General features: G+C 32.5%; 11 protein-coding genes, 1 long non-coding RNA gene and 1 pseudogene across 22 annotated transcripts; 5 read left to right on the top strand and 8 right to left on the bottom strand.

The window, feature by feature from the left end:
- The first annotated feature begins 2,079 nt into the window (after positions 1–2,079).
- On the top strand, positions 2,080–4,049 carry LOC100804177 (transmembrane protein 45B-like). Of its 2 annotated transcripts, none has more exons than XM_006605818.4 (2): positions 2,080–2,664; positions 2,856–4,049. In XM_006605818.4, the coding sequence occupies exon 2, from the start codon at positions 2,860–2,862 to the stop codon at positions 3,790–3,792; it is 933 nt and encodes a 310-aa protein (XP_006605881.1). In that variant the 5' UTR covers positions 2,080–2,664; positions 2,856–2,859; the 3' UTR covers positions 3,793–4,049.
- A 676-nt stretch (positions 4,050–4,725) lies between these two features.
- On the bottom strand, positions 4,726–12,439 carry LOC100802060 (ACT domain-containing protein ACR12). Its single transcript, XM_003555824.5, has 10 exons — positions 12,223–12,439; positions 10,595–10,649; positions 9,352–9,474; positions 8,638–8,732; positions 7,016–7,100; positions 6,770–6,829; positions 5,594–5,649; positions 5,338–5,443; positions 5,194–5,262; positions 4,726–4,998 (listed from the first exon to the last, which is right to left on the bottom strand). Exons 1-10 carry the CDS (start codon positions 12,357–12,359, stop codon positions 4,936–4,938), a joined length of 849 nt encoding a protein of 282 aa, XP_003555872.1. The 5' UTR covers positions 12,360–12,439; the 3' UTR covers positions 4,726–4,935.
- A 10,645-nt stretch (positions 12,440–23,084) lies between these two features.
- LOC100801531 (uncharacterized) lies at positions 23,085–33,609 on the top strand. Of its 3 annotated transcripts, none has more exons than XM_006605816.4 (16): positions 23,085–23,260; positions 24,132–24,546; positions 24,834–25,077; positions 26,043–26,317; positions 26,747–26,890; positions 27,012–27,794; positions 27,922–28,016; positions 28,868–28,927; positions 29,053–29,141; positions 29,250–29,315; positions 30,098–30,712; positions 31,219–31,293; positions 31,442–31,512; positions 31,698–31,755; positions 32,194–32,437; positions 32,670–33,609. In XM_006605816.4, exons 1-16 carry the CDS (start codon positions 23,206–23,208, stop codon positions 33,323–33,325), a joined length of 3,945 nt encoding a protein of 1,314 aa, XP_006605879.1. In that variant the 5' UTR covers positions 23,085–23,205; the 3' UTR covers positions 33,326–33,609. The 3 variants fall into 3 exon arrangements, with proteins under 3 accessions (XP_006605879.1, XP_006605880.1, XP_040869158.1); XM_006605817.4 differs by having other exon boundaries at positions 23,108–23,260; positions 23,990–24,546; XM_041013224.1 differs by lacking the exons at positions 23,085–23,260; positions 24,132–24,546; positions 24,834–25,077 and adding an exon at positions 25,502–25,649.
- A 674-nt stretch (positions 33,610–34,283) lies between these two features.
- On the top strand, positions 34,284–37,963 carry LOC100802588 (lipoyl synthase, chloroplastic). The gene is made up of 7 exons (XM_003555825.5): positions 34,284–34,889; positions 35,109–35,272; positions 36,328–36,418; positions 36,519–36,676; positions 36,864–37,035; positions 37,310–37,420; positions 37,610–37,963. The coding sequence occupies exons 1-7, from the start codon at positions 34,578–34,580 to the stop codon at positions 37,694–37,696; spliced, it is 1,095 nt and encodes a 364-aa protein (XP_003555873.1). The 5' UTR covers positions 34,284–34,577; the 3' UTR covers positions 37,697–37,963.
- Positions 37,964–39,915: 1,952 nt separating this feature from the next.
- On the top strand, positions 39,916–41,931 carry LOC100803113 (germin-like protein subfamily 3 member 2-like). The gene is made up of 2 exons (NM_001252918.1): positions 39,916–40,529; positions 41,850–41,931. Exons 1-2 carry the CDS (start codon positions 39,916–39,918, stop codon positions 41,929–41,931), a joined length of 696 nt encoding a protein of 231 aa, NP_001239847.1.
- LOC100803650 (protein trichome birefringence-like 36) lies at positions 41,639–43,973 on the bottom strand. The gene is made up of 5 exons (XM_003555827.5): positions 43,455–43,973; positions 43,006–43,177; positions 42,745–42,926; positions 42,385–42,543; positions 41,639–42,100 (listed from the first exon to the last, which is right to left on the bottom strand). The coding sequence occupies exons 1-5, from the start codon at positions 43,802–43,804 to the stop codon at positions 41,803–41,805; spliced, it is 1,161 nt and encodes a 386-aa protein (XP_003555875.1). The 5' UTR covers positions 43,805–43,973; the 3' UTR covers positions 41,639–41,802.
- Positions 43,974–45,018: 1,045 nt separating this feature from the next.
- On the bottom strand, positions 45,019–50,557 carry LOC100800990 (diphosphomevalonate decarboxylase MVD2, peroxisomal). Its single transcript, XM_003555822.2, has 10 exons — positions 50,022–50,557; positions 49,470–49,668; positions 48,686–48,749; positions 48,517–48,580; positions 48,346–48,426; positions 47,283–47,369; positions 46,485–46,642; positions 46,323–46,371; positions 45,683–45,804; positions 45,019–45,590 (listed from the first exon to the last, which is right to left on the bottom strand). Exons 1-10 carry the CDS (start codon positions 50,238–50,240, stop codon positions 45,368–45,370), a joined length of 1,266 nt encoding a protein of 421 aa, XP_003555870.1. The 5' UTR covers positions 50,241–50,557; the 3' UTR covers positions 45,019–45,367.
- A 3,237-nt stretch (positions 50,558–53,794) lies between these two features.
- On the bottom strand, positions 53,795–58,663 carry LOC100800448 (pentatricopeptide repeat-containing protein At2g35130). Of its 2 annotated transcripts, XM_003555821.4 has the most exons (8): positions 58,542–58,663; positions 58,190–58,374; positions 57,864–58,096; positions 57,013–57,262; positions 56,061–56,206; positions 55,526–55,731; positions 54,987–55,111; positions 53,795–54,482 (listed from the first exon to the last, which is right to left on the bottom strand). In XM_003555821.4, coding segments are annotated over exons 1-8 (1,731 nt in total). In that variant the 5' UTR covers positions 58,544–58,663; the 3' UTR covers positions 53,795–53,898. The 2 variants fall into 2 exon arrangements, with proteins under 2 accessions (XP_003555869.1, XP_006605878.1); XM_006605815.4 differs by lacking the exon at positions 58,542–58,663 and having other exon boundaries at positions 58,190–58,519.
- An 8,986-nt stretch (positions 58,664–67,649) lies between these two features.
- LOC100799919 (proteasome subunit alpha type-5-like) lies at positions 67,650–72,470 on the top strand. Of its 2 annotated transcripts, none has more exons than NM_001254262.2 (10): positions 67,650–67,738; positions 68,706–68,743; positions 68,871–68,952; positions 69,098–69,178; positions 69,374–69,487; positions 69,563–69,664; positions 70,366–70,424; positions 71,248–71,350; positions 71,901–71,966; positions 72,065–72,470. In NM_001254262.2, the coding sequence occupies exons 2-10, from the start codon at positions 68,730–68,732 to the stop codon at positions 72,155–72,157; spliced, it is 714 nt and encodes a 237-aa protein (NP_001241191.1). In that variant the 5' UTR covers positions 67,650–67,738; positions 68,706–68,729; the 3' UTR covers positions 72,158–72,470. The 2 variants fall into 2 exon arrangements, with proteins under 2 accessions (NP_001241191.1, XP_014627727.1); XM_014772241.3 differs by lacking the exon at positions 67,650–67,738 and adding an exon at positions 67,785–67,976 and having other exon boundaries at positions 72,065–72,356.
- A 4,444-nt stretch (positions 72,471–76,914) lies between these two features.
- LOC100799389 (protein indeterminate-domain 5, chloroplastic) lies at positions 76,915–83,759 on the bottom strand. 3 transcript variants are annotated; one of them, XM_006605814.4, is made up of 5 exons: positions 83,407–83,754; positions 82,981–83,233; positions 82,207–82,603; positions 78,774–79,966; positions 76,915–77,177 (listed from the first exon to the last, which is right to left on the bottom strand). In XM_006605814.4, exons 2-4 carry the CDS (start codon positions 83,132–83,134, stop codon positions 78,814–78,816), a joined length of 1,704 nt encoding a protein of 567 aa, XP_006605877.1. In that variant the 5' UTR covers positions 83,135–83,233; positions 83,407–83,754; the 3' UTR covers positions 76,915–77,177; positions 78,774–78,813. The 3 variants fall into 3 exon arrangements, with proteins under 3 accessions (XP_006605877.1, XP_003555867.1, XP_006605876.1); XM_003555819.5 differs by having other exon boundaries at positions 78,782–79,966; positions 82,981–83,759; XM_006605813.4 differs by having other exon boundaries at positions 82,981–83,754.
- Positions 80,888–82,200, bottom strand: LOC121174281 (uncharacterized). The gene is made up of 2 exons (XR_005890262.1): positions 81,437–82,200; positions 80,888–81,340 (listed from the first exon to the last, which is right to left on the bottom strand). It is a non-coding gene; the product is annotated as an uncharacterized lncRNA (long non-coding RNA).
- Positions 83,760–94,160: 10,401 nt separating the features above from the next.
- LOC100813801 (soyasapogenol B glucuronide galactosyltransferase-like) lies at positions 94,161–96,940 on the bottom strand (annotated as a pseudogene).
- Positions 96,941–102,027: 5,087 nt separating this feature from the next.
- On the bottom strand, positions 102,028–106,586 carry LOC100798868 (uncharacterized protein At4g15970). Of its 4 annotated transcripts, XR_005890261.1 has the most exons (5): positions 106,139–106,574; positions 104,484–104,849; positions 102,962–103,443; positions 102,644–102,842; positions 102,104–102,280 (listed from the first exon to the last, which is right to left on the bottom strand). XR_005890261.1 is itself a non-coding variant. In XM_041013222.1 (4 exons), the coding sequence occupies exons 1-4, from the start codon at positions 106,331–106,333 to the stop codon at positions 102,046–102,048; spliced, it is 1,278 nt and encodes a 425-aa protein (XP_040869156.1). In that variant the 5' UTR covers positions 106,334–106,586; the 3' UTR covers positions 102,028–102,045. The 4 variants fall into 4 exon arrangements, 3 of the variants coding, with proteins under 3 accessions (XP_040869156.1, XP_003555866.1, XP_040869157.1); XM_041013222.1 differs by lacking the exon at positions 102,644–102,842 and having other exon boundaries at positions 102,028–102,280; positions 106,139–106,586; XM_003555818.5 differs by lacking the exon at positions 102,104–102,280 and having other exon boundaries at positions 102,516–102,842.
- Positions 106,587–118,886: the final 12,300 nt, after the last annotated feature.

Genomic DNA, 118,886 nt, shown 5'->3' with positions numbered 1-118,886 from the left:
TTTTTGCGTTTATTGCATAATCTGTACAATCCCCTTGTGAAGTGCATTTGTTGTTCTAGTAAAATCAAGTGTTATCAGCAAGGAACATTGCTGCAATTATAATTAGTTAATTACAAGTGGATTCTGCGTAAAGGACATTGCACTTAACGCCTCCAATACGCAAAATAGGATAGCTCTTCAATGGGTCCATTGGAAATTTGTAATCACTCTTTTTATTCAAACTTTTGCTGAGTTTGCCAGTGCCAGACGAAGATTCCCTCTCTGCAGTCCTTTCAAAGACCTCGTGGGACTATTGTCTACTCTCGTGCCCACTTATGATGTTGTTGGTATTGTATTTACCTTAGGACCCAAAACATGATTTTTTTTTTTGTCCCTGAAAAGAAAAACTCACGTGCTGCACGTCACCTCTCTCCACAATTTTGAATTAATTATTTTAAATTGATTTATTTCTTAGTTTTCACATGTGATGTGTTACATAATACATACATGTCACTGTGTCAGATGTATTATTAAGGGACACATCAGCATCTAAGAATACTAATATGAATGAGATTAGCATATTTCGTTTAAAAAAAAAAAAGAATGGAAGACCGAAAAATGGACCTGACTGAAACATTTGGAGAAGTTCTGTAACCAAAATCTTAAAATTAAAAGAAAAGAAATGTTACTGTGTCAGATGTATTAGCGGCATTTTTTTTAATATTTTTTTAAAAAAATATTTTCTATGTAATTAATTAAAATTTGTTCAAAATCATTAATTAATTTTGATAAGTCAATTTCTCATTTAATTATTTTTTCTTCTAAAAAAATGAGAAAATAGATGATGTAATCACAATATTCATATAAGATAAATTTATTAATTTTTATAATAATTTCTTTAAAAGTCATGTTAAGTAGTAACGTTAATTTGTGATTGATTGACCATGTGAAATAGTTTCACACTGTCAATGCATCACTATTCAACTCTAAAAAATTATGAAAAAATGATTTTTTTATTAAATAATTAATTAAAGAGAATTTTGATATGCGGGTTTATAAAGTATGCATTACAAAATGAAGAAGTAACAAACTTAACCGGGAAGAGAAATATTTATAAAGATTATTTCACCCTGAAAAATAATAATTCAAGTTTGTTAGACGAAGATGGGTGTACCGAATAGTATTGGTATACATTTTCATAAATTTCATAAAAAATCTAAGAGAAACGTTAGTTAACCGTATTCTAATGTAAAATAATTTTAATTAGGTAATTCTACTCTAGATTTTTTAGAGATTTGATTGTTTATATGAATACTTAAAGCCTTAAACTACAAACTATAACTTGCGAAATTTCTAAGAAACTTCTCCACTCGGCATACTCTTACAAACTGTAGTAATTTCTGTCTTAAAAGAAAATGCAGAGAGAAAATCTTCCGCAACGCAATACACATATATTAAGGTGAAAGAAAGAAAAAACCTAGTTAATTGTATTGTAATAAAGCCCAATACAATATTATAAAAAAAAAACAAAAAAAGCTCAATACAAATATGACTGCTGTAAATGATATGAAAAAACGATTTCACGAATATAACGTTTAAAATAAAACACAAGTTTCGGTAAATTTCAAAAGCCGTTCAGATTTACAGTCAATTTTGGATGTATAAAAAAAAAAAACGCCACTTCATATGTAAGAATTTGGACGCATATCCTTGGCCATTACTTGTAAAAAAATATACTAATTCAATGGGGAACAATTTAACCACATTTAATTATCTCAAGACTAAATCTTTTTTTAAGAACCTCGTGTTCAGTGGGTATTCTAATTAACTCAAACATTTTCTGACCAATTCACCTCGATGATCGGTTAAATAAATTTTTAATTGTACAATAAATTATAATTAAGACTAAATCTTTTTTAAGAACCTCGTGTTCAGTTGGTATTCTAATTAATTCAAACATTTTTTGACCAATTCACCTCGATGATCGGTTAAATAATTTTTTAATTGTACAATAAATTATAATTAGATTACGTACAGTTTAAAAACATTTACACTTTCAGAATATTTTAATAAAATTCTTTGTAATATAATGGTTTTACTACATTCTTCCCTTAGTGCCTATAATTTATTAAAACCTATGAAAGAGTGTAAATCTTATTCCTAATTTAGTGGATCTCACTCCATCAAACACTGATTCTTCCCTTACAGTGGACTCTATTTAATTTACTACTTGAATCAGAAATCCAAATTGACATCTTTACCTGCCAGCCAGACGTACAATTGAATTATAATACTTATGGCTGTTAGCTTGAAATTTCCATGGAAAAGCACCTTAAAAACAACCCAACTGTGGTTGTCCCCGCCTCTTCAATTCTTTCTTCTTTCTTAGAATAAATGCCAAACCTTTTGCTTATGAGACACGCACCACATTACACCAACCTTGTGAAAGGAGGTTTCAGGCCGTGCCACTAATTGGCTTCACACACTCATCATAACCAACCTCATCTGCATTGAGTACCCAAAACAGAGAACTCTATAAAAGATCATCTCATTTGGTTTGCCCTGTGGAACATACAACAGTTGTGTGTTGGTGTTTCTTTACCTTTTGTTTCTGAGTTCTTCGAACAATACTACTACATTTCCTTTGGTGGACAAAGAACACCATCTAATTAAAACTCCTACTCAGTAAGTTTCTTTGAAGTGTGCTATATATCATACATTCTATTAACACCTATCATTTATTTGTATCTTTCTTTTTCCGTCACATCATATATCACTTATCATACGTACATTTCTCTCTTTTCCCCTCTTTAGGTGTTGAATAAAGTTTAGTGTCTATTAAACTTTTCTCGTTTCTCTTGTGTTGGCGTAACAAGCACTATGTTGGAGGGACATCAACTTTTGGGCTTTGGCTTCTTTGTAATTGGTTTATGGCACTTCTTCAACCACATCAAGCTCCATGCTCTTAGTTCCAAGTCCTACTCATCAACCCTATGGTTTCCCACCAAAATATCCAGATACTTGGAGCTCCACTTCATCATGGCAAGCTGCACAATCTTCATTGCCTCGGAACTCTTCATTGCTCCCATTCATCACCAACCATTAGACCCTGATGGAACCATTCCCACCACCCATCTCCACAACTTTGAACACTCCTTCATGGCCATGGCTTTCTTGGTCTATGCCATCTTTGCCATAGTTCTTGATAGAAAATGCATCAAAGCTCAGCATGAGCTAACTAATTTGCTAGGAGCCTTAGCTTTTACACAACAATTTCTTCTCATCCACCTTCACTCTAGGGATCACATGGGACCAGAAGGCCAATACCACTTCTTGTTGCAACTTTTGATCATTATTTCTTTGAGTACAACCCTCATGGGAATTGGCTTCCCTAAGAGCTTCTTGGTCTGCTTTGTGCGTTCTGTCAGCATAATCTTCCAAGGTGTGTGGCTTATGGTCATGGGTTTCTTGCTTTGGACACCAGGGTTCCAAGCCAAAGGTTGCTTCATGCACCTTGAGGAGTCTGATGAATATGTAGTGAGATGCAGTGATGATGAGTCACTTCATCGTGCTATCTCCTTGGTGAACATTCAGTTCAGCTTCTTGTTGATTGTAGTCACCATTTTTGGCATGTCTTTCTACTTGATTCTGGTTAAAAGATATGGTGAGAAAGTGGAGTATGTTTTTCTGACAAAGGAGGAACATTACGGTGAAGAAGATGGCTTTGTGAAACCTAAAGTCACTATCCACCTTGACAATAACATCCACGTTGAATCCCAATCCCAAGAGAAAAGCATGCGAGAGCAAATTTAAAATAAGCACTTTGTGATACCTAAAGGCATTGGTGTAAACGGTCAATCAATCAGAAATATCATTCTTATGATTTTCAAATAATTATGGTAAAAATCAACAAATTTACTGTTATGATTTATTTATTAAGCCAAGTGAATCAATTAGTGTGTATGTAAATATTCAGAGACTTGCTATGATCTTACTCTATAGGAACAGAATTGTCTATGATTAAAAAAATACATGTAGGCTCTCATAAAATATACAACTTTGTGATTGCATTGCTGGTATTCTTAGCACACTTATCGTTAATTAGGAAAAGAGTAAAACTTTGCTTTGGTCTCTAGGAGTGTAAAACACTATCATGTTTGAAACTAAGAAAATTCAAAACTTACTTTTAGTATGCCAATTTAACCCCTATGGAAAAGGGGTCTTGTTTATCCCTAGTGCAAGCTCATGAACGCAATGTTAAGACCTTCTTTCCGGCATCAAGAAAATATGTTAAAAATGCTATGCTTTTAAAAAAAATTATTTTCAAAATTTATTTCCAAAACTTTAAATGAAAACAGATGGATACCAAGCAAAGTTTTATTTTTTTAAAATAGAAAAATATTTTAAAACAATGTTCAAGAGGTCCTAAATTATCTCCAATTCTTTTTATGTTAAAAAATATCTATTTTAACCATGTGTTTTACAACAAAAAATAAAACCATAACCATCACTGAAACTAATGGGAATGGAAAATCCAAGCGGTTAATACTAGGGAGATTTGTTTATCAAATGAGGCATGAACAACCAAATAAATAAACTTGACGCTACACTTTAATTCAAAACTTTAAATCTCATATTTATAGGTCTTATATTCACTTATATGATATTCTACTTTTCATTTTTATCAAATTTGAAATTTCACCTCCCAGTTATACTCTCATAAACCATTTAGGAAATGAGGCAAAATTCATTTTCAATTTTTTTAGCTTTCATATCAGATTTAACGGACGTTCAGTGAGTTTCAGGTATTCATAGATTCCATACCACAGGCAACACGTATTCATTCCATAGTTAGTTACAGGTACTCATAACTCATTCCATAATGTGGTAGCAGTAACTGGCGATTTGGTATAGGAAAGAACCATTGCATTGGCTTATTTTACAAGGGTGGTTCCTTCAGTAACTATCAATATCTGTCTCTGGCGTCCGCAGGTAGTAACGCAGACAATTCACCAAAACCTGCTCATTCAAAATCACAAAATAATTCCCCGTGCAATTAAATTCAGCAAAATGAATGACTTGGTGTTGGATAAAAGGCAAACCGACTTATTTAAAATCAATGCAATAGTTAGTCAGATAAACAAACGATTCCTAAATTAGTTCTTCCTCAGCATATTGGAAAAATTTCTCCATTTCTTTGAACACGAGGGTTACCTGAGACATTGAACTGTTCAATGCAGCCCCGCCGTAACTAACATGAAATGTATCCTTAGCAACCAAACCCTGAGAGAAAGGGGGGTAAAGTTACTTAGGGTAAATGAATCAAGCAGAGGCGGACAGAGACAAAGAGGAAGATACCTCTGTATCAATCTCAGCCGACTCAACATCAATGTTTACATCTGCAATGACTTTGATGATTTCAACCAGCAATCCCGGCCTATCTGCTGTCTCTATATACAGCAAGCTGATAAATATTGAATTAAAAAGCATTATAGATGGCATCATGCGCCTATTGCATATTGGGTTGTTTATTATGCTAGTTATTTGGTGTCTAAACAGTACAAGTAATAAACAGCTCAAAAACTACAATATCCACTAGTTATAAGATGCAAACCTCCTCTTGGGCCCATCTTCCTTAACTTGTATACGAGTTTTGATATCATCATCAAGCTGCACAAAACAGCATAAAGTTGATATTATTGAATTGAATACTTGCAACGTGCAAAATCTGGTAGAAGTAACTAAGCTTTTTTTAGGGTTTTGTGAATGTGTGGCCTTAGGAGTTAGGACACATGTTATGGAATAAGAATATAAACTAATAAAAATTACAAGCATTTAATCTTTTGAAAATCTTAAAAGCATTTAATATTTTCCTTTGTTAAGTAATTAATAAAGACTTGAGTAATAAAAGCTATTTTAATACCATCAAAAATTAAAAATACCCCTTTTCTATATAATAAAAAGAACCAAGCATCTTCTAGTATAAGTTCAATCTATATACAGCATGATAAAATCTATGCACCCAAAATCAACATAGAAACAGGATCTAAAAGTTCACAAAACTACGATAAGTGTGGCATATTATATGACTTCTAAATTCCAGCATATCAATTTAGCAGCCCCAATATAGTCCGTCCGGCAATAATGTCTGGCAATAATTAAACATAGAAAATCATATATAGAAAGACATAGTGGGCATGGAATCTGAGAAGTGAAGACAGAATCTTTGCCATTTAATATTAATAATCTCAAGAAGTTTAAGAAAAAAAGGTCATCAGGTAATCTCTTTAAGGCATTCTCACTTTTTCGAATAGAAAGAGACACACAAACACTGGAATAAGCATAATTGGTTTATGTTCAGTATAATGTTTCAATTTCTAGGTGGTCAAAATCAGGAGGTAGCCCGTAGCATAGCCGTAGCTCCCAAAAGTTTTAATTTAACAACAAAAATCATCAAATGAGAAAAAGTGAAAAAGCATTGTCCACTACCTGAAAATAACACAAGATTGGCAAAACCATCTATTGGGAAATGAAATGACACAAGGATACATGAATAAATCAAATATGATGTCAGAGTTTTGTTTGAGGCCTAAAAGTTCACCCAGGCACACAAGACTATAGACTAACAAATTAATCAGGAAATGTTTTATAAATATCTGCAACCTTGAACCTTCCTCAAAAAAGTAGGAAAAAAAACAACAAAGCCAGAGGAATTCCTCAATAAAGTAATATTTATTTTATACAAAAAACAAAAAAAAAAGGAAAGGAAAACTGGAAGAGTGCAATTCACCTTCTTCTTTGGAGCCTTTATGCCAAACACTTCACCCATCGCTAGTAGTTCACTGGACTCCTACACAAATTATATAATATTTGTGAGTAAGAAAAAACTTAAAATTAAGAGCAAACTAAAGTATATTTGCAAAAGGTAACAAGGAAAAATTGTGTTTATAAAAAAATGTTAATTACAAGGGAGCTTCTTATATATAAAGTAACCATATCAGAAATCCAGAGGAAATTATCTATGAAACAAACTTACAGGATGATATTTCAACAGATTGTTAATAATGGTAAGCCGAATCCTCTCTAACATATCAGGATCTTCAACTTTGCGTCCAGTGTCTCTGTGACAATATGAACATCAAATAAATCTGTAAAGACCAAGGCTCTAATGAAGCAGTGAAAACAAATTAGACAATAAATGATCAGTGAGATTTTTATTTCTTCTTCGTCATACGTGCAAGATACCTCATTCAAGTATATCAAAACTAACACAACATATACATTTGAAAATAAGAATAATTTCATTATCTTCTTATTGTTCAAATTTTACAAGATTTGAAGTGAATAATCTAGGTAATATATGGTTATAATTCGACAGTTAGATCAATAAAATCATACTTTATACAAAGTTAATGATGGTGGAAGAATAAGTGCAACTTAAACCAGAAGTATCAAGAGAACAAATCCTCTTATCTGGATTCTAAGAGATATTAATTGAATTTAGCAACACCGAAAGAGAAGACTGTAATTCAGAGAAATCCCTAACATACAGATTTCTAAATAAGTGAAAATTCTGGAAAGCAGCAGAATGAGATGAAGAATGAAACCAAATTACGGGAGCATAGCGCAAACAAGAGAGATAAAAAAAAGTCTAGGGAATGCATCAAGGAGGACCCCCCAAAGATCCTCCCAAAATTTAAACCATCACCCACACCCTAGGAAATAAAAGATCTAGAAGAAGCACAACCTTGAGATATAAATTTCCAAGGGCTACAAGGCATTAACCACAGAATTAACACCCATCCCATCAGAATGCAAACTACACTTTGGATAACTTGATGCCATAAAGAACTGGTCCGTGGAGTAAAAAGCCCAAAAGCCATTTTTGCTGTCAAAGCAATGTTTAACCAAATTTGCAAGACCTAAACTTCATTCCTATTATGTTCTACAACAAAATTCCCAACAACCCCAGACTAAAGAAATCCCAAATAAGCTTCTCAATTCTTTGAGCAACAGCCTCCAAAATACAAGGAGAGAAATAATACAAAGGGAAACTAGATAAGGACAATGAGTTAGGGATATATGACCACCTCTTAGAATTTGGACTTAGTGCATAACTCAACCTACAAAATTGACTTGTAAAATAAGGACTGCTCGAGCTTTATAAGCTCTATTTAAGTTATCTCTAGCCAATGTGGGACTAAACACCACCCTTGAGGCTGCAATTAAGGCAACCCCCAAAGAGGCCGCAACTAAGGCGGGTTAGGGCTGACTGCAATTAAGGCAACTTTTCAACACCACTAAGGAAAAGAAAGCACCTTCCCAACTATCTAACCTCCAGGAAATCTTTCCAATGACTGGACCTGAGGAAAGTTCTTCTCAAGTACCCGATAAGAACATGGGGCAATCCATTGTGAGTTAAAAGGATGATCCTCCTGAGTCCAGACACATCTCCATAGAGAGAATATGTCGATGATTCACAGATAAGGGAAATTTCAGTTAAAGACTGACTGATATCTTAATTTATCAAAGAAAAAGAATAGTTATCAGTTTAAGCAGAGAAAATTCACCCATGTTTTTGTTCATTTATTGCTGAAAATGTTATTCAAGAAAAAACAGAGGTAAAGAAACTGGAGGAAAAAGACAAGGAAGACTTACGATTGTGTAATGAAAAATTTTGTTTGCTTGACTAATCCCTCTGTGGAGACAGTTCCCTTTGAAACATCCAATCCCAAATCTTTTAATGCTTTCATCTACCTTGATATGAACAAACAAAGATTAATTATTGACAATACTTATAAAATGATGTGGATAGAGAAAATGAGCTCAAAACTCTAACAAAATTTTATATAAATGATGCCCTTATGTGACATAGCAAGAACAGTTATCTCTCTTCCAACATAATCTCAAACAAGTTGCTGATTGTCAGCCTTCCAACATTCTGATGATTCCAACTTTTTTCTTTCTTTAAAAAGTAAACTACAATGGATTATAAAAGCTGCTCGGTAGTTTTCAGGTGAATTTTATAAAACAAGGAGAAATGAGCCAAATGAGGCTTGTTCACTAAGGGAGCCATGACTTAAGAATGACAAGGAAGATAAGAAAAGAAAAAGAAAGCCACTCCATAGACAACATAAAACTATCATCAAATTTTATTTGCTTTATCATATTTGTTTTTTTAATAGAAAAGATGTATAATGAGGAAACAAAATTAAACAAAGCAAACCTTAGGACCTTCATAAATTGAATAAATCTTATCTAACAATCACATAGTGAGAGCATCACTTAAATAACAAAATTGCAGTTAATGGATATCAAACTGGTTTGAAAATCTTAGAGATTGCATAATTTAGTTTCCAGTAGCCAAATCACCGTGTCAAGAAGAGCTCCAAGGCGATTCCCAAAGCTAAGCTGCACAATTGTTGCTTCAGAATCTGATTCTTGATCTATTAGAACTATTGGCATAGGAAGACTATCAGGATTGTCACCAGATTGCTGCACAGCAAGAATTAACCATTCAAACATTACAAAAATATATGTACATAAAAGCACGGCATACAAAATCCAGAGGGCATATTTAATGAATAATTAACAAAAGCCCAGATTGGTGGCAAATACATTTGTCAATTATAGCAGCCACTATCTTAGACCAGCACAAACACACCACCAACAATAGGTGAATATAATACAAGATTGACTTGTAAAATACACAGGAGTTAGGGATGCAAAATATAAGCTGTACTCTAGTGCAGCAGGACATCAAGTCCAGTAGATATTAAAAATCCACATTGAAGGGAATTCTTAAAAAAAAGAAAAAGAAAAGAAACAAACTGCTGCAGACCTGCATATCACATTCTCAATAACATAAAAAGTTTGAGACAAAACATGATCATCACAAGATTATGACCAACAAAGGTCAACTGATTGAAGGATTGATAACAGGAAGACCACAAGAAAGACAGAATCTTGTGCAGCAGCCCTTCAAGCCAAGCTGGGTTTTCTTTTTATTCCTCTTGGACATTATAATAGGTGAGCTGCATCATCTATACCAAAATCCTCAGGGATTCAAGTAAAAATCCTCATCAGATATAGTTAACTGCTCAAAACCATCTAAAAGAAGCTATAATTTTTTTTTAAAAGTATCACACTCAAATTTCAAATTGTTAAAAAGTTTCAGCAACAAGGAGAAAAATATCAGAAGATGCAAGGGGGAAGGAAAGGAAATTATAGGAATTTAGTCATGGTTCTTCAACATGTATTAGGTAGCTCCATTCAGCCTGCTAGCAAAGAAAAATATTTCATAGAAAAAGGAAGAAGAGGAAAAAAGATGCCAACAAAAATATCTTCTAGAATGAAATAGAAGGCACTGTGTACTATAAAGTTGTGAAAACCCTATTTAATCCCAAATTATTTTTTCTCCTCCAATTTAGTCCCTCAAAAATCCTTTTTTGTTTTTTTGCAATTCAATCCCTCATCCATCAAATTTTGCAATTTATGGATAATAGCAAAGATTGTAAATCCCAAATAACAAATCAATGTTTATCACTCCTATTTTTCAACTGTAAAAAAAAATGGTAGACGTGAATGATATGGTGGCAAGAAACACATCACTGACCAGTGAAGCTGAACCAACTGCATTCAAATCATAAGCAGAAGCATATAGAATGTTCCTGCAAAATTTCAACCAGTAGTAAGAGACAAGTGATATAGATACACACCATGGTGACTACATTAAAGAATATTAAAGTTCCAGTTGTGTTCAGAAACTAGAACATAAATCTGATCAATGACAGTGGCTGAACCAACCTTTATTGACTCAACAGACCTGCACCACCAAACATATTCTGGTCTAAACCATATATGGGATCAAGGCCATACAGAGTACAGACCCAAAAAGAGAAAGGAGACAAGATTCCAAGGTACCAAGGGATACATAAGAAGTAAAAAACAATAACAAAAACTAAATAGGCAAAGTTTATCCATAGCAGGAATGCTGAAGCTTCAAGCTTAAGGGTTTTCAAAGCAGGAGAGAAATGGACTATTCCTAACTAAACATTGGTACTAATAGAGAGGTCCTTAAATATGAGAAAGATTCCTGAAAGGATTAATTGATACATAGCTTTAAGGTTTGCAGTTACCACTGAACTAGCAGAGCATTATCACAATTATATATGTTTAATACATGCACATTTGTAATGGCTTGGGGGACCAAGGCCCCTGCTTCCCCCTCCATCCCAGGTACAACAGAATTAATAGCTTTGACTTGCTCAAATAATCCCATCTATTTTTTTCAGTATATGCAAATGAAATGAATAAGGGATAGCATCAATCACAATGATGCATCAAGTTGACTACTTTGGAGCCACTGAAGCTTTACTATTTAGCCCAGGATTTGACACAGCACAAATTGAAAGCTGCATATGAATTTGAAAAGGGGGCATTGACAAGGTGGTTGGAAGAAGTTGACACACAAATTCTTCCAAAACATCCGAAAACAAACATAAAATTAGATCAATAATTGGAAAGATAAAGAGCTGTGAGAACGAAGGATGAAAGCATGCAACTTTAACTATCAGTCAGACACTTGAATAAACTAGTACATTTGCTCACTCTGAATCACTTACACTGCATTTAAACACAACAGAAGTAAGGTGGAAATATAAGATTGGTCTAGTGGTGAAGGGAGAAGGGAAGGGGAGAGAGGTCCTGGGTTGGAATCCCCCACTAACAAAGCCTAACAATACTAACAACTAGCATTTGCCGATCCATAAAAAAAACAAAGAAGTAAGGTCAACCAAAATATCCAGAAAACGGCAAAGGAGTGACTGAATCCATAAACAACATAAGCTCACAAATAAAATACTGGTTCCATAAGAATCCGTTTCCCCTCAAATTTTTGTTCCTCTGAGAATTGACTTCAATGAAATTTTACGAAATTCCAACAAAAATACAATTAAAATTTGCAAAACAAAAATCAATTAATAATAATATTCGTTTTCTAGTTTCTACTCATTCCTTTCAAGATAATCAGTGCCACTCTTCTGATTTAATTCCATCCCCAGCGAACATGTGTTACATTCTCGTTCCATCACTTCCGTCTTAGTTCATCTATCCATACTAAACTCGACTCGAATCGCAAAGGAATAACAGACAACATCGTAATAATTGACTCCAATAAATCGCTCCGATCTCAAGAACTAACTAAAAAAGGAAAGTACGGCGAAGGCGAAGACGAATTCTCACTTGTCCCTGGAGAGGGAGGTTGGGGAGCGGAAGAAGGCGTCGGAGGGAAGAGAGAAAAGAGGAATGGAGCGCGGATCGGAAACCCTACCACCGTGAACGGCGAAGGAAGGAGCGAGGAAAGCATTGGTGAGAGTCATTGATGAGAGTGGAAGTTGGTGAGACTTGTGAGAGAGGTGCGGGCGTGTATATTAGTATTGTTACGTGACGTGATGTAATGAAAATAACAAACCAAGTGCTTTTGTTTATTTAATTACACGGATTTGTCTCTTTCTTTCTTTCTCACGACATAGGCACGTCGGATACAACGGGATGATAATATTATTATTCCTTCGCAAACGTCACCAATGTTTTGTTCAAAAGTTAACATGATTACTCCTGTCGTGTGTACACTTAAATGATTTTTATATTTGAGGTAGAGTCTATTAACTTTTGATTGTGAAAATATTTAGTTTTAAAAAAATGAAATAATTCATTGAATTGTCAAATTAGCCTTCTAAATTGTAAAAATAGATTAAATTTGTCTTTAAAATTAATAGTGTCTAAATAATTTCTAATATTATCGATCATATTAATTTTTAAAATTACTATAGATGGTGAAATTAAGTCCTATAATAACAGAAATGGAACATTGGTTTCTAATCTTATAAACTATAAATTAATGTGGTCCCTTAAATTTTAATAAAATAACTCAACTTGGTTCCTAATTTTAATAATATTTCTTTGTAACTTTGTTGGTTATGGGAAAGGAAGGTGTCAAGGATTCAAACTCTACTTCCAACATTTTTACCATCTTTTTAAAAGTTTAGTTACATCTTAGGGGCATAAATTTTAAACACGGGGAAGACTTTTGAAGGCAAATATTTTACTCTCAAAAAATCTCAAAGGTGTAATTTCCATTGCAATGATGAATCGAGAATACTATTTGTGGTTTTTTTTTTACTTTAATAAAAATAATAAATAATTTTCATGTTGAGTATGAAATAGATCTGCTGAAAGAAAAATATTCATTTTTGTTTGCCTTCAAATAATGAATAATTTTCATCTTGAGTATTTAATGAAGTTAAAAGTTTTATGATATTGGACAAGCAATATTTTTCTTGTATAAATAATTTTAAAACTCTAATAAAGAATATATTAAATATTATTTAATTTATGTCCTTAAAAAGTATTAAGTAAAAATAATGATTTGTATAAATTAATATTTACAATTTACAAAGTAAAAATAAGAGTTCTATTCATGAATGTCCTAAAAAAATACTATTTAAATTCAACATATTAATTTTATAAATAATGAAAATATTTAATAAAAATTGATTATTATTTAATTATTTCCTAAAAATTAAAAAGTAGAAATTAATTATTGTATGCATTAATATTTAATAATATAAAAAAATACTAGTATTATTCGTGAATATAATAATTTTTTACTTAAATTCAATATTTACTTCTATAGATTATAAAACATATATAATAAAAATATTAGTTTTTAAAAATCTTAAAAATTACAATGTAAATATTAATTATTTATCTAGATTAATATTCTATGATATAGAAAAATAAAGTCATACTCATGAATGTGCTAAAAATATTAGTTAAGAAGTTATTAACATAATCTTTTTTCTTTGTTTAAATATATTTCTTTTATTTTTTACTGTAGTTTAAATATATTTCTAGTTTTTACAAAATGAGTGACTTTTAATTATGTTTATCGTAAAATTTGTTCTTTTATTTTCATATCTAAAAAATATGAATTGATCATCATTGTCACGAGGGCCGTGTACAACGTGAGGCCAGTTAGGCCATAGCCTTAGGCCCCCGTTCTTTTTTCAATATACTAGTTACTATGTAATATTACAGTCTACTCAGAAAAAAAATGTAATATTATAATCTCTCTTTCGAATTAGAATCGTAGATAATTGTTACACACCCAAAAAAAAAGGGATTGCTAGCAGATTATTATTAGCATTAATAGTGATTATAATTGGAATAACATGTATCATTGTATAATTGATTATTATAATAATTATTAATTGGCTTGTTTCAGATTTTGAATGGTAATAGATTTTTTTTGTAATCCATGATTCATTGTAAGAGAGAAAAAGAAACAAACTATCGGTTGAAAAATAAACAAAGTCTAACTTAAGAATTGTTTCCCCCCACCCCCCCCCCCCCCTAAGATACATGCACTATTACCTCCTAAATTAAGAAATCAAAAGACAAATTTACTTATTTTAAGTGCTTATAAAATTGTAATGGAAAGAATAAAACTAATTAAAATTATATGTTTGATTTTTACTTCTAAGTTATAACGGATCAAATATTTTAAAATTGTATACATATAATTGTTACTTTAATTTGTTTAGTTCTATCATCTTTTCTCTCTTTTTCTTGCTATCTTTGCATACTTTCAAAGACTTGAAGTGAATTTTTAAAGTGAATAATTGATGCTAAATTAGTGGAGTAATCGGTAGATAATAGTCATTTTGTTAATATATGATTTATTATTTGTAATCATTTTGCTAACATATAATTGTTACTTTAATTTGTTTGATTTTGTTAAGATATGATTTATTATTTGTAATCATTTTTTCATTAATAAGACTATATAATCTTAAGTTATGAATGTAATGGTCATCGTAAATCATTTATCTAAAATTTTAATTTTATTTCAAAATGTTAAAAAAATTTATTTTATATCTATTTTATATTTAACCTCTCCTTCACCTAAAAAAATCTATTGAAATTAGTATAAATTTTAAATTTAATGTCTATGGTTGATATATAAAAAAAGATATTTTGGTGAAAAATATTGATTATAAGATCACACATTTAGTTAAAATTTTATTTCATGTTGATATCTTGTATACATAAATTAATTTAAATCTTTAATTGAGTCAATTTGAAATTTGAATAATATTTAAAATAGCAACTCACAATTTTTTTTAAAAAAATTAGCAAAGTGTATTAAATTAAAATTTGAAGTAAATTTTATTTTAAGTCTTATAATCTCTATATACGACTCTAACTATAACATATATAGGTCAATGACCCTTTTGAATTATTTTGAGAAAATATTGTTTTTTATTTCATATTTTTACTAATATTTATAAAGAATAATGAGAATTCCTTGAAAGTGAAGTATTAAAATTGCTTGATTATAAAACTCTCATAAATGATTTTGCAGTTAAAAAAGTTAAAAAATTAATATAAAAATTGATATTTTATAAAATATACTAAGTCTCTTTAAAATTTTTATAAAAAAGATATCCCTTTAACATTTTCTTTTTAGGCCTCAAAAATCAAATGTATATTTCATATTACACTCGTTAATGTCAGCGTACCATGTCTGCATGTAACACTTTCAAGGAAATTGCTAACTCCATAAAATAAATATTATTTCTTTATTGAAATAAATGTTATGCGCCGTCAATAGTGATTTGATATGTTTTAAGGATAAAAATCAAAGAACTTTACACAAAGACTATGATTAAAATTTACTCATTTTACATGAACCAAAAATATTGATTTCAAAATTTAGAAGATGAAAAAAAAAGGACTAAAACTAAAACGCCATTTTACAAGAATTAAAAAATATTCAAGTCTCTACTTTTTTTACATTGGTCACTAAGATTAAGTTTTTTTTCTTAAGTTTCTCATAAATTTTAGGTTGAGCTTTTTCTTAAGTTTCTCATAAATTTTAGGTTGAAAATGTTAAGTTATTCCTATGTTTGATATGCATATTTTAAAAATTATTCCTAAAAGTTTAACGTTCTTAATAATTTTTTAATTAAGTATGAGAAGGGGTGTATCTCATTCCTGAACATATTTTAGATATATTAAACATATTTATGGCATTCCTAAGAAACATGGTTTTGAGAAATATAATTCCAAGAAACATAATTCCTAATAATGGAAAAAGATTTCGTTTACAAAAATACCCATGATTAAGTAATGAAAACATTAAATAATTTGTATAATTATAAGTTTAAATTTCTTTATCATTATTGTACCAGAAAAATGATTAATTATAATACTTAAACATTAAATATTCCAATTACTCAAATTTAAAGTATATGTGATTTTTTATATTTTTAATCTAATAAATATTTTTTATTAAATACTACTCATTTTTTTCTCTTATTTAGTGTTTAAATATTATATAACAAAGTAAAAAAGATAAATATAATATATATCGAGTCCAGTAAAAGAAATTCTTAAAGACAATAATTATAAAATATTTATTACAATAATTTAAATTTGTATAGAAAAAAAAATGAAATATTATTTGCATAGTAATAAGAATTGCATTTTTTTAATAATGTAAATTTTAAGGATCCTTAAATAACCTTTAATTATATGGTGCATCCTTAAATAACTCTTATCTCACAATAAGAATGATAACTAAGAAAAATTAGGATTCTCAATGTGAGTTATGTGTACTTTTTTTCTTTTAAATTACAACATATAATTAAGTTTTATTTAAGTTTTTCAGCCCTTTCAAAATTTTAAATCCAATTTATAGTTTCTCTAAAATTTTAATGTCTAGTTTTAGTCTGTCAATTTTTTATCATCAAAATTGTCATTGGACTTAACTCACATTTGGTAAGTGATTATACAAGTTGTGTCCACCTGGTTGTCATTTAGATGTCGAATAGGATAGGATGCCATATGTTTTCTATTGTTATTGGTTAAACATTAATTTTTTTAAAGTTAAAATTGTTATGAATGTGTATATTGACTTGATCAACATACTACTCAATTCAAAGGGATTTGTTTTAGAAAGTAGTTGAGATTTGTACTTAGGTTGTGATCCCTTAAAAGGATGAAGAGTTTGAGAAACACCTCAAACAAGTGAGAAATCTTCATTACAACAATTTTTTTGGTTTGAACCTTGGGTACTTATACATAATTTGTTGTCACTTAAAAATGAAGTGTGATGTCGTGGGTGAAGCATGGCATAAATGTGTCTCTATTTATAGGTTTTTATGTAACAATAGGTCATTTGTAATGGATGCACATAGGTTTACTATCTTTATAGGGTTTATTGTTTTTTATTTGTTATTGTGATGTCAGGGATAACATGTGGGTTATTGTGAGATAAGGTTGATGGTATTGTCATTGTTATTGTGAGATTTTTTATTAATATTTTTTCAAGTGTCTTGTACATTAATAACAATTAAGGTTTGCTAATTATATTTTTTTACTACTACAAATAAGGTAATATTTATTATAATTGAATATGAATTGCTTTCAATGATGGTTTTAAAACTTGTCACAAAATATGTTGCGTTATGCAAAAAAGAAAAAATTACATATAGTTTTATGATGGTTTTTTTTATAAAAAAAAAAAAAACTGTCATAGAAAACTCAACATCAATAACGATTTTCTACAAAATCATTGTAGAATATGGAGTTTTCTATGACGATTGTCCTGAAACTGTCATATTTTGTAATTTTTTTAAAATATTTATTTTGTTTTATAATCAACCCAACCTATAATAAACAAATTCATGCAATCCAGACAAAAAACAAATACAATAAACAATTTTAGGCAGTCAAAACCAAATTATAAATTAATTAATATCAATAAATATGTTGTAAATGACATGTACAATATGAAACATAGTCAAACATTGGTCAATGCATTATTTTTACATTTCAAAATTCAACTAAACTTTGAGCATCCTTTGAATGTGGTGCTTCCATTTGTTTGCTCTCTCCTCATTAGTATCCTCCAGTAGGCTAACTTCAAGTCTTTATACTTACAATTACATGTCACACTCACAGTATATATGTTTAATTTCACTATCTTTTTTTTTAGAATGTTGGTCTTAATATCATAACAACTAGAATGGGGACCTGACTTTCAAAATGGCAATAAAGAATCAATGATAAATTTGATCATGCATCAAACTTAATTATTATACTTCCAATCCAATGAAAAAGCAAAGTACCCAATATTATTACCTTAGCAAGTAAAATCTAGTGCCCAATATTATTCTCATGAAGGTTCACATTTTCCTATAGAAGAAATAAGAAACTTGATTATTAAAAAAATCAACAGTTTGACCCTTGATTAGTCTTTTACAACTAATCTCTATTCTTGTTCATGTAAAACTACAACTCAAAGATATTGTACATTAAGAATTTTTATTGTGCATAAGATATCCTATTTGAATACAATAGTAAATTTGAAGTGCCTTTAAGAAAGAAACTATAATTTGTCTTATTATTATGTACAAGTAACAAACTAACAAATATAAAAATCTGAATCACTTTCCTTTGGTGCCAACTTCAAAATCTTCAAAGAAAAGAAGAAGAATAGAATAAGAAATAGAAAATAAGTATAGAGAATAAAAAATTGATTAAAACATCTTGTAAAAATTTGCAAGTCAACTAGTTGGTGGTAAAAGTGTGTGTAGCTATATATCATTTTTCTTGTAGTGCAGATTTACCTAGCAGTGCATATTGTAAATGACACAAAAAGAGTAACAAATGCCCACACATGTAGAAAGAAAAACAAAATGAATTAGACCTTGAATTGAATGTGGCAAGCATAATGTTAATAACTTATACGAGAACTACCTAAAAAATAAAGGATATGGAAAGGAATCAAGTATGGCAGGGCATTTTCCAATCAACTTTAGATTAGTAGGAGTTAAATTCATTGGAGCAGCAGACATGACTACCTTTGTAGTAGCATTGCAACAACACAATTGGTAAAACCGCATTTTTTGGCCCCTAAAATTTTATGTATAGACTTATCCATAGTGGTAATTCATTGCACAATATGTACATCACATTGCCGAAATTTAATATACCACATTATACTCACAATAATGATTACATTATAATAGAAACGGAAGAAATAAAAATAAGGAAAAAGAATATACTAGTCCACTTTTGCTGGTAGCTTTGTGCAGAATTATCTCAAAGAATTTATTTTGTTGTAACAAACATGAAAACATGTAAATAAGTTAGCATTTATCCTTTGATTATTTCGAGTAGGTTTATTCACTTTTTTGCTACTGCAAACAATAAAAAAAGTATATTAGTAATAAGTTTCAATCACACATGCACATATATCAAAAGGACATACAGATCAACAAAAAACGAATCAACATATGGATTTTGAAAAATACATTTAAAAGATTATCCTGAAAACACTTTAGCCACATAAATAATAGGTAAAACCAAGAGTGTAGAGGCTTGAAAAAGTGCAAAATTGACAATATACTTGCCAAATCAACTGATCATTGCCAATTTTAGTAGTATTAATCAGGACACATAAAATTATTCATTGCATACTACAAATCATTCCAACTCTTTAGTAGCAATAGGTCTAGTAAGCTTGTGCTTTTTCAGTGTCTTGGACAGAAGCTTGGACCTTCATGAAATAAAAAAAAAATCAATACTCAAAAAGTTGCAATTTATCCTTATACAATACCAGACCTAATTTTTAACATGTTTTCATTAAACAATACTTAGAAAAGTTAACAAGACTTTTTACTAATGCATTAGCATTGAAGGAAAAGGTTATTCCAAGTCCTATAACTGACATGAAATTTAGTGAATATATAGTCAAGAAAATAAAATCCTAGTTCTATATATGACAATCACACTATGATAAATGAAAGGGAACTTCAGAAACACTTTTAACCAAATTTGTCTTAAGCAACATCACAGTTATGTCTAAATCATGTTATGATCTCCAAATTGAGTATGAAATTTTAGCATGTAGTAGTCATGAGCATACACTCATATTGCCCCCTAAAATTAATAAATATATAAATTTAGTGTTGCAACAATATCAAGTTGGTTTTCACTATATTTACTCTTTTATAAACAACCTAAGCTAATTGCACAAATGGGCAACTATAAATTTCAAAAGACAAAGACTAAAACCTGACAACAATGCAACATGAATAAATGTAATAAAAAATACAAAAAAAATAAAAGCATTGATGTCAACAATGAATAATGGAAAATACAATAAGGATTTGCATAATTTTTTCAATATCTCAAAAAGAAGATGAAGTCTAAAACCTGACAATGATATGTAGTAGCTGATTTCAAAAACTTTCTATAAACACAAATAACACATCCTTTGTGTGGGGCTTCAAAACTACTTGTACTTTATCAACACGAGGTTTAGCTACAATAACAATTCGATCAATGTATGGCTTGTTGAACTTTATAGCTTTTTGTCAACTAGTAGTGAATACCTTAACATCAACAAACAAACCATAAGGATGAATTGAAGAGGTTCATTCCTGATAATAAGGATTTGCCTTACTTAAGTGGGGGAAATTGCATTCTTTGTTGCCTCGTAAACTTCAACAGTTTTTGTGGTCAATAATTGCACATGAGGTTCAACATTTGTCTTCGCCATAAACCACTATTTTTTTTCAGTCGTGACCCATTTCTTTAGTTGAAAAAAGAGAACGAGTGAGAAAGAAAATAATTTAATTTGACTGGGTATTTAAGAAAACCTAGAAGCTTCTTACAAACAAGGAAATTACCAAATGGATGTCATATTATTAGGATGAGGGAAAAACAAATAAATTGTGAAATAATTCCAATATCTAGCCATAGGACACAGTAATTGCAGTAATCAACTAATTAAAAGTGCATGCCTTTTGGTCATCATTACATTACCACATACATAGATGCATCCCTAACAAGGCATAACATATAACCAAAAGATATAAAAATGGAGGTTTTATAGTTTTAATGGTTTCCACATGAGGTTCAACCCACTTTGCAGCTTATGCCTTTTTTCTTCGGGGCCTAAAATAAACAGGGAAGACATTGAAATGAAGAAGCCATATGATTTGCTTGTAGTAATAAAGAAATAAAATAAACCTTGTATTTGTAATTAATTAACATGTCAAAAGAAATAGTGTGTTGTCGTAACTATTCATCGCCAAGGAAATCAATCCTTCCAGCATTGCTTCACATGAGTCCTCTCCCAAAGGAAAAACCCTAGCAATGAGTTCCTTCAATTCTTCCTTGCTAAGAAAAAGGATTAATCTCACCACTCACTTATCTTCCTCTTCCATCCATGGCATCGCCTCGAGGAAATCCACACACTCCTCGAATAGGAGTTCCAACGCCATTGATAATAGATCTAGCGCCGTTGACACACAGTGAGGGAGAGAGAAATTGAAGTGAGGAAGCTACAATGGTGACAATAGTGCAGGATGAGGGATTCGACGACGACACAGGGCAGAAAGAGAAAGGGCACGAGAGATATAGGTTCAAGATGAGTGTGAGAGAGACTGAGAGAACACAAGAATAATAACATTTGATTCCTATTGATTTCAAAGACGGTTTTTAAAAAAACCATCATGGAACACTTGATTTCTATAACGATTTTTATAAAAACCGTTGTTAAAAGGATTCAATTATTTACAAAACTACCACTGGGTTTTGGACGATGACAATTTTGGAAAAATTGTCTTAGATTCAACGTTGTTAAAAATCATTTTTGTAGTAGTGTTTTCTCTTGGGCAAGAAAATGTATATTGTAGATGTATTCCTTTACATGGGGTGTTTTGTGAAAGTACCCTATTTGTAGTATCAGGGTAGATAAGACACCCATTTAAGGTTTTAATTGTTAATACATGACCTCTTATGTATTGTTAAAGAGTTAGGGAACAAAGGTCATGTAAATATGTTGTGCTAGATTAAGCCTAAGTCATGTGAATAAGGTCGTTTGGAAGTGCGCTTAATGAGTTAGCTGAAGGCAAGGATGCTTTGGAGTTGCCCAACTATGCATACTATAAGGTTAACATATTCCTATAAATGATAGGGGATATAACTAATATCATGAGTTCAACCAAGGTGATAATGCTTATTGGTTATGGAAGTCGGTGTGAGTAAGCATATGTGTGAAGTTTAGAAGTTGGAGTGGCTTGTGAGGTAGGCAGGTTATGAAAGAGGTATATGATGACTTTGATCATGTGGATAAATATGTAGTGGGAGAATTGTAAATGAAAAATTTGATAATGTGTAATATTTTGTTCCTTTACTTGGTGATATTATATTCCCTTTGGTGGACAAAGTGTGGGATCCGGGGAAGGAACTGAATGTGGTGTTGGTAAAGAAAATGTGGATATTGGACAAAGAGTTGAATGTGGTGTGTGATGGGGAAGGTGTCGATATTGGACAACGAGTTGAATATGTGGTGTTGGTGAGCAAGGAAAGATATGCCTTATGGGTTTTGTCTAATCAAATAGGTATTTATCCAAAAAAAAATGTTATTTCATGATTGAAATCTCGATGCAGAGATTGGGTTCCTCGATGAAGATGTAGAGATTGGAGAGTGCAACCTCCTTTGTGATGACCATCGATTTTAAGAGTGATGCTACAATGGCCGCCAACTATAAAGGAGGTGAGAGACTCTGAAGGCTCAGAGATTATTAGGAAAAAAAAAAAAAACCTGTGTGAAGGATGTATGAAATAATGACAATGACTATATGAATCTAATGTTAATTAAAACTGTTGCACCATATACCACTTATGGCCATGCTAACATTAGTCTTAAAATAAATCAACAATATTATAATTTAAAAATATTTTAGTAAAATTTATATATTATTATATATTTTTATACTAACTCAAATAAATTAATGATTAATTTTCAACGATTTAAATTTTTATTTTTTTAATTAAATAATTTTTTAAAAAACTATCTTATATTTTTTCAACAAAGTAACTAACTCTATCCATCAATTTTTTTCTTCCTAAAATCAAAATGCATATTCTTGTTTAGGAGAGGAAATTTAACCCTTTTTTTTTAATTTTCTTCCCAGCATAAGTAATTTTGGGAGATAAACGATTGTCAACCGTGGAGTTGACGGTGACCACATTTCCCAAATCGGATAAAGGGCCCTGATTTCGTAAATCTTGCGGGACCCTTTCTCTCTTCTCCACCACTCCAATTTACCCCCAAACGAACCTCAGCTTCTCTCTTCTTCCATGCTCTTTCTCTCTCTACAATTCGATCTCCTCCTCAATCCTCTGGTCAATGCAGGTACTCTCTCGCCGCTTTTCCACTCTCTCTGCATTCCCCCTTTCCTCAATTCTTTCTCTGCTTCCCTCACACTGCTCCAATTTTGCATGCATTTCATCGAACCCTAGTTTTTTTGTTTTTTGTTTTTTTTTGGGGGATTCGGATTCTGAGGTTGCGAGTGTTTTTCGCTCGCTTGAATTTTGTTTTCGGGTGGCAATTTTGAATTTCGAATCCTTTTGCTCGCGCGTTCTTTTAGCTGAATTCCATTATCTTCTCATTCTTCGTTGTTTTACACTCAAGCTCGTTGGTTCAAACTTCGAACTGTTATTGCTTCGTTATTTTCAGCAATGTGCGTTTTGTTCAGTAACTTCTGTGTGCCGAGGAACCACGCCAACACTCGTTTACTGTAATTTTAGTTTATCTGTAATTGCATAGCATTGTTATGTATTGTATGAGCAAAATAAGGTTTATTTTCATCCGGTTTTTTTATTGTATCTTTAAGTTAAAGCCGCTTATATTTTATGGTTCTGCAGTTTTTGTACAGTTATGTGGTTTGTTTTGTATGTAAAAAGTAGTTTGAGTTTCTGCAAGGTTTGTCAACATTTTTGTGCATCTTGGTAAGGCGTGGTGTGGCATTAACCATTGGGTCACTTTTTTTGAGGTGTACATGGTGTCAGTGATCTTAAGTGCGGGTTGAAATTGTATAAAGTTGTGTATTGATTATAGTTCGTGGTTATTGACTTATTGCAGATACATTTCAAGTATCTGATTACTCGTACTTGTTTATGGTTTAATGGCTTGCTGTTAAGAGATCCTTTACTGTTTGAGTTGCTAAGAGAAAGTATGGTGGAAGACGCTGGATATATGTTTAGTTAACACTGTCGTATGGCAGGAAATACTAGATTTGATTTAAGTGCAGCTAAATCAGACGAATTGGCTTTCAAGGGGAGTTTTACAAATGGGCAGAGAGGGAATTTGACGAATGGCACTTTGGACAGGTCTACAAGCTTTCGTGAGGGTAATGAGGGGCAGATGTTTATTTCGGGTGCTAATATGTCGCGGGGGAATTCCACATCAGCAGGGGATTTGGCTTCTGTTGCTCAATGTTTAATGTTAGATCCAATAACCATGGGAGATCAAAAATATACTAGGTCAGGTGAGTTAAGACGAGTCCTGGGGATATCTTTTGGAAATATTCTTGAAGATTGTGCTTTTGGAACTGCTAATCTGAAGGCTCCCCCTCCAGTGGCTACTGAGGAACTAAAACGATTCAAAGCAAGTGTACAAGAGGCTTCTGTCAGGGCTAGGTAGTTTGAGGAACTTTATACAATACCATTAATTCTTTCTTAAAGTCACACCAATCTAATCTTTCTCCCCATTCAATATAACTTTCAATCAATTATGTCACAAAGAGCTTGCGTTTGCTGCATGTATAGCTGAATGCCTATCATGTTATTAGTTTTTCTTTTCCTTCTCTGTTTTTGGAATTTATTTTGACTAATTGTCCTGAAAACTGTTTAAAAACTGATGACTTGAAGTTTGTTTATTGTCACTTGAGTAGTCCTCTGTTCTGAAGTTTTAAGATTCCTCTCAGATATAGATCAAAAAGGTTGGATGAATCTTTAGACAAATTGAACAAATGTTGGGAGGCTGTAAGCTTAAAGAAGCAACTTTGGAACGATTTGGTGCCAAATGAAAGGCTGGGTGGATCTCACTTCTCGAAGATGGGAAGTCAGACTCATCGAAGACCATCAGAGCTTGTGAATCAAAGACCAGAGAACAGACCTAAGAATGTCATTCTGAATAAGCGCATCCGTACATCAGTTGCTGAGACACGGGTTTGTAGCCAGTGTTTTTAATTAACTGTTGCATTTCCTGTAGCAACATGTCAATTACTTATTATTGCATTTTTCATTGTAAACCTTATTAGGAGAATAGAATTCCAATTGTACCAAAACCTAAAATAGAATTGTTCTGGTGCATAGGAGTTAAATTGGGTAAGGTATAGCATGGTAATAATCTTCTCTTGATTCTGGATATATATATATATATATATATATATATATATATATATATATATATATATATATATATATATATATATATATATATATATATATTTGTTGCACATGCATGTGTTTCTCTGAAGATTTGGATGACATACTATGGTAATTGACCTGAGTGGAACACTGGGATATTTAATGTTGCAACCTTATCAGGCATTTTAATTTTAATAAGGATCCATATGACTGAATTTTAACGGTTTTGGTTGAGGATGTGCCAAGTTAGATATCTGATATTTCCAATAATCACTATTTAAGAAGGAAACACAAGCAAAGGAGGAACCAAGGTAGGGGATTGTGTCTTTGGAAGAGACTAACAGACTGACCAACACCAAGCATTAAAACATGTATGTATAAGAAGGCCGTAAAGGAACATAAATAGAGAAATTTTACAATCAAGAAGCAAGAGATTCTCTGCTTGCAGAAATACTAACAGATGTACTCTTATTTTTAACTGTACCTCTGCTGTCAATATATTTGTTGTAAATATCTGGAGGAACTTGACTTAAAATATTTTGTATTGCATGTCTGACTTGTTGAAGGCCATCACTTATTGTAAACAATCATTGATAACTAATTGCTGCTTTGTTTTTCTTTTTCTTGGATACTGACCATGCCATGTTCTTTTTATTTATTCTTTACCTAAATCCTAATTGCTACATATTCTTCTGCCTTATCTTAACTTCATTTTTTTCAACATTCATATTGACTCTATATATGTTTTGTTGGAAAAATACTAGGCTGAAGGACTAAGTAATAGCTTTGCAAGGCAGCCCTTGGCCATGGGAAAGGATAGAGACAACATCAAGGATGGTAGCAGAGGCTGTGATATTTTTGAAGAGAAGATTCGAAGATTACCAGGTGGAGAAACATGGGATAGAAAAATGAAAAGAAAACGTTCCGTGGGTACTGTTGTTGCCAGATCCATTGATGGTGAAGGAGAGCTGAAAAAGGTTATGCATATAAGGCTAGCTAATGAGTCAGGTCCGCAGGGTTCTGATGCCCAAGGTTTGAGGTAATGAAAATTTATGAAATGCTTTGGTTTCTGATTTCTCTTATTGTCAAGAAATGGCGATGATTACTGAGGTCTGAAAAGTGATCTCACCAGCTGTAAACATGAGTTATGGAACATGTTAGTGCATATCAGGTCAATTTATTGTGTTGAATTATGAACATTTTGTGTTTATGCATGCAAATCAACTTATCAAGTCAAATGATCATATTGAATTTTTAGGAATATTTTGTGTTTATGCAGTTATTACTTCCTTCATAAAAAAACATATTTATTGGAGAAGAGTAAAAAGCTGCGAAGATGGGTAATATGAGATGGACTGACTTCTGGACATGTTATTACTAAGGGGCATTTAATGATAGTACATAACTGGTATTCAATAACATATAACAGCAAAGAATAAACTTTTTTGCAACATTCTGTTTCTCACAGATCAGGATATTCTGGCAGTAATAGCAAGCTTGATGGTGCTTCCGTGCCTGCCACTTTTACGACTGCCAATAATGAGCAAGAAAAGGTGTCAAGGGGTTCAGTGGATGGATCAAATAAGGAACGGGTTGTGCTTAAAGGAAATAAGTATGTATCTGTCATTCATATCCATGATGCATCTATATAGTCCTTTGCTATAAACAGCTTTTAATTCTCTAATATAACATTATATTACAACTTTAAAACTAATCTCATTTTTTTTTCCTAGGTTTAATGTTCGCAACAATAATTATACAGGTGGTATCCATACTTTGACAAAAGGAAAAGCTTCAAGGCCACCTCGAACTGGTGCTTTGATGGCTGGAAACTCATCTTCTGTTCCTTGTTCTTCTGAAATACTTGATGCTGAGGAACAACCTTCAAATGTGAACAAGCCTCATTCAGTAAGTGGTACTATAAATCGTAAGCGTCCTTTGCCTGTAGGATCATCTTCATCTCCTATGGCCCAATGGGTTGGACAGAGACCCCAAAAAATTTCTCGCACTCGAAGAGCAAATGTGGTATCCCCTGTCCCAAGTTCTGATGAAGTGCATACGTCATTAGAAGGTTGTTCCCCTTCGGATGTCATTACCAGAAAGACTACTGCTGCAACTAGTGGATTTCTTATTTCCAATGGTGCTATCAACGGTGGCATTCACCCAGGGAAAATGAAACATGAAAGTGTTTCATCCCCAACCAAATTATCTGAAAGTGAAGAATCTGGTGCAGGAGAAAATGGTGAAAGTAAAATGGAGAAAGGATTGGAAAGTAATGAAGTTGATGGAAGTGCCATAAATAATTCTTATAATACAAGTTCCTCCATGTTAACATCGAAAAAGAAAAAAATACCCAACAAGGAAGAGGTTGGAGATGGTCTGCGTAGACAGGGAAGGGGTAGTAGGGGCTCTTCAGTTTTGAAGAATGGCATCTCACCAATGAAAGAGAAGTTAGAGACTCCAACCTTGATGAAGCCAATTAAAAATATGAAGCCTGCTTCTGAAAAGAATGGAAGGTATAATTCTCTCTCTCTCTCTCTTTTGGTAGTGGAAACAAAAGGGGCACCTTCCCACTACAATAAAGAAGATTAGTGGTGTTTTTTTTTTCTTCTTTTTCTTTTTTAAAAACTGTCTTTGTTTCAGTAAATCAGGGCGTCCTCCTTTGAAGAAATCATGCGATAGGAAATCTATTACTCGTATTGGTCATCCATCAACTAACAATTCCCCAGATATTGCAGGTATACCCATCTGTTTGAGCAACAACTTATTGCATTAAATGAAATGGAATTATTTAAAATGTTATACTTGTCAATATGATAAAATTTTATTTCTTATCTTTTTATACCTATCTGGATACTTTAATATAAACCTTAATAATGCTTTCCAACTCCTGATACTTTTGCTTGCAATCTGTTAATGCCCCTCCTCTTTTTTACCCTTGATTCTTCCAGAAGAAAACCCTAAATCATATGCTAAATCCTAACTTCTTCTGTCACGCGTCACTGATGTTTTCTTTTATGAGTGTCAGCAACACACTCAATACTATTAGTTAAAATTTATTGAATGCTACAAAATCATGAGCGGGTCTCATTAAATAAGAAGTGAGGCTAAAAGAGTTCTTAACAAAACTGAAGAAGAAAAAGAGATAAATTGAAAAGGAGAGAAAAAACCTTTCAGGAAACAAAGTGTTATTATGATTTGCAACTGATTTCTGTTACAAGAGCTCTGGAACAGTTAGTTATTACTAACTAACCTTCTAACAAACTCTTAACTAACTTGATAACTGTCATAGTTAAGTGAGTGTGCAGTTGAATACTGCACCTCCTTTTCTACTACTCTAATAGAGGCCCACAAAATTGTTATTTCCAATAAATTTCAGTTAATGGTAAAGTGTCTCAAAAGGAGTTTGTTGCTTGTTTCTCTTTTATATACTTGCTCTGTTTAAAAGGGGGTCTGTTAGTTATCAAGTTAATTCTCATTAGTATTTTCTGGGAAACTTTGTGTGTACAAGATTTATGTGATTGCGTATTGCTTGTTCATATTCACTTTGAAATTTTTGTATAATGTACTAAACCATCTGAAACGCCAGTGGAGGATGATGATCGTGAGGAACTTTTAGCTGCTGCTAACTTTGCTAGCAATGCCAGCTGTATGTAACTAAACTCAAAACTGGTTTATGCTTTTGCAGTTTTATACTTGCCAGTTGCCACATTTGGTGTGTATGCATATATATTTAAAAAAATTCCATTTATATGTTGCTTTTGGTCTTGGCAGATATTGGCTGTTCTAGTTCATTTTGGAAGAAACTGGAACCTATCTTTTCTCCTGTCAGCTTGAAAGACATGTCCTACTTGAAGCAGCTGGTGGGTGCTTTTACTATATTTGCTTTTATGAAATTTATGTGGCCCTTACTGGAAGCATTGCTTTCCCCTCCTTTTATGTTAACCATTTTATGTTATTCTTGGCATCAGGTTAAAACAACAGAGGCTGATCTAAGATGTTTGTCTCAGATGCTAGGCATTGGAAGTGATGCACTGGTAATGCATAAGAAGCTAATATTTCATATTTCCAGTATTTTGTCTCTTTGTTAGCTCATAACTAACAATTGGCATGGTAAACTTGGAATAATTTTTAACTACTATTTTATTGAGCATGTTTCTTCCTAGTTGCAACTTGCAATCTGGATTTGACTTTCCATCTAGCTTGAGTACATTTATTTTGTTGATTGCATGAACGACCTCCAAAGTAAATCAATCTAAATATCAATTCTAAATGGACTATCTCATTTTATACTTTCTGTCATAATATTCTTCCATTCTTTTGCATCATATACATTAGCCAATAAGATGCATCTCATTGCATGGACATGGTAACACCTCTTATATAATTTGATCACTGAGATTTCTGTCTTTATGATATTTCATTCTCTCCCATAATTGAGACGAGTCAATAGTGTGCAGCTGATGGCATCAATACCTCTTCCTGAACATGCTTAATGAAATCTGTCTGTTTCTCTCTTAGGAAAATTTTAGGTTCTGATCCATTTGTTATTTAAAGTATTGCATGTGATGATTAAAGTCATCATGCTACATTGAAAAAATGTGGCGCATAAATTTCAAAATAGGAGACATGAACTGAAATGTTAATGAGTTTATATTGTTAGTGTAAAGATTTTTACATTATCAACTAATCAAAAATCATCTTAGATATGACTTTTACATTAATTATTACAAAAGTCAACCATTTTCAATTATATTTGAATTAAAAATTCAATGTTAATCATCCAATTTTTAAATTTGTCTTTCATTTACATTCTCAGGATAGACTTACACATACGGAAAGCCCTCTGTCACAAAGTTCTATCTCTAGAGCAAGAGAGAGAAGCATTGTAAATCAAACTGATTCCAAGGAGATATCCTCAATGGATGACATGGTTGGTCAACATCTGGATGTTAGTATTTTGTGCCAACAAATGGATTCAGAAGGAAACAAACTTGTGCCTTTGTATCAAAGAGTATTGACAGCTCTGATCATTGATGAAGAAATTGTTGAAGATGGAAATATGCCTTCTCTTTGTGAAAGAGATGACTCTCCTCAGGTGGCTTGTCACTTTCAGGATGTTGAGAACCAATCCAGCATCAGGATGGATTTTGAATTCAACTCTGACAAGGTTTCTTGTAATGGGAATGCTACCTTTACTAGTTGCACAGACATCCATGATCAAGAACTTGGTATTTTTCTGCAAATGAATCAGGGATCATTGCATCTAGAAACTGAGAGGGTGTCCATGTTATCTGAAAATGGTAATGATGAGTCAATGGGTATGCATGGAGTTTCTTGTTCAGCATCTTTCAGTTGCCATTTTGAGCAAATGAGTATGGAGGATAAACTCTTACTGGAGCTACAGAGTGTTGGCCTATATCCAGAACCAGTGGTAACCTTCTTATTTTAAGAAACTTTAGAAAGCCAATGGTCTTTGTGGTTTATTTATATGGGAGGTTTTCTGTATGTTTCAACAACTGTCTTTGCTCTTTTTTTCTTTCTTTCTATTCTATGCATGCATGAACGCACCATGCATGACATTGGATTGTTAGAGATATTAACTATTTGTGGTTTTATCGTTAACTTCCCCTATTTATTATCTAAGTTAAATTAAATTTCAGGACTGTAAAGGTAGCCTGTGCATTGTGTATGTTTCAAACCTAATAACTCTTGTTTGATATTGTTAGGGATTTACTATTCATATGCCTATGCCTAATTTAATCTTTTAGCATTAGTGATGCTTGAATCTTTCACACAGAACATGATCTTTATGTACTAGCAGATGGACATTATGTTTAAAGAGTTTGCTGACTATTGAATATAATAAATTTTTTGTTCATTTTTAAAAAATCAATGCTTCAACTACTTACTGATCTCCTTATGATTGTCTTCTAAAAGCCTGATCTTGCTGATGGAGATTGTGAAGCTATTAATCAAGATATTATTCAATTACAGAAGGGACTCTTCCAACAGGTTTTGATTCTTTTGTTTTATGATTGATATGTCTGCTGAAATATAAGGCAGTCAATTGTTTAGGGAGCGGAATCTGCTTATGATTTTTAGTTATTCTTGATTTATTTATTTACGTGGTTGCCTATCCTCTATTTGATCAATTTTGCAGGTCAATAAAAAGAGAGAATGCTTTATGAAACTTATTCAAGCAGTAGAACAAGGCAGAGAAATGGAACAAGGGTACAATATTTGATAATATATAATTTATCTTGTTTCATTAATTGATTATATTTTTGATGTTGATAAATTGTTTCATTTGGTTATCCTTTCTATGTTGATAAATTGTTATAGAAGTAGTCTGTATATTGTTTATCTATACACTGACCCTCACCAATAGCTAATATATATATTGTATTAACTTGCAGAGCCCTTGAGCAAGTTGCTATGGACAAACTTGTTGAGTTGGCTCATAAGAAAAAGCTGGTAAATTTTTTTTTTCTGTGCTTTTCTCCTTTTGCTTTGTTCAATGTTGGTTATCAGTATATGTCAATGTATAACTGTGAAAACAGTTTTGTATTTTGTCTGTAAGGACTGTTAGCAGCTAACAGTCCTTACAGACAAAATACAAAACTGTTTTCACAGTTATACATTGACATATACTGATATTGGTAATTTGTAGAATTTGGATGTTGTTGCAAGTTGCAAATGGCAATTGAATTGAGCTATTTGACAGATTATTTGTAATTGAGATACAGTTTATTTTTTGTTATAAAGGTTAGTGTCCCCCCCATGTGTTACCAAGCATGTGGCATGTGCTCTTAGATTATTCTTTTTAAGAATTTTTCTGTGATAGTGCTTTTGTCATGAAAGAGTTAAGGTAACTGGTTTGCACCTTGAAATGTCCCTTGATAATTTTGATAGGCCACCCGTGGAACTAGTGCTGCAAGATATGGACTTTCTAAGGTCTCAAGGCCAGTTGCTCTGGCTTTTATGAAGAGGACTCTTGCTAGATGCCGCAAATTTGAGGGAACAGGGAAAAGTTGCTTTTTGGAGCCTCTCTTTAAAGATGTCCTGTTTGCTGCTCCTGCTCCCGACAACACTGGTTCAGCTGTTGCTGCAAATCTATCACTAACCCGTAATTCTCAACAAGAGTCTGCACCATCAGGTTTCCTACTTTAACCATGTTTTAATTGTTTTGGAAGTATTTGCTATGGTATACATGTACTCAAATAAATTGAGCCTAGGCAGTGAGGCATCATGTTTGTCAAGAAACAATTTCCTTAGGTTATTGCTTTTTGCTTAATTTATATCTCTGTTCTTTCTGAAATCTCTTTGACTAGTAGTATACTTCCAATTTGTTTCTTATTGAGTAATGGATTGGGCCTTTGCTCTTGCAGGTTATTTTCCTTGCAGGGAGCAGGATGTGTTGGGAAATCTAGACCATCCCTCCGACCAGGATTTTGCTATGACTGGACCAATACTAAACAGAGGGAAGAAAAAGGAACTGCTGCTTGATGATGTTGGTGCTAGTCCTTTGCTGAGATCTGCATCAATTCCTGGTAGTTCTTTAATAGGTGGAGCAAAGGGAAAGAGGAGTGAACAAGCCAGGGACAATTCTTCTGGGAGAAATTCTGTTTCAAAAGGTGGTCGTTCTTCTGCAAAGGGTGAGCGTAAAACAAAAGCAAAGTCCAAACCAAAAACAGCTCAACTATCTAGTTCTGGAAATGGATCTCTAAGCAAGTTAATGGAAAATACTAACTCTGAGAATCAATTGGCTTGTGGCTCTAATGAATTTGTTTCCAGTGATGGCAGCAGAAAAAGTAAAGTTGGGTCTGTATCTCATAACTATAATACTAATGATTTGTCCATTGGAACTGAGGAACCCATGGACATCACATTAGACTCCATAGAACTAGGTGTAGGTGATGAACTTGATGGACCTCAAGACCTGGATTCTTGGTTGCTGACCATTGAGGATGATGGTTTGCAAGGTGATGCGATTGGCCTAGACATACCAATGGATGATCTGTCTGGGTTGAATATGCTTTTATGAAGACGAATGCAAGATACGATATGCTCCCAATCCCATGCAGGATTTGATATTTATGAACAGGTGGAAAGCTGCTTATACAATTCATGCTTCTGATAACTGTAACTTGTAATTATGTCCATTCTTTTTGTATACTTATTATCTACAATACCAAAGATAGAAACCCAAAAAAAGGGTTAGAGAAAAAGAAAAATGTAGTCAATTGTTCATATGATCTAGAGTTCTTTAGGTTGTAACTACTACATTCTTCAACAAAATTTTGATCATCCTGTTGGTGATTTCGAAAATCGAAATATGTAATTACCAATGTGACATTTAGATTTACTTTTGTTTTCGTATTAAGTTCATATGATTTTAAATAAAAAAAATGTTATCTTCTTAAAGAAATGATGAAATTTGTATTGTCAATTTTTAAGAAAATGATAAAATTAAGATTATTATTATTATTTGCAAGATTTTAAAGTAAATATATAATATCCTAGATAAAGTAAATAATAAAATAATTTGATATTTTCATATTATTAACGAAAATATGTTAGTTAAAAACATAATTGATGGATTACTAATTTTTTTATTGTTTTTATTACGTGAAATATATGTTTATGGTTCTTAATAAATAATCGAAAATTGTTTTCTTATAATTTTTTTCTTAGCTTATTGTTTTATGATATAATAACAATTTTATTTTTAATTTTTGATTATTTTTCTTTATTTTTAAAAAATTAGTAAATTTTATGTTTGATTTTTAATAAATTTTTTTATTTGTTGTTAGTTCTGTTAAAAAAACTAATAAGAAATAAGAATTTTTATAAAAAATAAACATAAAATTCATAAGTTAAAAAGAGTGTAAAAAAAATTATTGATTTATTAGCAACTCAATATAATTTTTTTTATCAAAACAATCACTGACATTCGAATATATTTTAGTTAGCATAAAATAACTCTGTAAAACAATTTAGAAAAGGAAGAATAAAATCAATGACTTGTTTCCCTGAGTGTCTTTGGAGGCAGGGTTTCATCTGTTCTGTTCTGGTTCTTATTTTCCATTGTTTTGTTCAACTATTTTCACTGACTTTGATTATTATATATAAACCGAACCAATCTCCAAAAATCACATTAACTTTGAATTTCTTGACGGAGAAACCAATGGCTACTGCTGCAACTACAACTACTGCCCCAGATTTTATTGAATGAGAAGAGAAGAGAATCTCCAAACCCAACACTTTGTTTGACATTCCCATTCATTCACGCTAAAATGATTCGTCAATCTCTTTACACCCCTCCTTCCATCACCTTCTCAACCCCATCTCCAAAACGTCACCGTTTCGCTCCTCCTAGTTGGAGAATTCGATGCGACGCGTCGTCGGTGTCGGTGGAGCAGAAGGTTGTTGGGCCTTACCCTGGTGGGCTGGGCCCACACACGGGTAGAGACCCAAACGCGAAGAAGCCAGAGTGGCTGAGGCAGAAAGCTCCTCAGGGCGAAAGGTTCCAAGAGATTAAGGAATCCTTGTCCCATTTGAAGCTCAACACTGTCTGCGAGGAGGCACAGTGCCCCAACATAGGAGAGGTTCCATTTTTTTTTTTTTTTCCTTTCTAAATTCTTTTACACTCGCTCTCGTTTTTTTTTTTTTTTTATTCGCAAATGTTAGTTATGTTAGTTTGTTAGAATGTTAGTTTTGTTAAGGGAAGGAATCGCACCCGTGACCTTTTCCCTCTTCCCTTCTCCCTTGTATTGTTATTTGTTGTTGAGCTTTGGATTGTTATGTGTGTGTGTGTGTGTGGACAGTGTTGGAATGGAGGTGGAGATGGCATTGCAACTGCGACAATCATGCTTCTTGGGGATACTTGCACACGTGGGTGTAGGTTTTGTGCTGTGAAGACCAGCAGAAACCCTCCACCTGCTGATCCTATGGAACCGGAAAATACTGCCAAGGCAATTGCAAGTTGGGGGTGAGTGAGTGTATCTCTGTGTGTGTGCTTTCTGCTATTTATTGTGTATGGTAGTGTGTTTTTTGTTCTTAGATCTATTTGGATTAATTTCTATCAAACTTCTTTCATAAATTAAAATCAACTTATACGCCTCAACTTTTGGTATAAAAGTTGAAGTGTATAGGTTGACTTTAACTTGTGGGAGAAATTATTTCATTTTTCCGCTATAAGTGTTTATAGAAAAGTTTATCTAAAGAGAGTCTATGGCTGGTGCATTCGCTTAGTTTATAGAGATCCTTAGATCATTTATGGAGTAAGATTGTACCTGTGGCGTCTCTTTCGAGCATAGCCAATGATTTCTTTAGGGAATTAGTGCAGATCACATGATGTCATGCAAAGGTGGTTTGAAACTTTACTTGGATAGTTACTCTTTAAATTTTGTTGTTCTGATCTTTATTTCATTCAATGTAAAAAGTAAAAAATATGCGCGGGTAATCTTAGATAGTGCCAAGATGTTGTACCTTTCAAATTGCAGCCACACCTTAGGCCCCAATGAGTTCTTATCTGAAAGTTCAGGGAGTTATTTTCTTGCTAACACAAATATACACAAAATTTGCTTGGTGATAATCAGATAGGTATTTAAGTAATCATTATCATAATAATCAGATAGGTAATTAAGCAATCATCTTGATGGTCGTTACCTTCTTTCAGGATGCATGTGATATACATTACTCTAAATAATTTTATGCAATCTTTTCTAGTTTGTTAAAGATTATCAAATTCACATGTATCTTTTCTTAGGAACCAGGATTAGAAAATAGGTAAAAGAAAAGAAAGATTGTATTCTAGATTTCAAAAGAACAGAACAAAGGAGATAGATCTCTACTCCCAGGGTTCCCCATTTCACAGAGCTAAAGCTCAGTTTATGATTGATACAAAACAGAATGATCTCCTGATGGATCATGAGCTAATTTCTACAAGTTACAATGCCTAGATTGATCATGGGCATATATTTTGTGCTGCTAAAACTTTATTAGATCTCATTCCCTGTTAATTACAAGCTACCTTTTTTGCAGCGTGGATTATATTGTCTTAACAAGTGTGGATCGTGATGATCTGCCTGATGGAGGAAGTGGCCATTTTGCTCAGACTGTCAAAGCTATGAAGGTGCTTTTGTTATATTAAAATGTTGTTTATAATGCATTTTACAAGATATACAATACAAATTGCTAATACATGCTAATTTGTCTTTATAATTGCTTTGCAGAATCTCAAACCCGAGATCATGGTTGAGTGTTTAACTTCTGATTTTCGGGGTGACCTGAAGGCTGTAGAAACTCTGGTTCACTCAGGTTTAGATGTCTTTGCTCACAACATTGAGACAGTCAAACGCCTCCAAAGAATTGTTAGAGATCCTAGGGCGGGGTAAGCTGCATTGTTGATCCAACTGCTTTGTAATATCAACCATAAACCATTGCTTCTTCAAAAGTAAAATAAAAGCTAATATATATATATAATGTCCTTAATGAGAATTGAGGAATAGTTGTTTTACTGGAAATATATATAACGAATGTATAAATATATTTATTTCTTTTATTTTGCATTGTTACAGGTATGAGCAAAGCTTGTCAGTTCTAAAACATGCAAAACATAGCAAGGAGGGTATGATAACAAAAACTTCTATAATGCTGGGCCTTGGAGAATCTGATGATGAGGTGAAGGAAGCAATGGCTGATTTAAGGGCCATCGACGTTGATATTCTGACACTTGGTCAATATTTGCAGGTTTGTTAATGTCACAAATACTTTAATGGTTTCCAGACCTGCTTCTCGTAGATTAGAAACCAAATCTCAAAATCCCATCCATCATGCTTACAGATGGTGCTAATCTTTCATTTGATCTCATAATTTAAAGTTGTGATAACATGTTTTATTGAATCTATACGAGGTTACAGTATGGTTTGCTCAGCTGATAATAGTCATAATAGACCTTGCAGGTCTTTATTATTGATCGTTTACTTGTGGCTTATTGTTAATTCGAAAGATTTTATTGTTGCAGCCAACTCCCTTGCACTTAACTGTCAAAGAGTATGTTACTCCTGAGAAGTTTGATTTCTGGAAAGAATATGGGGAATCTATTGGTTTTCGTTACGTAGCTAGTGGTCCACTGGTAAGCTCTTTGCAAATGCATTAGAATTTGATTTTACCTTTCTTACGGTAGTACTTGACATATGTGTGTTATCATTTTGTGCTTTTAACTGGCGTCCACAATAGGCCAACTTCAGTTGATAAGTTGCTTAATTATCTGATCATCATATCATTAAACTTATGGATTGTTACTGCCCTCTGTGTTTTGCAGGTGAGATCTTCGTACAGGGCTGGGGAGCTGTTTGTCAAGACAATGGTACGGGAAAAGACCAAGAATGTTGCTGACTCGTTGTTATGATCTTTAGGTTCTGCGATTATGTATATTAGGCAACAACAACTGACGAGGTTTTGGCATGTTCATTGCTGAGGAGAAAATGTGTGCGGGCAGAAAATTCAATACTTTTGAAGTCAATCAGCTTTACGTATTCTTTGAACCAGTAATGTTTCTCAATTTTAATTCTTTAGTAAAAATTGACAATATACGTAAGTTAAATTGTGATAGTGAAAAAAGAACAAAAATTTCAAAAGCATTATAAAGCGAAAATGATAATTGGTTTACTTAAAAGGAGGGTGTTTTCTCTTATTTGCATTTGGTTGTTAGTGGCAGTAGCTGTTTTTGTTTGGTTACCATTTTTCTAGTGTAATGGTCACTCTTATTTTGATTTTATCATTCGATAAAATTGAGGGTATCTAAAAGAGAAATACTTAATATTCATGCTTAACACTCACCACAATTTGGTTCGGTCATCTCAATAAGTGGATAAAGAGTGCTTTGGTAATGGAGAAGAAGGTTTCTTCTATGCTTCTATGCTTTGAACTTTTATACCTCGGTTATGCTTGGCTGTTCACGAATTTATTATTGTTAATAATATTTTTGGTTAATAAACTAACAATTTTTTTCCTAAACAAGAAAATATAATGTTAATAACCAATACTTGTTAATAATTAAGTGTATTCCAAGTGTCAAATTCAGGTGTAAGAATAATATCAATGTTTTACAACTAGAAGCATTGTCTTTGACGTTTTGCCGAGGAATTGTTCAATGCTTACAATTTTTTACGTTTTGGTTCAAGTGAAAATAAGTTCATGTTTTATGGAGCAGTTTGGTCCAACTGTCCAAGGTTCTTGATATGAAATTAATTATCCTAATAAATTCAGGTATTGCATTTTAAAAAAACTAAAGACAAGATGTGGTTTGTTCTGGAAAAAAGCTTAGGTTCTACCAAGATATTTTTGTGTAAAAATTATGTGGCTTGGTTTTAGTAAGGTCGTCTTTTTTTTTGTTCTTTCAATGTTATGCTTGAGAAGTTATTGACAAATATAAAATAACTTTTAAGCTTGTTTTACGATAAAAATTCTTGTTTAGAATTAATTTGGTTTACAAGTGCTCTGTTTACTTCGATAGTTTTAAAAGAGAAATCATTTTCTATCCCATGCTTTTTTTTAAAAAATTTAAGTTGTATATGTTCAAGAATTTACTCAATTTTAATTGAATATGACAACTTTCGAATTAAATTTTTTTCTTTTTTTTACATTAATTAGAAATTGAACTTTATATATAGAGATTTTGGTAAAACTTAAGCAAATTTTCGGACTAAACAATTTTCAAATACGTAAAAGTTATTAAAGAGGTTATTTTATAAAATACAGTTTTTATTAGAAGTTATTGTTTAGTTTGTTCTGCATAACTTCTTTTCATGTTTTTGTTTTTTCAAATGAACTTGTATGATCGTTATAAATTTGTTAAAACATTTTCTTTTTTATAAAAATACCAAAAAACATATTTTTTAATGAAAGAAATATGAAATTTTATTCATTAAACACGTTCTTTTTAAGAACTTCTAATAAATATAATCTGAGATGGTGATCCCCGTTTTTTTTTTTGTAATAAATATTAGCCTTCTGGTTTTAGCCCTAATCACATGGGATGCATGCAAAGCTTGGTGGATTCCACTAAGTGTCAGTACCTAATCTCTGTAGCCGTTGTAGATTCTCTCAAATGTTTCCAATTTAATATGATTTTCCCTCAATTTCAAACATTTTAGCATTGAAGAGTTTTTTTTTTATTACCTTATCAAATTAGTGGGTTGGGTAGGGTTCACTCTCTACGATAGGTGTTCTTTAAGGAATAATCGGACCAGTGGGGGAAAAACTCACTATGACCAATTCTTTAGCTTATAAGACAGATAAAATGCAATGAATAAAGGAAAAGAATGAGTTGGCTAATGCTGTCATTAAATGATCCAACTAATTAAAGTATCCTCTCTTTTTTCCAAAGCAAAGTTGCCGAAGAAAATATAAACCCTTATAAATTGATGTAGTGCTCAATAATTGATGAGACAAATTGAGAAGAAAAATCTTCAATTGTGACTCCTCAACCCACTTGATTCACCCCAACTCAATAATTTTAGCCACCAGTGTGTAGATAACTTAAGCCAAAACAACTCACCAATTCTTTTGGATACCACCTTCCATATATTGATATTGCAAAAGATAGTTAAATTTCATTCCGAAACAATGATCAACAAAGTAGCAGTTCTATTAGTTGTTTTGCTTTTCATCATTGCTGCTTTGGCTTCTGATCCTGATCCAGTAATGGACTTTTGCATAGCCAAATCACCAGACAATAGCTTCAGTTGCAAGAACTCATCTACAGCAACAGTGGAAGATTTCACCTATTCTGGCATAAAGTCTCCTGGGAACTTCAAGCAAACTGGATTCTCTTCTATGGCAGTGAATTCGAATGTCTTTCCGGGTTTGAACACTCTTGGTGTGTCATTTGTGCGAGCAGATTTTGGTGTTGGCGGCGTCAATGTGCCACACTTCCATCCAAGAGCAACAGAGGTTGCTTTTGTGCTGGAAGGAAAAATTTATTCAGGATTTGTGGACACCAACAACAAGGTTTTTGCCAAAGTATTGGAGAAAGGAGAGGTCATGGTGTTCCCAAGAGGCCTAGTGCACTTTCAGATGAATGTTGGAGATAGGCCTGCTACCATTTTGGGCAGTTTTGACAGCCAAAATCCTGGCCTGATGAGGATTCCTAATGCAGTTTTTGGTTCTGACATAAAGGAGGAGCTTTTGGAGAAGGCTTTTGGACTGAGTTCTAAGGAGCTTTCCAAGTTGAAGAAGAGGTTTTCTCCTAGTTAAAATGCATTTTCTGTTTATGGAGACAGTGGAAAATTTAACATGATACCTATTATTGCAGAATGTTGCTGATGATTAGTTGAAAATACCCCCATCAATAGAAAGCTATTGGATTGATTTGTAGTTAATAATTATTTTTTAATAATTCAGCCTTTCTTACTTAAAGGGCTGATTTTAGAGCTAGAGTTATTTAGTATAGAAGTTATTCCATTTTAAAATTTCACTTCCCTTCAGTTAAGGAAGGAGCTTAAGAGGAGTTTGAACTGATTAGAACTTTATTTCCAACTTCTTGCTTTTGTCTTCTGAACATATTCTAAAGTCAATGCAGTCATTGACATTTGGTTCAATTATACACGTTTGGCACAAAAGCTAAAAATCAAAGGAGTGGTTGTGGGCATGTTTCCTATTTGTGTCTTTACTCTTTACTTTTCCATTCTTCTACGCTTTGCTTCTGCCAGGGTGCTTTAATCCAGCAGCATCATTTTAAAGAGTCTGTAACTGCTCCAAAAGCTAATTTGTTAATGATTCCCCTTCCCCTGTTTGGTTGTTTCACCTTTTTGACTGGCATTTTAATTTGCTTTCTCATGTGTATTTAGGTGTCACGCCTTTTGTATTGGAGAACCAAACAAGCCATGACTATAGGATTATAGGTGTCAAACCTCTTCAAAAGGAGAAGGGTGAATAAACTAAACACACTCTTTTTGGCAAAATAAACTTAAAGGAAATTATCCACTTATTTTCTAATATTTTATTTCAAGTTTTCTCCCCCTTTGTTTACATTTAATAAACTGTTTTTTTGAATAAGTTTAAAATCTCAACCTTTTTTTTTGTTTCAATGGAGCAAAAGTGCTTAGGAGGTAATAGGTAGAAGTCATGGAGGTCTCCCTAAGGATCTCTACCTTTGAACCAACCTTAGAAGCCAGCTCAAAAATGCTACCTGTTCTTAAATCTTAAGGTTGTTTGGTTTCTAAGGTGGGGTGGTTTTACATTAACATACTCATTACTAATACATAACACATTTATGCATTTTACATTTCAGTAATCTTTACTTAAAATTACAAACAAAAGGTGATTTGGCTGCTTGTGAAAATCAGAATGACAAATCCAAGCATAGTGTTATTGATCAGATAACATTGATAATAAAAAACACTCAAACAACCTGGTTCTTGGAGGCTCTCTAGATGATAAAAACAAACCCTGATCTAGATGAGTTGTTTAACACTTCATACATTTTGCATAGACATTCTATTAATGTCATAGTTAGATAAATGAACTGAGCATCTCATTCCAAATGTCTGGCACCCCAGGGAGGCACCAATGGCTGCAATCAGAGGAAAGACCTGTGCCTGCTTTCTGCCTCTCTTCACTCATTGCCTTGTTATACACTGAAGGATGTCCATCTCTTCGGAAAGCAGTCATTGTTGTAATGTCTTGCAGATATACTGGAAATCTCATTCTCTTTAGCACTCCTTTTAGCACTACCAGTGGTTCAGGAACGTGTATGTGGCTGAAAAATTGTAATGGCTGCCTCTGCTTATAGCATTTCCAACCATTTAGCCTACATATAAAAATATGAAACAAGAGGAGCTGAGTGTAGCAAAAAATTGATGTATCCAGATCTAAAGTGAGCAATTCACTTTAGAGAATAAAGTAATTTCAATTGTTAATGTGAAAATCATGGCTGATATTATACACACATGCATCACAAATCATGCATGTATTAGAATAGCAACGGTCGATTTTCTCACCAACAACTGAGATTATGCACTTGACTTTTTTGTTTGTTTTAGAGTAACCAAATCCAACAGTTTAGTTTAATTAGGCAATAAAAATATATTGTACCTGTTATGCCTAGGTGACATGCTTCGGAAAATGATTCGGGTTCTTCTAGAGTCCAAATTAAGATCCACCCACCTTGCCCATGTACTGAGTCCTTTCTGATAAGCAACCATAGGATTCATGTTTGTGATGATACTATTTCCCTCCATGTAATAATCCCACCTGATATTAATCAAGACTGAATCCATTAGGATGTGAAAATAGCAAAAAGGTTTGGTACCCTTTGGTGCATTCTTATCTGATGAGGACTTTAGACTATAGAAAATTAGAAATGTCATTATTTACTGAGAATTAAATTATGGAGAGAAGAGAAAAAGATACTACATTCAAGGGGAAGACTAGAGAATGAGAAAGCTTTCTTACGAGCGTGTTTGGCCAGAGTGAGTCCACCAATGGGCTGAATCAAATACAAGAACATCAACTCCTTTCCAATACCTTGCATTTTCTTCAATCAAATCCAGATGTAGAATTCTCTTATTGTCAGCCCCTTTCTTCAGTTCTACCAACAATGGTGCCCAGAAGAACTCAATTGATGTCTCAAAATCCTGTAAGTGAATTATATGGTGTCAGTCATTTTCAAAAGGAAAAGAAGAATAAGCTTTGATTAATTGATTGATGCCATACCATAGCATGGAAAGCCATTGCAGGACCATTATAGGTCACCCATTTTCTATCAGTTGGAATAACTCCTTGAACCAAGCAAACAAGAGATTCCCATTGGTTTCTCATTATGGAATCACCCACCAGCATTATTCTCTTTCTTCTCATTTTACTTAGAAATCCCAGTGCATCAAACCTGTAGGTGTCATAAAAAAGCCAAATTTATATGTAACTTTGGCCAAGAGTGGAATTGATTTACTAACTAATAACCTCCTAAGCTCTCTAGTTGCAAGTAAACGCCTATTTTCCAACTGAATTTTGAGCTTTAGTAATTCTATTTTCGAGATTACAATAGCAAATAAAGAGGAAAAAAAATATATTCTTCATGCATGCATATAAAAGTAATAATAATAATAATAATAATAATATGGTGGCGATGTGAACAATTGTCCAAGTTTAGATAATATAAACACCTTGGGATGGAACAACCAAATGGCTTCCACTTCCACTTCTCATAGTCAGAATCTGGCCTTCCATTCTTTTGACAAGCAACTGCAGTGCTGAGATAGGGACAATTGGAATCATAGAGAGGGTAAGATTGATCAAAAACCCATTTTCCAACAGAGTAGTCACATTTTTTCCAAGTATCTCTCCGGGTTCTTACAATGTTAATGTCTTCAGTTTCCATGTCAGTCCAGCTGGGCTCATCCTCTGGGTTGATCAGTGAAAATGTGCAGTGGAAGAAGCTTAGCAAGATGCTGCAGAAGAGAAAGGACAGCAAGTGAAGCTTTGGTTTTGCCATGGAAGCACAAGGTGAGAGCATAATGTGAATGGTCCCAATGGAGGGAAGGCCTTTGTAATTTAGAAGGGCCTTATGTTGAAAAAAAGTGTTTCATCATGGCATGACTTCCGGTGGTGTGGACCATGGAAATATGTTACTTTCACTTGTTGACATTGCCCTAGACTGTGGTAATTGATATCTGTAGCACTTTTCTTCTTTCTTACTACAAATGCCGCGTACCTTTATACTTCTCTAATGAGTAGATTGATCTTTAGAACATAGAGCAAGTAGTATATTTGACTGATATGGACAGCATTTGCTTTTGCTTAATAGATTGATACATTGAAGTAGTAGTGGAAAACGATTTAAGGAGAAATCTTAAACTTGTTGCCACTAATTGATATTATTTGAATTTTTTTATATAATCAGGTTAATGATCATTCATACAAAAGGAAGTCAAAATAAATCAAGGGTAATTCACTTAATTATTGAGGCTTATTACACTTTTTTTTGTCTAATCTAATATGTTAGACATCTATTAGTATAGATCCAAATCCTTACGGTCCATTGATGGGAATATGATTGTTAAAATAGACATTTATTAACAAATATATGCTAACTTCTCCAAACCCCTTTTGCAAGCGCTTTACCCGTTTAGAACCACATTTCGACCTAGTGATTGGAGGAAAAGACTTATAATCAATGGAGATTGACATCCAACCATTTCCAAGACAGGTTACACAGTTCATGGTTGTTATTTTGGTACATGGTTTTTATTATCATATATGATGCCTTTCAATTGTTTACATCATCTAGGCACAGACAACGTTCACGTGAAGCTGTTGATGTAAGTTTTGCGCTGCTGCTTGTGAGAGGAAAAATAGATAACGGGACAGATGGCATGTTTTCTGTCATGCAAAAATAAGCAATATGTAGCTAGACATCAACGTGTTAGGATTGATAAAAAGGGCTCTTCACATTTAATGTCTCAACCAACTGAACCAAGTAATGCTTCTGGTTACTTAACCATGGGTAGCTTATCAAACCAGTGCGGTGCTTTCCCCTTCCATTTTGCTCTAGTGCTTACTTGGCGAGTTATAGCATTGACATCGAGTTTCAATGTTGAAATGCATGTACTTCTGCATAACAGGGGTTCTGCTTGGCTACTTGGTTACATTACATGCATGTAGGTTTGAACAAAATGTTACGGTTGAGGGTCCATAAGGTGAATGAGCATCTTTTTAAGCCAAGTACGATGGAATAAAATGGAACACTTGATCAAAATATAGCAAAGTAGGGAGAATTGTTCAGATAAAAACTGACAAGTTTAACTCGCAAGCTCAAATGAATTGAAGGTATTTTGCTCAATTCAAAAAAAGGAGCGAGACTTATTTTTCTCCAACAAAATAGCCCAACTAGATCTGAAACAAAAATTACAGATACCTAAACAAACACATACTGCGAACTAGGAGTAACGAATCATCATGCCACGAGTAGCATGTGCTTCCTTGAAAGGGTCCTCTAGTCAAAATATTTTGGGCTCAAAAAGCCTGCTAGTGAAGCCCAACGAAGAATAGATCAACCACCAGAATGTTTCCCATGAACTTACTTGGGAAGCCCAGTTTCATCGTTCAGAAGTGCTTGAATGCTATCAGAAAGCAAAACAGGTCCCCTTCCAGGTCTGGTACATATGAAGTAACTGACATCCCCCTTGTATTTTTGTGATGGAATATTATCTTTAATTTCTGGAGGTGGCGGCAAAGCTTCTACATCCTGTATTCCATTGATCCCAGCATCTTTTGCAATTGACTTGTCCCCAATAATGTAACTGAAGGAAGTGTGTATTGCAGGTAACTAAGAAATTCAAAAGATTGACAAAAATCTAAGAATAGTATGCATGCAACTTGCAAAACTTAGAACCTGCTGAGGTCATCTGAATTTGGAGGGAAGTAGTAAAGCAGCCTCTGAATCAAAGAGGTAGCAGCTTTCCTGTTGCGTGCAATTAGAACAGCATTTGGCCCCGCATCAAATGTATAAGCTACCTGCAAGTCAAAATTATTAAATATTTAAATAGAAATATAGAGATTTATACACATTTGTTTGTTTACATGAGCCCGTGTAATTATCACAACTAAAAAAGATGTATATATACACATTATTCAAATGGGGGTTATACGAAAGTTTGATGTGGTGCAGGGGCATGGCATAATGACACAGGAAACTCAGTTATGGAATAGTAGTGAAGTGGAAAATGCTTCACAAAATTTGGAGAACAAAGAGAATAGGTCAAATCAATCCCCAAATAATAATAATAACAGTTCTCAAATCATTCAACTGTTTTATGAAGCTTGTGGATATATTTTTTCCAAAGTATATATATGATATGATCATATGATTATAATTTGACCAAATGAAAGAAAGCAAAAAGATTTGTCCACTACGTTTGAACTTGAAAATAATTAATTTTCTTTTAATTTGAGATAAACTTCACAAATATTGACCATTGGAATGAACTGTTCTACATATGACACTATAATATGGCCAATTAAGTAATTCAAACCTGGGGAGCTTCTTCTGAACGGTTCCACTTTTCAACGATGCTGATTATTCTGAAGAGAAAATGCACCATCAATAGTAAATTAGAAAAGAGCTGTGCCAGACTTGTGATCTAATCACATAGACATAATAGTAATAGCCAACTCTTGCAATTATCAACAACTACCTGTGTGATGTATCGTTCATGTAAAATATAGGGGGGCATGTGTCCAGGCAGACTGCATGAAACTGGTTGCTATCAGCACAGGTCAATTGCGAAAAAGATGCAAAATCACGATTTTTAATGGCTTCTTCCATTTGCAATATCCGCTTTGGCACAATTTCCTATTGCAGTCAAAATGAGTAAATAAACAAAATAAAAAATAGTCAAAACTAAATCACCATTGTTTACTTATTTATATAACAGGCAGTGAACAGCAGTGTACAGTCCAGTAAACTTTCATGCATTCATAATTAATAACTAGTGTTTGCATTCAAATGTTGAAATTGGTAGAGAAACAGGGGAAAATAAATTCCATTTTTAACAATAGTAAGTAGCGTAGCTTGGTGTGGACAAAATGTATTGGAATAACAATTTTCTCTGTGATTTTAGTAATCAGAAGCTCATAATGTCAAGATTCTAGGGAAAAAAACACAAGGGGATCCCCTTTATATAGTGGTAAAGGGGTGTATTTGGGTAATTAACTCAATTAAGCACTTACTCGACAAGAGCTTATTCATAAGTGTAATTATGAAAGCTTATTGAAATAAGTTACAGAACTTGATTTGTTAAGCTTCTCCACAAAACTTATTGAAATAAGCTAATAAGAACTTGTGGGAGGGCCACACAAGTCGTTTTTATATATCCAAATCAACTTCATTGAAGATCTACCCAAACACCCCCTAAATAAGGAATGTCTGTATTCTAACTATAAAAAAATCTACATGGTTGGTGGTGCAAAACTTGTACGGAGGGATGAAGTACCTTTGCCCTGTGTTGTAAAAGCAAACTTGTTTCAACACTCTCACGCATTCCAGTGGTGCTACTTGTTTCCTTCTGCCGTGAACTAACCTATAAATAGATAACAACATGGGAAAATTGAGTAATGTATGCATATGAGATGATAGAGTAAAGCATATACACACTGCCAATATGAAATAGAAACATGTCATTGACAAAAAAAAAAATAGCATGGCTTAGACAGCTCTCTCTTATTTAACCATCAGCACATTCTACAACTGAAGGCTTAAACCCTCTATTATTGGAAGCATAAGTAGCAAGATGGCAATGAGAGTCATGCCATGTATGACAGACAGAAGAGGAGGAGCAGTCATGGAAGAAGTTGATGATGTGGCAATGGTGAGAGTTAAAGCCATCTCTTCAAAGTTCAGCACAGCAGGAAGCAAACTGCTGAACTTTTACCTTAATATCACTAAATTTAGTATATTTTATGATTAAATTATAGATGTATGCAGGTAACTTGAATATATAAAGAAAAATGATATGATATCAAATAATAAGGAAGCATTAAAACTAGTATGCAGTATTGAATAATGAAAAACTAGACAGACCATAACAAAATTAGGAAATACTAAAAACAGCCATAAAATAAAATGCAAACACCTGACTTACATTGCTATACCAATGTTGCAAAAACTTAACCATACATGATATGGACATATAAAATCTAGAGTTCTTTGATGGGATAAAAACAAGTAACAGATTTCAAGCATATGGAGTTCTATGATCTGAAGAAAGCACATATTCCAATTGCTAATACGATTATTATCAGGTTGGCAAACTGAGAAATCATAACAACAGCACTTTTAGTGGAAAAAGTCCAAATCAAAGTTTAGTTATATTTAGCAAATAATAAAGACAAAATGAACTGATTACAAAAAAACTTGAAAGAAAGAAATAGGAAACTGGAAAACGCAAGCTATGGGCTATACATAAATGACCACAGCAGACCATTTTTATTGAAATGTATTATAGGTCAGTCAATAGCAAACTCATCCATTCAATTAAATAAGACCAAGTGTCATACCACGGCAATAACAATAACAAGATCATCCCAGTGCTTTTCATCAGTAAGTTGAACTGCAAGACTATCACTGCCATTATCCTCCTACAAATGTAGAAAAATAGAAATTACAAATGGATTCTCGGACAACATGGTGCAGTATCAAAATATAAAATAGGAAATAAATAAACTTACTTTTCCCATTATCCACTTGACAAATCCCCCAAATAAGCTGCGGCAAGCACTACCTGATCCTTGCCTGCGCATAATGACAATTTTCACAAGTGTTACCAACGTGTTATTAAAATTCAAAGTGTCCAAATGAAGCCATCACACCTCCCAAAATTAAAGCCAATATAAAGACCTTGCGATAGCAGATAGTTGGCTTTCATCTTCTTTGACATTCATTAGCTTCCCAAGGGCATAAGCTGCAAATAGAAGACAAAATCATCAAGACAGGTGGTAACTAATATTACGCCCAATATAAAATTAACAAGCACCAAGAACCTTGCAGTTTCAAATAAGAAAGCATGGAAACTAGATCGAGATTGCAGTAGAGTGAACAAAACTAAAATTTGAATATCTACAGTTAACTCCAAAGAATATAATGTTAGAAGCAATGTTCAAAAACTTCTTGAATGAACAATAAGGCTACGACTCTATGAATTCAATCCTAAGGAATAAAACATACTTCATGAAATTAGCCTGTTTGTCCAGGAAAACATACTTTCATAAGCTACTTTTTAATTCACTTTTTTAGTCCCTCAATTATGGCTGACATACACTGCAATTCAAGCTAATTGTTAATGGAGTCCAGTATCCACATGAAATTATATCATATCAGTACCAACAACAATTTCGTTTTCTTATCAAGTTTATTTATCACCACCTTGCCATATTTGCTCTAGAATAACCAATGCCCTGTTTGATTCAACCTGCTAAAGCAGGCAACCAATCACGACCAGATTTGACGGATTGACCCAAGCAACCGGACATTAAGTTCAAAGTACAGAAAACTGATAATTTTAAAATATAGAAAACTGCCCAAATCCTGGGCAGTAGTAGCCACTAATGCAACCCACTCAGTCGTCCCATCTACCGAATGAAAGAAAGCTCAAACAAAAATTCAAGATTAACATGTGTATTACCAAGGCATGCAAAACCGGCAGCTGATGAAGCCAGTCCTGCTGCAGTAGGGAAGTTGTTGTACGAAGCAATGTGTACATGCAATTTGCCCCAATCCTCCTTTGTGATCTTTATACCCTTTGTTTCATCCTCAACATCACAAGCACGAGCACGGATCTCCCTTAAACAGCTCTGGAACCTGCCCCCAGAAAGAGAAATCTCCTACACTAACCAGCGTAACCAAATTCCATGAATCAAAAAACAGAAAGAAGCAGAATAACAAATCATTCAAGAAAGAAGAAAATAAATCAACCATCTCCCTCGATTATGCAAAAAAAAAAAAAAATTATGAAAAAGTTTAATTCATTTGATCTTCGTTGATTTGCTTCCTTTTGTTCTCATATACGTGTTTATGAAGAAATTCATCCAAGATTCACTCTAAATCCGTTTGAAGCGTAATCTTCTGCATTACTTGTTTACATTATATGGCTTCCATTTGTAACAAGAAGCAATTTCCAATAGATCCGAATGAAAATGTTGATTTAATTCCCACTCAAGAGAAGAATAAAATATACCTTTCCATTGAGCCACATGCGATCTTGGTGGAAAGCGGGACTGACGGCAGCAGTGGTGGTGGTGCAGAGGTGGCTGGGATCGAGAGTGACACTGATACTGTCGTTAACCGGTAAGATGAGGGTTTCGTCTCTTTTCCCCCAATACTTGATAACGGCAATGTTGGTTGGTGTCTGTGCAGTGACCATGAACACCCAGTTTTGCGACTCACTCGCCATCATCTGAATCTCAGAAATCAATGTTGTGTGGGAAGGGAATGGAAGGAGTATTAGTATTATATAGCAATGACACCAAAGGAAGCAAGAAAAACCAAACAAACTCAAGCCTCTCTCCGTTATACTTTCTTCTGCCAAACCAAACCAAAACCTAACTCTATGATTGATTAATTTTCCAACGGCTTTACTGTTCTCATTTCATTTTCATTCATAAATAAATATAAATGCTTCCCTAATCCCTATAGTCCTTCTTCATTTTATTCCCCATCAACAACACCGCTCTTTAATTTTAACCTTATTAATTGCAGTTCTAATATCTAGCTCTCTTACATTATCTTATGCATTACTGCACCATATATAAAACCCATTTTTTAAAAAATTTAATATAAATACTGCCTCAATTTCATTATAATTGTCATGCTTGAAGAAAAATTTTGTTAAAAAATAATTGTTATTTTAATTTTTAATATAATATTAATTACCTTTTTTTCATTTATGTTCGTTATGACATTAATGATATAGGTTAAAAAATAAAAAAAAATAAATTAATAATAATAGGTCAATTTTGTAAAATTATTATTTTTTTCATTTATTTATTGTTTTTTCTTAATTTATATAAAACAACCTAAAACTAAATATCTTAAATTTGTATTATAATGAGACGGAGGAACTAATCTGTATCGTAATAAATTCTTCTTAGTTATTGATAATTTTTTATTAAAAAAATATTGAGGTTCAAGTTAAAACTAAAGATCTTAAAAATAATGAATTACAAGAAGAGATGCAAAATTAAGTTGAATCATTCAATTGGTACTAAAAATATAAGATGTTATATCATTTGAGCCGGAAAAAAAACGATATATCATATATTAGAAACATATTTAAATTTTAAAAATTATAAATCAGTTTGTGATATTTAGTTGTAAGCTATTAAACGAGTTTAGTTAATACTAAAAACATGAGATGATATATCATATTCATAATATAAGCATATTTGAAATTTGAAGATAAAATATATATTTGAAATTGATTTATCCTATTCAGTTTGAATTTGTTAAACAGCTCAGAGATATTAAAAACATGAAATAGTATACCAGATAAATGTCGGGATAATGAAATTCATCACTTTCAACGCAAAGTGAATGTGAAGGAAATCAGAGACATGAATAAACAAATAGTCGATAAATTATTATCACATAGTTTTATATGTATATAGGTTTATTTTATTTATTTGTAGTTAATTTTTTTGACTGCATTTATTGTTATTAATTAAAAATATAAATAAATATAAATATTTTAGTCAAAAGTAATTAATGCAAGTTATAATTAGAAAAAGTTTTATGAAAAGGGCAAATAAAATTCTTAAAAAATATATCTTATACAGATTTAGTTTTCATATTTTATTATTATCATATAATAGATTTTAAATATTTATGGATTTTGATAATAATTGTTCTCTGTTTAAAAATATAATTGACCAGCTTTAAAGAAATCTCATTTCATAATCTTCGAAATCTTATTTAAAAGATTTGAAGTTAATTCTAATTGGATCAACATAATGTTAAGCAATTTTCGTATACTTAAAAAAATCAAAGCTAACTCCTATCTTTAAATTAAAACTTTATTCACGAGGACATTTGCTTATTGAAATTCAGGTAATGTTTGATTTAGTTTGTTTTGGATTTTTGTCTTTAAAAGAAAATGTTGAGTTTTATTGTTCAAAATATTTTTAAAAAAAATAGATATAGCTTTTATAATAATGCCATAAGTCATACTGAATTATATATGCACCGAAAATTTACAAACTGAATTATCCTAATATATATCGTTTATAATTTTAAATACTTTTTTACGTTTTGTATTTTAAACATTTTTAAACTGAACTATATGTCATACCTTTTTTTTTTTTTTTATCGTTTTCATTTACCCAGTGAGCAGTGTTTTATGGTACACAAATATTATAACGAATTTACCCGAATTCAAAGTAGAGAATTTTTATTGGTTGTTACCTCTGTTCCATTTTTTTTAGGTTTATGGATTTGATACAGAAATTAAAAAAATACAATTAATATTTTAGATTTTATAAAAGTTATTATGCAAATTTTCTCATATATCTATTTTTTCATATCAATTAGATTCTCTTTCACATATATTTTTCATTTTATTTTTTCTCTTCACAATAAATTTTTTTTATTAAAAGAATTAGGTGAGTTAGATCTTAAAAGTTCTACTGATCTCAAAATTAAATTTTTTTTATAAAAATACTTCCAGATTATATTATAGATAATTTATTATTAATAAAATTTTCGTGTCAATATTTAATATTTAATAGTGAGATTCAAACTCACATCTTCAAGGCATATGAAGTCAATCTTACTAATTTGATGAATTTTTGTTTGTTCCACAGGTTAAAAATATAGCAGAATAAATGCTTAATGTTTTATTAATACTGTAAAGTGATAAATAAAATGAAATCATTTTTTACTAAAATGTCAAACAAAGTCAGATAAAAAGAGTGATTAATTAACTAAGCACGTGACATAATTTAATTTAATTTCGTACAATTTAGCATTTTCTTTGACCTAATTTATAAATTATAAATATGGGAGCACGGGATACATGCGACAAGTTGGTGGACATAGGACAGAATTTTATCACGGTGTTATCTTGCTCGTGGTACACGAGGACACAGCAAAAGTAAATAGAAAATGGACATAAGGAGGAAGGTGTTGCGCGTGGTACAGAGTTTACTTAAAATAAAAGATTTTGTGGTAGGGCGTGTTTGTTAGGATGGGTGAAAATAAGAAATAGGAGGACCCGAATTTGATTTTAGCATAATACTACATTGGAAAATGATGAAGAGTTTTAAGAATGATTAATTTTCAGAGTCTTATAGTCCATCTAAATGATTAATGGTTGTGAAGATACTTTGGAATCCCGTTGAGAATTAGAAGCCAAAAATCTTGCCTTCCAAACAAAAGAAAAAAGCCAAAAATCCTAATTATTATGATTAAAAAAAAGAAAGAGAAAAAATAGTGATAGTAAGATTATTCGGTTTAGCATAAAAAGAGAGGAGAAAAATGAGATTAGTGATAATAAGACATCTAATTGAATTCTTAAACATGAAAACCTATTGTTGCTCACCAAAATCATTTCCTCCGACTATACTGCACTATAGTTGGATAGGCACCAGAAAGAAAATTGTTGATTATAGGATTTTATTTTTTCCCAGCAAAATGATGGTTACCAAAAGAAAAGTTTATCCTACAAGAATTGAAGTTTGACGTTAAATAGAAATAAGCAAGTTGAGCAATGAAGAAGACTCACAGAAATTGATATCACGTTCAATTGTGATGTGCTTGTAGCCCATTGAAATCAACAGTACCAATCATATTGGTCCAGGAGGTGTTTTCGTCATATTTTGTGTGAGATGCACAATTTCCAATATTTTTCATATAGTGGAATCAAGGGTTTGCCCCCCTTTTCTCAAGCAGGTGGCCATAGTAGGGATGATTGTGGAGCTTATTGCAAGGAACTGGACTTTGTCTTTTGGATTGGTCTAATTGTAAAGAAAGTGAATCATTTAGTATTTTACTATTTCTATAAAAAAAAATCATGTACATAATACTTTTTTATATTAGTACCAGCTCAAATTTCAAACAAGTTAAACTGGCAAAACAGTCTTCATATCCTTGTGCATTGTTCTAATGACAGTAGTAACCTGCTCAGTCTGATCTTCATTGGAGCATGCTGCAAGAAGTACCTTAGCTGTTCCCCCATCTGGGTAACAACCATCATCAATCATTTCTTCAAATATTTCTAAGCACTTTAAGTAAAGCTTTTTTTTAGAGTAGGCTCCAATACGAGAAGTCCAAGTCACCACATCAGGTTTTAAACCTTTGCTAGGAAGCAATTGAAACAAGTCTTCCATTCTCTCAATAAATCCTGCTTGACCATACCTATTTATCAAGATATTGTATGTACTAATATCAGCTACATATGATCCTTTTTCCATCACTCTCAGAACTTCTTCCATCTTTCCAAATTGGCCTAACCGTCCATACAAGTTCAGCATGCTGTTGAGAACATAAGTGTCTAGTTTCAGACCAGATTTACACATTTGGTTAAGAATCTCCTCACATTTATTCACACTGCCCATTTTGGAATAGGCAGACAGAAGAACCATGTGGGACTTCATTGTTGGTGTTATTCCCACTCTTTTCATATCTTTAAAAACAGCTTCAGCATCTGAATTTCATTCATAAGGTTGTGAAGGGAAAAAAACATGTATCAGACCAGTAAAGTAGATAAAGAGGCAAAAAGCACACTAAAAAATATAAATTGACTGAACCAAGAATTATCTTCCTTCGTCAATATTTTTATAGTGTGACTTGTGTAAAGCCAAAGAGTTTATAAGACATAACTTGAAAGAAGTTCGAGGATTAACATGAATCATGGTTATCACGTGTCAAAATTTTCTGCATCCTCACTTCAGTGTATCTTTTAAGTGTACAAACCCAGATCAAGATTTTGAAGTTGAGAATTCAGAATTGAATAATTAGCACCAAACTTCTAGAGATTTGACCTTTTTTATGTGCTGAAAAATAGAGATTTTTTCTTGGTGGGGTGGTATTTGAAGTAATGTTAATTGCAGACAAGATAATAGAAATTTTTGGAATCAATTCATAAGATTTTCTTATAAACCATTTGATTAACAAAACAAAATCATAACTTCCAAGAGAAGGTAATTACCATCTTGAAAACCTGCTTTCCCATATGCATCTACCAAGATATTATATGAGGCTCTATCTGGTTCACATCCCATGTGCTGCATTAGTGAAAAAATTTCTGCAGCTCCGTAAGGATAACCTGCACGACTGTTGGGAGAAGAAAATTCTTGATTTTTTCCTAGATATGAAACCATTAGATTAATAACAGAAAACACTAAACAAATGGAATGGCCAGAACTAGAACACACATCAGCTCAGCAAAGGTAAACCAATCCCAAGGCACATTAGACAGAAACAGCTTTTATAAAAGGCCATCAGCCTAGCACGGTAGCACTTAAATCTCCTATTTTAAACCTTCTAACACATTATAGCTGAACTTTTTTAATCATCTATCCAAATAATGTGACAAAGCCTATTTGATATGACCATTTATCTAATCGTATAAGCCCACAGCATTTCTTAGGTTTCTTTTGAAGAACATCTAAAATATCATGCATTCATGGTTATCTAAAAGAGAAGTGGATAGAGTAAAACAGATTAAAAGCCATCCTACTTAACAACCTGTAAGCTTCCATGAGGGCATTATAAGCATATACATCAGGTTCAAGTCCAGCTTCTTGCATCTGCTCGAACACTTCCTCTGCTTTCTCACATAGTCCTTCTCTCGCAAATGCATTCACCAGAGCAGTATATGTGCAAATATTAGGTTTGCAATCATGGCTCATCATTTCATGGAACAATTTTAAGGCCATAAAGGATTTACCAGCCTGCATACATTTCAAATTTTACAAATATTATTATGTTATGACTGCACTGTCAAGAGTTTTCCATGCTAAATCTATCTGTTCATTATTTGCACGTTATTTCTAACCATTTCATCCTACATTATGTTGTCTCTAACCAAGCGTCAACCTTTATGACATGAAAAATTGTCATTTTTCTAGTTGTGAAGGTCAGCAACAATTACACACATTTGGTTTAGTTGAAGACAGTTACAAAATTTGATGCCTATTTTGTAATCTATCAGATCAGAATCATACAGAAAATGTAAAAAGTAAAATTTTAGACTGAAAACAAAGAATCTTAGTAAGCTCACCTTTCCATATAAATTTATCAACATGGTATAAGTTTCAGTAGTTGGCTTGCAGGCATCCTTCTTCATCCTTTTGAAAATCTCTTCTGCTTTGTCAGAATTTCCTCCTTTCATTAATCCGTTTATATAAGCATTGTATACAACTGCACCTGGATTATTCATTCTCATATATGGTTAGCTATTTTAAAGGATCAAATTTCCAGTTATCTTAAATTTAAGCACATATAAGTTTTGCATAAAAAAGTTACAGGGTAAAGTTGGAATAACCTCACTAAATGCAGAAGAAAACCAAAGTTGCTGAAAGCATGATACATACAGACACAGTGAACTTATCACTTCCTCCAACATCTCATCTCTTAGTGTGTGTTTGGTTGTAGATAAATATGAGAGAAAGGGAGAGAAAATTTTTAAATTATGTGTGGGTCCCATACCTCTTTCTCTCTACTTTAATTCAAATATTTCTACTTTAATGTTTGAAATCTAAAATTGGATATTCACCAAGTCATTGCACAGAAAAGTTGGCACAATAACCTTTTCACTATCCAAGGCTGCCAGCAACCTTATCGAAATTAGTCTCCCACCGACATGAAAATAACTATTTCTGATATTGTACAAGTGACCAACACATAATAGAACTTCTGCAACATATCTAGTTAGCATGTTTAACTTAGCCATGAACCTTGAGGAGTCAGGGGAAAGAGCAATGAAATGGCTTTTGTTGTATATAAATTAATAATGAAATAAATTACTAGTGTAATTTGGCAGTGTCCTTTGAGTTTTAAATACTAAGATTACCTGCATTGTCCAGGTCCTCAAAATCAGAGTTGGAAATTTTTTAACATTTTGAGAATAACAAGCCCCATTTCAATATCAACCTTATCATGTCAAATCCACAATCCTTGATTATATTTCTTTTTCAGCATGTGTGGACGAACAAGTTAATTCAGAAACATACTTGAGGGAAGGCCATAATTTCGCATTTCGGCAAAGACTGCTTCAGCTTTTTCTAGCAGCCCAGATATGCAGTAGGCCTTTATAAGAAGGGCATAAGTATCTTCGGTAGGAATGCATCTAGCCTCAAGAAGCTGCAGATATGTGGATTCAGCCTCCTTGTATAGAAGCTTTTGCCCAAAAGCTTCTATGAGTAAATTATAGCAGATTACATCTGGCTTAAAGGAGCTCCTTAGCAGTATCCATCTACATATCTGTACAGTTTTTTTCTGTTATGACGGGCAACACAAATCCACTAGCCAATCCCAAAATAAATTAAGAATTGCAATAAACAAAAACAAAAAATTAGTGTCATAATATTGCCCAAGTGAACATGAACATGAATGCATGATGGATTCAATGGTGTACAAGTGACACATGAACATGAATGCATGATGGATTCAATGGTGAAACGTTACAAGAGATAAGTCAACCTTCACGCTTCAAATAATTCGACTGATAAAAACTGTACCAGTAAGGTAAATTTGCTAGAAGCGAGTGAAACAAATATCATCATTACTAAACACTATCAGAAAGACAGACACCACATTTTTTTGAGAATAATTAATTTACAAGGTAGCACTACTTCAAAAAGAAAACTAAAATTTGAGTGTGGAGTTACAATACATCACTATCAGTTGAATATAAAATGGGTTAAGAAATGTCTACACTAAGAATTGGTATCCGTATTATCTTTATATATTGTTATAGATTTTCAGAGAAATCATTAGGCATTCCATTGAATAATTCTGAAAAGAGATAAATTAGTTTTTGAAGTTAAGAAGTTAGAAGGGCAACCAGGGATGAGTTTCTCACCGAAATGATTGAATCCCACTGTTTCCTCATCCGAAGTTGAACAGCCACAGTGAAAATATCATCCCATGCATCAAGAGTGGGAGGAAGCATGTCCAAAGAACCCCAAATGCTCTCACTCTCCACACCCTTTTCAACATAGTCCAGAATCTGCTGTGCAGTTGGACTCAGCACAGGAAAAATCCCATCAACAAACCCAGAACCGTATTTCCATCCTCGTCCTCTCAAAGAACCACCTGCCCATATGTAAAACAACACACTTTTCAAACATGACACACACGTTTCAATGAGCTAGTGAGGAAACTCATGTTCCATGATGTGTTAATTACATTTTTTCCTTGACACTTTTTTGTGATTGAAGTTCCTTAATCTGCCATTTTTGTCAATATAAACGCTGTCTCTTTTGAACTTCTCCAAAGCCACGCTATTGGAATCATTTGCTTTCCATTCAGAATCATTCATGCAAGCTCTTGGTTCTATAAGTGTGTGGCTTAGTGTGCAGATAGAATTTAACCTGCAGATAAGTAAGGCATTAGTTAAAGTTTCAGTGCCACTTCAAAGTGAAGTTACAAAGATGTCGTCATGTTATGTGACAATGCAACGGGCCATGTCCAAAGTCCAAACGTGGGTGAGAAGAATGGAACACAAAATTCAAATGAAGAAAAGTGGAATAAAGCTTACATGAAGGAACGTAGGAGAAGGTCCGAGTGTGGATAATGAATGATAGGATTTTATTTTTTTAAGGCGATAAAAAAAACGGGCCTTAATTTTCTGCTTTTGATAAGAATGGACTAACGAGAAATATCCATGAAAATATCTTGGGGCGGATTCAGAAGGGCCGAGCCTAACAATGTACCATGAAAGCATGTAGCATGAAACGATTGGTAACATTTTTTAACAGAGTGATCATTGATCATTACTAGTACCAAAATGGAGTAAAATTCCTAAAATTGTGGGACGCTGTTATAAACTTATAATAGTTCCGGAAATTTAAAAAAATGTCAAATAAAATTTGTTAATCATATTAGTTCTTTTTTTTAAAAAAAGTAAATCATATTAGTTATTGTCACTAAATTTATTAGGGAGTATAATGATAATAAGTTAATTCAAAGGATTGACACAATGGTGTAAGGTAAGGTCCATTGTGTTCACATGGGAGGAACAATTTATTTGATAAGAGTTTTTTTATGTATAAAATTCTTTTGATCACGCACAACAAGTGAAATGAGTCTTTGACCCACTAGGTTGGGAGACCCTTATGGTCTTTGATTCGGGATAAAAAAGAATGACTAAAATATATTTTAGATCCATAATAAATATTTTGAATTTTGTATTTGTTACCTAATAATCTTTTTTTGCATTAAATCCTAATAACACAACAATTTTTTTTGTTCATGACATCTTTTTTAGTCTCTAATAAATTAATGAATTTTGTATTTGTTTCTTAATAAAAAAAAATTCATTTGTTATTAGTATTTTTCAAAAAAATAAAAACATATGAATTTTTTTACGAGGGAAAAAACATAAATTTTATTAATTTATTTAAAATTAAAAAAAAATGTGAAGGACCAAAAATAAAATTTTTGTTTTATCATGAAAGAAAAACAAAAAGTTAAATTATTAACAACAAACACAAAATTTATATATTTATTAAGAATCACAAACATATTTTAACTAAAAAATAATGATAATTACTTGTAAAATTTAAAGATTAAAATGATAATATATTACAAAATAGAATGAGAGTAACTTTTATTTAAGAAATTGATTTGATATTTTTCTTAATTTCAAAGATTAATATAGTCAAGTCTTATAATTTTAAGTACAAAAATGAGCGTTTAAACATAAGAAACCTTACACATTTAAAATTGATCATGATCTAAACTCAAAGAAACGAATATAAAAACATGATCTGAGAGATTCTGTTATAGCTGATCGAATATAAAAAAAACAGTGAGGACCTAGGAGTGGAGGATATCGTGTATTAATTTCAAGAGAATCAAGAAAAAGAATCGAGTCATTGGAGAAGAGAATGGAATCGCGAGTGAAGTTGTTGGAGATCGAACATGCTCGCTTCTTTGGAGGCGCAAGAAAACCGCATAATGAGGATGGAAGAGTTAATGCAAACGCAAACCAAAACGCGCACACCAGCAAAAGGAGGAAGATTAATTGTTGGAGGAGGGGCTCTTTGTTCCTACGTTCGATGGGAGAACTTATCCCTATGCGTGGATCAACAGCATGAAAAGGAACAGCATTAAGGTTACAAGTCGTGTTCCTAGCCATGGCAGCACTTCTAAAAGAAGTGCTTTTTACGACGGTTCTGAAGAACTCTTTAGGACAGTTTTAAGGAATAGCATTATGCAGACATCAGTTTTAATTTGGAAATCCGCTTCACTGAACCCAACTTGGAGTGCCTTCAAAACTACAGTGATAAGAAGGTTTGGACCCTGCGTGACACCGAGCCCGCACGATGTTGTGTCGAGGCTGAAACAAAAAAGCACAGAATAGTACTGAGAGAGTGCTGGGCCAGGTTCGAGATGTGTGCTAGTCCTTTCGTAGGAGAATCAAACCATGAACTACTTGAGGGTACTTTCTTGAACGACAAGTCAGGAATAAGATGTGTGTTGAAGCCATGGATATTGCTCAGTTGATGGATGAAAACAATCAGCCCCAGAAACAAGATTTAGGATTGCAATACTAGCTAGTTTTTATGAAGCTCTAATGGTATGCTTCATTATTCATTTTGATGTTGTTGAGCATGGCTCTTATGTAATTAGTTTGATTTTATGAATTGTCAGTGTTTGATGGCACATTCGTTTCTTCAGAAATCTTTAATGAATAATAGTATGGAATTCTTTAGTAATCCAAGCATTCATATGTCTTGTATTGATAAAAAAAACAAGTAACAATTGTGTTTCTAATTATTAGGAGTGTTCATTAACCATCCAATTCAATGTGGATAGACAAAATCGACAAAAAAAAATTAAAAACTGAATAAACAAAAAATTAAATGGATCAAAAAATTGGAAAATCAAATTTTTTTATTAGATCGAATTGGATTTCGAATTTGATTTTAGAAATGATTCAAACTTAACTATACATATGTATGTTTGATTAAAGATATTTAAAGATGTGTAAATATTCTATTATTAGTTAATAAAATATTTGATATTTTAAATTATTCTTTTATTATAAATGTTACCTTTTATTTAGCATTTTCTATAAAAAAAAAATTAAAAGTAAGATTAAAACTGAAAATTAATCTAATCCAAATTATTTTAAATTGAATTGGGTTAAAAATTTAAATCAAATTGATTAAATAATAAGTTAACAAAATCAAAATAATTAGATGAAATGATTTTTCAATTCAAAATTAATCCAATGAATATGCAAAGACTCTACTAATCTCGTATACCGTAGATAATACCACAGTCACTGAGTAATTTTATTGGCAGAGGAAAACAAAGTAGTGGTAGTTTTTGGATTAAGGAATCTTGCTCTCTTTATTTATCGCCTAATTCAAGCCTAATAAGAATGAATGGTCCCCATGCACTGCCTCGCATAATTCCTTCCTCTGTCTTTAATAGTCCCGCGGTGGGAAACATATAGGCTATTTGTAACTAATGGATTTGAGAGATTTGGAAGGAGAGAGAGACTAGATATGATAGATTAACAATTGAAGATTGGAAAGTGAAATATTGGGTCACAAAATGATGGTGGACACTATACAAGACACGTTAAAATAAAGCCAAACAGATAAATTTTCTTTTAGCTTCCTTTTCTTATAATAAAATAAAATAAGGATTAATGATAATTATTGTTCTTGTAACATTGATTAAAGAATTAAAAGAACTTTTTTTATTAGAATGCATAAAATTGTGGTATCTAAATTTTTTTTTACGATCTCTTGTGATTTTCATAATAAATCTTTTTTTTTAGTTTTTTAAGCAATATCCATATGACAAGTGATTAGCAAGACCTATGAAATAAAACAAACAACTAAATGATGTGTAGTGGATATGCGATTTATAGGACTATTGCAATTGTTTATTAATATATTTTGATGATTTTGAGTTGCTTAAAATAAGAGACAAAATATGGAACGCTAGAGAAAGAGAATACTTGTGAGTTTTTTTTTCCGTGTCAGAATATTTGTGAGTTACATAATTTATTAATAAAGACTCATAAGAAAAATTAATTGGGTTGCCGTAAAATTAAAATGACATAAAATTAGATACTTATATAGAACATATATAAAATGCTTTAAAGAGAAACAATAAGGGTAGACCAGATAAATTTTAACAGGCTAAACTTTCTTGTGTTCAAACATTTTTTTTTCAACAACACTTCCTTTCATATGAAAAGGAACTTAAAATGTATTTTTATATTTCAAATTATCTTTATAACAAAAGGAGGTGCGGTAGAATACAAGAAGAAACAGAAGAAAATTGATAAACTGTATAACATTTTATTAGAAATGTGAACACATTACATACTGTACAAGAGAGATATAAGAGAAATATACAACATAGTGTACAAAGATTATACATAGAGGAATTAATTGTAAATTAATTGCAGATTAAGAGATTCTAAATATAGACTAGATTCTAACTATAGACTAAGTTTCTTGAATATGTTCCGCTAGAATTTGGTTTATTAATTTGTTAGATTGATTTGCACCACTTAAAGAAAATTAATCCTCCAACAGCTCTCTATTGTTGGTGGTGCAATTACAGGAATTTGTTTTCAACAGTTCTTTGTTTCCTTTTTCTGCATAATTAACATAATTGGCATCCATGGATAGATGATTACGGCTAATACCCTCCCTCAAACGCGGTCGAGGTTGAAGGCAGAGTTTGGTTCGAAAATGCATGAGAATAGCTTTGGACACGAGCTTAGTAAACAAATCAACAACTTGATCATTGGTAGGAATGTGGTGAGTGGCAAGATGGCTAAGAGAAACTCATTCACGAACATAGTGATAATCCAATTCAATGTGCTTGTTGCGGGCATGAAAAATTGGATTAATAGTCATGTGAAGAGTGTTGATATTGTCACAGTATAACAGTGGAGGGAAGGCAAGTGAAATGCGAAGGTCTTGCAAGAGAAAGGTAAGCCATGTGAGTTCAGCTGCAGTGTTTGTCATGGCCCTATATTCAGCTTCTGTGTTGGAGCGAGAAATTATTGATTTTTCTTAGCACACCATAAGATAAGATTTCCACCAAGATAGATACAATAGTTGATGGTAAAGCTTCGAGTGATAGGACAACCTTCCCAATCTGCATCTGAAGAAGAAAAAAGATCAAGTATGGTATTTGAAGTAAAGTGGAGTCCAACATCAATAGTTCCTTTGACATATCATAATATATGATGGGCCATTTGTAAATGCATAATGGTAAGAGAGTGTATAAATTGAGACGCATAATTAACACCGTATGAAATATCAGGGCGAGTAAGGGTGATGTATTGTAAAGATCCAACAAGCCCACGAAAGTAACTTAGATCATCAAGGGGAGTGTTATTAGACATTATCTTGGTCTGAGCTTCAAATGGTTTGCTCTTTGGCTTACAATCAACCACGTTAGCTCATTCAAGGATGGTAAGAGAATAATGTGACTGGGATAGATGAAGGCCATCAGTTGTCGGGAGGATCTCAATGCCAAGGAAGTGATGAAGAGGCCCCAAGTCCTTCATGGAGAATTCAGATTGTAGAAGTTGAATGAAGTCAAAAACTAGAGTGGTAGTGGATCCCGTGAGAAGTATATCATCTAGATAAAGAAGAAGAATTAGTGATCCAATATTTGAGTGCCAAATAAATAAAGATGGATCAACCTTACTACAAAAGAAACCATATTTAAGAAGAAAAGAACGGAAATGATCAAACCAAGCACGAGGTGCTTGTTTAAGGCCATAAAGAGCCTTTTGAAGCTTACAAACATGGTTTAGGAATTGAGGGTTAGCCATGCCAGGAGGTTGCTCCATGTATATGTTCTCAGAAAGCAAACCATGCAAAAACACATTTTTTACATCAAGTTGTCGAATGGGTCAATTCTCAACAAGATCTATAGTGATGATTAATCAGATGGTGCTTGGCTTGATTACATGAGAGAATGTTTTAGTATAGTCTACTCCATTAACATGGTGATAACCCTTTACAATAAGGCGAGCTTTGAGCCAATCTAAGGACTTATTAGGGTTAAGTTTTGATTTGAAAACCCATTTAGAGCCAATAACATGCAGGTTACAGGTGCGACGAACGAGTTCCCAAGTTTGGTTTTTATGTAAAGCCTCAAGTTCTTCGCACATGGCAGAATGTGTGGAGATGACATGGTGATTAAAGCATACTTAGGATTAGGCTTTATAATTCTGTGTTGTGAGAATGTAACTATGGAATGAACTGGTACAACTTGTGGTAGTTGAGTCTGGGTAGAAGAGGCAGACTCAAGTGGTTGTATTGAGTTAGACGGCCCAAGCTTAAGGTCTGGTTCAGTTTATGAATATTGTGACTCAAGGTGCTCATCTTCAGGAAATGAGGGTTGTTCTGGTTGACCAAGAGATGCAACAGGGAGTTGTAAGGCAAGAGATTGGACTAAAGAACTTGAGCATGGTGGAGTGGAAACAGAAGCTATTGTTATTGTTGTTAGGTCTGCACAAGAATTGGAGTTAGTATAAGGTAGTCAAGAATCAAATATACTAACTACATGTTGTGTAGGGGAGAGAATTGTATTATGATGGTTAGTTTTATAGGGAAAGAATGACTCATAAAAAAAACATGTTGTGAGATAAAAAATTTCTTACTAGAAGGATGAAATCATTTATATGCTTTATGTATATCACTATATCCAACAAAGACACAAGAAATAGTTTTAGGGTCAAATTTGTTACGCCATGTATCCCAGGTGTAAGGAAAACATTTAGAACCAAAGATACGTAACGATGAATAATTAGGGTGTGTGCCATGCAAGGCAAAGTAAGGAGTTTCAAAATTAAGAGAAGATGACGAAAGTATATTAATAAGATAAACAATTGTAGTGAAAGCTTTAACCCATTGGCATAAAGGTGCACCACTATGAAATAACATAGTCATACCTAATTCGCATATTATTCTATGTCTCCTTTCAACCATACCTGTTTGTTTTGGGGTATATGGGCAAGAAACTTGATGTATAATACCTGTTAAACGAAAATGAGTTGAAAGTTTCGAGTTGATGAATTTACCTCCTCCCTTAGAATGAAAAACTTTGATTTCTTTGTTAAATTGTTTTTTAACATATTGTTCAAAAGATAGATAAGCATTAATAAAGTCAGATTTATATTGTAAAGGAATAATCCATGTATATTTTGAAAAATCATCAACCAAGCATGCATAATATTTGAATTTACTAATAGACAAGACAGGAGCGAGTCTCCAATTGACAACTATCACAAAGATGTTCAAATTTCAAGGTCCCAACTACATCAATTAATCCTTTATTCTTTAGCAAATGTAAAGCCTTTGTTTGATGATGTCCTAGACGTTGATGCCAAATATCTGCTGATCCTGATTTGAAACGATTGGAAAAATACAATTCCAACAAAGGGAAGAGAACATATAAGTCTCCCGGTGATAATTGGTTTCCCTGTTTCTCGTTCCTTAACACAAAAATCAGCATTAGAAAACTCACAATTACCAAGGAATTATTTTGTTAGTTGGCTTATAGAAAGCAAATTTTTCGTTAAATCAAGAACAAGTAAGACATCATGAAGAGGTAGAGTAATATTTTTTTTTCTTAATGAATGAGTCTCCAAAACCATGAATTGGGAGAGAAGAACTATCACCAATAAGCACAGAATCTATACATGGATATTGTCAAATATTACTTAACATACTAGCTTTACCTGTCATGTGATTGGAGGCTCCGGTGTCGGAGGTCCATTCTGTTTCAACAATTGTGTTGTCTAAGGTAAGGGATACAAGTGCTTGAGGTATATCATCATATTGAGTTGGTTTCTTGGACACCCACCAACATATATTTGCTATATGGCCCATTTTATCACGACATTTTTCATTCTGATATTGTTTTCATTCTATAGGAGTCATACAATGTTGTCCTGATGGTGGAGGACGTCTCTGCTATGTGCTCATAAGGTTTTGTCTTTTATTTTGGTTCCTGGGTTGTTGAGCCTGAAATCCTCTCCCGGTTGATGTGAAGGTTTGAGAATTCCCTTGATGTTGAGAGGAAAATTGACGAGATTGTTGTTGTTCGTCATAGAAGGCCACTTGAGGAGCAGAAGAGTTATGCACAATGGAATGATTGGAGAACCAATTGCAACGTTGATCATGACTTTGGAGTTGTGAGATTAACTCAGAGTATGATGGCCTTGCAGGTTTTAGCATGGTTGTTTTTAATGTTTCATACTCCTGCCAAAGGCTTGTGAGGAGATAGAAATTTTTTTCTTTGTCTAGGATAGGTTTCCAATTGCAGCAAGGTTGTCACATAGACCTTTGAAAATGCGAATGTGTTCGCTAATACTTTGATCATCTTCCTTGTGGATTTGTTGACGGAGTGTGAATTTACGTTCTTGCGAGTCTTCCGCATATGAATCTTTAAGTGCAATCCAAAACAACGTGGGTAGTGTCTAAGCCAACGAGTCCAAGTGCTTCCTCAGAGAATGTTCCAATTATTATCCATCCTCGAAGAAGACAATTTGCCTTGCGCCAAGTAATGAATTTGTCAGTTAAATTTGGAACAAAATTTTCTCTGTTTGTTGTGTCATTGGAATTCGATGTGGTGTATTGAGTGAGGGCTGGATCATCATTTGTAAGGTGACCAACCAAGTCTTGGCTTTCTGCTAATGCTAAGGCTTGTTCATGCCATGGTCGGTAGTTTGTAGGGGTGAATCTGAGAGTGATGAAATTGCCAATATTGAGGGAGAAGGAAGTCATGTGTAACTTTTTATTAGAAACGTGAACACATTACATATTGTACAAGAGAGACATAGGAGAAATATATAACATAGTGTACAAAGATTCTGCATAAAATAATTAATTGTGAATTAATTGCAGATTAAGAGATTCTAAATATAGACTAAGTTTCCTGAACATGTTTAATTAGAATCTCATTTATTTGCTAGATTGATTTGCGTCACCTAAAAAAAATTAATCCTCCAATAACTCTCCATTATTGGTGGCGTAATCACATGGATTTGTTTTCTTTTTATACATAATTAACACAATTAACATACATGAACAAATGATTAGTGTTAATAAAAACTTCCTTCTTAACCTTGACACACACCAACTGGGTTGGTGCATCTAGCCTAGTAACAAACTCAAAAAAGGGTTAGGTTGAGCAAAAACAACTAAGATAATTAGTTATTTTAAAAAAAATTATTTTATGTCCGGACAACAAAGTATAAAAATTGTTTACTTTTACTTTGCATAAAATATTTATTTTAGAATCCTTTTATTTTTCTCCAATCTAATTTTAACTATAATTTATTTGAATAATTCATGAGAATCAGTTATCAATCCTACTGTACAAATTATAGTATTACCATAAAAAAAATATTTTTCACTTTACCTTTACTGTAAATAATTAATTGATTATTTAGTCAAAACATACTATTAGGAGGGGAAAAAAGAAGAAGAAAGAAACAGGAAAGGAAAAGGAAAAGCGACCTTGCCATCCTAATAAGGATCACACGATCTTAAAACCCACATAAAGTCCTCAAATCGAACGGGTAAAGAGAAAAAGTTCGTGGTCTCAATTTACGTCTATTTATTTTTTTGTTAGTTTTGAGAAGGCCCCTTGAACAAGCAAAATTAAGCACAAAAGCCCAACCCTCTCTCTCGCTGTTGGTCTCTCCTATTTGGCATTCGCAGATCGATTACGAAGGTAGGGTTTTTCCTGTTTGAGGTTTAATTTTATTTCCCCTTCCCTCACCCCTCTTTGATTCATTGTATGTTGACATATAAGAATCTTGTCGTTGTCAAAACTTTGGTTGGATGATCTGATGCCGTTTAGTCAATAGTGTGTGTGATTTTTGGTTACATGAGAGCTCGTGCACCAGCTATGGTTGTTACTTTACTCGGTGAATATCACATCACATGGGTTGATTCATGGAGGCTTAAAGGTGAAGAGATACTGCTTATGCCTGAACTGAGTTTGTTATGTAAAAAAATAAAAATGAGGTGGGCGTGTGTGAAAGAGACGGAATCTGAGAGAGGGTTTGTTTGTGTGTAAATGTTTAGAGGGAAAAAAAATCAGAGGGTGAGAGAAAGCAGGTTCGTGAAATTCAGAGCTCGGTTTGTTGTGGTGAGGAGAGTCTTGGTTTCTGTATGTTTTAAAAAGAAATGAAAAGAATCAGTTGGGGGAGGTAGTGTGGAAGAAATTGAAAATACCCAATGTCATCTGTTTTATCGTCCACTGTAGTATTGCATTTTCACGTATATTGTTTTGTTTTTCAGAGGATGGTGCATGAATAGGAAATAGGTGAACATGTTAGATTATTATCATAAGTTCTACCATGCTTGTGTTAGATTTGTAATGTTGGATTAATACCATCTTGTTATTGTAAATTCTACCGTGCTTGTGTTTGATTCATAGTGTTAGATTTTAAATTTTAAATTGTAGTGTTAGATTGTTAGATCCACAAATGTGTTAAAAGTGGTGAACAGTAATCAGGGCGGGGAAGGAAAAACCCATCCTCGCCCCATTGCCATGCCTACAAACCCCAGTGAGGAGCAAACCGAATGCCTCTTCACTAATTCCCAATATCCCCAACCCCAACCCCAAACCTTTCCCATTCTTTTTACTCTTTCCCTTCATTGTTCTAATTTTTTTCTTCAACCATTTTATGCAGTAATTTCACTGAATCTTATTGAAGATGTTTCTCACAAGGTGAACCTACCCCCTCTTTTGCTGCAAACTTGCATTTCATGGTTTTTTGTTTAGCAAATGGGTTCTCCTGGAATCTATTAGTTTTTTTTCTCTATTTGTTTATTTTTTTATTTTGTGAGTGAAATAGGACTGAGTATGACCGAGGAGTCAACACCTTTTCTCCTGAAGGCCGTTTATTTCAGGTTGAATATGCAATCGAAGCCATCAAGGTATGTTGTTTCACTCCAATCTTTTTCTTCCATGATTTTTTTATCCATCTGCAAGAAAAAAAAGGGTTTACAACTTTAAGAAAATTTTTATTTGATTTTTTTTTTCTGTGTTTGTGTTTGTAAATGGGATTTTATTGGATTGCAGCTGGGATCAACTGCAATTGGGTTGAAGACGAAAGAGGGTGTTGTCCTTGCAGTTGAAAAGCGCATCACTTCGCCGCTTCTGGTCTGTTTATTTACTTTTTAATTATGTTAGTAGATTTTTATCATCTTACTTTGACATTTCTACAGATAAATGTGCTGTTAACTATTAACTATCAGTATACAATTTGATGAAACTAAGAAAGAAACATGCTTGTGCAAAATAATACGGAAATTGATTTGCACCTTAATTGATTTAAGCATGAAACTTCTCTTTCAGGAGCCAAGTAGTGTTGAGAAAATTATGGAAATTGATGAGCATATAGGTTGTGCAATGAGTGGATTGATTGCTGATGCTCGAACACTTGTTGAGCATGCACGGGTTGAAACTCAGGTACTGTAAACCTTATAGCAGATATTAAGTAGCTGATTAGCTAATGATTGATATGTTTTGTTTTATTGTTCACAGAATCATAGGTTCTCATATGGTGAACCAATGACTGTTGAGTCCACAACCCAAGCTCTTTGTGATCTAGCCTTGCGTTTTGGTGAAGGTGATGAAGAATCCATGGTAAAGAACCTCCCAGCTTTGATATGCATGTCTATTTTTGTTTGTTTGCTTGCTTATGCAGTTATGCTACATCTATTTAGGAAAAAGGGTAAAATAGGTTTTTGGTCCCTCTAAAATTTCTCAAATTTGGTTTTAGTCTTCCAAAAATTTTTGCCATACTTTGACTCTCTAATTTGGAAACTTTTGGTCCTCAAAGTGGTTATAATTAACATTTATTAACGGTTATAATTTATAAACCATATAAAAATATACTTTGAGGATAAAAAATGGAGTATTTCCAAATTAGAGGGATGAAAATAGGACAATTTTTTTGGAGGGCTAAAACCAAATTTGGAAAATTTTAGAGGGACCAAAAACATATTTTACTCTAGGAAAAATAATTTATGAACATTTCTTGTGAAGTTGCTTATTATTTATGTATCTGCTAGAAAAACTGATGCCTTATATATTGCATTTGACAACTGTTGATTGGAGATATAAACAAGTGTTATTTACCTAAAAAATTCAGAATGTACAGATATCCTCATATTGCATCAATTGTTGAATGCACAATAATTAAATGTGTAATTCTTCGTGTAAAAAAATTTAACATTCACCATAAAAAAATTTCTTTTGTACAAAATTCTAAATAGGGGTGTTCCTGTTGCAGTAGATCATGATATATGTATTTTAACATTCACCATTTCTTTTTTCTTTGGCAGTCTCGACCATTTGGAGTATCTCTTCTCATTGCTGGTCATGATGAGAATGGACCTAGCTTGTAAGTAATTGTTTCATCTATTAGGCATTAGGCAATGGCTACTTGTGGGTAATTTGATGGAGTTGTCCTTTTTGCTAAAAGTTTGCTTGTTTGAATTTATGATATCAGTCATCTTTTTAAATTGACGTTGTTCCTAGTATACTATATTATGTTTTTCTCTGGGGATTAGTGAAGTTACTAAAAAAGGAATTCTGGACACACAAACATTTGAAGAACAATTACAATTTTTCTGGTTGACCATGATCAAAGAGTATCAAGTAACCACTTATCAACTTTATTAACTACTTGGGTGTTTAATGGTTTCTAAGTTGGACATAATTTTGTCAAGAATTCCTTTTTCCTCTAATTTCTCTCTTTTTTCTCCCTGGTTCCTAGAGGATAACTCATCCTCTTTTGTTGTCACTTAATGCCTTTCTCTTATTGTGAGCCTGCTTGTTTAAGCTTAAAATAAGTAATTTTAAGATTGTGTAAAGTGAGTTTTTGTGGAGATTGTTTTAGGAGCTACTCGATATAGTTTCTCAAAATAATATAAAACATTAAAACCTGACCCTTTTCAGATTGTAATTATCTTGAAAAACTTATGGCTTACCCAAACATACTAACATATGACTGAAGTGATTTTCTAAGAAAAAAATCTTAAAAGAATGCACTGTATATTTTGTCTTCCTTTGTCAAAGGAAGTAGAAACTATTATGTTATTTGCAGTACTCCTTTTATGCTTTAAGGAGGATGCTATTTTAAGTTTATTGATGCTGGTCCTCTTTGCATCCTTTTTCATTTTGGACTTCTTACATTTACTGAATTTAAACATTTTGATTTTCAGATATTACACTGATCCATCTGGCACATTTTGGCAATGCAATGGAAAAGCTATTGGTTCAGGGTCAGAAGGTGCCGACAGTTCTCTGCAAGAACAATACAATAAGGTATCAATGATTATATATTGATAGTTTCTAAACCTTATATTCTGTTTATAACAGTAAACTTATAGTTGACTAGGATTTGAAAATGGAAATAGAGTGAAAACATAAAGAAATCAGGAGACACCCATCACCCTTGGCAGGGCTGGTAGAGTAGAATGAAAGCATGCTAATTACAATACCTACCATTATAAATAATGTATCAAAGAGCTAATACTATTTAAATAATATATATTCATTTTATCTGGAATCACAAAATTGTGGTAATTTTGATTGTCAAATTAATGCAACGCCATTCCCAACTTGTTCCTCCATTGTTTTGGAGTTTGTGTATGCACAGAAGAACTATCTGTCATGCTAGAGTCTTTAAGTGCATGTATGGTTCAATTGTACCTTTAAGTGCATGTTTGGTTCAACTGTACTTTGAAGAAATAATTGCTTCTTTTAGTTTTTAAAAAATAAGTGATTATTTTTGTAAAATTAAGTTTGAACTATAACATGCTGTAAGATGACTTGAAATGAATGCAATTTGGTGCTAATTTATCATGTTGTGCAGGACCTAACTCTTCAAGAAGCTGAGACTATTGCTTTATCCATTTTGAAGCAAGTTATGGAAGAGAAGGTAAGGATAAAATCAGATGCATGTTATGCCAATTGATTGAGGCCCCTCCCCCGAAATGGAATGGAAAATAAGTATAATTGTTTTGTATTTCATCTTAGGTCACTCCCAACAACGTGGACATTGCCAAAGTGGCTCCAACATATCATCTTTATACCCCATCTGAGGTGGAAGCTGTGATAAGTCGTCTATGATTTTCTTTTTGTGACTTTCTGTATTCAACATTTGTGTTTCCTATCATTCCTACCCGTACGTCTAATTATTGAGTATTACGCGGAAACTTTTTTGGTGGATGATGTTTGCATGTGCTACACTTGTGGCCAAGTTGTACACTGTACGAGATTCTGGTGTCATATTTGCTGCATTCAGTCTAGTTGAAATTGAGTACTAAAAGGGTTTCAATGATTTTGAGGAGACGATGAGGAAAAAAAAAGAATTACACATCTATATGCACATTATGTGTATACTATTGAAAGAAATAGGATTTATTTAATCCTTGCAGTCAAAGAAAATTGCTCACCTCAGTCAAATACTTGATTGGATATTTTCTCTTATAAATTATATTATTTTATCATTAGTTTTAAAAAAACTATTTTTTTTCATTATAAATTTTCAGATTCTATTTTTATATTTATGATATCGAGCTATAAATTTTTATAACATTTTAATTATTTTTATTTCCTATGTTTTCTCCTTTCCTTTGTCGTTATAAAAAAAATAGAGGTAAAATCAATCAATTTTTATTCCGTGTTCATTTTTTTTCCCATACTCATTGACTTGGATAGGTACTATTCTCGCGTACTAACTATATTCCTAAATGACATTATTATAGTCGGGTGTAGAGTTATTTTAACTATAATGTAATTGAATTATATTTTGTTACATGAATACGAGATATCAGTAATTTTGGAATTTGTTTAATACCGTGTGGAATTTAAGAAGCTAAGTTCTCAATCAAAAAAAAAAAAAAGAGATAGCTTCTAAGCTTTTTATAAATTGTACATGGTTATTTACGTATTAAGATGGACATTGTAAAAGGAAATGGGGATGCGAATTGCGAAGGGACGATGTTCATGTAACATTTCATGTTTGCAAGGCGGAGAGATTGTGCAACGCACATATGATGTGTGATGTTACACTACTCAGTTTGCTCTTTGAACTACCTTTTCTCTTTTGATAAAAATATCCTTTTGCAGAAACTAGTTTCCGCCATATATTTATATTTATATTCTAATACATTACAGAAGTTAATTTTGATGGGATAATTTTTTACAATATAAAAAGAAAGTTTCCGTAATATATTAAAACACTACAACATCACAGAAATTAATTTAACATTTATGTGTAAAGGAGAAAGAAGAATATTTAGGAATATAAAGGAAAAAAAGTAATGGGTGTGTGAGAGAAAAAGGGTTGTAAATAGCATGGTCAAATAACCGTGAAGAACCTATGCATCCGTACATTTTGAATAATAATAAAAAATATTAAAATATATTTTTCGTGCTTTTAAATATAAAAAACTTCAGAATTTATTCGTGTTAAATTTTCACTGTATTTTTTTATCATCGTAAATTTAAAAGGTGTTATTTTCTCTTGAAATTAAGCTTAAACGAATCTAAAACTTGTCACATTTTATAAAACTTAAATTATAAAATATAATCTATGAGAATTAAAAATTGTCAAATTATAAAAAAAATAAAGAAATAAAATCATAATTTATGACAGCTAAAACCGCCACAAATTATAGGATTTTTAAATTTGTTTTTTTTTAAATATAACTTTCTCCCAAACTCATAACAGGCATCACCCTAGTATTGCCACCCATAACAACCCCCATCAAAACCAACAAACCACCTCCATAATCAAACACCAAACACCACTATCAAACTCAACCGTCCCTGTACGCCTCCAAACACCACCATCAAATCTGGTGGCGTTGGAGTCGGGCGGCGCCGAGGGTGGCTCGTGCGCGCTGGGATGGTGCTGGTTGGTGCAGGTAGTAGCGCGTGGTGGTGGAGGAGGTGGTGCAGGTGGTGGCGCGACGCGAAGGAGATGGGTAAGGTGCTTGTCTGGTTGGTTGTGTGGGGGTCGAAGTTGTGGTGGTGATGGCGCGCGCGAATGGTGTGGGGGGGGGGGGGTGATGTTTGGGTGCAGGTTGGTGACCTCACGGTGATGAAGGTGGCGGCGCTAGGGACTTGAGGTCGACGCAGTGAGGATTCCTAAGATGGCGACAAAAGTGGCACAGGTGTGGTGGTGCCGTGGCAGGGGATGAGGTGCTTCGATAAGGGGAGGCGGAGGGCAGAGAGAGCGACGGAGAAGTCCTCATCACCGGGGGGGAGAGGATTTAGTGGATGCCGTTCTGGAGGGGTGGAAGGAGAGAGAATGGAGGAAAGAAAAACAGGAAATATAACTACAGGTGTTCAATTTTTAATGGACATATACTTAGGTTTATTAAGTCCCGAAAAAAAAAACATTTCAATTTTAAAAAAACATACCAAAAGTTTTACCACATATTTTAAACTTTTCAATATTTATACGGGATGAAAAATATATTTCAGAAGAAAAATTTTAGTGATTTTACATCTTTTGGTTACTCACGATACACTAAACCTAGAAGCAAAAAATTAAGGGTATATTTAGTAATCAATTTAGAGCCCTATAAACAGAAAAATCCCACTTTCCAAATAAATAAATAATATAAAAATATTTTTACAGTAACTATAAAACAAAATTTAATCCCAACAAATGATTTTTTACTCTATTATTTTTTCTCAATATATATAATTATTTATTATTTTAAATTCTTTATTTTATTAAAAATTATTTAATTTTTAAGAAATTAAAACCAAAAAAAATTGAAAACAGCTCTTCTCCCCTCTATTTTCATTTCATTCCGGGGGAATCTTTTTTTATCCCAAAAAAAAAAACTTTATTCCCAATTTTGTTTTATAAAAAACAATTAAATTTTTTTATATTTTCATTTTATCACCTTTCTCTTTATTTCTTTCTTCCCCATTTACGCGGAGAGAAAAGTAATAAATTCATTTAACTTTCTTTTTATAGTACTGGAATTTGTGTTATTAGGTTTTAGGGTAAAAAACTAACGGAACTTTGTGGTGAGTAAAATTCCATTTTTATGTATATAGGAAAAAATGTTATTTTAATTGATTTTTTATTATTATTTTAATTACACATTATCTAAAAATATACTTCTCAACATGTTTTCTTCACCACCCACTACCCCACGATGAATTTTCTGCTATTGCTGTCAAGTGCCAACTACTAACTTTGTCTTTCAGCCTCAATCTCCTTGTTATTTGTTGGCGCCATTACCCAAAAGGTTTCTGCGTAAAACAGAACAGGAATAATTTTTAAAAATGACCCAGATTTTTTATAAAAACATATAGATTCAAATTCAACCAAAGCAAAATTAGTTAAGTATTTTCTAAAAATTCCACTAACGTCTAATATTATTAAAGGAACAAAGGGGTTGTATTCAATTAATAAAACTATATTTGCAGGCGATAAGTACGTAGAATAGTGCCACATGACGTAAAAAGACCGTGTGCATGCACCCGAAAGTTAAAACCTAGCAAAGACAAGACCAAGTTGTTTTTGATAGTCATCCTAGCTCCTAATTAATGTTATTACTTAAAGAATATCACAAAAGTGTATTAAGTTTTAACGAAGACACATTTTCTTTTTTCAAATTATAAACAACTATTCAAGAATGGCAGGCGATAAGAGGGACAGTCCCAAGGCCAATTAATCAAAACACTGAAGAGAGTTTGAGCCATACGACTCAAAAAGACCTTTTTTTTTGGGTCAAAACTCATAAGACTAGTCAGTTATCGTAGGTAGACGATTTTCAGACCAAATATGTATACTACCTAGATGGATTCAATAAATGACCCAAGGCTAAGAACCTCTACATATATTAACTTTGATTATTCCAATTCTGACGGGAAAATCAACGAATTGGAACTGTCTATTCAAGAAAAGATATTTTTTATTATAAAAAAAAAAAAAGAAGAGGACAGTTTTTAGCCTAAAGGAATTCAACGCCAAACTGTAAAACGTATAACTGTGTAAGCAAGATATATAAGATCATCTACGTCCTGTTATTTTTAATATATGTTGTAAGCTTCTGTATATGCTTCACTCATATATGAGAGTTGCAATAAATATATTTTTCTCTTAATTTATATACAGCATGTCTAAGGTGGGATTTTGAAGTACTAATTAGTATTAGTATTAATATAATAATAATAATAATTTCCTTACTTCAGTTAATGCAGAGTGGCATGCCGAGTTTCAAGAGATCATGTTCAAATGAATTATTTGAATTCAAGTTTAGTTGGATAAGATTTATAATTTTTTAAAACTAAATGCATGTTATCAATACAAACTTAAAATTAGAAGTTTTAAGAGAGGGATAATTTCATATATATATATATATTAAAAATGTTTTAAAATTATTGAGATCAACGTATTTTGAATTTGTAATCCGATAATAATCAAATCGCATACCTTTTGATCTAAACCATCCCTAGTGTACTTAAATCAAATACTTTTTTTATTAGGTTGTGTGTTAGATTGACAGGTTTATCTGAATCTCTCTAATCTCTTTTAACTTACAAGCGATATTTGATAGATAAATATTATTTATCCTTTTATTATTAATTTATTGTCTTTTAGTATCAATATACTTAATCATTATATTTCGGTCACAATTCCATATTCCATATATACAACATTTCAACCAGTAGTACTGTACCACAATTCAATAATCATCTACTTAACTTTAGAAACATTGCTCGCAAAGCATGTGAGTTGTGACATAACGGGGCCATCCCGCTCTGAAGATGTCCAAACACATTTATGCACAAAATGCCAAAGTATATATGAACAAAGTCATCTCTGGCAGTCAAATTTAAATATAAGTTATGCATTGTCCAATAACAAAATCTATTAAATTAAACCATGAAAATCTTGAAGCTAGTTTGTTTATAAACCGAATAAACTTATAGAAAGGTAGGGAAAGAAAAAACTGAAAGTTGTAACGGAGTTGAAGAACCCTAATTTTGAAGCCTAATTTGCTTGCGCTATTAGTAAACTGCAGAAACTTCACATATGCTTCCCTAATGCTGCACTTAAAAATGCCTTAATTAGATGAGCTGGACAGTCAAGTTTCAATGGAACAAGTTGAAATCCCTGCAAAACAGCCAAACCATAAATAATTTTGAATTTTATTGTTGCTGAAACTGAAAAGATGATTCCAAACATTTGCAAGTTAATTAATTACTTAGCTAAAGTAGAGCACCACCTAATTCGAGTTGGCCTATATATAGCGAGACAAACAGAATAGACTTATATCTTCTAAGTTCTAACAACAACATAGTCTCAAACTGATGAAGAAAAAATTAAAACAATACTGTGAGAGGACACTTTTTATTTCGATAGTGAAATGAATAAATATCAATAGTTTTATGATAGATTATTAAAATTAAAGTAGTTTTGCAACGTTTTTTTTTATTCTATTTAATTTGATGGCTTCAGTTGTTTATAGTTGTTAAAATCAATTGTTTCAAATTGGTATATATATATATATATATATATATATATGAAGTGAATAACTTACGTTAGAAAAGTAAACTAACTTCATTTTAATATAATTGAACTCTTTTTAATGTAAGAATATATAATAATAAATATAAACAATTAAATAATATTTGAATGATTAAATTAAAAATAAATATGCATGACTTATTTAAGTATAATTTTTTAAAATAATCATGTGACTACTAACTTAAATCTTCAAACATATACTATCATGCATCAACTAACCATTTGCCCAAAACTTTTTTGAAAAAAAAAAAATACAATAAACAGAACGAATGAATCACAACATTATCGTAATTTAATTTAATAACAATAAGACATTTATTCTTTATCATAAAGTTATAGATAAAGTTAAGTATTTGAAATTTGTCCATATCAAACATTCTCTGCAAGCGTTTAAAACAGACTATATTAAAAAAATATCTTATTATAATTACATATATGACGTGACAAAGACATGTTGATAAGAGCAGGTATTGTATTAGTTCAGTCACCCTCCACCAGTTTGGCACTCGTGACTGTGCCAACCCAAAATATATCCAAAAATGAAAGAAAATGAAAACGAGAAGACAAGAGAAGAAACAAAGTACTGCAGAACGTCGCTTTCCGCCCCATGCAAGACAACTTGTCAGAGCACACACTCCTTTTCTGAACACACTGACTTTTCTTTTTTAAAAAGGTATAGCATCTTTCTAACACATGGACCAAGACCAATAAAATAAGAAGAAAAACAAAACACTTAGTTAATACACATTCTCATCTCTTCTATTTCACTTTCATTTTATTTTGTTTTTATTTTTACCAATATTTTCTATCACTTTTTTTCCTTCTCTTTCTGTATTTTTCCCCTCAAACTTTTTCATTCATACAACCCTAAAATGAAGTGCATACTTATTAATGCTAAAAAAGTAATAATAAACCCACACCACACCTCATTTTTAGACGTACATATAGGTAGAAGAAAAAAGAATCTAGTATGATAAATATGACAATGATGCATTGAAAAATACGATGAAAGTGAGTTGAAAAAAAATTGAATGGAAGAATAAAAAAACTCATATTAAAACCATTAAAAGAAAAAAAAAACTAATCACCTCGATGTAGGAAACTCTTTTTGAATCATAAGAATAATCATTCCCCTAACATGCCATTAATTAATAGTATATTGTTTTTGAGTTGACGACGTACCTTTGTACCTTGTTGGCATGATGGAGAATAAGTTTTCTCATCACTGAAAATTCCCTCCACCACCTCCAAAAGCTTGCCCTGATGACGGCGCAGCATTATTGCTATTATTATTATATCTTTCTGCCTCCAAAGAACTCAAGTTGAAGCCATGTTGCTGCTGTTGTTCTCTCTGCGCAACTCCTCCACTCCCACTCATTCCCCTCACTATCTGACCAACACCCAGAAAATCGCGGGTGAGCCTATCAGACCCTCCAATGCTGCTGCTACTTCCACTCATTGCGTGCACTTTTGGGTCCCTATTACTGTTATTGTTACTATGTTCATATGCTTCAAACCCATCTTCGAAAATGGAAGAGTTTCCACCAACAGCGAACGAGTTCATCAGGTCTTGGAGGTTACTGTTACTCTGTTCGTTCACGTGATTATTCCCTCCGAACATGCCACTGACGTAGTTTGCAGCATTCACCAGTTTCGAGCCGCCGCCGCCGCTGCTGGAGGACGCGCTTCCGAAGCTTTTCAACAGCGAAGCGGTGCCGCCGTTGCTCGTAGTTGCACCCATTTGTGCTGCTTTCTGAAGCAGTGCAGTTGCGGACATGTGAGATAAGGCACTGGCATTGACACTGTTGCTGAAGAGAGAAGGTGCACTTGAAGTTGCGAAGTAGTTAGTGCCCTCGTTGTTGTTGTTGTTGTTGTTGTTGCCTCCTCCTCCATTGGCATTGTTGAAGTGTTCAGAGAACGAAGCGTTGCTTGTGTTGTTGGAGAGAAAGGGAAGGCTGAAGGGTGAATTATTGTGGTGGCTGTTGTTGTTAAGGTGATCAGACAACTGCATTAACCCTTGTTGGAAGGGTTTGTTTTGGTCGGGGTGGTGGTAGGTTTGGTTGGGTTCGGAGGACATGAAGAAAGGTTGTTGTTGTTGTTGTTGGTTCGACGGTCGGAAGGGTGAACCGAGGATGTGGTCGAACTGGCCGGTTCGACCGGAGGCGGCGCCCAGGCGGAGGAGCTCGGTGGGCTGGGCGTTAGGGTCTTGCATGGTTGAGATTTGAGAACCGACCTGAGATAGGTTTAAGGCCATGTTGGTGGTGCTTCCGTACAGATGACTGCCAATTCCTCCGCCGCTAAGGCTAGGTGGCTGTCTTGCACTCTCTTGAGCCAGTGCATCGCAGAAGGCCCTGTGGGTGATGAAACTGTCACGCCTGCACTCATCACGTACATTCCAAATAATTAGTTAATTAATCAGATACTTGTTCTTAGGCAAATCACTAACTAATTCTTATGATAAGATTGTTGAATTTGATAATAATAACTTCAAAAGTTATATTCAGATAAATTTTAATTAGTTAATAAGTATAACTGAACAAAAATATTCTTTAATTTATGTTTCATGTTATTAGATCTAATTAGTTTTCAATATTCACTTGGAAGTGTAAGTGTTACTTATGAGTTATTATGAAGAAATATTACATGGTTTTACATTGCTATAGTTATGATCAAGATACATAATTAAATTTTATTAATTCTTTTGTGTAAATTGAAATCTTGACTATTTGTCACATGAAAAGTGACAAAAAATATGACCATTTAGTAGTTTCGGATCTTTTCATTACTTATGAGATAATATATTAATTGAATGAATGAAAAATAATCTTCAGAGGATTATAATAAGAAAAATAAAATCTGAATGGCATATAATTTCTTTTTATATAGTGGTTGAAACTCACAACTTAAAAGTTATTCGGCATAAATTTGCAGATAATAAAAAATATTTTTTTGAGTAGAAAATTAATAAAAACATTAAATTGTCTCAACTGAGTGTATATGCAGGAGCTAATAATTTTTTTTTATTATTACCACACATATAAAGAGAGGGAGGAAATTCTTAATAGAAGATTTTTAAGCTTAGTTTAAAATTTTAAAATAATAAGTTATAGAAAATAGTTCACTTCAGAAACACTATAACAATGATATTAATTTGAAGCTGTTACGTATCTTAAGCATACATAGATTACTAGAATTAGGACTTGGCTTTTCCAAGTTAAAGACAATAAAATTAAATCTTAATCACAAAATCACTTAAAAAATTGTTTAACATACAAATAAAAGAATAAAAGCTTTAATTGACCCGAGGACAAACACTTGCGTGTATTTATGAAACGAGTAATTAGAAAAAGTAATAATATGATAACTCTACAAAGCGAATGAGAAGATAACTAAAAATTTCCAAAAAGGGTACACAACAAGTAGGTGGAATAATTTCACGAGCACTTGATAAAAAGATTAACCAATCAATTATGAAGTGCAGTGTCAATTCAAGGACTTCAGGGTCTGATCTGGGTGTTCAATAAATGGAACCGAAGAATGTGTATTCAATGTTTTTGAGAGTAGAGAAAAAGCTGAACAATCAACAACCATGATTGTGGGATTGTGCTCAAACTGGACTTAGTTTGACTCCAATGCTATCAAATTTGTCAACAAGGTTGTGCCCACTTTGTGTTAATCATTAACATTTATTAGGTACTGCACATCTCTGATCTGAATTCAGCATGACCTCTCGCTCCCACCAAATTAAACTTCAAATCATATGGAAGGAAAAGAAAAATAGTAGTGGTACTATCTGCATTACATACATCAAAACAGAGAAAGAAGAGAGAGAGAAAGTTGGATACTTGATTAGGCCATAGCGTTATCATGAAAAGGAGAACCTGCAAGAGCACAGTACTGAACACATGCATCTAGCCAACCCAGAAGAAAACAAAGCTGGTCACAACATATCACACACAAACACTTACACACATACTCTCTCTCTCTCTTCTTCATGGCATAGCAACACGAGAATACAAAAGAAAAGAAAAGAAATATATATATATGGGAGAAAAAAACAGCGTTGTTTCCGAGGTAAAATTGGAAAGCAAGAGTTTTTTTCCATTAGCTTTATGCCTTTTGATGAGAGAGGGTGCTGTTCCTCCGTGTGTTTGTTCTGAAAGCCCTATGACCAAGGCTGTTTGGAGAGAAGATTCACGTGGGGGGATGTTTCCTTCCATTTCACTTGGTACCAATAGAAAGGGAAGATGACAAAGGAAACCATACGAGTGAGAAGGAACCAACCGAGTCGACAGAAGAATCTTAATCAATCAAATTGCTAAGGAAACCAGACTCACTACTAGATAAAAGAAAAAGCATCTAAGCCCTTTTCCTCACTATAGCATCCCACTGTATACCTATATATTATGTCTTGAACAAGAAGAATCTAATATAAACCCTTAAGCCAACCCCAAACAAGCCAAAACCAAAAACAGTGTTTTCCTTCTTGTGTTTATGGCTAAATTTTGCATAATAAGTAAAAAAGCTTAGTGTTTGGAAAAAGGGTAACAAGCAACAATATATAGCAATATTATATATAATATATGAATTGCACGCATTTTAGTGTTAGTGTTACCTGGAGAAGAGGGTGCCACAGTCACATCTATATTCTCTGGTGCCACAAGTCTTAGAATGGGCTTTCCAATCAGATTGAACAGCATACTTCTTGGAGCACTTGTCACACTTCCACTTCTTCTCACCGTGTTTGCGAGAGTAGTGTTTCTTAATCCCTGTGAGGTCTCCAAGAGCCCTTGAAGGGTCATGGTGAACGCATGTGGGCTCAGGACACAGATAAACCTTTCTCTTTGGCTCTTTTGTAGTCTTCTGCTTAAGCTTCCAAGGCAGGTTGTGTCCTCTTCTGTGTAGCTGTAGGTTTTGCTCTCTTTGGAACCCTTTGTTGCACACCTCACATATAAACCTGTTTGTTGCCATTAGGGTCTTGGGAGATAGTGCTATCACCTCCGCATCTGGATCTGTTACCATGGAAAAATGCCAAACAAAAACTAATTATTAATTAGAAAAATTAATTAATTCACTACACAAGCTATAATTAAAAAATAAAAAGACTGGAAATCAAATTGAGAAAGCTTCAAGACAAAGATTTCCAAAGGCATACATACCCATTTAATTTCAGTCCATTTTAATAAAATTTGTTTTGAAATTAGGGTTCCCTAGAGAATTAATTCACATATACCAAATGAAAAAAGAAAGGTAGGGAGCTAACCAAAAGCAAATTGTGGAATGAAAATAGATAAAATCTATAGAAGGAAAAAAAAATTGTATCATTGATATAGGAAACGATTTAGAGATTAGATCTTAATTTCTGATAATAAAAAATTAAGATACTTGCATGGTGTTCCAGGTTGGTTTCTCTTTTTCTTCTGGGGTGGGGGTGCAGCTGGTGTTGTTGATGAAGATGGTGTCAGGGAATGTTGTTGCTTCATCTGATTCTGATCCTCTTCTCTAAATCCAAAGAGCGACGCTGAGGAAGATGATGCCGCCATATCTCTTATAGCAAGTCCTATATATAACAATTAACCTTCTTCTGCTTCACCTGAGAGAGTGTTCTTTTTCTCCTTGAACCCCAAAACTGTATCAGAATTCTGGAAAACCCACATGCAATTTGAGTCCTCTTTAATTCACATCCCCAATCTCAGAAAGAAAAAAACTCATAAGGAAGAGAATTCTAGCAAAAGAAAAATCTAGAGGGAGATAGAACAGACAGAGATATTGAAGAAGAAGAAGAAGAAATTAATAGCAACAGCAAATACTCAACCCCTCCTCCATGAGTACTCCTTGATGTGATTTTCCTCCTGAGGCTGGCTTGTTATAAATGAGAAATTTGAGCTGGCAGTAATATTACTCAGTTTCTTCACTGATTTGGTGTCATGCAGATGCACCAACACATATACACACACCATTTCCTTCCTTCTTTTCTTTACTTTTTATTTATTATTCTCAGCCTTTTTTTCCTCTTCAAAAGCTTTTCCAGATTTTGCTCCCTTCTCTCTTGTCATAAATGAAATTTTTTACAATATGGAAAATTAATGAGAGAGAGAATAGAAAGAGAGAGGGTAAGGCCTACGGGTCGGTGGACCCAATCCTTAGCCACATAACGACATAGGATGTGTGAAAGCAGCATGAAACAGCTACACCACTCTCTCTCTCTCTCTCTCCCTCTCTTTCTATCTCTTATTTCGTATCTTCTTACTCACTCCCAGACAAACTTTCACTCATCACCCAACCCCACCGGACCTCACACAAAATTCAAAAGGAAAAGAAAAAGGACAATGAATAATGAAACTCTCAAACCGTAAAACCAATAGAGAGAAAATTAAAATAAGAAGTCTTGGTAAAAGAAAAATATATGGAAAGTAATTAAACTGTGTAAAAGAAATAATATTTCTTCTTACTCGATTATAAGAACAAAAAAAAAAGACATATTTGATCTTTATTAAGGAATTAATTATTTTTATTAAATGCGTATGAGTCTCAATTAAAAATAAATATTTTTTAAAATTATTTTTCATTAAAATTTAATCTTATTAAAGAAATGATATTTTGAAAATAATTTTATTGTTTATATTCAAAGTGGGAAAAAATAGTTGCTAGTAACACTTCACAAGGGTAAGAAAGGAACATATAATGATGTTTTGATTTGTAAAGTGGAAAACAAAACACCTGATAGTTGATTGGGTGAGGGGGTGAATGACACTGTTTGTCTGAAATTCAGCGGAGGCAGAGTGTACTGTACTGTTACCATTTAGGGTCACTGACATGGAAAAGGCAAAAAAGTATTCTGAAACTCTATGTGCTGTGTTTGGCCAACTTGGGTTGGGTTGAGTGAGGTCCTTCTTCTCTTCCCTTCTGTTGTTGCATGCAGTGGCTGGCTGGTCCTGGTCCTGGTCCTTCCCAAAGGTTACATCACTCACTATGAAGGGTAATTTCGTCATCTCATTATAAAGTGGGAAAAATCACAATCAGAAAACCCAAGAAAGGACCTAATCCAACCACTATGGATAAACAAATCACAAAGGAATTTTTTTAGATAATCAGAGTGAAACCAAGAGACAGCTGAATTCTAGACCGTGGATCCTGTGGAAACAAAATCACTGTCACCTTTTTCCTGAGATATTACCATGGAATAGAATAGAATAAAGTGAAATGTGTGCTTTTCGGGAATTATGAGGTCTTTTGACAGGGATAGTTAATAATATTATTATGAAGGTTTTTTTTTATATTCATTTTGTTCAAGACAGTTTTTATTCCATTTCTTTGCTTTGCTGTCTTTTCTATAAATTTTATTAATAAAAATGTCAGGGAAGTTATTATTATTTCAAATAATGACAGCTTAACCATAAAGAATTAAGATTTTTGACATTGATATTTACTAGAGATCATAAAGTCAAATTTTGTGAGTCATATACGGGTCAAGTTTATTCCAGGACTACTACAACTTTAAGCATCTAGTCTAACTACTTCATATAGTAGCCGCCTTATCTTTTAAATACCGAGTAATAGTATAGTAGATTTTTATTTGTTTTTAATTGGAGAGAGATTATTGTTAGATATTTGGCTATGATATATCTAGTCGGATCTATCCCCTAAAATGAGTTTACTCATCTAATATTTTTTTTTTTCAAATCTCTTGCAAGTTTCTAAACAATACTATTCATGTGCTTTTATTTTTTGAAGAAAAAAAATCATAGAACTAATTAATAGAAACTCAAGAAGTTTTACATTCAAACAAATTAACAAATAATAAATTATAGTGCTAAGGTTACTTAAATTCGAATGCTTAATCTGACCTCGTTTCCTTAATATATATACACAAAATAAACACGGGAGAGTAAAATTCACTTCGACCTTACACTTTTTTTTAAAAAAAAAAAAAGAAGATTTTATTCCTTAAGTAGTCAAACCAATGACAAGCATATAAACAGGCCAACAAAGCTCCGGTTCAGACACCTAATTTCTAGATTTATAATCCATATGGAAGTTGGTGATGTTATGGTGTTGCTGATGTGGCTATTAATCTTAATTAAGATCAATCAAGCTGTGTTAATTTATTTTTAGGTTGATCAATGAGAAGGGACCCTAAAACAAATAAAATAAATTTTATGTAATGAAGTCCCAATCATCGTTTTCTTTGTTGGTTTCTATTTTGTTGCTTTTCTTTTAGACAAAGATCCAAAGTACAAAAAAACAAATGAAAAAACTTAAAGAATTAAGGTGTGTAATATAAAAGGATAAGAGCCTGCATCCATAACAGTACTGATCTCTGCTTAGTCTTTAAGTCTTTAAAATAATCAAGCACAGGATACAAAAACAATCAATCAAAATAACTATAATGCTAGTTTTTAAAACAAATCCCGTCTACTATTTTAAAATATCTTTTAGTTTAAAAATATATATTCAAATTCAAACAACAAACTTTATTCTACTCCTAGGTCAGCAACATATTAGTATAAGAAGTAAAACTAACAGTTATAAAAACATTGAAGAAAGAATCATACATATATAGAGATGTTATTAAACGCCAAGTACCAACACATTGCACACATAAATAGTTAATTGACATAACATTTGCAAGTATGTGATTTGAAACCCGTATATTTCAATCAAAAGAATTTGGAGACAAGGACTATGGTGAGACTCTTTTAGACTTTTTATTGACAACTCATAGTTCATGCTGCTACACGAAGACGAAGGTCTCCTTCATCAGATGGACAATATGATTTTCAACTGCAGCGGCATTTTCTTCTCACAAAACTAGCCTTGTCTTTTCTCATGAGTTTCTCTCCTGTCCTCTTACTAACTACAATCCAAACGCATTCCTCACGTACATGGCTATGTATTGAAAAAGGTCAAATTCTGTTTTGTTATTTGGGGTCAAAATGTTGTAATTGTAGGAGCTAAAGATCTAGCATATTAATGGGGGGAAATACCTTTTGACACTTCGATAGTTCAATTCTTTGGGGATGAATACAGGTCCTAGAGGACTCAATCTATCTACTATATACAAACTAAAAAAAACAATATATAGAAATGGACCCTACCCCTGAGTTGTCGGGTAATAGGTTGGGCTTATATAGTCTTAATGCGTTTGTTGGTCGAAACCCACATTTACGGACATATAAATTATGGAAATTGTAAATGAATATGAAATTGGGGTGAAACTAGCTCACTCAGTTTAAATTAAAATTAGAGTTGACAAAATGAGTCTCCACACATAGTCCAATCCCTTGGATCAAGTGTGAAAAAATGATTCAATTTGATCCAAAAAATTTTATGGACTGTATTTTTGTAGTCCAATAGCTCTTCAAACAAAATTAAATTGACTCATTTAACTTTTTTTTGTCTAATGTTATATATATTTAAAATAATGGTGGGCCAAAATAGGCTTTGTTGATTTTGGACCTTTAATTCTTGAATCCAACCTAACCCATCAGACTGGACTAGATTGACCCATTTTTTGGGCTCAATATGAGCTAACAGGTCAGGCTCAACCCATTTTGCAAACTCTAATTATAATGCTAGATTGAACATATTTTAAATATACCAAAAAAGGTTGGTTCCACAAACTTACCCCATAAGAATGTGACTTTAGATTTCATTGTCGATATGAAGACTTTGTTGGTAAATAATATGCAAATACTTTTGTAAGCGTTCTTTGAGCCTTGGGGTTGTTTTGACCTTAGGTGAATCTCCAAAACCCATCTCACCTAAACATTCTTGAAAAAAAAAAAACATTTCAAAAATATGAAATTCACCAAAACAAAGTTTGAAATTAATTTTGACATACTGAATCTAGTAGCATATTCAATACACAATGGTTTTTATATGTATTGTTGTATAAAGGGTAAGATGGAAATAACAATAAAAAAAATTAAAAAATCTTAAAAGATGATTTCCCTACCAAATTGCCATTGATCATCTTCTCTCACCACATTGATAAATTCAACCACCATAATCAACCATAACTAACTAGATTACAAACACCATAGTCAAAATTAGAGATGGCAACCGAGCATGGTGGGGATGGGTTTGATGTCCCCCGTCCCAATCCCCGCTTCTGAAAATCGTACCCATCTCTGTACAAGAATGGATATCCCCGTCCTGTTCCCATCGCTAGAACATTGATTTTGTTTATCAATTTGCAATAGTTTTTTCTAAGAGAAATTAAAAAAGCATATGACAAATGGTGCATAAGAAGTGCATGTAATTGGTAAACAAAAAGGCATACATCTTGTGTTCGTATTCAATCCAATATTTTTATTCTATATTAAAACATCACCACAATGTAATTAATTAAATATTCCCTTCTTCTCAATTCAACCTTATTGGCTTAGAGTTCCTTTTCCTTGAATTTGTGCCAGGGAAAACAATTCTACGATTTTGAAAACACTTGGCACAACTAGAGCTGTCAAAATGGGTCAGCCCGGCCCACGTGGGTTGGCCTGCAACGGGTTGAGCTAAAAGTGGGCTAGTCCAACTCGGCCCACTTTTGTGTGGGCTAAAAAATGTCAGCCCGGCCCGGCCCATCACGGATTGGTGGGTTATGCGGGCTGACCCACTTTTCTGCCTTTTTTTTGTAAAAAAAATAAAATTATTCCAAACAACTTAAAATAAAATCCAATATAAAACCAAACTAAATCAAATCCAAACATTCAATATTAAAGTGATTGAAATCTTCAAAATAAACATTCAATATTAAGATAATTGAAATTTAAATATCATCAAAAATAAACTTCTAAATTATTGAAATTAAACATTAGAGTCATGGACTGGGAAATCCAAAACAACTTTCTCTTCTTTTTCAACATCACCATTAATTTCATCTACAAAGACAAAAAAAATAAACAATATCATTAATAAGTCAAATAAATAAAACAACACACATTATTGTTATGATTATCTTAAGAACAATTATTGTTATGCTTTTACCCATTACTTCATATTGATTATGTGAGTGAGAAATTATATAAATGTGAAATTTACTCACATTATTGTTATGATTATTTTAAGAACAATTATTATGCTTATATGCTATAAAACTATACTCATATCTTTGATGATTTCAAAGTTAAGTTAATTATTTTATATTTTACTCTTTTTACTTATTTAAATATTAATAAATATGAAATATACAGGTTATAAAAAATATATGATAAGTTACTTTAATAAATCATAATATTTGATATATTGTATTTTATGATGATAACCCCATGAAAAGATTGATCATCAATATGTTTAATTTTAAAATGTATTCATAATACTTACAAATTTCATTTATAATGAATTATTTATAATAAATTATAAAATAATAAAAAATTTATTTTATAAATATTTTATAATGCAAAAGTTTAATGAATTTAAATTTAAATAATTATAAATTTATATTTACTATTTTATTTTTAATTTATACACATAAGGAGCAAATCATGGAAATTTTCAATAGACTTAAACGATAATACCTGCTTAATTAAAAATATAATTAATTTTTTTACTCAATTTTAATGTAATTATATTAATACGATACTAAATATTTAGAAAAAGATAAATTTATTGCTTTGCGTAGTTGCCTTGCGGACCATTAACAAATTAACAATTGCTAATTCAATTGGGCTTTGCTATTGTCCGGGCTTGCTCTATTACTGAATGTGATTGCCACTTGGGTTGCTAGTTACGAAATAAAAATTTAATTTCTTAACAATTATAAATTTATAATAATAATAAAATAAAATAATATATTATTTAAATTTGGTGGGTTGACGGGCTGGTCCACCAACGTACGGGTTGAGCCCACCTAACTCACAGGCTAAATGGGCCGGGCTGAAAAGTTGCCAGTACCGCTTTTTTTTTAAAAAAAAATTGAGCTCGGCCCACCTCTAACCCGCTGTGGACCAGGCTGGCCCACAGACCGAAACCCATTTTGACGGCTCTAGGCACAACACATGCTCATGAAGTGAAAACCCAATTAATCAAAAAATTAAAGCATGTTCACTAATCACATTCACAAAATATAACAATTAATATTAGCTTTATAAGATTATTTCAAGAAGAACATATAAACAATCTTAATTTATGCAAAATGACATATCACAAACATTGAAGATAAGAGATGTGATGACCCGGCGGTTGGTGAGTGGCGAGTGCGACGTGGCCTAGCACGACGCAATCGTTCAAGTTTGTATGATGATGGGTGGTCGCCGTGTGACTACCCAAAGATGCAAGATCACCATATGATTGTTAGCGTGATAGATGACTAGAGTGAGAGAGATAAGGGTTGGCAGCTAGTGGCGCTAATGACTAGTGGCTGGGTCTTGAGGGCTTCTATTCGTAACTAAAGAAATCACTCAGTTAATATGAACTTGTGCTCATACCTTATCAAATTGGGTATTCCCCATCAAAGTCGGGTGGATACCCACAAATTTGGATTTCTTTGTCAGCCCTAGCCAAAATCCTATAATCAAGAGCTAGAACATGAAATGAAGAAGTTCTTGTGCAAATTATACACTTTCAAATCCAAAGGTATGAATGTGATGCTCAATTAGGCCTTAATTTGAGCAATAGAAAATAAGGGACTATAGGTAAGGTTAAGGGTTGTAAGTGGGAGAGAATGGATTTGGTCAATAGGGCTAAAAGAGGACAAAGGATGCTTGGTTTTTTTTTTTTTAATTTAGGATGTCATCCTTTCAAATTTAACCATCCAATTAAAAACTATAATATCCAATGGTTTACATTACATTGAATCCATGTAATATTTATACTTGTTTCCTCCTTTGGTCCCATTTTGTTTGACATTTTGGTAACTTTTTCATTCTAGTTTCATTGTCATTTTATAATATTAAAGGAATTAAATATTTTCTTATTATATATCTTTAACCATTACTTGTAGAATGAGAAATAAAAAAAAGTATAAATGAGAGAATTAATCTAACTAATAAGAAATTCTATCTTTTGTTACTAGGTATAAGAAACAAATTCCTAATTCTTTAAGACCAATAAAAATAGTGAAATTAATTGGTTTAAGTGGTAGTTAGATATAGTGACATTATTCATAATTCAAGGAAGAGCTTTTTCAATCAATGGGTATGAGTTATAAGGTTAATAGACTTCACAATAAATTAGGAGTATAACTCATACTCATTGGTTGAAAAAGTTATTCGCTGAATTATGAGTAATATGGTTAAAAGCCTTCACAATAAATTAGGAGTATAAAAAGAAATTGGATAATAATTAATACATTTAAAAGTGATCATATATTTTTATAATTAAAAACAAAAGAAAAGATTATCATTTTTTAATATATAGAAACAAAAATAATATATTAAAAGTTTACAAAAAAAAATGTGTAAGGAAAAAATAATTAATGACATGATACATTTGAATAGCTAACATTTGAGATTTGTTATATATATATATATATATATATATATATATATATATATATATATATATATAATATACATTTAAAAGGTAAGTGTATCCTATGCAATAATAATGTACCTAAAGTTATGATAGAGACTGGCTAGTGTCGGTTCAAAACAATTATATCCTACAAGCAATATAAGTGAATCCAGTTTAAAAGGGTTTTTATCGTTCACCTTGCAATAAATGTATTTTTGAAAACAAGCATTAACAAATTAAGGAATTAATAGGTAAAAAAGCTTAGGTCGTGATTTCTATAGTGCCAGTAATTACCTCCAATCCTTATTCTGATTGAACCCTACGATGAATGTCAAAAACTAATCGTTCATCTTAAATTAACAGATTTTGGTAATGAACTATTACTCGTCTCTCCCCTAATTGTTCATGTAAGGTTGAAATTAGAGAAAATGACATAGCACAAAGAAGAAGATGATTAAAATACTTTATTAATCAAATTAGAAGTACACAAAACATACTTGATCATAAGATGTTTTATAAACCCAATTGCTTCACACAAGTCCAAAATTGTAAGCAGTACGATCCTTGACCTATGATTGACTAACATATTCGAATCGATCAATCAAAAGACATTACAGAACAATGAAGCAATTTAATTCAATGGAAAATGATCAGTTAAAATAATTACTCGAGGGGATTACACACTGTTTACATCACATTCACAGCCCTAGATGGTAAAAACTAGTTAGCCATAAGCATAGTAAGACATGAAATTACAATCAAATACACAAAATAAAAGAGAGTATAAACTTTTACCAGTCGAAACCCGTGATCCTCTTCATGTTCTTATCATAATATGTATCAATATTATAAGTTACGATAATATTTTTAAAAACAATCCATTGTAAAATATAATTTTATAGATTATAATTAATATTAGAGTATTATATTTAAACTGGGTCCATTGAATTCTTTTATTTTTTTTACATAAGGGTCGATTGAAAATTTTGGTAACTCTAACACAGCGTTGAAAGTCCATTTCATTAGTTATTCGGCGTAGCACCGCAATTCGTAAAACTTTTGTAATACTAAAGTTTTGCAATTCATAAAAATAATATATATATTTTTGTAACTTAAAAATAATATATATTTTTTCAACTTAAAAATAATATATATTTTTTAACTTAAAAATAATATATTTTTTGAAAGGAAAAATAATATATTTTAAAAATTGAATAATTTTAGCAATTTTAATTAAAATGTTTCTCCCCTTTCCCCCTTTCTCCTTTTACGGAAATATTTATAAAAATTATTTAACTTTAACTATAACTTGAGCAATGGGATATTTATTCATAAAATAATATTAGTGAATGAATTAGATAATTTTCATTGAATAAATCACACATGAATTAATTTTTCACTAAATTTTTAATGAATCAAAATTAATTATTTTAATTCATTTATTATAATTTGAATAAAATTTGTCCAATTCATTGTTATTTTTGGCACGGTGAATTTTGTATCCACAAAAACAATCCTGTTTTCTACAAGGGGCCAAGCAAGTTAGCCTAAAAGGAGTTGGTATTCTCACCTGCGCTTTGCTATTTGCATTCCCATATGCTTTAACTTTTTTGCTGTGCCCTTTCAACAGAAAATACATTTCTGTGGTACAAGTACAAAATATACAACATAAATGTATTTTTGTTGTAATACAAAAGACATACAAAATTCAAAATGAAAATACATTTTTGTGTACAAAATATTCAATTAAAACTTATTTTCATAAGTTTTGTTGTATATTTAATATGCAGAAATATATTTTTGTTTTGAATTTTATATGCACATCATGTGTAATGGAAATACAATTCCAATTTTATGTGCTAAATACAAAAATGAAATTATGATTTTGTGTGTGTCCAACACAATGGAATAATGATTTTGTTTCAATAAAAAAGCAAAATCTATATATTTTAGTTTAGCATATTCCATTAATTTTATCTAATTAACAAAATTTATTATTATTATTATTTCTTTGTTGATTAAGTGCGTGCAAATCAAAGATATTAAACTGGTTTTTTTTCCGTAAATATATATTCTCTCTCTTATTTTTTCCCAATCTACACTATTTTGTAATTTAATTTCCAATATACACTATTTTTTCAAAAGAAAAGATTAAAATATCCAAAAGATATTCATAACCATTAAATATGAGTTATTTTTTATGATAAAAATATATTAAAAATATCTTTAAAAATATTTAATTAGTAATTATTTTTTATTGTCACCCTAATCAATGTCGCAAGAATATGAACGAGATAAGTGAAAAAGAGGACGACAAAGGGTTGTCCAGTAAGATTTGCCGACAACATGATCATAACAAAAACAATTATCCTAACATATCTCAATCTATCTTAAGTTTTATCTTAGCCAAGTAAGTGTAATTGTTTAAGTATTTTATTAATAATGTAATCTAATTATATTAAAAATATTTATATTAGAAAATTCATATTTTAAATAAAATTATTCACCAAAAAATATGTTAAGTAAATTAAATAATAAAACAAAAATAATTATATTTAATAATATCATTTTCTTTAAAAAAATTAAAAAACAAAATTATAAAATTTAATTTAATAAATAGATAATTTTAAAACCAATTAAAAAAATTATATAATATAATATTTATATTTTATAAAATTTGAAATTAAAGAAAACAAAAAAGGAGAGAAAAAGTCTCAAAGTAGTGTATATTGGAAATTAAACTACAAAGTAGCGTAGATGAGGAGAAAATAAGAGAGAGAAGATGTATCTACGAACAAAATCTGAAAATTTTAAGTAGTATATATTAGGAATTAAATTACAAGTGTAGATTGAGAAAAAAATAAGAGAAAAAATGTGCATTTACTAAGAAGAAAAAACCACAATAATTAAGGGTATCCCTGCAAAATCTTCAACGTCTTAATTACCATTATATTTTTCTTAATAATGTGATAAAGATAATTCTTGCTTTTTTGAATGAATTGATGTTAAATCATCGTGAAACTATCTTAGAGAAATTATCTCTTGATTCAAACTTTAATGATTATAATAGAAAATTCAACTAATATAAGTGTAACGTTTAACTTAGATATCTTTTAATTTATTTAGACAAAATTACCAGACACCACAAGATAGGATTTGAGTCATCTAAAAGTGAGATGTAAAGGATAAACTACAGTTAATTTAAAAATTAGTAAAAAATAGGAATAAACATAAAATTAATGAAAATTAAAACATACCACCGATTTTTATTCTTTTATTCTTGCTAGCTGATCATTCTAGTCCCATACATATTACATAAAAAAAAAATATAAAAATGTCATAAACACATTTAGATGACTAAATTAAAATGTCGTGAACACATCTTAACTACTTAGGAAAATATGTTTAAAGAAGTATATTAAAAAGTGGGTGATTACTACTCCTCAGAAAACCTTACTGTGTTACAATTTCATAACTCATGCCAGTTCAAGAATATTTTCCATAAGGGTCTCCCTTTCCCATTACCTCCATTTTGTGATTAACCTTTTGAAGTTTGAATGACTTGAGCTCCTCAATTAGATCTTTCAAATTGTTGTGAGAAGAGAGCCACCAACCTGAATTGTTTTCTTTGTAGCATCACTTAGAGTTTTGACTCTTCTCCGAATTTCTACATATTCTTCCCTCCACCCATCAACAAAGCAATAGCCTTTCCTATGTCCTCCCTCTTCACTTCCAAACTCATTCAAGTTTCTCCATTCTTTCGCCTCCAATTCTCAGCACATCTACCAGCAACTTCTCATTGAAAAACTGGTCTGCATAAATAGGCCAAGTCACCATTGGCAAACTTGCGATGACACTTTCAAACACAGTGTTTATCCCACAGTGAGTCACCACACCTCCAGTGACAGGATGCTCTAGTATAACAAGTTGCGGTGCCCAACCCCATATTAGGTAACCCTTGCTGCTTTCTTGCACTCTCTTCTCAAATTCTTCCAGAAAAACCCTAGTAGCCCCTTCATCAATTTTCCTAACCACCCAGATGAAATCATGGCCAGAATCTTAAAGTGCATGTGAGCTATTTCAACAAGTTGTGTGGAAAAGAACTTGTTCATGCTCCCAAAGCTCACGTAGAGAACAGATTCCTCTTTTCTTAGAATCAAGCCATGTAAGCAACCCTTCTTCTTTTCCTTTGCCTTCTTCTTTGGCATGTCCCCTACAAGCCTTATCTGAATCATCTTGGTTCACCCATAACGAAACCGGTCCTATGCTCCAACTCTTGGTACACATGACTTTCTTGTAATGCTCCTCGTAAGCTCCCTCAAACTCATAAAAGCTTTTGAACAGCGATCCTTAGCTCTTTTTATTCGATTCTGTCATCATCTTCTTTAAATGGGTGTAGCCATTTGGTGCTTTAAGCCAATCCGGGAAGCACAAAACTCTCGCCATCTGAATCTACCTTTGTCTGCAGTGCAAACTGTTCGACGCAGTTCATTGCCCAGTGAGCAACATAACTTGCACCACCGACATAAACCAACCTAGGAATTCCCAAATCAGCGGCAGCATCAGCAGTCCAAGGGTAGAACATGTCAGTGACTATGAAATCTGGTTGCATGTCATGAAAGAGTTGTTGGAATTGCCCTTGGAGAATGAACAGTGCCTCCATGAGTTTGGTCTACAAGGATTGAGGAGTGTCCGCGTTGATGGTCTCCACCCCTTCTGGCAAACCAGGCAGGGGTGGAAACTTCACAAGGTGGGTTCGAATGGATCGACCGCGAGTAGAATCGCTATCGATGGAGCTTTGGAAAATGGCGGCGTTTGCCGATATGCTAATTACCGTGACACCCACGCCATGCATGGCGAAGAGCCTGGCAATGTCTACTAATGGAATTAGGTGACTTGTTGATATAAAGGGAAGAAAAATAGCCTTCAGAATTTCAGCTGCCTCGCCAAAGGATTCCATGATCATCAATATAGAATGGAGAATTTGTGTTTTTCTATATAGTCAGGGATAAAGATTGAGTACTATTCTCGAGAGTCTAGATAAAATTGATGCAGTCTTTGAGAGGCCTCTCATCCGTACACTAACAGTTTTCTCCCCCAGAAACTCCTTTAGTTCTTTCCTTCCCCCTATTTATTCCATGTGCCCTAAGTAACCTTTCCCCAACTAACTCCTAGCCGTTCTGTGTTACAATTGTTACTCTGGAAAATCGAAATAATACTTGTCCCCTTTTAAGTTGTCTATAACATACGCTCTTTAACTAATTGATAGTTGTCTCTCCCCTTTTTAATTCAATCACCAAAATGCCTACAAAAAATATAAAATTTTGCACTTTTGTTGATTTATGATACAGAAATTGATATTGATGCATTGCTCGAGAAAGACTTATTGACTCTAGATGAGGCCATGAAGACTGCTAATGATGCAGTTTTGCTAGCTATTAAGACTGTCTCGGTTCTAAAATCTGTAAGTTTAATTTTCTAGTATACTTCTGGCTATTAGTTTGTATAAAACTATTCTATGGTTACTGATTGAAAGTTTTGCAGGAGATGCACAGAACATTTATAGATAGATTGAATGATGGCAGGAAAGAGGCCAGCTCTTCAGAAATTAATAAAGTAGTTTTCTATGATTTTTACCCTGATAGTTTCAGACCTTTTTAGCCTTGTTTATATTGTTCTTTAGAAAGGACCAAACTTGTATATCAATGTGCTATTTTTTATTATTATTATTCCAATTTTCATTTTTCCATTTCCTTTCACCCATGTGTAAATTTGATGCTGTTGTGTACAGATATTGGAATCCTATATAGAAGCAGGGATTGGATTTGGAGCTGCATATAACATCAAATCTTCAATTTTGCAGTCTATATTTGATAGTCCTTTCCTGGGTGTTGGTTTGAAGGTAACACTCATTTTCCATTTTCATGCATGATAGGTGATTTTTCTATGCTGACATATTACCCCTGCAATTTGTTCAGTGTAGTGCCTTTTTTTTATATTTATTTTAAACATTTAGCTATCATTCTTCTGGTTCCTTTTCCTCTACTGTATAAACTTATTATAATCACTATTTTGTTCAGGATCCAAATAGCGTAGTTATATGTACTCTTGCGTGTTCAGAACCCATCAGGATAGTCATATAGGAATCTTTCTGCATACTTTCCGTCAAACAACAAAATACACAAGGGATATTATAATATCAACAATATATGACCCTACTGTTGAGCCCAACCTACTCATAACAGCAGTCCTTACACTTGGGTAAGTTTGATTTTTTAAGTGTTTTTTGTGGAATAAATTAATTAAGAAGATATTTTTATCGAGACAAAAAGGAAGGCAAGTTGGGTAAATATCTTGAAGATATTAATGTTTGTTGGCAAACTTCTTTTTTCGGTGTTAGGACTTACAAAACATTAGTGTTTTTTACATCTATAGATTGAAGTTCCTTTGATTTCGATGGAAGTAACCTTATTGTTAATGTTGTTACTGAGTTGAGAATACTTGAGATTGAGCATGATTTGTCTACTTGTGACTATTGAAAATTTAACCAGTTGATTTTATCTAAAGAGTTTAAATGACGTTTTGGTTGCTTAATGCTAGTTTTGATATGATGAACTGACATTAATGGGGCAGATTACTTTTTTAGATTTTATGCATATCTTGATGTTAAACACAAGCGTCAAGTTTCTTTCTCTTGTGTATGAACTGTAATGAGGTTCAGACACAAGCACTGTTTTGGTTGTGTATCATGTCAGATTTGCATCAATTGGGGAGAGCAGTGGGATATTGTCTGTTTTGTAATATTTCTTATCTATCTTAATGAACCTTCATATCAAAAGACATGATAAAAAATAGTGGGTTTCATTTCAAGTTGAAGATTGACTTACAATTTGAATTTGACTTACACTTTGTATCAATGGTGCCTGCAAATCAAGGTAAGAATGACAGAAAAGAAAAGATGAGAAATATCTTGAGAGTCAAGGCTCCCCCAAGCAAGAGAGAGACATTCTCTGCTCCAAACTTCCAGTAATTGATCACAATGATGATCTCAATAATCATCACAGCATCCTTTATAACAAAATGTACACACCATGTAACACTTCGATCGAATCACACCAAAATAAAAAAGATCTAGAGACTGTGTAGGTATGAGACTGTATAACTAATGATGACTTAAAAGAATTAATTGGTACTAATTATACCAATAAGATGTATCTATTTTTTGGTAACCTATTACATAAGAACTCTACAATTAAGAGTGATTGGCTTGGAGTAGTTATGGGATGAATAACCTTCTGGAAAGTTTCCCATAAAGTGTGTGAGTGAAGACAAAACATGCTGAAAAGTCTTGTGTTGGTTTGTGGGGTCAATTATTGAGGTCAAAGCTGAAGCAATCAAAGCTGATTTTTGAGGTCTCGGAAAGAGCTACCTAAGGAGGGTTTTGACTGGTGGAGGGTTCTGACCAACAAGGATGTTGAGTGAAAGTGTCACAGGGTGAAGTGTCGTAGTGTGAGAGCTCTCAAGAAGTTGAAAAACAAGGATGTTATAAATGATATCAAAGCAGACCTCTCTCCCAGTACGGTGTGGTTCGAGGATGAATCACCCGAAAGCTGATGGACATGTAACTCCCCGATCGAATCACACAAGAATGAGAAAGATCTAGAGATTGTGCAAGTATGAGACTGTGTAACTGAGAACGACTTAAAGGAATTAATTGGTATTATCTATATCAACAAGATGCATTTACTTTTCAATAACCTATTACATAAGAACTCCATGTGCTTGTCTTGGAGTAGTTATGAGATGGGTGACATTCTGTAAAGTTCCCCAGAAACCATGTGAGTGAGGACAAAATACGCTAAGAAGTCTCGTGTTGATTTATGGGGTTAGTCATTAATCTTGGAAGTAGTTAGAGCTAATTTTTGAGGTCTAAAAAAGAACTACCTACAAAGGATTCTGATCGGTTGAGAATTCTCACCAACAAGAATGTTGAATAAACTATCATAGTGTGAGAGCCGCTGAAAAGTCAAAAATCAAGAAAGAATATTACACACTATAGTCTACTGACTAACTAACCAATAGCTAATTATCCCATCATCTACCGCTGGGGCAATAAACACAAGTGCTGCTAACACTTAATTGGATTTGGGCCTATGCTAATAAACCTTGAAAGGCTTATCCCATCTATAGGCTCGGTTCCTATCAAACTTCATATCAAATGACATGAGAAAAAATAGTGGGTTTCATTTCAAGTGTTGGAGATTGACTTACAATTTGAATTAAAAAATGTAGCGAGTTTTCTAGCTAGCTAAGAAAAGAAATTGATTTTGGTTTGTGTATCTATCCAGTTATTAGTAATGGCTGCATTGATCTTGTATACCAAATTTCGAAATTGGATGATAATTGTGTCTCGTTGATTAAGCAATCATATAGTTGATATAAATTTTGAAAGTACAGTATCGTATATGATATATGGATTGCACAATAATCTTTGACAGTATATTAGACAAAATCCTATCAGTGAATTGTATGGTAATTGCGGATATTGATTATGCAGGGTTGGTTTTATTTTCACACTGGTGGCTAATGGTGGGGGCGATTCTACACGAAGTCTGGTGATGCCTTCTTTGGCAATTCCAAAGATGGATGGAGACATGGCCAGTTTCTCTGCATTAATGCGAATGGGACAAGGTTGGTAGTCCTGTTAGTCTCTCTCTCTCAATTAAAGCTTGGGCAGTCCTACCAACTCTATTGTCAACATATGCTTTTTAATTTTATAGACATGCTGATTATGTTTCCTCCTAAAACAACATATATATGCCCACTATTTAGGTTTGCTTTCTGTCAGATATGATGCTTATTAGATTAATAGATTACAGAGGAAAGAGAAATGTCGAATGGACCTCAGCTTCAACGTGATAACTAAGGGCGTTAATAAAAAAAAATATATTAACAATATCAATCAATTAAGCCTCTTTTGTCATGTATACCACGTGTTTTGTTCATCTTACCATTGTTTTCATATATTAAGTTAAATGTTTTCCTATTTTTATTGATATGACAACAAAGTCTTATCCTATTAGATGGAGTTAACTACATGGATCACACAACATTATTTGATACGGTTTTATTGATAAAAATATATATTTTGTATAATTGAGGTCATCATTCGGAACTGAATATTAGGTTATAAGAAGTCAATAAGAAAGTAAACATGCAATATCACAAACTTGGGTTAAACTTTCTTCATTGCATATTTGAAATGTCAATCTTAAATCTTCCACCTTTTTTATATAAGGTGGACATACCATGCCTGTATGATTGCTTGTCACCAAATTGACTTGTGTGCAACTGGCATATCAACAGGTACACTGAAATTTGGGAACATGGTGTTCTTGTAGATAGCAAGTATTTAGACAGATAACTGTAGCTGACAAATAAGGTGCCCAAAATTTTGTAATTACTGTGAATTTTAGTCTTTTTCTCGATTTTTATTACTGTTTTATACTTCTCTTTTTATGTTGTATAATGGCTGTTTTTGTTGGCAAGCTGTGTTTTGTGGTCTGTTATTTTGCCACGAAGCTAATCTACCCCTTTAGCTTATTTTTCCCACCTATTCTTATAGAATCCATATGTCGAATTTCTTAAGAACTATGAATCCCATTCTGTTTGAGTAGATGTATAAAGCAAATTCAATCGTTGCTTGTATTAGTTTTAACATATGAAACATGGTATCTTGAAGCTTTAGTATACTATATAGCTTACCTGGTCCGTTTTACAACCTAATAAATATCAAAATGATGTTCTGAAACATATTACTGGCATGAGACTATTTTAACGATCGATCAGGAGTTTCATGCCATATAAGCAGTTAAAGAGACCTAGCTACTCAAACTGGCTAGTTCCATGTGCATGGTGTCAAATGCCACAAAATTGGTGTGTATTGATCAATTCACATACTCCTTTTTTTTCTTTTGTAGACAAAACCATGTATTACACGAAAGAAAAATTAAAATAAGATTATGAAGGTGATTCAACTTTAATTAGTTTGGTTAATTATCGTTTTAACTTCAATGATGTTATATCTTACATACAAGCAAACAAAATAATAAATAAAGGTAGTCCATGTTGATTTTGACAACGAGTGGAGTATAATTTAATTTATAATATAGGAATAAATACATCGTCATTAAATATTTAAAGTAGTTTTATTTTTTGAATATATTTTATAGTTACTTTATCTACAAAATTTAATTCATTTTATAGTTATTCTGCAGTAAGATAGGATTAAAAAAATCAAAAAATAACAAGAATTTTATTGGAAGAAAAATTTCACTCCTGCAACTATAACCAGAAGAAAAAAGAGAGATACAAGATAAAATAAATAGTAATGAAGAGCTAAGAAAGAAAACAAGTTAGAAAGGTGTACATAACTCTGAATCTACCTGAAGCGGACACGATTCGATACAAAAGCCAGCCATATTTCAAAATAACCGTAAATTCAACTATATTTAGGAGAAGTTTTATTTATACAATAAAATTTTATAACCTTTTTTTATAAGAAAAAGGATTATCAACACATTCTTTGTCAACCCTTCCTTTATAGTTAAAATTTATTAAAAACTGTAAAATTAGAATAAAAAATACAAAATAAAATAAATAATAATGAAGAAAATTACTAAAGAAAACAAGTTTAAAAAGTGCGCATAACACTGAATCTATCTAATTAGAAGTGGACATGATTTGAGATGAAAGCCTATATAGATAAATTTCTCGAGAAATACTTATAGAAAAAGAAAATGAAAAAAATATATATATTTTCATAAGTTAAAAATAAGTTTTTGAATAAAATAATATGAAATAACTTTTACAGATTAATTTATACACTTAATTTATGGAAAAATTTATTTCATTTTTTTCCTATAAATGCTTATTGAAAATTTATTCAACCATAACCAAACTTCAAATAAGTATAAATTCAACCATATTTACTAGAGAAGTTTTACAAATATGAGATGATAGAAGAAAAATAAAAGATAAAGAAGAATATTGCATAATTCTGTAGTAAGAATAAGATATCTCGATTCAAAATACGAACATCATTCCGAAGGAAAATGCCGGTGGAAACCAAAAAAATACGAACTTCATCCATACAAATTTCTCCGAAAAACATTTTTAGCTGGTTCTCTTCACCACATTCATGTCGGACCCTCTCCGCATACCATCCCTCCGAAGTGCTACAGGATTTAAAAAACATTCAATTTGGTCAAAACCATGGACAGATATAAGTCACTAACAGCAAAATTGGTAATTAGTAATTGCGTTACAGAGCAAAGAAAGGGAAGCGGGGCAATGGTTCAAGGCAGAAAGTAGCACTCGAATCAGCCATCAACATCACTTTCGAGTTTTGACTATTCTCCTCCGTTTCTGTACTTCATTGAGGGAAGAGAGGAAGGCACGGTGGGTGTTGACTTTTGAGGATCGGAAAATAGTTCCACTAGAACATATTACATAATGTTGCACAAAATTGTGCAAATCACAGAAAATTTGCACTGGGAAACACAAAAAATCAGCGAATTGAACAGTGTGTTACATCTTACATTGCCTAAGTGTACTTTTACATGAAAGGCATCTTCCATCAAATGTTGGTTTAGCCAAATTGATTTTCCTATTCAAATCTTTCATCCGAGAGCACCATTGAACTTCCACATTTAAGTCAGAGAAATGTAGCACATGCAATGAATACTTTATTCTTCAACACTCTTTTCTGTTGAATTATGGTGCAAGAGAGATTCAATGCTGAGGAGAAATTTCACCCCATTAAGAACAAAAAATAAAAAGTCATAAAGAGTAGTTTCAGAATGGTAAGCAAAAACAAGGTTAAATTATAAATACAAAGGTTTGAGTATATGGCCAACCTGCATTTCTGAGGAACCCTCCAGGAAACAACCGACAACCTCTTCAAACTGGTTGGCAAGGATAAATAATGTTTCCAATCCTGAAGCATAATTCTAAGGTCGTGAAGCTTGCTATCCATACCCAAGCAACAGTTTGCATGCATCGTACAAACTTGGTTTAAATCCCTACTTGGTTCACAAAGCCCACCAAAATTAGTTGTGTCCAAAAACCTCATCTTGAGGCCAATATCAGTAATGAAAGGATGAACCTTGATAAAGTTAAGGACATCTTGATCATGGTATCCAGGATAGGTTTCTCGTGAAGAGTACCAGAATTTGTAAAACTCTATTGACCTATTATTGGATTTTACATAGTTGAACCCTCCGTTGGGTCTGTTCTGTACATCATCAAATCTACCTGTGAAATGATCACACGCTATCTGGAAATCTGCATCAAGGTGAAACAGTGGAAAAGGGTCCCTGAACCACATGATATCAGCATCCTGGAATAGGAACACCAAAATAAGAATCTAATTAAGACACTTCAGAAATTATCTAGATTCTTCTATGGGTTTTTTTTTTTTTGAAGTCTTGTCCTTTTTATATTTTCCCCTTTACTGAAAAAGAAAATACAGCGTAGGAAGATACAATAAGAACAGCAACAATATAATGCATAACCTAAACTTAACTGCAATGAAACTATGCGCTGATATGGTTGTTCCTATCAGTTGCGAAAATGATTTGGAAAATTTAGTGGACCTTTGCAAAAGCTTGGTATTATTGTTGCATCAGTTCAAATGAAATTCAGAAAAGAAAGTTTAGCTTCAACACACAGTCAGTGTTTACCACCTCTATACATGATGTGTAGAAACTAGAAATGATAAAAAATAATTGTTTGGTTTGAAAAAAACATTCTGATTTCACTTCCTTTTTCAATTAGAAATTACAATTTATAATTATCAATAAAAATTCAATTATTAAAAAATAGCAAAAAAAATGTTTTCTTAAATTAAACAAAAATTTACATGAGAAGGGGTTTTCAATTTTATATGAGCATAATAACTAAGGAATAGAGTTTTACATTAACCACTATAAATTTTAAATTTCCTTATCAAACTATACCAAAAAACAGTAATTCAAAATCCTCCCACAACATTATTTATCTAAGATGATTTATAATTTAGTTACAGTGGTAAATGTACCAAAATTAAACTCAAACAAAAATCCAGTATATTCCATGCTTTTGCCAAAAAGATAACATCCCATATGCATTGCTACAATCAATACATTATTTGTGAAATGCCAACAAATTAGCTCATTAATAGAAACAGAGTCAACTCATAAGTAACCCATTCCCTCAATCACAAAACAGATAAATTTTCCTATTAAGCATTATCATATGAAAACCAATCACAAAAACACAATAAACTTCACAACTTTTGAGAATGCTTCCATGGCTGAAAAAATTAAAACAACGTTAAGGTTTACACAAGTTAGGCCATGTGAGCTTCAAGAGGTTTAGTGATGGAAAAAAATAACTTACTGTGAACACAAAATTGTACCCCATCTCAAGAACAGTACGTAGGAAATCAATCCTTTTCCACATCATCATCAAGTAGCGAGGAGTCATAAAATACGCTTCTTCATGAAAGTCGGCTTCTTCACTAACAAGAGAAAAGCAATAGGTATGTATAACCTGACAGCGTGCAAATGCCTTTTGGTCCAATGCAATAATTACCAAATGATCTAAAAAAGTACTGGTACGATCTCCTATTCTAAAGCTCTCAAGGAAAAGATCGATGACTGAATTTGGAGCTGCCCATGCTTCATTTAACGTGGTCAAAATTACAGTTCTGTCTTTCATGGCAGCCTCATTCAGGATCTTTTCAAGTGGATATTCATTGCTAGTCTGCAGGAGAGTCAATTCAAAAAGAATGATGAATATGATCACCTTTTCAGACAAATTGCACACATAAACAACAACACTACAGCAGTGAAAATAAATAATGCTTCTGAGTGGGGCTGCAGATTAGCATCAAGATAATCTCATGGTAACATGGTAATAAGGTTATGGTTATGCTTATGAAACTGAATAAAACTAATGGATTTAGTGTTTTGAAATATTCATGTTTAGATTAACTTTATTCCTAAGACCAGAGAATGACTTCAGTATGAAAACACCGTCACTGTTAGCACAGGACAATCTATCTATATTTTGTAATGACCAACAATCCAAATCAACAGAGGCTACAAGAATTTATATTGGGAAATCACCAGCTATCGTTTCTAATCAATTAAATTAGTAGTTAATACACCTGTTTGCCCATTTTTTAGATACCAATACCTTATACATGCAGAAGTGTAAGCAACACTTGTGATTGTGAATACTTAAAATAGTGCTAAGTAAACTTGAACGAATCAGATTATCCATCTGCCTGATCATACATATCAGGTGATAGTCCAAATTTTGCCCATAATTAAGTAGCTCGTCTTCCTCTATACACTATTCGACCAACAGGCTACAGCTATTCAACATGCAGAAATTTCAAAAACAAATAAAAAGCAAAATAATAATTATTTATCCTGACTCTTTGCCGAGTAATGGTTTCAAAAAGATCTAATTAATTAAACTTGCAAAGATATCGATTAAAGAAACTTATAACACATAATTTCGGTCGGCAATCATTGTAATTGGTCCTACATTATTAATTACTCAGATTTCTGGCGTCTCTCGATATTATGCATAAAATACACTCTCTAAAACAAAACAAAAAAAAAAGTCCAGATATTCAAATTCTCAAAAGAAATTAGAGCTCCCATTGCATTTCAATCAGTAAAATAACACAGCAAAAGCCAACAAACAAATTCAAGCTAGAGCAACTAGAAGCGTAGCGTGTTTAGAAACTCGTTGGAAAGAAAGAAATCACCTTCTATAACTGTTAGCTTCTTAAACTCGCATGTAAGATGCGGAAAATTACATCCGAAACGTGCAACACACACTATACACAAGGCAATGCAAATAGATAAGACAACGCACTAACTATGTACTAATTATGTACTAAAGAGACAATAAGATAATGCAGTACTTGAGCATACGAAAACGATGAAGTAACTCAATTCGCTGTAACGGTAGCAGGAAGTAAAATGAAAATGTTGCGAAACGCGAGAGAGAGAAGAGAAGATATAAAGGAAACTGACCGCAACGGGATCGTTATACACCGACGGAAAAATGCGAGTAAAGCCAGACAGAGAATAAGAGGAATGGAAGCTGGAGAGGAATCGGTGGGAATCGACGTCTCCGAGGAGGACCAAGCAAGAGAGAGAAACGGTGGCGAAGAAGAAGGAGGCGGCGACGGCGCGCCGGAGGGGGATGGTTTTGGCCTTCCGAAGCATGTCGGCGGAGGAATCACCGGCGGCAAGGCGGTGCGTCGTCGTCCTCTGGCGGCGGCGCGTGAGAGGTCATGTTATCGTTATGGATGTGGATTGAATGAACAGGAATGGAAGTGTGTGAGTGAGTTGAAAAGGCTCGAGATTCGAGGTAAAATCCGTTACGAACGCGGAACGCATTCTCGCGTTACTTACTGTCTGAGGTGTGCACATTGCACCGACTGACTGTGACTGGGTAGGTTTCATTTTGTTTTAAGAGTTTTTAACCGTTTGCCCACGTGGAAATGAAATTTCACCATCAACAAAACCCTTTTTTGTAACTTTCCAAGGAAAACGACTCAACACTCCACCCAGCGTCTTTGTGCAACAATTCCCATCTATCCGACTTTTAAAGGGCATCATCTACAACCAGAGTTTCTCTGCGCATTCAATCAGTTGGTAACCAGAGTTTTAGTGGGAAGAAAACTTTCACTGTAAAATTTAATTAAGTAATGAAAATCTTATTTCGATTTACTTGTCTCGAAATCAAGAATTCCTTAAAAAGTAATTAAAATATGATTAAAAATTTGAGAAAGTTGATTGTGTAATTGAAGGGAGTTATTTTGATAATTTCATTCAAACACATAAGAATGGAAAGCACTGGGAAACAAGGTATTTTTTTGACAACAATCAGAGTACTAGTTGACATGAATGCGGATAGAGAAGTTATACAAAGATAGCAACTAGTATCAGATTAATATATTTAGGAATATCATTGTACACTTGTCAAAATTATATCATTTGACTGATAATATTAGAAGTCTATAAATAAAAGCCAATTTTGGGAAATTGAAACACTATAAGTTAATTCCTCAAACACCAGCAAGTCTATCATAAAAAATTGGCTATAAGTTCGGTCGGTACGTATGTATTAAATTCTCATCCTTTATGAATTCATATTATTGCACATTTCTAAATCATTTATTCTTTTCAATCTTTATTTTTTTCTCAAAACTTTACTTTTCCAATCCTTACTTCTTATTATTATCAAAATTATTTAAAAACTAATCATTAAATCGAAAATATTTTTATCAAAGTTTCCTTATTATCTTATAAACTATGATATTATTGTAATTTGAATGGATATATTTATTGAAATTATAATTGTGATTTGCATTAAGTACTAAACAATTCTTTGATAAATTGAAAATTACGAACTTACTTGTTTAATAAAAAAGAACTCATAATCGAAATTAGATTTTATGTCTCATCTTTAAATATTTTTTTATTAGTAGAAACATTTAGTGAAAATTCTTTTATTGTTTCGAAAATATTTTCATTTCGAGGAATAAATACAATTTTCACGATTAACAACGTGGTACACCCGGTGGGACTAGTTTGCCAAAAAAATTGATTTTAAGAACAAGTCTTAATTATAACTATATGTTGTTAAGAAGTGGTAAAATGAAAAGGTTGTAGGTATTAGTCATACAAACAATGACCTTATAAGTATAAGTGGCGAAGACGTGATGCACTCACAAATTTAGACAAACGTCATCGAAACTTTGTTGTCACAAAATAATGTAGTATCAACCACAAACACCCCACCATTTTCTACTACGAGACCATAGGGTATGCCACCAGCACCTAATGAAATGAACATACCACAATTTAGTCTGCCTATGCTCAAAGTCAAAATTCAATACCACCTATTGTGGTCAGTAAAAGAACTAATATGCTTTTAGAACTTGGGGGAAATAGTCATTCTTTTGACGCTGACTAGTTAAGAAATATAAGAGTTCCTATCGAGGATTAGATAACAGGAGATAGCAGCATGATATCTACATGTGTTTCTAACAAAACATTAGTAGTCTTTAGTCAACAAATAGACCATAGTAATCATGAAATGGTTAATACTTTAACAAATCATATGGCCTCAATCTTAAATCATATGTTAAGAACTACCAATGAGAGTTATCAACAGATGAATGATATTTTAACTCAAATAGGAGATGTTTTGACCATTCCTAGAAACCAACCTGGGAATAGACATATAATTCAGGAAATATCAAGCAAGATGGACCTATTAGTAATAATAATCCTGAAATGAAGTTAATGTCTCTATACGGATATATGAATGACAGAGAACAACCAAATCTTGTTTTGGTTAATAGAAATCTTAATATAGATGAAGTTTTAGCTAATATGCAACAAAATTAGATGCTTCAAGGACAAAATGGTCCAAACAGAGGCTTAGGCCTCGAAGCAGTTCAAAACCCTCAAATTAATCAAGTGATTGAACAAGTTTTGAATAGGCATGGTTTCAAAATAGGAAATGCATAACCACTTCACTTTGTTTCTACCTTCCCTGATTATATTTTATAATCTGAATTACCAAGAGGTTACAAGGTGCCTAAGTTTTCAAAATTTGTAAGAGAATTAAAAGAATCTATTGTAGAACATGTAGCCCGTTTTCAAATAGAATGTGGTGATCTAACCATTGATGAATTTTTGAAAATGAAATATTTTCTTAGTTCTTTAACGAAAAATGTTTTTACTTGGTTCACCATATTACCACCAAATTTGATATATACCTGGGCACAACTAGAAAGAATGTTCCATGAACATTTCTTTAGAGGAGAGGCTAAAGTTAGTGTCATGAATTTGGAAACTAATAAATGTTTCAATAGTGAAACAATTGAGGCTCGGTGCTATACTCAAATTTTTGAATATGAATTGATCAGGATGACTGCTACAAGTCTAGATTAACAGGTTAGAAATATGACACAATTAGCAGAAAGAGTAAGAAGAATTGAGCAAATAAAATATGAAAAAGAAAGGCATAAAAGATTTGATAAAGGTGGAAGGGAGAAATTTGCATATTTGAAAGCATATAAAGATAATGATAATTCTATAAATTATCAACATTTAGATGTTAATCAAGAGGAAGATGAAATATGCATGGCTGAATTATAGCCTAGACCTCCCTATACTTGTCAAATGTTAAAATTAGATGAAAAACATAAATTTCCTAACTCGAAGTATAGTTTCAATATTACTAAGGCAGATAAAATATTTTATGTGTTGTTGAATGACAAACAAATTGTCCTTAGTGATAATCATAAAATGCCTACTTTCGAACAAAGAAAAGGAAAAAGATATTGCAAATTTTATATCATGTTTGGACATTGGACTAATAGTTGTTTACGTTTCAAAGACATGGTCCAAAAGACAATTGATGAAGGATGACTGAAGTTTGAGGAAAAACCAATGAAAGTGGACACTGACCCATTTCATATTCAGGCTAACTATGTCAAGCCCGTGCAAATCATGATGATGAGGGCCTCGATAGGAACATCAAAAGTAAGCGCTCTTTTGTCTGAAAAGGAGGTAAATCAAGCCCTAGAAGAGTTTGAAAAATAGGACGAGTCAGTTTTTTCACTTGTAAGAGAATCATTGGTCGATTTTCTATCGAAGAAACAAAAATTTGAGAAAGAGGTTATGCTATGTCCTCGTTGTAGTGTCGTGTTTGACAGGTCGATAGCTAAAGCATTTGAGGCATCAGAAATTCGAAAAAGTTTCCAAAAAGTGCCAGAAACAGAGGTTAAAAAAAGGTAAAAGCAGAGTATAAGCATGACTATGAGCTAGGTTCAAAGGCCCTACAATTTGTCTTAGAATAAATCCTACGTCCCTCAAGCAAATGTTCCAACAAGGGAACAAAGGATATAGTTCACATTTTAAAGAGTTTGAAGTTAATAGTTCAGCGCTTCGAAGGGGAGGAGCCACCGATGGTTTGAGGAAGGGATATTACGACTATCAAAATCCTCCTTAGGTGAATCGAAATATGTCGAAAACCTAATGGAGAGGCATCTGAGGATGAGGAGAAATGCGATATTGGCAATGCAACATAAAAGTGGTGTCAGACCTTCAGTCTTTGACAAAACTAGCAAAGGTCCACCCTTTGGGTTTGAAAATAAAATGTCAATCAAGGACTATGAGGAGAAAGAAATGATATTTAACTCTTTTTGTGTTTGGGTTTGAGGATTCATTGGAAGTCATATGTGGAGTCATTTCAATATTACCCGCAGAATATGCAAAAGAATATCAGAATAGGAATATTTTGAGTGATTAGGCTAGAGAGGGTTACTTTAATGATCTTTCTCTAAGTCCCAAGGTTGTTTGGGTTACATCAGTTTCTTGTTTCACACCACATCGAAATGCTGTAATTTTTTATCCACCCATTGATGATATGCAATGCCATATGAAACCACTCCATTTGACAACAATGGTGGAGGATCAAATTATTAATAAGATTGTGGTCAATGGAGGGGCTGCATTCAATATCATGTCAAGGTCAATGTTGTGCAGGTGTGACACCCTCTACCCCAACATGAAAATGTAAAAAAAAAAAAAAACACATAAAATGCAGAATCTAATTAAATCAATTTTATTGAATAAAATCGTAAGTAAATCCACGTGGATAAAAGGTTCACATTTGCGTTAATCACTAAATTAAAAACTTATCAATTAAGGGTATGAAACACATCTCCAGCTCCAAACAAGGCCATCCAAAACTCCAAAGAATGAATTAAAGACTTAGTATGTGAAATAAAATGATAAAAACTATATGTCCAAAACTTCATGCAATTAATACAAAAACCCGTGTCATAATGTCCCATCCTATTAGAGCATTGTGTTCCAGTGTCTTCTAGCATGAGGCTCTTCATAGCCATCCACCTAACTATCTGCTCCCACGAATACAAAGTTCAAGATCATCACAGGATCCAAACACAAACAACACACAGGAAATGAGTTATCACATTCCTAACTAATAGAGAGAAACGAAATAACATAGATATGTGAATGTATGAAGGTTTTGATGATGTCAAGATGTAAGCAATACAAGAGTACTTCAAGTCAAAATTCAAGATCAAGAAAATAAGATAAGACTTAGTTTATTATTGTTAAAAGAATCTCTTATTGGTTGAAAAGGTTTGGCCTCAAAACATGATTTTCAAAATGATTACAATAAGTTTTTAAAATATTTTATCATTGCTAAAATAAGGGTTTTTCCACTGGTAATCGATTACCAGAGACATATTACTATAAAGGCTTTTTAAAAGAAGTTTGAAATTTGAAATTTAAAAATTATAATCAATTACCACTTTCTTGTAATCGATCACCAGTCAACAAAACTTTAGAAATTCAAATTGAAAAGTCATGACCCTTCAATATGTAACTGTGTAATCGATTACCAAGAGACTGTAATCGATTACCAGTAAGATAATTTTTGAAATATATTCTGAAAAGTCACATCTCTTCAAAAAAATTTGAAAGGCCACCAAGGGCCTATAAATATGTGACTTTTCTACGAAAATCTTCAGAGTTTTTCAGAACTTTATTGTATTATTCTCTCAGAAACAAATCATTGGTCAAACACTTGCAAATCATTTGAGTATTATTCTAAGATCTTCAACTTGTATGATCTTTTCTAAAAGAGAGAAAAACATTTGTACTTTCTAAAAAAGATTTGTTGTGATCAAGAGACTGTTTGTGTCTTGAATTGTGAGAATCCTAAACACAAGGGTGAGGAATCCCTAGGTGGCTCAGAAGTTGTAAAAGAGTTTTACAAAGATAGTGAAAATCTCAAGTGAGTTGTTTGAGGACTGGACGTAGGTACGGGAATTGGCCGAACTAGTATAAATCAAGTTTGTAATTCTCTTTTCCCTTATCTCATTTATTTTATTGCAATTAATTTTGTCTTGCACGTTTAAAGAACATTGATTAAATTGATTGTTGCTTCTTCTTCTGCATTATAACTCTACCATATATCATTTAAAGAGGGGATTAAAACTTGTTAGTCATAAATTTTTAGAATTTTATTCACCCCCCACTTAAGTTATTGAGGCCACTTGTCCAACAAGATATACATATCATACAAATGAAATACAACTTACATAAACATAACACGTCATTCCACCACTTATCGCGTAACATCTCATCTCAACACTACATGTCTCACACATTTTCACATCATTCACGTACTCAAGGATCAAAACACAATATCACTCAACCAATCAATATCGATTAATACACAAATGTTATGTAACAAATATACTAAGACTCAATCATATATGCAATATGATACTATGTCAGTGAAAAACTTCGTCAAGCGCTCAAGAGTACATGACAAAACATACCACACATTGGTAAGTCAGGTCACTCTCACTAAATAAAATCATGGGGAGACCAGTCAGGGTCACGCTATTTTGTAAGAATGCTCCAACTATGTGGGATCGACACAAGCTTAAATAAACACTCAAAACGGGTGTATTTACTCCCAAGGCCTAGACTCTGAAGAGTCCGTCAGGGTCTCTCCCTCCTGATTCAGGTCCAATCCACCCAAAAAACATTTAGCACACAAACTTTATCTATGAACTATACAAAATACATGACTCCTCAATTGTTCTCAAAATAATTTTAGCTCACCACGCCTCAAAGTGATTAAACTTGTCGAGTTCCCACAATAAATCTCATCATAATATTCGTCGCGCATTAACTTGTTGTTCTTAAAGGGTCTTACAGTTGTATGATTATACGGTTCATTGCTCACAAATCAATGCACACAACATCTCAATACACATGTATCTTACAATTTATCACATACACACAATCTCAATCACAATTTCATGATCCCAATATAACAATTTATCATGCTAATCTAGTAAATCTTATGTAAAACACAAATGAATTATACAAAAATGCTTCTTACAACATAGGGAGTAAAACCCCTCAAACAATTTCACATAGTCATATCAAAATCAAAGAAAATCAAAATCGTAGGTTCAAAAACACAAAAAAAAGCACCAAGATCACTTAATTTTACTAACCAATTTGCATCAGGGCATTAATTGGCCCATCAAACACAACAATCTCGTAATTATAATCATAAAAGAAGAATTATAATACGGTAAACATCCTAAAATAAACCCCAATTTGATCCTCTAAAGATCCCTACACATGTTCGTTCTAACCTCAATTGCGATAAATTCATCCCTTACCTCTAAGCGGGCTCACGTATGTAGTCCAGTAGTGATAACAACATCTCTAGCAGTTCCTTAAGATTTCTCAAACTTTTTCTCTAATTGCTCTACTAAGGTTTTCAAGCGTTAAAGAGAATGAGAAGGGATTAGAGCCTCAATTTCATTGCTTGCAAGCAAGGGGAATTTCTCTATCCACATACATTATTTCATAAATCCCAACAGTAGGTATGTGAGGAAAAAAGTTTCCAACCTAGTGTTCAAATTTTACAACGATCCAATGGTTAAAGAGTTTGAAATTATAGTTTGACTGAGACAAGTTTGGGTGTATGCGGGGAAAAGAAAGAGTTTTGGAAGAGAAAGAAGGAAAAACGAATTTGAGAGGAAGAGAGAGTGTAGAAACATATCGTAAATGTAAAAATGACCTAATATGTCTTTATTTATAACTAGGGTACTCTCAATCTATTATTTACTTTATTTTATTATTTTATAAAAATAAACTTTATTTTACTCCCTATCAAATAAATGAATAAAACATCATTTCTATTTTCTAAGAACATATATTTATTTTATTTACCTTAAAATCATTATTTTAATTAATAAAATTATTTCTTCTTATTTATTTACAAAAACCTCATTATTTTTTCTAAAACTCTATTTATTTTTAAATAAAATCCTTTTTAATTTATTTTACAAAAAATTGAGTCTTACACAGGTTTAGGAGGACTGTAGAGGATTTGATTCCTTATAATATAGTGGTGTCAGATTTTTGCGGGAAAGATTCAGATTCCAAGGGGGTGATTTGCTTGGATGTTTTGGTAGGTAGGAAAAAAAGGCCTACGGTGTTTTTGGTAATTTCTTGACAAGCCAATTTCAATATGTTGTTGGGAAGGGAATGGGTCCATGAAGTTGGAGTTGTTTCATCGACAGTCCATCAAAAGTTGTTCTTTTGGAATGAGGATGGCAAACTCGAGATGGTTGAAGTGGATCAATCATCATATGGAATTTACACTACCTTTGCGAGTGAAGGCGATGAAGCAATGGCGAGGACCTCTCTGTTCGAAATCGAAGATTCATTTTATGTGAATAACAAATCAGGTGACGAAAAGGACAAGTTCTTTTGCTGGGATGTGAATAGAGGTTTTTTGCCGATTAACAAGGCCGTTGAGAAAACGACCAAAGTTGAAGAACCATGACTTCAACAAAAGCATATGCGAGCTTCATGGCTCGCTTATCGGCTTAGATAGTCGAAAATAAAAAAGCAAACGACTATTGCAATCGTCAAAAATGAAAAAATGACTATCGTAGACGTTGAAAAAGAAAACACGGCTATTGCGGTTGTTGAAATTGGAAAAGTGATAACAACTATCTAATCGATTCAAAACAAATAAAATTAGGAAATTCTGCAGTACAAGATTAACCTAGGTCGACTTAGAGATACAATTCATTTTGGTTCCTACTTTATTTCACTTATAAACAGCAAGAGGAATTTCAATGAATAGTTTGTAGGTAGTGGAAAGAAATGCGAAATTTAAAATGAAATAGAGTTTTAGTTGTAGAACACAAATAGAATTGCACAAACAGGTTGCAAAACATATTCAAAATCATCAATCCAATTCACCAAACCAATGCAAATTGAATTATCACAGTTCTGCGGAGAATGATCAAGTTGTGAAAGTTCAATCAATGTCATTAGAGTTAATTCAATCGAATTAATCCCTAAATTCATTGAGATCCCAAATTAGGTTGGAATATCATCCAAATAATCTATGATTAAGTTTTAAATCAGGAAAGAAATCCATAACTTAATTCGTTTTCAATCCTAAGCATATTCATAATCATGAAAATAAAAAATAGGATTAAAGAAAAAGATAAACATTGACACAAATTAGAAATATTAAACCCGAACTCAAATTCAGTCTTGCTTGGAGTGGATCCTTGAATTGATTGAGTGTTTAGCATTCCATGATCATCATCAATAGAAGATCCACAAAATTTTTGCAAGAAAAATGAAGAACATAAGTGAAAAGAGGAAGAAGAATGAAGAACAATTAATAGAAAAAGAAAGAAAAAAGTTTGATCCTAAAGCTCACACAACAAGTAACTAAATATGTTTTTGTACATAATGAAGTAACTAACTAACTAACTTCCAATAATATATACAATTACTACTCAGAAGGAAGGGATGGACTTTGATTAGTCCCATCTAATCTACCCAATTAAACTAATTACACAAAGCAAAACCCAAATTCCCAGCCTAATTATTCAAGTGCAGAGGTTTTGACTTCCAAGCCTAATTTGACCCACGAAATGGTAGAATTGGCCCAAGCATATTTGTGGAAAAATTTGATATATTTTTCTTAGCTTTCCAGGGACTACTCATATGCTCCATTTGAAGTTATGTAGTGTCCTATAGGCCCTGTACAATGCAGATAGGTCAAATATGCACAAAAATCCAAAAATAAGTCACAATTATCAATTATGCTCAATCATTTGCCTAAGACCAAAACTAAGTTAAAGTGAGAAAATAAGGGTCAAATAAGTTTCAATTGAGCTAATAAGAATAGAAAAATACTAAACTACAAAGACTCAATCAAAAAGCAGCTATCACGACCGTTGAAATAAAAAAAATGGCTATTGCGACCATAGAAAATAACATGATGAATGTTGATGCCATCAAAGAATAAAAGAAAATGATGGATACCAATGCCATCAAAGAAGAAAACAAAATGATGGATATTGATGCCATCAGAGTAAAAGAGAAATCGAAAAATGTTTCTTAGCGAAAAGGTGAAGATTTGACTTGGATTGTATTTACGATAATTCACCTTTAGGCTTTGAGAAACCAATGTCCTCATGATTAAAAAAGATGGAATCTTAGGATCCTTTAGAAGAGATTAACCTAGGGACTAAAGAAAATCAAAAATCCACTTATTTAAGTAAGTTGTTAGATGTTAGGCTTCGAGAAAAAATAATTTTTTATTACATGATTTCAAGTACTATTTCACATGGGAATATGAAGATATGTCTGGACTCAATAGAGAATTGATGGAACACATATTGCCTATTTGTGAAGGTAAAAAACCAATGAAGCAAGCACCAATAAGATTTGCTCCTAATGTCTTAGAGGGTATCAAAGCAGAGATTGAAAGGCTAATGAAGACTAAGTTTATTTGAACTACAAGGTGAATTCTTGGGTTTCATTATCCATCAAAAGGGAGTTGAAGTAGATAAAAATAAGGCAAAAGCCATTTTGGAGACTTCCCCTCCAAAGAATAAAAAATAACTTCAATCATTATTAGGTAAGGTGAATTTTCTCAAAAGATTCATTTCTAATCTATTAGGAAAAACTAATGTGTTTGAAACATTATTCAGATTAAAGAATGAAGTTGAATTTCGATGGGAAAAGGAACACCAAGAAGCCTTTGATGACATTAAGAAATATCTTGTCAATCCACCAATTCCAATGCCTCCTGGGAAGGAAAAGACTTGAGATTGTACATTTTAGCATCATATTTGTCTATTGTAAGCATGTTGGTGCAAAAGGATGATAACGACTTAGAATGTGTTATTTATTATCCAAGTCAAATTCTTAATGATATCAAAATATGATATAGTGCAATAGAAAAATTGTGCTTATGCTTGTATTATTCTTGTACCAAACTCAAGTATTATATAAAACTTTTTAATGTTCAAGTACTATCTCAAATAATGTTAATAAATTTATGTTATCTAAATCTATTTCACATAATAGAATAGAAAAATGGACCCTTGCATTGATTGAATTTTCCCTTACTTTTGTGTCATTAAAAGATATTAAAGGACAAATTGTAGCAAATTTCTTGGATGATCATTCAAACATAAAAATATTGGAATGTTATATGGGAATTAAGCCTTGGATATTATATTTCGATGGATCAAAACATGTAAATGGAGCAAGAATTGGTATTGTTTTAATTTCTCCAAGTAATACACCTATGAAGATCCTTTTCGAAATACAACCTGTGTGTTCCAACCATGAAGCCGAGTATGAGGCTTTAATAATTGGTTTGGAAAAAATATTGAATTTAGGTGCAAAACATGTTTTAATTAAAGGAGATTTTGAGTTAGTCATCAATCAATTAACTCAAATTTAAATGCATTAAAAGTAATTTACTGAAGTATTTTTCATATGCATCTAAGTTACTGACTCAATTTGAAGAGGTTGAACATGAACATGTGTTTTAGAGCAAAATAAAGAGGCTAATGATCTGGTCTTATGACACATTAATAAGGTAGGCAGCCGAAAAAGAGGTAACCATCCCCTATTAGTTAGTGTGAAAATCACAATCATGATTAAAATATGTTCCCAACATATTTAATGCTAGTTAGACAAGATATTAAAGTAATATCTAAATATTTGCTACAAAAATACTATATTCTTGAAAGATGTTACTCGAATACAATATTTTGTGGGGCATCAGTTATCTCTGTTATGTAAAATTTGACTAAGTTATGAAAATCCTATTTAAATATTCTTGTTTGAGATGAGTAGAAGAATCTTGTCAAAAGCGATCGAAATATGGTAAACAATTTGAGAAAGTTAATTATGTAATCAAAGGGAGGTATTTTGATTGGGATTGATAATTTCCATAATTTCATTCAAACACGTGAGATTGGAAAGCATTGGGAAACAAAGTATTTTTCAACATCTCTGATATTACTTAGTTAATTGGAAGCTGAATCATACAAGATTATGTTATTCGGACCATATATTGTAGACAGAAGGAAACCAAATAAGTGTGGATTGATGGCATAAAACTTTGCATCGAGAAGTGTTTGGAAGCATTATGATAGTTACACAATTACATAATCTATGAATGCAGGACTCGGCCCTCGTTTCACACATGGGGAATCAAACACCAATATTATTCCCTCTTTTTTCTTTTTATTAATATAGTGTCTCATGCCTTGCACAACCACAACCATAATTATTAAATTTATATTTTATAACTTATAGGATAATTTTTTATATTATTTTGAATTTGTAATATATTAATAATTATTTAATTTAAATTTTATTAAATGTATATTAGTAGATATGTTAGTAAATATTTAAATATATTTTAATAAACTATAATTAGCATGAAAATTAGTATTTAGTTCTACAATTATATTTGGTATATTAAACTTTTATTATGAGTCCATGCATTAAAATAATTGATGAGTCTAGAAATTATGAATCTTTACATTGATATCATATAAATAGGTAATTTATATTTTATATTTACTGTTTCATGGAGTAAAATTATAAAATGTAAATAAAAAAGAAACATTTCATTATACAATTATATTAATGAATTTTATATGTACATTATATTATCACCTAGCAATAAAATCTTTATTTTTAATAAATAATAAATATATTTTAGAGAAAGAAAAATGAACATGGAGATAATGTTTAATTTAAAATCTAAAAATTAAGGTTAAATTTTTTGTATAGTATAACTCTATATCTAATGTTCTATTTCTTTTATGAAATTCCTTTTTTCTAAACTTAT

The sequence above is a fragment of the Glycine max genome, chromosome 20, assembly GCF_000004515.6.
Source record: "Glycine max cultivar Williams 82 chromosome 20, Glycine_max_v4.0, whole genome shotgun sequence".
NCBI lineage: Eukaryota > Viridiplantae > Streptophyta > Magnoliopsida > Fabales > Fabaceae > Glycine > Glycine max.
Note: the sequence above shows the minus strand (reverse complement) of the source record. Positions and strands in the feature narration are given on the sequence as shown.

What these genes read in the sequence shown, in the direction of transcription:
- LOC100804177 (XM_006605818.4), top strand. Translation starts at nt 2,860, where the DNA reads ATGTTGGAGGGACATCAACTTTTGGGCTTTGGCTTCTTTGTAATTGGT.
- LOC100802060 (XM_003555824.5), bottom strand. Translation starts at nt 12,359, where the DNA reads ATGACTCTCACCAATGCTTTCCTCGCTCCTTCCTTCGCCGTTCACGGT. An exon ending in ACCTCCCTCTCCAGGGACAA is followed by an intron (nt 10,650 to 12,222) that starts GTGAGAATTCGT and finishes GAAATTTTGCAG; the next exon opens with GAACATTCTATATGCTTCTG. An exon ending in AAATTTTTCATTACACAATC is followed by an intron (nt 7,101 to 8,637) that starts GTAAGTCTTCCT and finishes ATATTGTCACAG; the next exon opens with AGACACTGGACGCAAAGTTG.
- LOC100801531 (XM_006605816.4), top strand. Translation starts at nt 23,206, where the DNA reads ATGCTCTTTCTCTCTCTACAATTCGATCTCCTCCTCAATCCTCTGGTC. An exon ending in GCTTCTGAAAAGAATGGAAG is followed by an intron (nt 27,795 to 27,921) that starts GTATAATTCTCT and finishes TCTTTGTTTCAG; the next exon opens with TAAATCAGGGCGTCCTCCTT. An exon ending in CAATTCCCCAGATATTGCAG is followed by an intron (nt 28,017 to 28,867) that starts GTATACCCATCT and finishes CTGAAACGCCAG; the next exon opens with TGGAGGATGATGATCGTGAG.
- LOC100802588 (XM_003555825.5), top strand. Translation starts at nt 34,578, where the DNA reads ATGATTCGTCAATCTCTTTACACCCCTCCTTCCATCACCTTCTCAACC. An exon ending in AGTGCCCCAACATAGGAGAG is followed by an intron (nt 34,890 to 35,108) that starts GTTCCATTTTTT and finishes GTGTGTGGACAG; the next exon opens with TGTTGGAATGGAGGTGGAGA. An exon ending in ACGTAGCTAGTGGTCCACTG is followed by an intron (nt 37,421 to 37,609) that starts GTAAGCTCTTTG and finishes TGTGTTTTGCAG; the next exon opens with GTGAGATCTTCGTACAGGGC.
- LOC100803113 (NM_001252918.1), top strand. Translation starts at nt 39,916, where the DNA reads ATGATCAACAAAGTAGCAGTTCTATTAGTTGTTTTGCTTTTCATCATT. An exon ending in CTTTCCAAGTTGAAGAAGAG is followed by an intron (nt 40,530 to 41,849) that starts GTTTTCTCCTAG and finishes CTGGCACCCCAG; the next exon opens with GGAGGCACCAATGGCTGCAA.
- LOC100803650 (XM_003555827.5), bottom strand. Translation starts at nt 43,804, where the DNA reads ATGCTCTCACCTTGTGCTTCCATGGCAAAACCAAAGCTTCACTTGCTG. An exon ending in TTTGGTTGTTCCATCCCAAG is followed by an intron (nt 43,178 to 43,454) that starts GTGTTTATATTA and finishes TGACACCTACAG; the next exon opens with GTTTGATGCACTGGGATTTC. An exon ending in ATGTCACCTAGGCATAACAG is followed by an intron (nt 42,101 to 42,384) that starts GTACAATATATT and finishes TTTTATATGTAG; the next exon opens with GCTAAATGGTTGGAAATGCT.
- LOC100800990 (XM_003555822.2), bottom strand. Translation starts at nt 50,240, where the DNA reads ATGATGGCGAGTGAGTCGCAAAACTGGGTGTTCATGGTCACTGCACAG. An exon ending in CAACTATCTGCTATCGCAAG is followed by an intron (nt 48,581 to 48,685) that starts GTCTTTATATTG and finishes CATTATGCGCAG; the next exon opens with GCAAGGATCAGGTAGTGCTT. An exon ending in GTTCAGAAGAAGCTCCCCAG is followed by an intron (nt 45,805 to 46,322) that starts GTTTGAATTACT and finishes TTTGACTTGCAG; the next exon opens with GTAGCTTATACATTTGATGC.
- LOC100800448 (XM_003555821.4), bottom strand. An exon ending in AGTGGGATTCAATCATTTCG is followed by an intron (nt 57,263 to 57,863) that starts GTGAGAAACTCA and finishes AAAACTGTACAG; the next exon opens with ATATGTAGATGGATACTGCT. An exon ending in GAAAGCAGGTTTTCAAGATG is followed by an intron (nt 54,483 to 54,986) that starts GTAATTACCTTC and finishes AATGAAATTCAG; the next exon opens with ATGCTGAAGCTGTTTTTAAA.
- LOC100799919 (NM_001254262.2), top strand. An exon ending in ATGCACGGGTTGAAACTCAG is followed by an intron (nt 69,488 to 69,562) that starts GTACTGTAAACC and finishes TATTGTTCACAG; the next exon opens with AATCATAGGTTCTCATATGG. An exon ending in TGCAAGAACAATACAATAAG is followed by an intron (nt 71,351 to 71,900) that starts GTATCAATGATT and finishes CATGTTGTGCAG; the next exon opens with GACCTAACTCTTCAAGAAGC.
- LOC100799389 (XM_003555819.5), bottom strand. Translation starts at nt 83,134, where the DNA reads ATGGCGGCATCATCTTCCTCAGCGTCGCTCTTTGGATTTAGAGAAGAG. An exon ending in AAACCAACCTGGAACACCAT is followed by an intron (nt 82,604 to 82,980) that starts GCAAGTATCTTA and finishes CCATGGTAACAG; the next exon opens with ATCCAGATGCGGAGGTGATA. An exon ending in TGTGGCACCCTCTTCTCCAG is followed by an intron (nt 79,967 to 82,206) that starts GTAACACTAACA and finishes TGATGAGTGCAG; the next exon opens with GCGTGACAGTTTCATCACCC.
- LOC100798868 (XM_041013222.1), bottom strand. Translation starts at nt 106,333, where the DNA reads ATGCTTCGGAAGGCCAAAACCATCCCCCTCCGGCGCGCCGTCGCCGCC. An exon ending in TGTATAACGATCCCGTTGCG is followed by an intron (nt 104,850 to 106,138) that starts GTCAGTTTCCTT and finishes ACTCTCCTGCAG; the next exon opens with ACTAGCAATGAATATCCACT. An exon ending in GGTACAATTTTGTGTTCACA is followed by an intron (nt 103,444 to 104,483) that starts GTAAGTTATTTT and finishes TTCCTATTCCAG; the next exon opens with GATGCTGATATCATGTGGTT.